Consider the following 121104-nt stretch of genomic DNA (forward strand, 5'->3'; position numbering starts at 1 on the left):
GTTTAGTATGTCCACAATTTCACCAAAACGTCATAGTTTAGTATGTCATCCAAAATATGACCAAAAACGTAATAGTTTACTATGTCGTCGAAAATTTAACCAAAATGACTTAGATTAGTATGTCATCCACAATTTCACCAAAACGTCATAGTTTCGTATGTCGTCCAAAATTTCACCAAAATGTCATAGTTTAGTATGTCGTCCAAAATTTCACCAAAATGTCATAGTTTAGTATGTCATCCAAAATATTACCAGAATATTACAAAACGTCATAGTTTAGTATGTCCACAATTTCACCAAAACGTCATAGTTTAGTATGTCGTCCAAAATGTCACCAAAACGTTGTAGTTTAGTATGTCGCCCACAATTTCACCAAAACGTCATAGTTTAGTATGTCGTCCAAAATGTGACCAAAAACGTCATAGTTTAGGATGTGGTCCAAAATATGACCAACATATGACCAAAAACATCATAGTTTAGTATGTCCACAATTTCACCAAAACGTCATAGTTTAGTATGTCATCCAAAATGTCACCAAAGCGTCATATTTTAGTATGTTGTCCACAATTTCACCAAAACGTCATAGTTTAGTATGTCATCCAAAATATGACCAAAAACGTAATAGTTTACTATGTCGTCGAAAATTTAACCAAAATGACTTAGATTAGTATGTCATCCACAATTTCACCAAAGCGTCATAGTTTAGTATGTCGTCCAAAATTTCACCAAAATGTCATAGTTTAGTATGTCATCCAAAATATTACCAGAATATTACAAAACGTCATAGTTTAGTATGTCGTCCAAAATGTTACCAAAATGTCATAGTTTAGCATGTCGTCCAAAATATTACCAGAATATTACAAAACGTCATAGTTTAGTATGTCGTCCAAAATGTCACCAAAATGTCATAGTTTAGCATGTCATCCAAAATGTGACAAAAACGTCATAGTTTAGCATGTCGTCCAAGACATGATCAAAAATGTCATCGTTTTGTATGTCATCTAAAATATGACCAGAATATGACAAAAACATCATAGTTTAGTATGTCCTCCAAAATGTCACCCAAACGTCGTAGTTTAGTATGTTGCCCACAATTTCACCAAAATGTCATAGTTTAGTATGTCCTCCAAAATTTCACCAACACGTCTTAGATTAGTATGTCATCCGAAATATGACCAAAAACAACATAGTTTAGTATGTCCACAATTTCACCAAAACGTCATAGTTTAGTATGTCATCCAAAATATGACCAAAAACGTAATAGTTTACTATGTCGTCGAAAATTTAACCAAAATGACTTAGATTAGTATGTCATCCACAATTTCACCAAAACGTCATAGTTTCGTATGTCGTCCAAAATTTCACCAAAATGTCATAGTTTAGTATGTCGTCCAAAATTTCACCAAAATGTCATAGTTTAGTATGTCATCCAAAATATTACCAGAATATTACAAAACGTCATAGTTTAGTATGTCCACAATTTCACCAAAACGTCATAGTTTAGTATGTCGTCCAAAATGTCACCAAAACGTTGTAGTTTAGTATGTCGCCCACAATTTCACCAAAACGTCATAGTTTAGTATGTCGTCCAAAATGTGACCAAAAACGTCATAGTTTAGGATGTAGTCCAAAATATGACCAACATATGACCAAAAACAACATAGTTTAGTATGTCCACAATTTCACCAAAACGTCATAGTTTAGTATGTCATCCAAAATGTCACCAAAGCGTCATATTTTAGTATGTTGTCCACAATTTCACCAAAACGTCATAGTTTAGTATGTCATCCAAAATATGACCAAAAACGTAATAGTTTACTATGTCGTCGAAAATTTAACCAAAATGACTTAGATTAGTATGTCATCCACAATTTCACCAAAACGTCATAGTTTAGTATGTCGTCCAAAATGTCACCAAAATGTCATAGTTTAGCATGTCATCCAAAATGTGACAAAAACGTCATAGTTTAGCATGTCGTCCAAGACATGATCAAAAATGTCATCGTTTTGTATGTCATCTAAAATATGACCAGAATATGACAAAAACATCATAGTTTAGTATGTCCTCCAAAATGTCACCAAAACGTCGTAGTTTAGTATGTTGCCCACAATTTCACCAAAATGTCATAGTTTAGTATGTCCTCCAAAATTTCACCAACACGTCTTAGATTAGTATGTCATCCGAAATATGACCAAAAACGTCATAGTTTAGTATGTCGTCCAAAATGTCACCAAAACGTCATATTTTAGCATGTCGTCTAAAATGTGACAAAAACGTCATAGTTTAGTGTCTCATCTCAAATATGACCAAAATATGACAAAAATCATAGTTTAGTATGTTGTCCCAAATATGACCAGAATGACAAAAACGTCATAGTTTAGTATTTCGTCCACAATTTCATCAAAATGTCTTAGATTAGTATGTAGTAAGAAATATGGCCAAAAACGTCAAAGTTTAGTATGTCGTCCAAAATATTACCAGAATATTATAAAACGTCATCTTTTCGTTTGTTGTCCAAAATGTGACCAAAAACGTCATAGTTTAGTATGTCGTCCAAATTATGACCAGAATATGACAAAAACGTCATAGTGTCAAAATATGTCCTTCAACATTTTCCAACATCATTAACTTTTTAACAAATGATCATAACTCCTCAATGTGAATGTTTTTTTTATAACATCTCTAATAGCAAACAGATAGTTCGAATAGTTGTTGGTGAAATAAATAAAAGAGAAGAATAGTTCAAGGCTTGTAAATGTTTAATTGAATTGTAGTTGCTTAAAACATTTCTCGTTCACACAGTTGGATTATAGACCTGGAGACAACAGTAACCACGACAACAACACATAAATAGATCATTAGCGAATCAAGACATTCTCAGGATTGTCAGTAAAGTCAAAGTAAAGCTCAAACATTGTAGCTCCTCTGTGTGTAGGACAGATTTAGATTGTAGGAAAGAACAGATGGTTGAAAAGGTAATAAAAAAACCTAAAATCAATTTAAATGTGACATTGAAGATGAGCAGGAATTCTTCTCATTCTTCTGTGTAAAGAATGAAAACTCTCAAGAACTAGACAAGAACTGATGAAAATAGACTCAGTTCTCGGTGAGGAAACATCTCCCAGCTCTTTAAAGAAACACCATCAGCAGTTTTGTGAAGGAAGAAGAATGAAGCTCAGTCGATCGTCCTGTCCCATCATGCACCTGGTTAGCTGTGGATCATCTGCAGGGGAACATGAAAAAATGAGCAACTGCTGGTTCACATGACGATCAAAAACACGAGCGACTTATTTTCACTTACAGGTTGTTGGTTCACGTAGTTTCCTATTTCATCGTCGTCATCGTCGTCGTCACTGTCACTTGTAGCCGTCGTCGCTGATGTCGGCCCTGAAAGACCAATGGAAATTAAACATCAGATTAACTGGTTTATTCTGAGATAATCAGCACTTCAGAGTTTTATTCCTGTGTTTAGTTGGAAACACCACAGATCAAAGAATCAACCAACAGAAACTTGACATAAAACTCACTTTGATTGTACAGCGGGTCCACATTCAGATAGTCTGAGGACACAAGAAGAAGGATCAGTGATTATCAGGAGTATATTTGTGTAAAGGTGAGAAACATGTGAATATGAACTAAGCTGAGGAAACTTTAAACAGAAGAAAGATCAACAAGGCAAAAGCAGAACTAAATAGCCCTTTAGGAGGAGCGACCTGTTAAAGCTTCCTTTGAGATTTCGATGTTCACGTAGTCGTGGTCGTTCTGAACATCTGAGGGTGAAAACAAACAGCTGATCAGTTCATGTGGGATCTCAAACTGACCTCATGTCTTTTTGGATATTTCTTTCCGCTTTAGATGAAATTTTACCAAACTGTACCTGAACTGGGCGTTGAGGCTCCGCTCCGATTGGTCACAGGATTTTGTCCTTCGGGTATCACGATTCTGCCAAAACCACAGAAGAAGAAATGATGAGACTCTCATTTTTAAAGTATTGCTGTAGCAGCGATCCCGGTACACAAAACGCCAGAAAATAGCAGAAGATGAGAGGAAACCTACATGTATCCGGATCCGGCTTCATCAGCTTCGCTCTCCAAAGATTCAGGTCCTGCAGGAAACAACGTTCAAATTCACTGATATCACACCGACCTCAGAGGATTCAGCAAGTTAATTCTACCTCTGGTGACACCAGAATTCAACATGATTATAAATCATGAGTCCAATCAGACCAATCCATGCCAAGACCAACATTGCTGCAAAAGTCCATCAATTTGGGATCAATATAAGCTTCTCCTTTGGTAGCACCAGGTTTTTGAGAGCATTAAAGTTGATTTATAACTGACTGCAGTGTCTTTTGTAAATGTCTCCAACACATTACTACTACTACATTAGAAAAAAACAGGTCAAATCAAGTCCAAATCAGGTCTTACGCTAGTCTAATATCAAGTCCAAAACTGGATCAAACTAAGTCCATATTGAGTCTAAATCTAGTCTAAAACCAATTCCACAGCCAGGTTTTAAACCAAGTCCGAACCAAGTATAAATCCAGTCTTAAACCAACTCCAAAAAAAAGTTTGAAACCAAGTCCAAAGTAAAGCAAATACCTGTCTAAAATCAGTTTGAAACTCTTGTAATGCACTGTGTTAACATCTGCAACACAATACCTCTCATTTGTGATTTGAAAAAGCTCTCAGCAATACCTGGATTCTCATAACTTGGGTTGCTCTCTGTGGGACAGAAAAGGGGAACTTTGTTAAGATTTCATGTTGAAATGTAAACATTTGAAGAAACTTGAAGAAAAAAGTTGCTCTTTACAGTTTTATGGAAACAGAAAATACAGAATAAACTGCTGAGTATATAAATGTGAATAACAGCAGGAAAAGCAGCATCTGACCTGTTTCTGATGGAGGGTAGGGTGAAGGTTGCCACACGGTTTCACCGGGTCGATTGGGGCTGAATGTAACAAACAAAAGAAACACCCGACAGTGAAACGTTAAACCAGGGGAGCAAATCTTCTGACCAAATCAAAGCACTGATTTAAGTCAAAGGAACTCTTTGGACATCTATTTGATGAACAGACGCTAACACACGGTCTAAAAACATTTATTTGAGACGTTTCGGTGACCAAAGGATCCACATCATTCGGACTCATCAGTCCTTGTAAATATGAAACACCAGAGGAGTTTATATTCGCTGGTTTTACCACTTTAACTATAGAGCTTGTAGAGGTTTAAAATCCAAACTGAGGTTCATGTTTGTGTTCTATTTTGGTTTGACATTCAACCATGTGAGGACAGTGAAGAACTTGACCCATGTCCTGTTTTCATTGGTAAATCACTTCTTTTGGCTTCTTTTAAGCTTGTTTTTGGATTGTTTTAAAATTGGTTTTAGACTACATTTGACTTGGTTCAGACCGGTTTCAGTCTTGGTTTAACATCTGATTCTGTAATTGGTTTCAGATTACATTTAGAATAGGTTTCAACTGGTTTTGTACTTGGGTTTAGACTGGACGTCACGGCCCTGGGCCTCTGCACTCCTCCTCCTCTGCTGGGATTTGTAAAATGGGCAGCTGATTGTTCTTTGCCCCGCCTGCGGCCAAGGAGCTGAAGACCGATTGGTCCGGGAAACGACCTCCGTCAATCCAGATGCCAGGTGGACTTCAAATGGCCCTGTCATGCAGCATTCGTCAGTAGTCCTAGAGTTAAGCTGCCCAGTTAGGGACTGAGAAATATTGATTGTGGTGCTTATTGTTTTGGGGGAGATTAAGTGTTAGTGAGCAGATATTTGGTGTATTCACAAATATTATTATAAAATGTTTATTTTTCCCATGTATGGAAACTTATGGCCTGACTTGTACATTTGGAGTTGGTTTGGATTATTTTTATACTTGGATTTAGGCTAGTTTTAGAGTGGATTTAAACCTGGTTTAGATCTCATTTTAGACTGTTTTTATTCTGGTTTTAGACCGGTTGCTGAAACTTCTCAAATAACTGTATTTTATGTTTCATCCATAAGTTAGACAGTGTGTGAGCGTGTGTTTGGAGAAAATCAAATCCTGACATGAAACAACTCTGATCAGTCTTCATCCCTCAAAAACAAAACTACAACATCAAAATACATCAGATCTGAGAGTTCAAAGAAAGAATAAATAAAAAATGACTAACAAAGGTGACGGATGGCTGACGGGGGGGCGGAGGGAGTTCAGGTCAGTGGTTGGCTGGGCTGCAACTCAACAGAGAGGAGATCATCATCATCATCATCATCATCATCAACAACAACATCAATGACAGCATCATCGGCAAAGAGTCAAAGAAACCAACATGGAATGAAAGAAGTTTTTGTATAAAACTGCTAGACAAACAAAACTGTCCTCAAATGCTTAAACTTTTATCTTTAGGAGAAAGAGACTGGATTGCACAATTTTGCTAATTAGATTTTTTATGTTTTAAAAATCTGTTTCACAGTATTTTCCCCCTAAAAGTTCAATCAGAATCAGTATAAAACCAGTCAAAATCCACTGTAGAGAAAGTTTGACTTTTGTCCAAAAAACTGTCTAAAATCAAATAAAAACCAGTTTAAACTGAGTCCAAATCCAGTCTAAAACTAAGTCTAAAACTTGTTCAAAGCTGATCTTAAATCAATTATAGTGCCAGGTCTTAAACCAAGTGCAAATCAGACCAAAATCAGATTTAAAAAGAAACAGAAAAAGCTATGTACGTTATATAATCAAAGTGGTTAAACCAGTGGATGTAAACTCCTCTGGTGGTTCATACTTACATGGATGGATGACCCTGAAATGCGGGGATCTGGTTTAGAGACAGAAAGAGACCTGTTAGGAAGCTGTGATTATTTCAGAATTTAATTATCATTCACCGACTTGCATGAGACTTACGGCACGTACTCCTCTGAAGCGGTCTGCGTGATGGAGGCTGTTTGTGGCAAACAAATGAGAGTTTTTTTAAAAATAGTAAAGCATAAAATGTGTGAGCAGACAAAACCAAAATTCACATGAACATCAGGCGTGTGAAAACTCATGTAATTCATTTTTAGCACATCTAAAAGGAAACCACGGGGGTTTTATGAAGTGTTAATATGAAAACCACATGCTGCTGCAGAAGCTTCATCCCACCCATCGGGCCTTTTTTCCTGCAGTCCACACAGGTGACGACGAGGAGGACAACAGCAATGACGACGGCAACGGACAAGGCAACGCAGAGCCAGGTGACGTCCATGGTTCATCTGAGGACAGACGAGCATCACAGTGCTGAGATTTCATGGCAGTAGATTATAATTTGTATATTTGTTTTAATGCAGATGACAGTCTGCTCTCTATTAAAAACAATCAAGAATCTGCATCAGCTGACGTCTTTCAAAAGTGTTTCATGTATGAAATGTACTCTAATGAAAAAAAAAGAGACATAAATATTCACAAGTAAAAGATGGATTTCAGGACTTAACAGTCACTTTAAGGATTATTAGGACCACATATATATTCAGTCTGAAACAACATCAAAACCAGTCAGAATCCAAATTTAAAACTACCCAAAACAAAGTCCAAATCTGGTTTTAACCCTTATGTTGTCTTTGGGTCAAAAATGACCCGCCCACTGTGTTTAGTAGCACAGAAAACGCCCGAAATGACCGTCTATCAACTTGAAATTTGATGACATTTCCAGAAGTGAAATTCTTATCATTGTTGGAGGTTTTGCACCTTGTAGGTGGGAGCAGTGATTCAAAAACACATTTAAAGCTACTTTCTGCACATTTCTTGTACTTTCTTAGGATACATAAGTACTATCTCTTCCTAAACAAATAATGTTTACAACTATGTTTAGCAACAATAATACTGATTATAAACCTCTACTTTAGAAAAGTGTGTGAGGCACGACAGGTTGGTTCTTCGTGTAAAACAGATTTTGGTTGAAAATTCAATTAAGTTGCTCTATTTTAGAAGCTCAGGGGAGTGTACATGATGTTAAGACAACAGGAATTCCTACATCAGTCTAAAGTCAAAAACCTTTTTGAAATCAAGTCCAAAACCAATCCGAAACAAGTCTAAAACAAAGTCCAAATACAGCCTAAAACATGTCAAAACCTGTCAAATATCAAAACCAAGAATAAAGCCAGTCCTAACCAAATCCAAATCCGGTATAAAACCTCTAAAACAACATCCAAAACAATGTCTGAAACAAAGTCAAAATCCAGTCTAAAACCAGAAATAACTCCAAGCCAATCCAGTTCTATGAAGCAGGATGTTCGTTGTCAATGTGTTGCATTTCAATAAAGTTTGCATTTAAACAGGAAGCAGCGGCACTCGTCTCCACCCGAAGCCGATGACATAAAAAAGCTGTTTCACCAGAACTTCTTGAACTTTTCTACTTTAACTATTTTCACTGTTTGGGGGAACTTTGCTGTCTTTTCACTTTGAGGTTTTTCTGCCTTTGAAGCAAATAACTGGAAAGTTCCACCAATCAGATCCTCACGTAAAAACCTGCCACAGTTCCACGACGTTCAGGAAACAGAGTCTCTCAGAGGGAAGTAGAACATATCTGATGAACATCATAAAGAACAGGGCTGATCCCACTTTGTCAAACTGGCTTGTTAATTTTAATATTTTAAGAATATTTTATAAAGGAAAGTGAACTTTGAATCAACATCCAACGAAGAAATGGGAGGATTTAATTTGACATTTTCTGGAAATGTTTTCTCCTTAATATTCAGGAAAAATCTGCACTTTGGCATTACATGTGCCAAAGATTTACACTCTTAAGGTTCTTCTCCATCACCATTAAAGCCAGCCAAAAACCAGTCAAAAACCAGTGAGGAACCTGTCCAAAACCCAGGTCAAAACCAAGTTAGAAACCAGTCTAAGACCAGCATGAAACCAGTCCAAAACAAAGTCTGGAACCAAGTTAGAAACCCGACTAAAGTCAACTTTGAAACAAAGTTTGAAATCAATCTAGGATCAGTTCAAAACCAGTATTAAAAACGTGACAAACCAATCTAAATCAGTATGAAAGTGGCCCAAACAGTTCTGAAAGCAGTTCACAACCATGTCTAAAACCAGTCAAAAAATAGTGTAAAGATAGTCTAAAATTAGTCAAAAACCAAGTTCAAAACTATGTTAGAAACCAGACTAAATTCAACTTTGAAATAAAGTCTAAAATCAGTTCAAAACCAGTATAAAAACATGTGAGAAACCAATGTAAACCAGTATGAAAGCAGCCCAAACAGGTCTGAAAGCAGTTCACAGTCATGTCTAAAATCAATCCAAAACCCAGTTCAAACCAAGTTAGAATTCAGTATTAACCAATACAAATCCAGTCTAAAACCAAGTCTAAAACCAGTGAGAAACCAGTATTAAATCAGTCCAAAAACCAAAACCAATTTAGAAACCAATATGAAACCAACACAACAAACACTGATCTGTGATGTTTGGACGTTGGAACTCGTGTTTCCTCAGGAGAAGCTGCTGTTTTCATAAATATCTGCTGCTTTTTACTGTCTGATGAGGATGTTAACCTCCATCCTGATCACAGGAAGTTCAACCACGTGATCAATTTGTTTCCTCTGCAGACCTGAACTCTCCACTTAAACACCCAGCAGTCGAGTCTGAACACTGGAAATGATGGGAACACTGGATCGCCACAGTGTAAAGGCAGCCATCTTGTGAGTATCAACATTAAAATAAAAACCATCAACAGGATTTATTAAAAGCTGCCAGTAAACAGAAATGTGTTTCTAAAGACGTGCAGCAGAAGAGTGATGGGAAAAAATGATTTTATCAAACCGCTGAGCTGCATTTTACCATTTTTTTTAGAGAAGTTAAGATGAAATCTGATGAAGAGAAAGTGGAGTCCGGATGTGTGATGTGTTTCCTTGATTAAAATCAACTCAGCTGAAACTCAGAACAAAACTAGTTAAAAAACCAAGCCCAAAATTTGTGTAATATCAGTCCAACCTACGCCCAAATTCAAGCTAAATCCAGTTAGAAACCAAGACTAAAACCAGTTTAAAACTGTATAAAATCAGTCAAAACAAAGTCCAAAGCCAGTTTAAAGCTAGTTGAAAATGAGTCTAATACCAGTGGAAGCCAAGTCTACATCCCAATCCAAAGCAAAGTCCAAAGTCAAGTCAAAAACAAGTCAAAATGCAGGTAAAAGTCCAGTCTAAAACCAAGTCCAAAACCCATCAAAAATCAGCCCAAAAACCAGTGCACAGCCCAGAATCAAAGCAAGTTTAAAGCCAATCCTAAACCAGGTCTAAAACCAGTTCAACAGCCAAATTAGAAACCAGAATGAAACCAGTCAAAAACCAACTTTGAAAGTCCACAACTTTACAAACTGTGTTCAGATGCCTTAATGTTCAGGTAATGGCCAGAATCCGGTGATATGAGAAGCTCTGATACTTCAAGTACTTTTCCTGCAGTAAACCTGTCAGTAGTTCACTGGAAGAGTTTATGCAGGTGTGACTGAATGCTATCTGTCTGGTTTAACGCTGTTGCTGCTGTGGTTTCTGAAGGCAGCAGAAAAACTGCAGAAATTCTACAAGCAGAAGTCTCACAGTTTAACCTTTATATACAATGGAATCTGCAGTAAAATGTACCCGAAGCATCAAAATATACAATATTTAGCATAAAGAAGAGTATTTTATCTGGATTAATGTTGGATTATTGTTTCTGTATTCAGAACAAAGTATTGAGATTTCATTTTCTGTATCGAACTTGAGTCAATAATAAAAACTGTTTATTGATTCCTATAATCCAGATAGTTTACTAAAGATCATGTACACTAATATTCCTAGCAGTTCTGAGATGTTTCACTCAATTAAAGGGTCAAATCACAGAACTTATGGAATGTTTCTTCTTTTCGATTCCTGATTTCAGAATCACTGCTGCTGACTTAATGAGGAAAATTAGTAGATATTTGACTACTTAATAAGGCCTTGATGAGAAACAGGTGGACCTGATCCACGCTGTGCATGCTGGGAAGGAATGTCAGGTCCAAACCTAAATCTAAAACTAGTACAACACTAAGTCAAGTCTGAACAAGGCCTAAAATCAAATCAGAGGGCAGTCAGACACGAGTCCAGTCAAAGAGTTCAAAAATCCTTCCAAAATCAACAGTAAAACCAGCCCATAACCAGGTCTGAACTTGGTACAAAACCAAACCCAAAACAAAAACTCTCATCAAAAACCCACTCAAATACCAAGTCTGAAACAAAGCCCAAAACCAAATCTTCCAAATAAGTCCAAAGTCCTATTCAAAACCAGGTTCAAACTAGGCCAAAACCCAAAACCAAACCTAAATCTAAACCCCAATCCAAGAGCAAGTACAAGAAGTTTCAAACCAGGTTCAAACTTGTCGAAAACCCAAGTTGAAACCCAATCCAAAACCAAATCAAGCCCAAAATCAAGTTTATAACCAGTTGGTTCCAAACCAGTCAAAGACCAGTCCAAACCAGGGAGCCCAGTCATCCACATGTGAAGACAGAAATGACGAAAACTTACCGACACCTGAGGACGAACGGATTGGAGTGACGGTTGGCTTGGAGTCGGAGGACGGAGGATCGGTGAAGCTTGGGGTCTCCTCCTGGTATCTGGTCCACATGGGTCGACTACTGTAACCGAACACCGGCCATGTCTGAGGGCGACGTCGCTGCTTCTTCCTCGGTGGTGATCTGATGATGCGTCACTGATTCGCCGTCATCGCTGCATCCAATCACCTGCCTGAAGGCTTCAGCTCCCGCCACAAACCGACTCTGACGAGGAGATTCAAAGCTGTGAAAACACAACCGAATGTAAAAGTTATCAAGTTCTGCAAACAGCAGCAGAGGATGAGTCACTAACCAAGTGACTCGCCAACCAACCAATGTTAAAATTCACGTTTGTGCTGCGGTGAGCGAAGCCTGGAGGCCGATTCAGCTCTTTGTCTCAAGGTGCTGGTGGAAAGTAGAGGAGCTCAAAGTGCTTCACAGCAACCGGTTGAAGGTGTGACTGTTTGTTCAGAGCATCGCTGCTGTTCTGAAGCTGCAGCGCTGCCAGAAAACGCTGCTGCAACCGACTCAACATCCTCCCACCTACTGACAGGAAACCACAGCGAGGCCTCCTCTTCACGGTGCATCACACGGCCTCTTTTCTCATGATAATGTTCAGAAAACAGAGAAACCCCCCACGACTGATGGAGGACACCTGCTGAGGAGATGTTGCTGTTATGTTTTTAAGACACTTTCTGCTCCATCACACCAGTTTCCTCAAACAAAACTCTCAGTTGGAGTTCAGACGGACTGTCAGGACCGATATGAGTGATCAAGGTCAATATTTGGAAGCAAAAGTAAAAATCCTGGAGTGAAAGTTTAGATAAACCCAAACTGCAACACAAAGTTTTGTTTAAATTTCGTTGTTGATTCATGTTTTACATAAAGCATCAAGACTGCGGAATTCCAAAGTCAAAACCAAGTCCAAAGGCCAGATTAAATTAGCCCAAAACCAAGTTTAAAACCAGGACGAAATTATTTTACAACCAAATCGAAAATCAAGTTTCAAACTAGTCCAAAATCAGGACCAAACTAGTCTACAAATCAAATCTAAAACCAATCAAAATCCTGTTAAAACAACCCTCGAAAACCAGCCAAAATCCAAGTCTAACACAAAGTCTGAATCTAGCCCAGTGTAGTCCCTAAATTTAATCCAGAACCAAATAAAATTAACTTTAAAACTAGTCCAAAGTCAAATTGAACAACCCAGTTTAAAACTAGTCTGAAACCAAGTCTAAACCCAGTACCAAACTAGTCCAAAACTAAATTGAAAACCAGTTGAAAACCAACTCACACAAAATTGGGAATCAGTCCAAACACCAATCAACTACCAGTCCGAAGGCAATCCACAACCAGCTTTAAAACCAATTCAAAGTCAAACTTTAAAGACAGTTAAAGACCAAGTTCAAAACAAATTCTGAACCCAGTGCAAACTGGTCCGAAAACCAAATCTGTAACCATTTAAAACGAAGACGAACACAAAGCTGGAATTCAGTCCAAAAATCAATCAACTCCCAGTTTGGAGGACGGTCCAGAATCAAAATCAAGACTCAGTTTAAAACTAGTTCAAGGTCTAATTTGAGGGCTAGTCCATTATCCAGTCAAAACCCAAGTTGAAAGAAAAACCTGAACAAGTCAAAAAGCCATCAAAACAGAGTTTACAACAACCCAAAAAACCCAAAATGACCCAATAAAAAGACCAAAACAGGACAGGATCAATAAAACAGGATCCATAGTGAAGAAAATTGAGACAGAAACAAAAAAAAAACCTGCTGCTCAAAGTTTAGAAGGAATCTAAGTTTTGAGGATCCTTTTTTTAAACTCTGCTGGAAGAAACCCTCAGAACAGTTTCTGATTAAACAAACCAGATCCAGTGGTGTGACAGGCTAACAGCTCGTTTCCAGTCTGTGTGCTAAGCTACTCTAACACTGGAATTCCAGATTTTAAAAAAACGTCTTAAGATGAGAATTTTAAGTATTTTTTCTCCTGCAGTTTCTAAAATAATCATTCTGACTGTCTGCTGTGTAAAAGACTTAAGAAACATCTGACACACAACAAACATGTGGATCTTCAAATGTGAAAACAGCTGATGTCTGAACCTCTAAACCAGCAGGAAGCTGGAATACGTACATTTGATCTTTAACGTCTTCTGAACACACAGGAGGGAACATTTTAACGTTCTTCTTGAATCTTTTGTCTCCTGCAGGTGAAGCAGCTCCAGACTTCTCCTTGTTTGCCAGAACCACAGATGAAGATGTTTTCTGGGTTTTCTGGTTCCGTCGCTCAGCAGGATCCTGAAAACATCTGCAGAACCTCAAACCTCTGGAATTAGAAGCAGCAGCTCTTCACACGTTGGAGCTTTCTTCAGCAGCTTTCAGTGTTTGTAAGAAATAAATGATTGAACTTTTAATAATCCAAAAATGTCAGACTGTTGCTTTAATAATCCCACATTAACCGTTTAGTGTTTGTAATTTAATTTTTAAAAAATCTACTTATACTGTAAACACAATTTATAAGCAATATGATTATAGAATAAATAAAAATTAATAATATTACTGTATATATATGCTACCAGTCCAAAGTTTGGACACACCTTCTCTTTTCATGTTTTTTCTTTATTTTCATGACTATTTACATTGTAGATTCTCACTGAAAGCATCAACACAATGAATGAACACACATGGAATTATGTGGTGAACAAAATCATGTGAAATTAGTCAAAACATGTTTTATATTTTAGATTCTTCTAAACAGCCACCATTTGATTTCTGGTTTGATTCTTGGTATTCTCTGGATGAGCTTCATGATGTAGAACCTGAAATGGTTCTCCAACAGTCTTGAAGACGTTCCCAGAGATGCTGAGAACTTGTTGGTTCTTTTGCCTTCACCCTGTGCTCCATCTCATCCCAAACCTTCTGGATTGGGTTTAGGTCAGGTGACTGTGGAGGCCAGGTCATCTCCATCACTCTCCTTCTTGGTCAAATAGCCCTTACAAAGACTGGAGGTGGGTTTGGGGTCATTGTCCTGTTGAAAAATAAATGATGGTCCAACTAAACGCAAACCAGATGGAATGGCATGTCGCTGCAGGATGCTGTGGTAGCCATGCTGGTTCAGAGTGCCTTTATTTGGAATAAATCCCCAACAGTGTCACCAGCAAAGCACCCCCACACCATCACACCTCCTCCTCCATGCTTCAAGGTGGGAACCATGCATGTAGAGACCATCCATTCATCTTCTGGAACCAAAGATCTCTAATTTGGACTCATCAGACCAAAGCACAGATTTCCACTGGTCTAATGTTCATTCCTTGTGTTTATTGGCCCAAATAAATATTTTCTGCTTGTTGCTTTTCCTTAGTAGTGGTTTCTTAGTAGCTGTTTGACCATAAAGTCCAGATTGGTTCAGTCTCCCCTGAACAGTTGACGTAGAGATGTGTCTGCTACAAGAACTCTGTGTGGCATTTATCTGGGCTCTAATCTGAGCTGCTGTTAACGTGTGATTTCTGAGGCTGGTGACTCAGATGAACTCATCCTCAGCAGCAGAGGTGACTCTTGGTCTTCCCTTCCTGGGGCGGTCCTCATGTGGGGATACATTCAAAGTTTTTGCAGTTTTCCAGACTGACTGATCTTCATTTCTTAAAGTAATGATGGACTGTTGTTTCTCTTTACTTAGCTGACTGGTTCCTGCCATAGTATGGATTCTAACAGTTGTCAAATAGGGCTGTCAGCTGTACCAACCTAAATTCTGCTCAACACAACTGATGGTCCAAACTCCATTAAGAAGGCAAGAAATTCCACACATGAACCTTGACAAGGAACACCTGTGAGGTGAAAACCATAGTGTATATTATCCTGTGCTGCTTTTTAAAACATTAATATAAATATGATTACCAGTAATAATTAACAAATTCTTGAACAATAAATTATAACTAAAATACAGCTAAATTAACAGAATACTGAATAAATAGTAACAGTTGGGTTAAGTAATTGATTATACATTAGGTAATAGTAACATTTCTATTATATTTTGTAATATAATTACTGTATTACTATTTAGTATTATTGCTATTATTATTATTACTATGGACAGGCATCATTTTGACATAACATGATTATAATTTTAGAATAACAGCACTGATACTAATAATGCTGTAAAATTATACGAGTGTATCTTTATCATGAAATAATATTTATATAAAAATATTTTTATACTACAAATTATAAAAAAATATCAATAATTATTACATTTTTACCCAGTTATGCTCATGCTAATAATATTACATTAGCATAATACTGTATTAAAAATATTGTAAAATTATTTAATAAACATTAAATGACAAGAGTACAATTCATTAATCTACAAAATAAACTATTTTTAGACTTTGTGATATTATTACATTAAAAACTATATTTTTCAGCATTATTTAATACGTTAATATTTAATTTAATATTTTATCATACATACTTAATTCTAAATTCTGAAATGTATGAATATTCACTGCTTTATTTACTGAATTATTAAAATAAAAATACTGTTTAAATGGCCGTTATTTGAGTATTAGTATTTTATTAGTAGTAAATAATAAAATGAAACAATATTCAGACAGATTTATGGGCTTTATGTATTATTTTCTCCTCTTGAATCTTCATAAAGTCCGGCTTAAATCGAAATTTCAACCCTGACATATTTTTAAACTCATGCAGTTCAAAGAAACACAAACATCTGACAAGTTAATTATCATTTAATTAATCACAAAAGAGGCTTTAGCTAAAATAATTTGAGATTAACATTCGATTAAGAGCTTTTTTTAAAACAACCATTAAATCTTCTGAACATAAAAACATTTTTAAACATTGAAAATACTGAACAGTCTTCATGAACGAACTGAATAAAAAGGAGGATTAGTGTTGATATTAAAATGAGTTTACAAAAAAAGTTATGACTATTAAAGCTCCTGGATATAAAACGACTTCAGCTTTGGACTTGTCGAGGTTAAACTGCAGAAAATCGTCTCTGATCCCAGACCAGCATCGGGTCATTTCTGTCCAGACCAACAAAGTTTGATCCTCAGAGCTGCTTCTGTCGACACTGACGGTCTTCAGCTCGACGTCATACCGGCTCTGAAGGCCTCGAGTCGAGCAAAAACAGCGACTGAAGTTCTCTCAAAATGTTCCCCTTATAAAAAACAAAAAGTCTTAAAAGATGAAATAAAAGAAGCAGAGCTGAGAGAGGAACCGGATCAGATCAGGACGCTGGAGACCGGAACCCGAGTGGACCGGCCGCTTTTAGGAACCACGATGGGCTCGTCTTCTGTCGGCACAAGAACAAGAAGGTTTCATTATTCAGCTGAAGGAAAAACACCAAAAAAACAGCAGTTCAGACGTCAAATTCCAATTTAAAAACCTTATTTAAATCAGGAAATAGAAATATTATCTAAGAAATGTTTGCTAGTATTAAATAAATACTATCGGAGATTTTTAAAATTTTCCTTCTTGCAGCAGTTTTTTTTTTTTCTCGCGTTGAAACTTGAGGCCGTTTGAACAGAAACATCTGTGGAACTGTTCCAGATAAAAAACAGAAAATTTCTCAAATCAATCAAAACTATTTCTGAATCAGCTCATTTTATAATCGTTTAGCTAATTAGAAGGTGGTTGTTATTGTATTTGGACGGTTATTTAGCTGACATTTTAGTGATATTCAGTCATTTTTTATTAATAAGTGATTGTTTCCATAATAAATAATTCTGAAATTTTTAAAGACAAGATCATAATATAAAAACATTTGATTTAAAAAAAAAAATGTATGCAAGATGTATCCCATGGACTTCAAAAGTCCCTCAGTTACAGATTGACCCTGAACTTATCAAATTATTAGACTTACTGAAGAGATCACTGAATATAAACTCCTCATAAATATTCAGGTTTTAATACTTAAATTTCTCCATCTGTGACTCTGGTCTTGTTTATTCTCAATACAACACAAAATTAGCAGCAACAGAATCTAGTTTTTATGAGATATATGAAGCTAAAATCCAAATATCTTTATAAATATCCAGATTTTCTGCTACACAGAATACTGTAAATATGATACTTGGTCACAAAGTTGAAAAAAGTAAGTTATTTTAGCTGAACAGCTGACTGAGCAGGTCTGACAAGCTCAACCACAAAAACTAAAGTATTGTTCGATCGTCTGATCCAAGTAGAGTTAAAACTGTTGACTAGTTGACTTCTGGATGATTCATTTTGTTGTTAATGAGCTCAGAGATGAGACTTTTTATGACAGCTTTACCTGCTTTTATAGATTAAAATTCACCCATAATCAGATTATTTTATCTACTCGTCTAATATTTGATTCTGAATCAACGACATGATGAGAAATAACAGAAAGTTTCTGGTTTTTAGCTTTAATATTTCCTCACACGTTTAAACAGACTAAAGGTAAAACCTGATGAAAGCGGATCGACGGGGAGTTTGTTAAAAGTGTTTCTCTCAGAAATTTTTGGAAATATTAACCTAAAATTTCACAGACATCTTTAGAAATATCCAGACTGCATGCTGCAAATGTTTCAGGTGAATCCAAGCTGCTACAAAACCATTAAACTGAATAAAGGCGCCGCTGCTTCCAGAACTCACCTGTGTGGACGAAGTTCTCGGCTCGCTCTCGGTCTCGTTCGATGAAGAGCGCCGTGGCGAGGAAGAAACCTCCGCCGACCACGGCCACGAAGGAGCAGAGCAGCAGGGAGAGCTGCAGGGAGCGGAACTGCCACAAGAACGAGTCGTTTCTCCTCAGAGAGTCGGAGACCTGAGACGAGACGAGGACGGATTTAAGGCCGAAGACACGAGAAACGGGCGAAGGAAACCTGAAAGACGGTTTCTGAGCACGGACGTTCACATCTGCACTGGAAATGTGAAGTAGCAAAAGGAAAAATGTGCAAAAACAAACAAAAAGAAGTGTGGAAACCAGCAATGGTGTCAAAAATGAAAACACTAAAACTAAAAACATGAATCTGGGAGAAAAAAAATGAACCTGAACGTTTAAAACGAGAAAATCTGGAACACGATGTGCTGAAAAAACTCCTACAAGACAAGAGTGAAATCTGGCAGCAAATAACGCCTAATTAAGAGAAACACACAAGAATGAAACTAATTAAACATTAAAATTAAAATAAATACGTTCATTGTCAATATTTCTGATGTGTGCATGTAACAAACTCAGACTTTGATAAAAATCTAACGTGTGCAGGACACAAAAACCAATCAGGAACACGCATGACAACATAAAGTAAAACAAAGACACGTTAAAATTTAACAGTAAACAATAAGAAATATTTAAATTAAATAAAATTTGAAGGATAAAAGCATAAACCAAAAGGGATAAACGCATTTCTTGGAATAAAGTAACTTAAATATTAATTAATCAATTAAAAATTCTGTTTAGCTCCCATTTGGAAAATTAAATCTCTGACAAACCACATTTGTGAGTTTTTCTGATGAATTCAGACTAAATTCCATCTGATTAAGGATTCTTTTCTAGCACCTAATATTGAATACACAAAAAAAAAAATCACCTGGTTTTAGCTTCTATTTGTTCGTACAGGCTGAAAATGAGTTTGATATTCTCACCTGGTTGAGTGTTAAATGTCTGCACGAGCTCATTTACTTTCCTTTATTAAAACAGTGACAGGAAATTAATCTGTGTGGACGTACCACTCCGATCAGATAAGGACTTCCTGCGTCTCCCAGCAGGTGAGACACGACGATCTGAAGAGCCTCTGCCGTGGATCGACGAGTCGGAACGACAACGTACTGGAAAAAAAAAAAAAAAAAAAAGGAAAACCTTCATTAACTCTGCTTCATTTTCAAACCATCTACAAACTGTCAGACATCATCCGTTTGTTCTACAGCTGCAGCACTTCTGAAAACAGCACAACAGATGTGATGGAAATCACAGCAGAATGGGCTCGTTTTACACTTTGAAGACCTCGTTTCAGATCTTGTGATGGGAATAAAGCAGGTTTCCTACCAGCAGAATGTCGGCTACGATGGCCCAGTTCATGGACAGAAACGTGTTTCCGAGGAAGATGAAGACCTGAATGAAGAAAAGGAAAACGTTAAAGGATGTCCAGCTGCTACAGACACAGTTTTCTCAGGAAAGATGCTGACAGTTTCTGAATGACTCATTAAAAGCCGAAATCTGATTTTCTGTCTGTCGTACAACTGAACAGTTACATTTTGATATGCAGAGTCTGTAAAGTCAGTAAATAAACACAGACTGACTGAATTCAAAACAACTTTTATGGTTTAAAGATTCAAACATTAAAACTAAGGCTGGGACTTAAACGCGGAAATTCCAATTAATTAATTACAGAAAAAATAAGGCGTTAAAAAAATAACGCAGGGCAGCACAGTGGAGTAGTGGTTAGCACTTTCACCTTGCAGCAAGAAGATCCCCGGTTCAAATCCCGGCCTGGGCCTGGGATCTTCCAGTTTGCATGTTCTCCCTGTGCATGCGTGGGTTTGCTGAGATTAATTGATCATTCTAAATTGCCCATAGGTGAATGTGAGTGTGACTGTGTGTCTGTATATGTAGCCCTGTGACAGACCAGCGACCTGTCCAGGGTGTCCCCTGCCTTCACCCGAGTCAGCTGGGATAGACTCCAGCACCCCCCGCGACCCGAGTGAGGATAAAGCGGTGTATAGAGGATGGATGGAAAAATAACGCATTTAATGGCACCTTTCTCATTTCTCTAATTTCTGGCACACCGGTAACGCTGTTGAACACTCCAGACCTGTAGGTGGCGGTAATGAACTAAACTCTGTTTGCAGCTGTGAAGAAGATGCACAGAGCAGCGCACAAGAACGTTTGGTGAACAGTGAAGGAAGCAGGGCTGGGAATCTCTGGGCTCCTCATGATTCCTAACGATTCAGGGGCTATGACTGGATTAGGAATCGATTACTGAATGATTATTACGTATACTGATGCTCTGTTTCACGGGACACATTTCCTTTTGTCTCACTTAACTGTGGAGGTCATTAACCTCAACAGAAGTCTTTGTCATGGTGCCCGTTGCTGGCTAACACACTTGATCTGGATGCCCCTAATGTAAAACACATAAAGCTTCTCTTCTCCTGAAGCAGCGACGGCTTCTGAGAGCTCCTCATAGCAAACTTTAACTCTAATCTGATCGTCACTGTTTCTTCCTGGTCGGTTCGTCTGGGTCTTTTCAGAATTTATTTTCTCATCCGGCAGGTAAAGACTCACGTATGTTGCGACGGTGCTGGCCTGGGCGAACACGATGGCCAGGTAGAGGAACGGAGCCGACAGCAGCAGTCCGGCGGCGCAGACCAGCGGGTCGGCTCGAGGCGTCCTGGTCCTCAGCTGCCGACTGACCTGGACGCCGGTGAACACGCCCAGAATACCCGTGACGCAGGTGATGGCCCCAAAAATCAGACTGTAGAAGGAACACACAGACATCTGTCAGGGACTCACACTTCCACATGTTTGAAAAGTAACAGGAAGTAAATCATGCAGAGCTGAAACTATCGACTGATTCACAAGCAGAATAAAACCAGCAACCATTCTGGTCCTTAAAGTCATTTACAAGGAAAAAATGATGAAAAAAATCCACATAGTCGCATATTTTAGGTCCAAGTTCTTGATTTTTCCAAGTCTTATATCATTGTAAATGGAATATTTATGGATTTTTACAGTTTTAGTTTATTAATCAACTCTTTCAGTCATTTTCTCAGGTACAAATAGCAACAAAAACACCAAATTTCTGGCATCACAAGAGAAAATTAACAGATTTTTTTTGATCACATATCTTTGCAACCTGAATAAATCTGGGTTTGAAGAAGAAGAAGAAGAAGAACAAGCAGAAGAAGAAGCAGAAGAAGCAGAAGAAGAAGAAGAATTTGATAAGTGATTAACAGGTTTAGTCATTTTTCAGACAAATACTGGCAGATTTTATGGCCATATGTAATTGAAAACTGGATATTTTGGGGTTTTTTTTAGATTTAGATAAAGAAAAACTGGTCATTTCCAACAAAAACAGTAAGAAACAGATTAAATATGTGCAGATTTCAGCTGTACAACAAGACGTTTTGCTGATTCTTTGGTCACATAATTAACTGCAAATTGAGTTTTTGGGTAAATGTTGGACTTTCAATTACATTTTTGATCATTTTTAAGCAAAATTAGTGAACAATTTGAAAATATTTCCAATTCTTATCTTGTCAAATGCAAGAATTTGTTTCACTAAGTTTGTGTGCTCTCGGTGTTCCTCTCAGGTGTGTCACTAACAGATGAGTCTCCAGGTGAGCTACCTGTCCGAGGAGGCGCAGTGACCCTCCACACATGGCTCTCGTTCGCCAGAGAAGACGGCGGCTCTGAACAGGAAGGTCGGAGCCCAGAGAGCCAGAGATCCAGTCACAAAGGCCACCGCCGTGAAGCCGAAGGTGGACAGAATGAAGCTGAAGCTGCAGGAAAAAGAACACGGCAATCAGAAGAGAGCAGCAAAAACCGTCAAACTGAGACGTCACGCTGCGCTTAAAATATACAAAAAAAAAAAGAAAAACACTAAAAACTCAAAGTGTGAATACAGCTGGAGATCATTTTTTCACAACTTTTTGAGCAGGTTAGAAATTAGACGTTTTTGGTTTAAAACAGGAAAACATAAAAGTGTCTTCTTTTTTCCCCGTTTATGGTTTCTGGTTTGAAATGAAAAATGTGGAATTTTTCAATTTGTTCTTCAATGGTTGGTGTGAAAGTGAAAAACAACAACAAAAAATGAAAGATGGGCGGCATTTCACTGCTTTTTTCTTTTGGGTTAAAACAGGAAATTTAAAAATGGGCCCGTTTCTGTTTTTTTTTTTTGTTGGTGGTTTTTGTAAAAAAGAAAATTGGCAAGTTTTCTTTTTTGGTTTGTTTCTGGTTTAAAACAGGAAAATTTAAAAAAGGACTGCATTTCAAATTGTATCTGTGTTTGGATAAAAATGGAAAAATAGACAGAACTTCTGTTTTTTTAAATTTTTTATTTGAAACTGCAGAATGAGAAATTAAATTTTACCAAACCAACATGTTTGAGACTCGGTCACATCTATGATTACAAACTGAGTTTTGGATCTTCGATTAATTTTTTAATCCTCCTGTTGTCCTCACTTACAGGCACCAAGCAAATTGTTTTTACCAAAATCTCTGAAAATTTGCCTTCAAGAAGAAAATTCCACTAATTCCATAAAAGTTTCCCTTAAAAGTTTTATTTTTAAAAAATCCTCCAAATTTTGCAAGAAAATTCTTGTAAATATTTTCAAAAAATTAGTAAAATCTTCCAAAAAAAATCCTAAAAATATCAAAAGTGATTACATAAATATCAGTAAAACTTCTGGTATTTTCTTTAAGAACATTCATAAAAAAATCAACCAAAATCCAGCGAAATTCGCTGGATTTTGGTTGATTTTTTTTACGAATGTTCTTAAGAAACAATTTTAACATTTCTTTATTTCCATCAAAAAATGTTCAAAGATTTCCCAAAAATGCTGAAAATGTGGACATCAGATGTTTCACTGTGAAAATATAGATTTTTTCCCCACACTTTCAAACTTTAAAACGGGTCAGTTTTGAACCGCGGGACGACACGAGGGTTAAGTCATATTTTATTAAAAACAAGCTGTTCTCCACTTTGCTACGTTTGATGTTTTGCAGTAAAAAGATGTTCAGAAAAATGAAAAATTGTCTTATTTTTGGTATTTGACAGAACAGTTTATCCTTCAGCACCCAGACTGAGGTTTTACGTCTGTTCCATCTTTGTTCCTTCATGACCGTATATGAACCCACTTCTTGCTCAGATCCTGCAGGTCCACCAGCCAGCTGGTCTGATGGAGCTGATGTTCTGGTCGAGCCTCGACGGCGCCTCGCTTCGGTTCCTTCACCACAAACAGCAGCAGCAGGACGGCGATCAGCCCCAACGCCGGCGTCACCTGGAGGACAAAACAAAGTTCCGAACGTCGTCGAAAACACAAGAACGGGGCAGAAAAAAGAAAGCTTCAGGAGGTAGAAACTCACCCTCAGAGCCCAGTGCCAGTCCTTGGCGACGTTACTGACCTGAGAACCCACGATGTAGCCGAGACCACTGACAGGAAGAACACAAAAGTCTCAGGAATTCTCTTTTTGTTTTTGTGCAACAGGAAGTAAACAATGTGCGGGTGAAATTAAGAGTTGTTTCGCAAAAGCAGAAAAATTACAAGAGTTTGTGAAGACAGTTAAATTGAAATGAATGAATGAATGTCCATATTTCAGATAATGGTTCTTGGATATATATTATTGGAAATTAAACATTTATGTAATTTTGTGTTTTTTTAAATTAACATCATAATAATAATAACATTCTGATAATTGAATAATTGTAATTTTTACAGCAAACAGCCAAAAAAATACTGATTCTTTTTGGTCACATGTTTTCAAACTGATCATTTCTGTTTTGCACTTTTTACTGAACAAAATAAGTTAATAATAATAATAATAATAATAATAGTAAAAATGACATAGCTTCAGTAATTTTTCAGGCAAAAACTAACAAAACTCACATTTTTTTGGCCACAGATAAATAAAAACTGTTTTCTTTTTCATTTGAAATAAAAAAATGACCCTATTTCTGTTCTGTTTTTGGATTAAAATAGAAAAAAATGGCAGTTTTTGTAATTTTTTTTGGTAAAATGAAAAACCGGGCTTGTTTTGGTCACATCTCTGTTTCATGCCTGAATTCTACAAACTTTGGACGTTTAGTTGTGTTTTCTCGTGTTTCCAACAGACTCCAGCTCATTAATAATGAATCTCCAGATGGATCGGTGTGATTTTATTTTGAAAGGCGTGTTTCTGATCCTACCTGCCGACAGGTATGGCGAAGTAGAAGATGGACAGCATGTTGGTCCTCGTCTCTTTGACGTAGAGATCAGCGATGATGGTCGGAGCGATGGTGGAGTAGCTGGCCTCTCCGACTCCGACCAAACCTCGAGTCAGCAGCAGAGCCCAGAAGTGCTGCAACACAAAAGACCCACAATCAACAACATAAAAGACGCAAAGACTCACAATCAACAGCATCAGAGATACAAAGACTAATTTTTCATCCATTTGTGGACTTGTGTCCCATTTTGGTTGTATTCCATCCTTTTGTGTCATAATTTAGCCGTTTGCGTTGTTTTTGTGTCAAATTTTGTCTCGGTTTGTTTGCTTTTGTAGATACTTTATGCTTTTTTGTGGTCATTCTGTAGAACTTTTAGGTTGCGTTACAATTTGTGTCATATTTTGGTCCTCTTTTGTCATATTTTGCTCGTGTTACATCTTTTCGAGGAAGGTTTGTGTCCCACTTTGGTCATTTTGCATCTTTTTGTGGTTGTTTTTAATCTTTTGTCATCATTTTGTGTCGTAATTTAACTATTTGCATTGCTTTTGTGTCAAATTTGGTTTAATTTAGCTTGTTTTTGTAGCTATTTTATGCCCTTTTGTTGTAACTCTGTAGAACTTTAAGGCTATTTTACATCTTTCGTAGTCGTTGTGCGTTACATTTTGCAAATTTTGTAGCCGTTATATGTCACATTTCGCATCTATTTGTAGATTTTCTGTGTCACATTTAGGTCATTGTGCATTTTTCTGTCAGCGTTGTGTCACATTTCAGTCACCGTGTCTCATTTTGTGGCAGTTTTCCGTCTTTCTTGTGTCAGAATTTAGACGTTTGCATTGTTTTTGTATTGCATTTCGCTTATTTTGTCTTTATTATTTATGACTTTTTGTGGTCATTCGGTAAAACTTTCAGGTTGTTTTACATTTTTTGCGGTCGTTTTGGGTCATATTTCGCATCTATCTGTAGACATTTTGCATCATATTTTGGTCATTTAACATCTTTTGTGGTTGTTTTATGTCTCATTTAGCATCTTTTCGTAGCCATTTTGTCACTCTGTGCTCATGATAACTTTCTTTGCGTCCCGTTTGTCGTTTTTCCTTGTTTCTGGTTATTGAGACGTACTGACAGATTCATTCAGGGAGATTTTTCACCGATTCAAAAGGGAATAAACGATGTGAACTCACCTCTTTAGGTGTGTAGGAGCTGGCCAGCGTCACCACGGACCAGAACGTGATGCCAGAACTCATGATGAACTTCCTGTTGTATCTGTCGCCAAGGTAACCGAAGACCGGCGCCAGAAACATGTAGCTGCAGATAAAAACTGCAGAGAAACAAACAGGAAACATTCTGAGAAGTGAACATTACGAAAAGCTTCAAAAAGAGTTTACAGTTTTTGCTTGATGTTGTCCCATTTTACAGCTCATTTTTATCGCTTTATGACATTTGTCTTGTTTCTCTACAGATATTTTAACACTTTAATGATCACTTTGAGCCTGGTTTTGGTCATTCTTTGTTGCCATTTTACATTTTTTGTGGTTGTTTTACATCTCATCTTTGTTGTTTTGCACCTTTGTGGTAGTTTTGCATCACAGTTCAGTCATTTTAACTATTTATTTGGTCTTTCTTGGCTTTGTGTCATATTTGGATCTTAGCATGTTCCCTTTTCTGTGAGTTTCCATTTTTTTGTGGTCGTTTTGCAGCTTTTACTGGTAGTTCTGCATCATATTTTAGTCATTTTGTACGTCATTGTGGCCATTTTATGTCTTCTTGTTGTTTTTTTGCATGTTTATGGCCATTTTACATTTTTTGAGGCTGTTTTTTGCATCCCATTCTGCTCATTTTGCATCTCTTTGTGGTCGTTTCACATATTTTTGTGGTTTTTATGCAGTTCATCATTGTCATTTCGCACCTTTTTGTGCTCGTTTTGAATCATATTTTGGTGACTTCCCATCTTTTGAATAAATTTGACATCATTTGGTGGTTGTTATGCAGTTCATTCTTGTCATTTTGCAGCTGTTTGTGGCTTCTTTGCATCTTTCTGTAGTACATTTAGTTTGTTTTATGTTTTTTGTGGTTGTTTGCATTCTTGTCATTGTGCACCTTTTTGTGATCGTTTTGGTCACTTTCCATCTGTTGAGCTCATTTTACATCTTTTAGTGGTTGTTTTGCAACACGTTTAAGTCATTTAACACCTTTTGTGGGGATTTTTGCACTTTTTTGTGGCTGTTTTTTGCATCACATTTTTGGTTGTTTTAAATTTGAATTCATGCCATTTGTGTCTCTCTGATCATTTTAAATCTCTTCTGTTGTGTATTTTTATTTACTCCTCTTCTGAGTCTCTTTCTGCTGCTTTGACTCTAGTTTCTGGAATATATATTCTATGAGTCATTTGGAATGTATCTCCCTCTTTTTCACAGTGAAAAATTCTAATTTCTTGCTGTATTTCCTCAAATAATGTAGAGGACGTTCATTTCCATCAACTACAGACCGTTATTCCATCAGAGGCTGGATTTTATCCCCAATTCCCTCTGCTGGGTGTTTATTTATTGTTTTCTGGTCAGTTATAATCAATCAGATCGTCTCACCTGTTTGCAGGAGTCCAGACTTTTCATCATCGATCCCAAAGTAATGCTCGATATCAGGGAGAACACCTGCAGGAGGAAAAAGAGCCGATATTCATGTACTTTACTTTACAGGCTGGAAAACAGAGCAAACTATTTAACATGAACGTAAAACAACTTTTTTCTTACAAGTTTGTTTTTTTAGTTGTTGTTTGTTTCAATCCAGGAAACATATTTACAAACATTTCAAATTGAATTAAATAAATTTCAAAACAATGTTTGGTATTACTAATAAAGAAAACGCAGAAAAAAACCAACCACCTTAATAAGACCTCAAACAACCGGTAAGCACGCAATTTATTATTAATGTATTATTTATTAGCATTATTAGTATTGTTATTTTATTATTATTATTACTACAAGTCATATTTATTTTGGGTTTTAATTGAAAACTAAATAATAATTCTAATGAGGAATTCTCTTTTCAGGAGATTATTGTGAAATTATTTCTCATATGTTGGTCAAATAAATCCATCAAAATAAGCTCCTTTTCATTGAAAATGTGCAGGTCTGATCCTTTTTCCGTGACTCTTTTCATGTTATAAAGTTCTGGGCAGAAACACGAGCAACTAGAAACTGAATTTAAATCATTTAAAGTTCGATTGGAATTTCTCAACTTAATTAAATCAATGAAAAATGTTTCTCCCCACATATTTCTGCCCTTATAAAGTCCCTAATTGTGAGTATTTTCTCTCTGAAGGAAAACTCAAAGCATCAATTACACTAAAAATGGAAACTAATTCACACGAACAAGTCAAAAAGTGACGCAAAACAACCACAAAGAGACGAAACAGACAAAAGCAAACATGACTTTAGAGACAGCAACAGAAAAGTGTATCTGGGCTTTAAATAAACGTGTGCAGAGCAGACAAACTAACTAATAAACTAAGTCATTAAAGGGCTATCACAGTCCATGTCTCAGTGGTAGAAGAGAAACAAAACTTGGACGACGATCCTGAGAGTCTTTCTAGAAGAAGTAAAACTGGAAGCTGTAGGTTCATTAACAGCTGAAAGTTCTCTTTTGACACTCAATATAAAATTACACAACAAACTTTATTCATTAAACAGAGTTCACACTCGACAGCCTGCACGGAATAAAGAACAGCATCTGGAAAACACACAGACAGATGAGTGAATCTGACATCTGTGTGATTATCTTTGATAGGAGTCAACCAATTATTGAACCAATATTCTGCATTTTTTGTATTTATCGTGAGGATATTTTGAACGGAAACCAAACTTAAACATGTTCGTGGACAGATTTTAAAAACTTTTCTTTAAATTAAAAAAATATCTAAATTTAACACAGTTACAGTTTTTCTGGCTCTAAATTTTCATATTACGATTAAAATGTTTAAAAATGTTCAAATATCAGTCGGCTCTTTGCTGCACTTATAAAAGATTTTTATTCTCAATTAGATTTTGTTGGTTAAATATATAAAAAATAGTAACACTGTCACTTTCAAATACATTTTAAGGCATTGTGGACAAATATTTATTGTTATGGAGCATTTTCTTGTCATTTCATGAAGTTTTTGAGTGATTTTGGAAGTTTCTTTGATATTTTTGCTCTTTGAACAAACTTAAATTCATTCAGTTTTAATCATTTTGGACCTATCCTTGGAATTTTGGGCGAGTTTTTGAGTTCTTTCAGATTAATTCTAAACTATTTTAACCACTTTTGAGTCAGCTTAGTCACATTTTTTGTCATTTTATTGTAATCTTGGATGTTCTTCTGTCATTTTGGACATTTTTAGTCATTCTTGACACCATTTTCAGTCACTGTGGGACAGTTTTCGAGTACAGTTGGACAAATTTTAGGTTATTTTGAACCATTTGCGAGTCACTCGAGGCCTAAATTGGAAAAAATACAGTATAAAATGGAGGCTCTGTGTTCGGGTGCTTGTACCTGCGACGGTGAATCTGTCCATGTAGTTGAGCAGATTGACGTAACAGAGGATGAGGACGGTCAGCAGGGCTCGGACTCTCGACACTCCGCTCGACGACTCCTCCGTCTGAACCGCCGGCTGATCATCTGGACCTTCGGCTTCGCTGTCCGAGGAGAATAACGGCGCCGAGTCCGACGTGGGTTCGGCCTGAGACATGACTGAGGAGAGACGTCACGGTTAGAGCCCCGTGGTTCAATTAAACTGTGGCGCTGCGGCTTTTTCTCTTCATATTTTCATTTAAAAATTCACCAAATACAAACCGTTTGCTTTAACGAGATTCTGTAAAAAAAAAAAAGAAAAACTCTGAGCTCGTCGGTGCAACCATGAAGCCATCAGTGACTCAGCTGTGACCAACAGCCACAAGACAAAAATTATATTTCCAGCTGAACTGCAGGGAGTGTTTGTGCAGAGATGAGTATGGAAACTAAACATGGAAATAGTTACACATCTGTAATAAGTGGTGAAAAAAAACACAACAAAGACATGGGGAAAAGACAAAAACAAGACGCAAAAGAGACAAAAACAACCAAAAGGACACACAAATTGAGGAAACACCAGACACAAAGCAAAACAAACGATATAAAACGAAAGAAATAAGGCAGAAAACAACCAAAGAGAGACACAAAACAATCAAAAAGGCAAAAAAACAACCACGAAGAGACAACAAATGACCACAAAGAGACACAAAATGACCACAAACACAGAAAATTCTTCCAAAGACACAACAAATGACCAAAACTGAACAATGAAAGACAAAAATCTCATCTCTTGCAAGCTGCAAAACAGTAAATAGTTCAACATCTACAGTATGAGGAGACAACATGTGTTCTAGTGTTTAACAATGTTTTTTCTAAAATGTTTTTGTGAAATAAATCATCAAATAAATTTAACTTCTGTTTCGTACTTTTGTTTTTCTGTCATTACAGGTGTGTCTGTATCTGAGCTCTCGCTCCTCCTTCATTGTGTTCTGTTTTATAGAGCTGCACGACAAAAAAAATGAACCGCAGTGAAGAAAAATAGGTCAGGAACAAAAACAAAAAAACCCACAAATACTCCCCACAGTTTGATGTGAAACAAGCCACAAAAAATGTAAAAAAAAAACAAAAAAAAACGAGCAATTTAATTTGAATTTAAAGTCATCTCTACTTTATATTCAATAAAAAACAATAAATCATGTGAGCAGACACATAGGAGCTGAACAGAAACTGTCAGAGCAGCTAAACGGGAAAATCCAGTTGATCCCAATGGTGTCAAGTATCTCCACAACCTGAGGCTTTTTATGAACAAAGTGAGCCGAAAATCACATCACAGATTAAAAACACTCTGAAATATATGTTCAGACAAAGAGGCTGCTGCAGAAAAAGGAATCTTCAGAGTTTAGAGGAGAGTTTTGGAAAAGGAGAAGCTGCAAAAACGTGACAGAGTGAAACTGAAGCCATGTGACATTTAAGTCTGGAGGATGTTCAGGAGAAAACCTGCTGACAGAACAATCAGTGGAGGCAACAAAACAGGTTTTAGAGAATCTACATGCGAACCGACACGTTCTGAAACCAAAAGAATCTCATTTAATGACTTTATGACAGCGAGACTTCCCTGTTTTAAATGATAAGAAGACAAATGATTTCTAAGATCTGGACGTAAAAGACAAAATTACCTCAAAGAGACACAAAACAACCTAAAAAAGACACAAAACAACCTAAAAAGACACAAAATAACCTAAAAAAGACACAAAACAACCTAAAAAAGACACAAAATAACCACAGAGACACAAAACGACCTAAAAGAAACAGAAAACGACCTCAGAGACAAAAAATACTACAAAGACACAAAATCACCTCAAAAACACACAAAACAACAACAAAAAGAGACACAAAATGAACTCAAAAAGACAGAAATTACCTCACAGAGACACAAAACAGCCTCAAAGGGGAAAAACTGACCACAAACAGACACAAAGACACACAAAACTAGAGGAGACATTGAGAAACTCTAAATTACTACAACGGACACAAAAATGTTGCTTCTTTTGCTGTCATATTTGAATTTGTTGGGCTGTTTTTTTAAATAGTTTTGCTTCATGAGAACTGTCGGTTATTTGTGTTGCTTTAGAAGTGAAACGTGTTTCTTCTTTGGTTTGTTTGCAGATTCAGACGAAATTCAGCATTGTTCAGTTCTTTTATTGTTAATTATGGTTTGAAAACACTTTAAAGCTTCAAAAATCCTACAAGTTTCTGCTTCTTAAATCTGCTGGTTTTTCTTTGAGTTACATGAAAATTAAAACGTTTCTTCACCTTGGACATTTTTTTTAATTATTTCATTTAAAAACCACATTATAAAGGTGAATGACTGTCTGTTTTACTGAGTCAGACGGCTTTATGACGGCTGTAAAGAAGATTATATGTTGAAGCTGCTGAGTGTCACAACCTTTGGTTCATTTCCAAACCAGACTGATTGATTAGAGCTGTCAGTGGACGATCAGCTGCTGCTCTGAACTCATGTATGAACCGTACACGAGTAAATAATGAGCAGCGGACACAGGTTCACTTTCTAAACTCCAAACTTAATTCAGAAGTCTCACATTTCAACTCATTCAGGATAAAACTGTCATTATTTGGGGGGCTTTTCTTGACTTTCTGGATTAATCTTACATAATTTTGGACAGTTTTTCATGCTGGACATGTTTTAATATGTAAACATCTACAACTAAAACAACCGGTCAGCATACCATTTATTATTAATGTAGAACTATTACTTATTAGTATTATTACTATTGCTACAATTCATGTTTATTTGGGTTTTAATTGTGGAAAAAAATTAAGTAATTTTGCACCATTTCTGTAGCCTAGCTGCGCTAGACCCAGGTCTGAAGACACAAGGGTCTAGGAATGCTCGACAGGGAGGGAGGCGGGCTAAAAGGTTGTCTTTCAAATCACTCTGCAGCAATTGGGTAGGTATAGAACCAATCAGCGCAACGAATAGGCTCCTAGAGCGCCGGAAATCAGAGGATGCGGTAGTTCGGTGAAGCCTTATTTATACAGTCAATGGGTGAAGCTCAAGTATATTACAGACATGTTAGCAGAAAGATTATTCAGAGTCGGTGCTAATGGAGCTCAACGACTGTTGTCATTTTTGTTGTCCGACCCTGGCAGGGAATTAAATTAGTTGCCGTGGGTTGTCTAGCGCGGCTAGGCTAGTTGTTTCCGGTTGTTTCTGTCAGAATCGTCGCACCTCTGTCATCACTTAGTTACGCTTGCCTTCTGACTCTACACTTCATGGTGATTCGTCGGCCAGTTTTAGGAATCAGAATCAGAATCAGAGAATTTATTATCATTGCACACTTTAGTATACAGGAGCATCCAACCTCGAGGCTTACCGAGGGTAACTAGACCCACCCTGGCAGAGAATTAAATTTGTTGCCATGGGTTGTCTAGCGCGGCTAGGCTAGTTGTTTCCGGTTGTTTCTGTCAGAATCGTCGCACCTCTGTCATCACTTAGTTACGCCCGCCTTCTGACTCTACTCTTCATGGTGATTCGTCGGCCAGTTTTAGGAATCAGAATCAGAATCAGAGAATTTATTATCATTGCACACTTTAGTATACAGGAGCATCCAACCTCGAGGCTTACCGAGGGTAACTAGACCCACCCTGGCAGAGAATTAAATTTGTTGCCATGGGTTGTCTAGCGCGGCTAGGCTACCATTTTTGAGTCATTTGAGGTGAAATTTTTAATCATTGTTTGTTATTTTGGATATTTTTCTGTCATTTTGGAAATTATTTCACCATTTTAGATAAACTTAAAGCCATTTTGTACAGTTTTTAAGAACATTTGGACATTATCTTGTAATTCTGGACAAATCGAAGGTATTTCTGAACAGGTTTTGAGTCTTCAGGACAAAATGTAAGTCATTTAGAACCATTGTTACTCATTCTGAACATGTTCCAAGTCACTGTAACAAATTGTGATGTTTGTTTTTGTGAAAAACTGCAAAAAATAAACTATTTTTAATCAAAATTAAATTTTCCAAATGTGCTTTCCTTCAGAGAATTGCATTTGAATGGCAGGTGGTAAATCTTCCTCCAGGCTCCATTCAAAATCTGGCAGTTTTATGTAATGTTTAATGTTACCATTAATTTTGAACTGTCAGGTTGTTGTACTGAATATTTTAAAAGGTCTTCTGACAAATCTGGTAAAACATTTGTGCAGTTTTCGGAAAGCATTTCTTGTTAATAGAAACTCAGCAGATAGGAAACCCCAGAGTCCATTCAGAGTTGTGTTAGTTTTATGTAATTTTGCTATAAAGCCACCACAAGCTAGCACAAAACAACCACAAAGAGACACAAAGCAACCACAAGGGGACACAAAATTACCTCAAAGAGACACAAAACAACTTCAAAGAGACACAAAGCAACCACAGAGACAATAAACAGCCTCAAAGAGACACAAAACGACCTCAAAGACACAAATACTACAAGGAGAAACAAAACCATCACAAAGACACACAAAACAGCACAAAAGAGACACGAAACAACCTCAGAGAGACACAAAACAAACAGAGAGACTCCAAACAACTTCACAGAGACACAAACAATCATAAAGAGACACCAAACGACTTCAAAGACACATGAAACAATCCCAGAGAGACACAAAATGACCTCAAAATGACCTAACATGACCTGATTAGTTGTAAATTAGTTCTAAATTAGTTGTAAACTATTACTTTGCTGTGTGGAGCATATTAAAGACCTTCTGAAGAATTTGATAAATTATTTGTTTCACTTTCTAAAGTAGTTTGTTTCAGGAGAAACTTAAATGAGCAGCAAACACGAAGTCACATTCCAGACTCCATTACTGATTTAGTCAATTTGACACACTTCGCTTTAAAACGAACCAGACGTCAGTGCTACGACTAAAAGTTTGTTATTATTTGTTTTTTTGATTTGTAGTTAATCGATTCGGCATTAGAGCTACTGGACCTACCTTGATAATTATTGTACTTTAAAGGAAATATAACTTTTTGGAGATACAATATTTAGCGCTTCTTACAAGGACAGTTACGTACAATCTGCGTTGTTAAAGAGCACAAAATACGGCACCATTATGTGGACTGTAATTTTAAAAACCGTTACACTGAAAGCCGTGAGACAGTTGTAAGCTAAATTAGTTAATGTTTGCTAATGACACACACATAAAGACGTCTAGCGAAACAGAAAATCACAACAACGTAAAATTCGCGTTTTTGTCGAATGGAGTTTGGCGTACAGGGTAAGCTACAGTTTATCAAGTGTCTGCTGTCTTCTTTAGTGCAATGAGGTTTGAAAAGCAACAAGCCGGGTTAGTTTTAGTCTCCAGCTGACTCGTGTTTTCTGCTCGTTGTTTGTTGTTTACCTGTGAGGAGGATGAGTCAGGCGGCAGCTGCTCTTCTGTCTCCAAATCTGGTCTTCCTCACACACAAACTAACGACCCCTATTCAGAACCCATAACGGCGGTTTACAGAACACGGTTTCCCCAAGAAAACTCTCCGCAGGGCTAAAAAACTGAAGGTTTACAGCCGAACAGCTCATAAATGACACTTCTTCACCGGCGCCATGACACCTCTGAGGACATCTCCACTGCGCAGCTCACATGACTTTAATCAGAAGGGCACGCGACAGAAACGACCAATCAGAGCGCAGAGAGGATGTTTACTGTGGAAGTGTTTCTGTAACGTTTTTAGAGGAGCATGAAGAGAAATTAGTAAATTTACTCCAGTATTTCAATGTTATGTCATATATTTTATATTTCTGATTTACTGTGTGTCAATTTTACAGCTCTATCGGCTTCTTTTATTGTTGCTTAGTTTATATAAAGAAGGAAAAACCCACAATTCTCACTGAAATCACTTGAAACTCACAAAAGTAACAATAAATAAAAATTTATTGAAAATTAAATAATCAAAAACAGCCATTACTTTTGAATTGTTGATTAACATAATTATTTAAAAAAACAAACTAATGAAACAGGCCTGGACAAAAATGATGGTACCTCTATAAAAGATTGAAAACTATTTGACCAGAGTGACATGATTAACTCAGGTGTGTCATTTAATTGACATCACAGGTGTTTCCAAACTCATAATCAGTCAGTCTGCCTATTTAAAGGGAGACAAGTAGTCACCCTGCTGTTTGGTGAAAAGGTGTGTACCACACTGAACATGGACAACAGAAAGCGAAGGAGAGAATTGTCCCAGGACATCCGAAAAAAATTATAGACAAACATCTTAAAGGTAAAGGCTATAAGACCATCTCTAAACAGCTTGAAGTTCCTGTGACAACAGTGGCTCCTATTATTCAGAAGTTCAAGACCCACGGGACAGTAGCCAACCTCCCTGGACGTGGCCGCAAGAGGAAAATTGATGACAAATTGAAGAGACGGATCGTTGGAATTGTATCCAAAGAGCCCAGAGCAACCTCCAAAGAAATTAAAGGTGAACTCCAAGGCCAAGGTACATCAGTGTCAGATCGCACCATTCGTCGTTGTTTGAGCCAAAGTGGACTTCATGGGAGACGACCAAGGAGGACACCACTGCTGAAAAAAACTCATAAAAAAGCGAGACTGGAATTTGCAAAAATGCATGTTGACAAGCCACAAAGCTTCTGGGAGAATGTCCTTTGGACAGATGAGACCAAACTGGAGCTTTTTGGTAAGGCACATCAACTCTATGTTCATAGACTCAAAAAGCAAGCATACGAAGAAAAGAACACTGTCCCTACGGTGAAACATGGAGGAGGCTCAGTAATGTTTTGGGGCTGCTTTGCTGCATCTGGCACAGGGTGTCTTGAAAGTGTGCAAGGTACGATGAAATCTGAAGACTATCGAGGCATTCTGGAGAGAAATGTGCTGCCTAGTGTCAGAAAGCTTGGTCTCAGTCGCAGGTCATGGGTCTTCCAACAGGACAACGATCCAAAACACACAGCTAAAAACACCCAAGAATGGCTGAGAGAAAAGCGTTGGACTATTCTAAAGTGGCCTTCTATGAGCCCAGATCTGAATCCCATTGAACATATGTGGAAGGAGCTGAAACATGCCATTTGGAGAAGACACCCATCAAACCTGAGACAACTGGAGCTGTTTGCTCATGAGGAGTGTGCCAAAATACCTGTTGACAGCTGCAGAACGCTCATTGACAAATACGGAAATCGTTTAATTGCAGTGATTGCCTCAAAAGGTTGTGCAACAAAATATTAAGTTATGGGTACCATCATTTTTGTCCAGCCCTATTTCATTAGTTTGTTTTTTTTTAAATAATTATGTTAATCAACAATTCAAAAGTGATGGCTGATTTTGATTATTTAATTTTCAATAAATTTTTATTTATTGTTACTTTTGTGAGTTTCAAGTGATTTCAGTGAGAATTGTGGGTTTTTCCTTCTTTAACTGAGGGGTACCAACAATTTTGTCCACGTGTGTGTATATATATATATTTAAAACTTGCTCCTCAGGGATCCAGGAAAGGATTTGTTTGGTTTCTGTGTATATTTTTGTAGGATCAAAACTTAAGCTCCTAGTTAGTCGAGGTAATCTCTAGAATTAACAGTACTGCGAGGTTTTGGACATAATATTTATTTGAATAAAACTGGTTTGCTATATTAGCCAGTTACACACTATATGTCAAAAGTTTGGACACATCTTCTCATTTCACATTTTTCTTTATTTTAATGACTATTTACATTGTAGACTCACTGAAGGCATCAAAACTATGAATGAACACATATGGAATTATGTAATAAACAAAAATGGCTTACATGAGGACAGAAAAAGAAGACCAAGAGTCACCTCTGCTGCTGAGGATGAGTTCATTGAAGTCACCAGCCTCAAAAATCACAAGTTAACAGCAGCTCAGATTAGAGCCCAGATAAATGCCTCACAGAGTTCTTGTAGCAGACACATCTCTACATCAACTGTTCAAAGGAGACTGACCAATCTGGCCTTTATGGTCAAACAGCTGCTAAGAAACCACTACTAAGGAAAAGCAACAAGCAGAAGAGATTTATTTGGGCCAAGAAACACAAGGAACGAACATTAGACCAGTGGAAATCTGTGCTTTGGTCTGATGAGTCCAAATTAGAAATCTTTGGTTCCAGAAAAGATGAATGGTCTCTACATGCATGGTTCCCACCTTGAAGCATGGAGGAGGAGGTGTGATGGTGCTTTGCTGCTGACACTGTTGGGGATTTATTCCAAATTGAACCAGCATGACTACCACAGCATCCTGCAGCGACATGCCATTCCATCTGGTTTGCATTTAGCTGGACCATCGTTTCTTTTTCAACAGTACAATGACCCCAAACACACCTCCAGACTGTTTAAGGGCTATCTGACCAAGAAAGAGAGTGATAGCGAGTGCTGCGTCATATGACCTAAACCCAATCCAGATGGTTTGGGATGAGATGGAGCACAGGGTGAAGGCAAAAGAACCAACACGTTCTCAGCATCTCTGGGAACTTCTTCAAGACTGTTGGAGAACCATTTCAGGTTCTACATCATGAAGCTCATCCAGAGAATACCAAGAATCAAAGCAGTAATCAAAGGGTGGCTGTTTAGAAGAATCTAAAATATAAACGTTTCGACTTATTTCACATTTTTTTGTTTACTACATAATTCCATGTGTTCACTCAGTTTTGATGCTTCCAGTGGATTTGTTTATTAAGTCATACAAAGTGCTGCATCAAGTGAAAGCTGTTACCATGTATAATCCAGCCAAAAGCTCCTTCCACCATTTCTATTCTGAATAAATTGTACTCATTTAATATAAATTAAACAAGATCCTGTAGAAAAGGTACCGGGGAGAGGCTTCAGTATGCTCACGCAAACATTTTACAACTCTACAATGACTCATCGAGGTTTGTAGTTTTTTTAATTACATTTTGAAAAAATATAATTCTATATTCAGCTGAACAAAAGCTGCAAGTTTGCATTTTCAGCATTTACAAAATAAAGTGACTTTACTTGATAAAGTAACTGAAATACCGAATCGGAGGCTCCCCATTTACATAAAATAAAATGTCAGAAACCACGGTGAGGGTCAGGTCCACACTTCGATGATGTCTCCATCCTCCATGTCGAGCTGAGCCGGCGTCTGGCTGTTCGTCACTTTGCAGCCGTCGAAGTGGAATCTGACCTTTTTCTGATTGCCGGCAGACATCGTGGACAGATACTTGGAGAAGACGGAGCCCAGCGGAGAACCCTGAAACAAAGAAACAGCATCAGTTCGTGTCCTGCTGCTGAAACGAAGCTGCTAAAGGAGAGAAGAAGAAAGAAAAGCTACAAACTCTGTCCAGAGAAAACTCCTGAGAGGAAGCTCTGTCTTTGCTCTGCAGTCTCACGGTGATGATGCTGCCGCTGCAAGCTTCACTTTTGTCCTCCGCTGCCATGACGACACACTCTGCACACAGAAACAGGAAAAAAGATTTTTAATTTTCTTCATAATGATTCAGATCTGTGCTGAATTCACTCTTTTAACAATTAAAACTAATTTGAATCATGCTAGTGACATGGCTGGTCAGCCTGGTTCCTTATTTAGCTCTGTGCTAGGCTGGATCCATCAATATCTACTGTAATGACAAATAATTAGCATCAGTAAAATACAACATCAGGTAATAAGAGTCCATTATTGTCTTAGTAATTGTGATCTGCTGTGTAGTTAAATTCTTTCTATGATTTTAGCTGTGTATTTAGTGTCTTTCTGTGATTTTAGCTGTGTAGTTCACTTCTATGATTTTAGCTTCTTTCTGTGATTTTAGTTGTGTAGTTAGCTGATTTTTAATACATTTTTTGCTCCTTTGCTGACTTTGTTGCATGTTAAATTCAGATGCTGTAGATTTGGTTATAAACGCTGTGGTGGTGAGCAATAAAGCACACCGCATCTCTCCGTTCAGTCCTCGGGTACTCGTCCTTTAATGACTGAACTTGAGGTCATGTGACTCACCGATGATGTCAGCGATACCGAGGCCGAGCTCGCTGACGGTGGCGTCCATCGGCAGCTCGACTTCCTCCCTCAGCAGCAGCAGGCGAGGAGGCGGGACGCTCAGGATGAGGGACAGCTGAGAAACCACGTCACTAAGAGGTGTCGACTGAAAACACAAAACAAACCAGGTGGTAAAAATGAAGGACCATTTTCGGTGGTAATAATGTTCCTTTGTGACACTTTTGAGGGAGATTTTTAAAGGTTTACTATTAATATGGAATTTCTGATTTCCTTGAAACTTTTTTTTTATCATAAACTACAGCTATTTAAAATGGTATCCAAGTCATTTTAGCTTCATATATCAAATATATGCTGAGAAAATATTTTTAAAGTTTCCCTTCGACCCACTTCCAGATGTTTTTTCTCACATTAAAATTTTAATCAGTTTGAACAGCAATATCTGAGGAACTATTAAAGATAAAAACCTGAAATTTTCACTGTCATTTCTTATCAAGACATTAGTATAGAATCTGTAATATTTAACAAGTGGATCAATAATCAGATTATGTGTGAGTTGAAATACGAAAAAGAAAATGAAGGAGTCATGAAAAGTCTCATCTTTGAACTCATTAGTAAAACCTGATAATCCAGAAGTCAACTAGTGATATTTACTGAACCACGTGTAGCTGCAGGTCACAATAATACAAAACTAAACATGTGGAATACTTTAAATATAAAATAAAGTTATTTATGTTGAACTTTCACAACTGATTAAGCAGGTTTGACAAGTTGCTGTTTACGTGCAATTTCCTGACCATATTTATTCTCAATAAAACACAAATATATGAAGCTCAAATTAAAATCTCACAAATGTCTTCAGAATTATTCATATTTTATGCTATAAAGAGTTTCAGATGAATCAGAGATAAAGCAGAAACTGATACACAAATGTGATGATTTAAAATGAAATGAACCTTAAAGCACTTTGTGAACTCTGTTATAAACAAAGTTAGTGTTAAACGTTCCGTTCGTACCGACAGAACCGGGATCTTGTGGACGTCGGTTCTGCAGCGGATCTTCAGGGGAATCTCTCGGACCGACTGGCTGTACTCTGAACTCTGCGGCTCGGGGCTCATGATGATGATGTCATCGTCGTCGTTGGGGCTCATGATGATGACGTCGTCTTGCTGCTTCTCCGGCGGTGAAGACGACCGGCGGCGTCGGCGTCTGGTCGTTTGGTTCGGACACTCCGGAGAGAGAAGAGAGCTGACAGCCCGAAGACTCCGGTCGATTTCACTGAGAGAAAACACATTTTTAAAATTATTCATTCATATTTGTTTATTTTGCACTGTACTGGGTCTGGGTGAACAGTGTTTAGTTTCTGTGTACACAAACACACAGGAAGTGGCACCAAATTTTACAATTCTGAGGTTTTTCTAATCATTCAAAACACTCTTCTGCGGCGGAGAAACTCTTTTTCTACTTTACACTGACTTAAGCTGCAAATGTAATTAACCCTTTAAGCTTCAGTCAATTCCAGCCGTTTTCAGTACAAAAAATCGCTAATATTCTATTTTTAAATAAAAAAAATTACGAAAAATACGGGGAATATTGGACGGGCATCGCGAGGTGCTTTTCCTTGAAAAGGACCGATTCGGGGATTTTATACCGACTTCAGGACATGTTTTGGACAAAATAGTTTACTGGCTTGTGTCATCTGGATGTAAAAGGTTGGATTATGGCCGTTTTTTGTGGAATCTTTATTTTTGTGTGTAATAATGAACCCGGAAATGTGAGTCGCGCTGTGTGCGTTGAAGCCGTGTACAGAGAACGGATGGATGAATATTTGTTTTTGTCGGACAAATGTGTTTTTCTCACCCGCTGTGGTAATCGCATCTGAAAGTGGTTTATACCGGCAGATTCATGAGAATCTAAGCTTTCCATCGGTGTATAGTCTTTGTATAAGCGCGTTTGCGGCCGTCGGACATTCTTGAAATTCCTATGCAAATTAGTAGGTGTACCGCCGGCGGTACACTGAAGCTTAAAGGGCATCAATATTCCTTGTAGGAGGATATTTCTCTGCTGTTACAGATGTGATGAAACTCAAACCGACTCACTTGATCTTCTGTTGGACCTTCCTGGATTGTTTCTGGACCGGACTCTCTGGAGGAGGAGACGGACAACGAACTGCTTCTCTGAAAAAACACAAACATTTAAATGTCTGAGAATTCATTCATTATAACTGGCTGAGACAAACATACCTGACTCTTGCAAAGCTGAATCAGCTCAATAAAAATATAACAGATATATGTAATAAAAGTAGAGGGTAAAGGAACACTGTGCAGAGAGATTAAAACATTTTGGGAAGAGCTGCCTGTGAAAAAGGAAAAGATCGCATATTACAGATAAAATAAATCAAACTAGAAAAAATATTATTTTTTAGTTTATAGTTTTCTTGCTTTTCTTATTGTCACTTTGTTGCCGTGATGTTGCAAATTTACCCTTGTGGGACTAATAAAGGCTATTCTAAATCTAAAGACCAAAAAAAATGAAGAAGTTTGTATGCATAAGTTGAAAAATAAACATAAAGCTGAAAAAAATGTCTGGATAGATTCTCAGTGATCCAGATCAAAGCTTCAGTAGAAACCAACTTTAAGACGTTTCACCTTCATCCAAGAGGTAAAACGTCCTCAAACAGTCGTCCCCCTAATTTCTACGCCTTTAAAGTTTTTATGTTCTGTCTCCGTCTGAGGTCTGACTCACGGTTGTTTCTCTGCTTCGCGTCGTTTGGGCTCTGCTTCGTCCTCCGAGTCGCTGAGAGTGATGATGGGCGGAGGCGTTTCTCGAGACGAAAACTCGGACCACAAACTGTCGTCGGGGCCGTCGTCTGCTCAGAAACAAACACGATTCAGTCGACGGGTGGAAAAACGGCTGCTGCCTGATTAAAGCTGCTTTCACCTGAGTTTGGCTTCGTGGTGAACAACGCTGCCGTCGGCTTCAGCTGCAAACTGCTGCTCACCTGGAAACACACACCTGCATGTTGACACACACAGAAACACACAGTAGCAGAGCAGGAAGCAAAACAGCACCAGAATCAGAGCCAGCGCCGCCTCCGTACCTTGTTGGAGTAAACTGGGACGGGGACGATGGCCGACGGGTCGAGGATTCGGCGGCGTTTCGGCTTCACGGGTTGAACTTCACCGTCAGACACCTGAGAACAGAAACACTGCAGAGATTCAACATCTGGTTTACAAAGTCTGCAGCAGCTGAACAGGTTAAAAAACATGAAGCCAGTCATAAAGAAGCATCTGGAGCTGTGAAATAACACACGTGGATTCATGCAGTACACAATAAAAGGGTTTAAGTAATAACAAAAGAGTCAAAAACACAAGTAAAGTCGTAAATTACATTAAAAGTGAGCCAAAAACTACCAGCTTTGTCTTCTGCAATGTAATTTTTTATTGGACTTCATAAGCTAATCTTAGTTTATTTTATGTCAAAATCTTTAAAATCTGATAGATCTTAATAAATATGTATGACCAATAGCGTTTGACAGTAAAGATACTGTGCTACAGATGTTAATTATAAATTGGAGTTTTTTCTGTTTTATTTTTAACATTAAAAAATTATTTCTCAAATAAAAACTCAATATAAAAGCGAAATTTGAATTTAAAATTTGCCAGAAGATGAATCATTTTGAGTTTAAATGTATATGATACAATGACTAAGATCAAACTAAGACAGAACTATAAAATCCCTAAGAAAATTTTAATTCCAGATAACGCAGAATAAATAATAAGAAACAGAATAAATGCAGTGGTAAATTACTGAGTTACATTAAAAATAAGCTAAAATGAAAGTAGAACAGGAAGAAGTAATACTGGAGGAAGAAGGTAAAGTAATATTACAGTAATTTCTTCATCGTCAAGAGTAAAAAACTGAAACTAACTCAAAATAGCTTCAGTTTTTAAATCAGAAACACCACCTACTGCAACTCTAAAGTCCTCCTATTTATTACTTTTTACTTCTGTTTACTAAAAATCACATCATTTCTTGGTCATGTATGTGAAATATCCCCTCTTTACTATTACAAATGTGCAACAAGTTCAGACGTGAAAATGTTACCAGTGAAGTAATTTTCATTTTTTCCATCAGCTGAAACTAACTAACTAACTTACTTATAAAGGGCACCTACAGCATCTCTAAAGGACTCAGTTGTTAATCTGTACAAAAAAGTAAATCTGAAAAATATGGAGCTTAGATATGCATAACATGATGTCTGAGACCAAAAGCAAAGTACTTCAACATGTAAAACGTGTGAACTTCTTTCTGTTTCACCAGTAAATTCATCTATTTTGTAACTGGTGTCCACTGTGTTACTGGGAAATGCAGATTTCTTGGTCATTTCTGTTTAAAAAAACAACTGTTTTTCTTGTTTTTCCTAAAGGTCTCCTACAAACAAAATAAAACGAATTAATAAATTGAATGCTATAACAATAATAATGACTAAACTGTTAAATACACTGCATTGTTACAGATTAAACTGAAGAATGCCATAAAAAATTAAATAAATGCAATTACTAACGTAACATTTAAAGTTTACAGTCGTTTAGCTGCTAAAGCATCATTAACAACCAATAAAATATATATTTAACCACATAAAAGGCTACAAAACAACAACCAGCCGAGTCTAAAGGGACCTGAGGTATATCAGGTGTATCACTTTCCAACTGGAGCTGCTTTACTTTGACCTTATTTGTTGGAAAGTTACTTTTAGTAAAATCGCTGACAGGTTTAGTGACGAGTCCAGATTTAAAATGAGGTTAAATCTGCGGTTGTACTGTCAGCAAAACCTAAAAATGAAACTAAAACAGCGGCTTGAAATAACTGGAGCTAGCCTGATGCTAACGGACTGTTATTCACTGTTAGCGTTAATTTAACTCGTTTCTGCGGCTTCCTGTTCCAATTTTTCACTTTCATCCCACAGTAATTTAAACCAGCACAACATTACACCTCTTAAAAATCACATACTTTAAAGAGTTGGTGTTTTTAGCCGTTAAAAGCCGAAACATCACCGTTAAAACACTCACCGTGTCCGCCATGTTTGTTTCTTTTACGCGCTTTGTGACGCTTTCATGGACTGTCGGATTTTTTCGGTCCGGAGCGGATTTCTCCATTCATCCGGACGGTGCTGCCTTCAAGACCACAAAAATATATAGACTAAAAAGAAATAAAATAAAATCTCGACTGCTATAAACTAAATTTATCTGACAACTCGTTGCTTTAAGATTGAGATGTAACCAAAAATATCCAGGGGTGAGTTTGTAAAAATGACACATTTTACCTAAAATAGTTTTACTTTTATAATTTGCTTATCACTTTCTAAATTATTTTGTTTAGAGACTAGCACAAATCTATACTTTCATTGCACAACTGTCTGCATACTGATTAAATTGTTAAATACACTGCATTGTTAGATTAAACTAAAGAATATTGCAAAATATTCAATAAATGTGATTACTAATTTAATATTTAGTTAGCCTCATTTTGTTCAGCTGCTGAAGCATCATTAACAATAACTCAACATAATATATGTAAAGTAACACTGACAGAAGTTCTTCATAATTTGAACTTTTACTACAATACCTTTTTAAATGTAGGATTTTTAGTAGTAATTTGGTTTTTTGCGCATACTGTGGTACTTTGCTATTTGTTATGTTGAAAAAAAAAAACAAGAACTACGATTATTAAAAGAAACTGTTGTGTTTCGTGACCTCTTGTTCAGCTTTATTTCATTTCAAATCCATTCATCTATTTAAAAAAATCCATATATCTGATATTACAAGCTTCATAAAGATGAATTTGAATGCAGAAAATCAGTTTATAGTGTATAAAGTAAAACAACACAGAGAAATGGTCACATTTTTTAATATACAACACAGAAATTATTGACACTTTACATATAAAAATATACAGTTTGAACCTCATAACATTTGTTCCCAAAGCAGCAGCTGGAAGTTTAGCTGCAGTTCTTCTTCTCACCAACAGGCGGCGGTCTAAAAAACATTTAAAGTTTCTCTGTTAAAATACAACCCCAGTTTCTCTCCAGCTCAGTTAAGTTTCTGCAGCAATCTCAGAGTTCTGATCATATTTATGTTTAAAAATGAAACTGCTGCCGTTTCAGACGGTAAATCTTCGTTCTGCGCTTTTTGGATCCAGCTCACTTCTTCTTGTTCTCTTTGCAGGCAACAACATATCGCTGCGCCACGTTTAAAGGAGGAGAATAACCGTCGGCGTACGACGTGTCCTCGAACAGAACAGAGTAGTCGTCCTGTGGCTGCAAACAAAAACACATTTAACGGTTAAAACACAATCAGCTCAAAGTGTTTTCAGTCCAAGTTAGCTTCACAGTGGAAAAAACAAACAGCATCGAGAGGATCAGAGTTCCACATTCAGCTGATTTTGATCTAGTTTTGTGCAGATCTGCAAGAAAAATCTAATTTTGACATAATTTAATTTCTTCTTCACAGATTTTGTTTTAGAGGAAAACTTTTTCACTTCTGGGACAAACTGCAGCAGCAGAGCAACAAATCATGCGCTTTATTTTGAAATATCAACTTTCTCTGACTGGTAATACTGGAGACAAAGTAAAGAGATACTTCAATTAGTTTTAGCTATTCTTAATATTGTGCACTGTACTTGCTTATTTATTTATTTCAAACATGTTACAGTATCATAAAGGCAACAAAGAGCAAATAAAATGAAAACAGAAACTAAAATATTTTCTGAAATCAAGTTGGATAATGATTAGTGTCCATACATCTTATATCATACTGTTTCCTGCTTGTTTCTTATTGCTTATTATTGTATTTTATGGCATTTCTTTGTGCTCTTAGAGGTAGGTAGGGACTGACGGAAATTCAAGGAATGATGATGTTCATTTAATCCGTTTTTTAATAACATTGAGACCAATATTCCAGAGTTTATTACAGTAAAAACAACATGAATATGATGAGTTCTGTGCTCTACAGAAGATGTGAATCAGTATTTGATTCTTGCTGATGGACTCTGTGACTCATAGTCTAAATATAGGAGCTGTGTTGGTGCTGAGGTCTCACCCGGTGTGGTGGAGTGTGGATCAGGGCCCGGTAGAAACAGGTGGTCTGAGGGTAAAGAGCCAGAACTAGCTGGTCCTTACTGAACAGGGCCTCGGGGTCGGTCTCTGGGTTCGCTTTCCACTGAGGGAGGGGGATGATCCTCCGTCTGCTCAGAGTGTGACGCCTGGTAGAAAAAACAAGACTTTTAGAAAAACATGCAGAAACAAACCAGCAGTGAATGAATCGACGAACAGAACATGAAAAATCAGACTTCAAGTAGCTACTAAAACACAAGGGCCCTTCAAGCATAGTTGGATCACACTGAGAATAATTTGGCTAGAGAAAGAGACTAGTGAGGGAGGAAACCAAGACACCTATGACTCCTCTGAGGGAGTTCCAAGCTTCAGCAGCTGAGATGGAGAGACTGTTCATACAACAACTGTTGTCTGTTCTTCACCAGTCAAAGCTTTTAAGGAGGCAAAGAGAAAGACTCTGTTGGAAAAAGCTCAAATTAAATCTGGACCAGAGTTTACCAGAAGACATGTGGAGACTCTGAGGTCAACTGGAAGAAGGTTTTTTGGTCTGAGGAGACCAGAATGGAGCTTATAGATCATCAGATTAGATGATATGTTTGGAGGACAGCAGACACTAACCATCATAACAAACACAACATCCCCACTGAGAAGCATGGCGGTGGCAGCATCATGATGTTTCTCAGCAGCAGGTCCTGAAGGCTTGTAAAGGTAGAGGGTAAAATGAATGCAGCAAAGTCTAGAGAAATCCTGGAGGACAACCTGATGCAGTCTGAAGAGAACTGAGACTTGAAGAAGATTTGTTTTCCATCAACACAATGGACTGAAGCAAACAGCTGAAGTTCCACAGAAATGATTTAAAGACAACAAGGTGGAAATTCTGGAGGACGAGTCAGAGTCCAGACCTCAATCCAACTGAGAGCTAGTGTCTGGACCTGAAAAGTTCCGCTCACTCATAATTCCTGTGGATCCTAACACAGTTTGAGAGTTTATAAAGAAGAATGATGTAAAATTTCATATTTTCTGATTTTCTGAGACCAACAGGATCAATGGCAGAACTGCAGCCAAAGGTTCTTCTACTAAATACTGATAGGATCACCTATTTTACATTTTCTTTAATTAATTAACAAAAACAAAACAAAACAAGAACTCACTCTTTGCCCTCCTCATCAATGTCGTCCACTTCATACCTGCAGGGAGACGGAGGGAAAAGTCAGATCTGTTTGTGAGCTGAAGGTGAAACTGTGATGTTTGGTTTCAGAGTGGAGCTGCTGCTGACTTTAAACTGTGATGTTCTTACTTGTTGGTGGAATGGTTGTAGCTGACCACCTCAGCCAGGATCCACTGCTCGTCTCCATCCACAGCCTTCACTCTCGCCGCCACTTTGTCGCCTTGTTTGGCCACGTAGTCGCTGCTGGCCGGCGTCGCTCCGCACAGAGGAGGAGGGCTGGAGAAGAAAACCTCAAGTTAGTGTCTGAAAGTCACAGCAAAACACCGACCACCCGTCAGTGATTCAACTAAAACCCAACTGAAGATGGAACACAATCAGTCACATGAAGGAAATGGTTAAAATGCAGCTATTTACCGATTAAACTGATCATTTCTTGTTATTGAATGAAATAACTTCAAAATTGATAAAAAAAAATCTATTATAAGATATCAAAACCCAGCAAAACTTCTTCAAATGTCTTATTTTGGCTGACCAACAATGACAAAAATAACCACAAAAAAGACACAAAATGACCACAAAAGATGCAGCATCACCACAAATAGACGTAAAATCGCCATGAACACACACAATCACCACAAAAAGATGGACAATCTCCACAGAAGGTGTCTGGTGTCCCTAATAAAGTGGCAACCGGTGTTTCCGCAGTAGCAGCAGCTGTACCTCTCTCCAGGCTTCCCGATCCACAGCGGCAGCGTCATGGCCGACTGCTGCAGCAGCGTCATCAGGACGCCTCGTCGCATCGTCTTCCTGGGAGGGTCGCTGTCGCTGTAAACGCCGGCCATCTTAGCAGCTGCACAAACAGCAGGAAAACATTCGACATGGATTAAAGAGAAGAAGCTACAGATCCTAAAGGATGAAGCGGCGTTGACGCAAACGTACCGATCCGACGCTCTTCCAGCAAAGACTTGATTTCTGCAATTTTATCGAGAGCGTGACGCAGAATACTGAGGAGAAAAACAAGAAAAGAAGATTGAAGGATTTCAAACTTTTATCATGCTGAAGATATTATGTGCAAAATGTCTTACACAACATTGTCAATGTAACGTGTAATATTTCATTTTCATGCCATTTTTCAGGTTTTATGTGTCAGAAAACAGTGTACAAATTAGTTATTATAAATCGATGTAAATTTTTATTTATCTCACTTTAAATTGTTTGGATAATTTTGTTGTATTTAGAATTGTCCAGCTTTTTAAAAAAAATCGTAAAATTAATAGTCAAATTCAATTTCATTTTTTTTCTTTTCTGAATCCTTGCATTCTATTTTTGGATCTTTTGTATAATTTTTGCACCTTTTTTCATCATTTTCATCAGGTGTTTTTTTTATCTTATTGTGTCTTTGTCACTTCGAACCTCTGCATCATTTTTGCCTCTTCTCTCTTTTGTATTTTAATTTGAATTTAGTCTCTTTTTGTCATTCTGTGTCATAGTGACAGAAGACATTTTTGAGCTCTTTCTCCTTCTTCATGTTGTTGTGTTTCCACAGAGCTGCTGGATTTTAGATTGAAAAATGAGCCACAGTGAAAAAATGAGACCTTAGCTGAGAAATGTTTTCAGATTCAGAAAGTTAATGAAAGGTTTTATCTGAGGAGATTCCTTCTTGAGGATCAAATCGTGTCAGTCAGGTTGTGGCATTAAAAGAAAGAGAATGTGTGGACACTGACCCACACTCTGCCTCGGCGTCTGCTTTAGCTGTGGTGTAAAGGCCTCTCAGTTTGGTCCGGTAGTACGGAGATGCTAGAGGGAAATGGAGGTACAAGTAAATAAAAACACAGAATTAAACGTTAGGCTGCCTAAAAATGTAAGAATCTAACGGTGTGTTTAGTGCTGTAAATGAGCTGACTGACTTTTGTTTTCTGTCTGCATCCTCTCGTGTGTTTTCTGGATGTTGAGCAGATTGTGTTCACTGCGGGACCTCTCCTCCTGAAGGAAAACACACGAGGATTATTTACATTTCATTCATTTCACCAAAAGTGCTATAATGCTGCATGAACCAAAACTTGTCTACATAATACAAAGACAAAAGAGGATTTCCCGTCATCAACAAGTAATAACTTTACCTGGGTCTGCTTGATGAGCTGGTGAAGCTCTGTGAGCAGCTCAGCAATCTTAGTATCCGCTGACATGTCTGCACCTTTTATTCAACAACACAGACAAACAGAACACTTAGAACTTCAATACCAGCAAGAACATTTCTATCGAATGACTGTTTCATGATGTGTATCCAAAGTCAAATAATGTCAACATCAAAAATAATGGGAAAAAATTTAAACTTAAATTATGAGATAAATAACATTTTGATTCAGTAAGACAGAACTGTGAGATAAACAGTCAAATTATAAGAAAAATGAAACGATTTTTGGATTAAAAAGTCAGTATTATACTTTAAGAAGCCAAATTTATGTAAAAATGCCAGCTGTGGTGGCTTTTTCTGACATTTCACTGAGGAGCATCCAAAGATTTTCACATCGAACATTATAACCTTCAATAGTTACAAAACCCCCATTTAAAATCCTGCTATTTTAGGGTCAAGATGCTGTTTCTGATGAGTGGAAACAGCTCTAAGGAGCATAAACAAAATGTAATAACTTTACAATTATGCTAAACATGTGAAGTAGACTGAAGCCGAATTATTGAGCAGGTTCAAGCGGTTCGGACTCGTGCTTTAAATGTTTTCTATGCTTTCTGAAAAGAGAGTAGCTTTTAATTGATAGATTTCAGACTGGAGTTCGGTTAACAATCTCTGAGGGGAAATCGGCTCGATAACCGTTAATAGAGCGACAACTGTAATATTCCTGCTTTAAGTGGTGAAAAATGCGAAACTTAGCTTTACTAAATATTGTTAAAATGTTAATTATGCCTTTAAAAATCTAAATCAAAGTAACGTTAACTGCTGAGTCGTTCGTTGACTGAGTTAGCAACTGGTTTGTGTCGCTAATGTTAGCGGGGCTGCACCACTGAATGTTTATATTTATACTCATTTAACAAACACATCAGTAATACATTTTCGTCGTAATACATCAATAACAACAACTCGTGTCTAGTTTTGCAAGTAAACAGCCTGTAAATTCACTCACTGCGTTACTTCAGGTGTTTATTTGCTGCTGGTTTGCTAACTCTAGATTAGCCTCTTCTTCTTCTTTTGTCAAAGTGAAGCCGGTGCAGTAGCGCCACTGCGTTCAGCGGCTCCAGCAGGACAGAGGGGGTACTGCAGCTCTGCAAAAACACAAAGCAGATTAGAAATAGAGCCAAAGTAGTTTAAATCAATCCACTGGACTTTAAGAAAGTTCCTTGAAGACGTTTTACCTCTCATCCAAGAGGCTTCTTCAGTTCTGGTGGTGGTTGGTGTTGCCTCAGCTTCTAAACCTCTGTGAGGTGTGTCCAGGGCTATTATTCCAACGATTCTTTGACATGGATGGCTTCTTTCACTCCTTTCTCAAACCATCTGTCCTCCCTGTCCAAAATCTGAACATTGGTGTCCTGAAATGAGTGTCCTTCTTCCTTAAGGTGAAGGAAGACTGCCGAATCCTGTCCTGAGGAACTGGCTCTCCTGTGTTGAGCCATGCGCTTGTTAAGTGGCTGTTTGGTTTCCCCTATGTAGAGATCTGAGCATTCCTCGCTGCATTTAACTGCATACACCAGGTTGCACCAGGGATCTGTTGTTTGTTTTTTGTTGTTTTCAACAAACACCAGATCCCTGTCTTTTTTAAGCCAAATTACACCCTCAGGTAAAGACTGGTCCACCCAAAAGACCCCACACCACACAGCCAGAAGAGCATTGATTTAAACTACTTTGGATAACTATGACCTGGATGAATGAGAACCTACACAGACATTAGAAAAAGACACGTTTATTATGTTGAAAAATAAAGACACAAACTGTTTAACTGGTCTCAGGAAGTACGACTAAACAGACACACAAATGCTACACATGATGCACTCCAGTCTAACTGTGTAGTTTTTGCTTCTGTTTACAGTAATTGTTGATTTTTTTGTGGTTGTGCAGAAAAGAAATTTCAATTGAGATAGATAGATAGATAGATAGATAGATAGATAGATAGATAGATAGATAGATAGATAGATAGATAGATAGATAGATAGATAGATAGACTATTTATTGCTATTATTGAGATGCTGTGCTTCTCTTGTCTCTTTTTTTTAAACAATGACGATAAAAAACCTTTGAGCTTTGAGATAAAGTGTGTCAGACTAACTATCTGTGACCTGGTTTGTAGCTCTGTGTCCTCTGGGTGTGTCTCTGTGCCTAGTTTGGTGTGTTTGTGTTACATTTGTGTGCCTTTGTCGCTGTATAATTTCTTTCATATCTTTTTGTTGTGTTTTTGCTTCTTTCAGTGGTAGTTTTGTGTCTCTTTGTGGCGTATTCTGCATCATTCTTCTTTTTTGTTGTAATTTTTCTTTTTGTGATTGTTTCGCAGGTTTAGGGTTGTGTCTTTGAATCTTTCAGTAGCCATTTTGGTAAATTTTTGTGTAGTAGTTTGTGCCTCTTTGTGTTAGCGTGTGTCATTTAGGAATGATTTTGTGTATTTTGTGTGATTGTTTGTGTTGTATTTGTGGTTGTTTTGTGTCTCTTTGTGATCATTTCTGTCCTTAAATGGCAGTTAGGTGCCTTTCTGTGGTGGTTTTATCTTTTCGTTGTTTACTGTTGTCCTTTTGTGTCTCTTTGTGGTGGCTTTGTGTTTTTTTTTTGTGGTTTTATACATTTTTGGGGTCATTTTGTGTCTCCTTGTGATGTTATGTGTGCTTTTGTGCTTTTCTGTAGTAATTTTGTGTCTTTTTGTTGTTCACTGTTGTCCTTTTCTGGTGCTTTTGTGTCTCTTGGTGGTGGCTTTGTGTGTTTTTGTTGTGGATTATGCCTTTATGTGGTGAATTTGCAGTAGTTTTGTGTCTTTTGTGATGATTTGTGGTATTTTGTATCTTATTGTGTCCTTTTGTGTTGTTTCTTGGAGCTTTGCAGATTTTATGTCTTTTATTATTGTTTTGCATCACCTATTGTGTGTCTTTGTGGTCCTTTGTCTTTTTGTGGTGGTCTTGCATTTCTGTGTGTCATTTTTGTGTCACTTTGTGGTGCTTCTTGTGGCTTTGTGTGTCTGTTTGTGCTTGTTTCAGTTCTGTTTGATGTTGCTCTGTATGTCCTTGCGGTTGTTTTTCATCTGTAAAATCATCATGAGTCTTTCTGTTGTGACTTTGTCTCTTCTTCTGGGTATATTGTGTCTCTTTCATTGTTGATTTGTGTCTTTTTGTGGTTGTTTGTGTCCTTTCTGTCTTTTATTACCTCTTAAGAACCAACAGAGATGAATGCGAGTTAATAATCAACAGGTCAGTCAGGCTGATGTTTGCTGTGCGTGACCTGGTTTGCACTGTGTGTGTGTGTGTCTGTGTGTGTGTACAGTGTGTACTGAGGGTGTGTTGCACGGCTCTTCTTGACGTGTGTTTGCGCACATGCCAAGGACACGCTGTATCCGCTCTCACATTTGTGTCAATATTGACAATGGAGCAGAAAGAAGGAGGTGAAGCCGCAGCAGCAGATGCTGAGTGTGAGTCTAACAGTGTTCAGGTCACAGCGGTGTGTTTGTGTGTCTGTTTCCACGCAGTCACATCGAGGTTTTCTCTGTTTACACAAACATCCACAACAGCTGCTGCAGGAAAAACTTCAGTTTCTGCATTCTGCTGGATTTTAATGCACAGAAAAAAGCCAGCTTCTTCTTTCATGCTCCCTTCAAAATAAATGTTCTACATACTGGTTGGATGTAAATCTGTGGCTGAATGTGAAGCTTCTAATGACTAAAATAATAAACATGGTAAGCCTGTGAGACGACGACTGAAATGGCATTTTACAGCCTGAAATCAGAGGAATTACTTTGTCTTTGTGTGGTTGTTTTGTTTTTTTTGCTGTTTAATGTGTATTTGTAGTTGCTTTGTGTTTCTTTTTAGCTGTTTAGTGTCTATTTGTAGCTTTTTTGTGTTTATTTTTAGCTATTTGTGTCTATTTGTAGCTATTTTTTCTGTCTTCATGGCTGTTTTACATCTTCTTGTGGAAGTTTTGTTTGTATTTTTGCTTGTTTTGTGACTACATATAGCCGCGGTGTGTCTTTGTGTTTATCAAGGTCTCTTGGACTTGTTTTGAGTCTATTTGTAGCCATTTTGTTGTTGTTTTATGTATTTTTGTTTTGTGTCTATTTTTATAGCTGTTTTGTTTCATTATGTGGTTGCTTTGTGTCTATTTTGGTAGTTTTGTGCTCAGTTTTAGCCGTTTTGCATGTTTTGTGGTCATTTAGCATCTTTTTTTAAATTGTTTTGAGTCAATTTATAGGTGTTTTGTGGCCACTTTTAGCATATATTTTTTGGTCTATTTGTGGTTGTTGTCGTCCCCAGATTTGTGGAATTGTTAGTTTTATCCATAAAAGCACGAAAAGACACAAAATCATGAAAAAACGTCTCTGATGTTGTGAAACGTCTGACAGTTTCCAGTAAATTCTGTACAATGAGAACTCTGAGTACATGAATTCTTTCACTTGTGAAATGTGTCAGTGCAACTAGAACTTTGTTGTTCAGATGATCTAAATTAAGTTTTACACTCTGATAAGTTCAGTTCAAAGATTGTTTCTCAGGGAAGCAACACAACAGATTAAGAAGACTGAGATTAGATACAGACACACACCTGAACACCTACATACCTGCAGACCAGGGAAAATGAAAGTGTGCTTTAATCTCAGCAGTAAGAAACCCAAACTACATTACAGATGTTAGAATGAAAGTGGATTCTGCTCTGTAGCACTGTAATGAGCACTGAGAGTACATTACTGCCTCATTTTTCTTATAAATCCAGAATTATGAGATATTATTAGTTAATTATGCATAAAGTTAAAAAAAAGTCATAATGATGAAACAAAATGCCACAGTATTTTTAAATATCAATATTGTGTGAAAAGGATACAATTCAGAGGTAAAAACTCTCTAACATGCATAAATACAATTAAATTCTGTGTATTTCAGTACACTTGTATTTTCATTAATGATACATAAAACAGCACAAACTGAATATAGTCGGAATTTGTCAGTGTTGGTTGGTTTTGTCTGCAGGTTTTCAAGTAAAATAAGACAATCCCGTCAAGGTCGTGTGAAGCTGCAGCTGCTGATAAAAACCGAGAAAATAGAGAAAATAGAGTGGCAGCAACCTCAGACCAAGGTCAAACTTCAGAAAACACGTGGACACAAATGTAGGACAAATTCAGTCTGAACTGAAGGTTATCAAGCTAAAATAGGAAGGGTCAAAATTTTGATACGAGACAAAAGAATTGATTTCTGACTTATTTAAAAGGCAAATCGTTGGTCAAAAACGTAAGATACGTGTCCAAAAGTATGACATCCAAATCTAAATTATGACTAAAGAAAACGTCGAAGTCAAAAATGTAATATTAAAAAAATGACCAGATACAGGGTTTAAAATTAAAGCGATAAATAGTTTTATATTATTCCAAAAAACGAGTTACAACAAAAACAGACAATGAAAAACAAGAGAAGAAAACAAAAAATATAAATTATGAGATAAATTAGGAAATAAAATGGTCAGATTTTGATGCTATCAGTAAAAACCTGCATAAAAACATCTAAATATGAGCTTAAAGTGCCACAAAACTAGTCACAAATATAATAAAATATCAATCATGAGGGAAAAAAATCTACATTGTCAGAAAACAAGACATTTGAGATTAAAAAAATAATCTAAATCCTGAAATAAAAAAAAAACAGAAATGACAAATAACGTTGAGTCTAAATCGAATACTGATTTAAATGTCAGGATGTCGACTTTAATGGCATCTGAACAAGTGTTTTCAGTCATAAATTTTCCTTTTAATGTTTTTTTTATGACATGTTCTGTTTTATGTGTCATGGAGACTCAGAAGCTGCAGAAAAACAGATTGTCTGATGCAACATTAGTGCAGCAGAAACCAGAAACCTGCAGGAGGAGTCAGACAGAAAAGGAGGAGCTGCTGCAGAAAAAACTGCATAAAAACCCAGAGAGGAAACAGAAAAACACCAAAACAAAACTTGCAAACGCATAAACACACCTGAGGGAAACATCTGAGACTCACCAGGACACCTGGCACCGTTCAGACTCTGTTTTCTGGGGAAACAAACATGAGCCACGTCGACGTGAAGAACATGAAGCCCACCAGCTTCGAGGACGAATATTACGATGAATATGAATATTACAACCTGACAGACAAATACACAGGTGGGCCTCTCTGCTGCTAATTGCAAGCTAAATATACCTTTAAGCTACTTGTAGTTTAAAATACTTTGTAACTACTGAGCTAAATGTAACGTCAAGCCAACTGTAACGCGAAGCTACCTACAGCGTGAAGCTAACTACAAAGTAACTGTAACGTCAAGCTAACGGCAACTTTAAACTAACTAAGTTAACGCTAACTAACTTCAGGGTAACTGTAACTTTAGGCTAAAGATAACTTAAAGCTAACGGGAACTTCAAAATATCTGTAATTACAAGTTAACTGTAACTTGGTCTAAAGGTAACTTTAAACTACCTGTAACTTAAAGCTAACTGTAATTTCAGGCTAACTTTAACTTAAAGCTAACGGTAACTTGAAGGTAACGGTAACTTTAAAGTACCTGTAACTACAAGTTAACTGTTCATTGAAAGTAACGGTAACTTGAAGTTAACAGTAACTTTAAACTACATGTAGCTTTAAGGTAACTGTAACTCGAGGCTACTTGTAACTTGGAGCTAACGGTAACTTCAAACTACATGTAACTACAAGCTAACGGTAACTTTAAACTACCTGTAACTTTAAGCTAACGGTAACTGTAAGCTGACGGACTTCAGGTGGTGTTCTTTTCGCTTTTGTTAAACCTGGGCCGTGTTGTTCTGTTGTTCTGGTGTCGCAGAGGGTTCGGCCCGGAAAGGCAGAACCAAGAAGGAGGCCAGCGAGAACACCAACAGACCGAACCCCGGAGGACACGAGCGAAAGATCGTGGAGAAACTGCAGAACAGCGAGAAGAAAGCCAAGGAGTGAACCTTGAGGTAACAAATAATCTACCAAAAGCAGCTTTATCTCTGTTTTAATGTAAGCCGAATCAAACACCGACCGGGATAGGACTGGGAGGTAAAGTTTCTGAACCATCTAAGTACCTTACAATATAAATACAATTAGTTAAATGTTAATTGGCGGGAATATGAACGAAGTCTGGTTAAGAACGTTTAGAATGTTCATCCAGTGGGCGGGTCTTTCCTGAAATGTGACACCTGCTCATTACGTTCAAAACTCCCTTAAGGATTCTTGTAATTTAAGCTCCACTGCACTCAGACTCAGCTGAACGGCTGTGAGTCAACAGCACACTTTCTACTCAAATAACTCTTATTCTCTGTTCATACCCATATTTTTGTGGGCCGAATTTGAGATTGTTTTACTTTCTTTGTGGGTGGGTGATTTCATGTGCATTGGACTGGCATAACTCAGCATTTACTTTAAATCACTTAATTTCTTAATGAAGTTTGGAACGTAGCAGCTGAAGCGATCGCAAATTCAAGACAAATGGCTCAAAACTTAAAAGATGAGTTTAAATGACTGATGATTATGAAGTCAAAAGTATGTAAAATTATAATCTAAAAGATTTGAGAATAGTCATTTATAAGGTAAAAAGTCAAATTAATGTGAAAAATAACAACTACTTTGGTTTAAAAATAGTTAAATATAAAATACTGGAATTAGCCACAACAAATACACAAATAGACACAAACAGTACAAAGAAACATAAAACAATATAAACAGAGATGAAACTGCTACATATACAAAAAATGATCACAATAAACAACTACAAAGACACACAAAAACAAAAAAGAGACAAAAAACACCATAAACAGTCAAGAAGCTACTACCAGTAGATGAAAACGACCACAATGAGACACAAAACAGCCACAAATATACAATGAACACTGTTTTCAGCCTGTAAGTAGAAATATATGTAAACATAAAGCAGATTAACTTCTTCCTGATCAGTTGTGATTATTTTCTGCTTCAGGGCATCTCGGACGGATCATCCGGACTTCGACCTCGGCCTCCTTTGGCGACAGATCGAGGAGTGACTTTGAGCTCCGACGGCGAGTTTGAACCCGACGAGGCCCGAACATCCAGCTGCTGCAGCGTCGCCTCGGTGATGAGAAGCCTCACCTGTATGGAGATCACCTGTCCGACCAGGACGGTGCACTGAGACTGAGCTGGAAGCAGCTCCTGTGGTTTAACATGGATTCTTACTAATAAAATGCTTTTAAATGACTCCAGTCTGGTTGTTTTTACTTCTGCTCTGTCAGAAAAACACTGAATTACAAGAATATTGTGTAGTAAACTCTACTTTTAGCTGATAAATCCAACAAATCATGAAAATGTTGATCACAGATTCCCTCTGTAACCCCTGTTGACACTATAGTTTGATTTTTATCCTGCTGGCTCATTAATTAATTAACTGATCCTCATTTAGTCTATTTTACCTCAAAACCAGCTTTTCCAGTAGCATTTTTTTTGTATTTTTAAAGGCTTCAGGGACTCATTAATCAGCAAACAATCGATTATTAAAAGTCAGATGTATTGATACGACTTTAACCAAGCTCTTCTGTGTTTATTCCTGTATACATAAAAAACATTAATTTACATTTAAGAGTCAGATGTAATCAAATAAAGCCATAAATGAAATCTCACTGGGTCCAGTAATCCAGCTTTAGCAACTGACCATCAAAAACTACAGATTTCCTGATAAATAAAAATCAAGAATAAAAGCTGCATATTTGTTGTAGTGGAGGAACTCCAAAACATCTACCGTTGTTGTTAAGGAACAAAATGATCGTTGATGGTGTAACACAGCAGGCTTAGGAGCTAAAAAAACAGAAAAATGCCTCCAGAATCAGCAGATTTCTAACCAGAATAAGACGAAATGACCACATCCTATTCATCTACAGCAAATATTCACATTTAAGAGACTAGTAGAGTGACTTTGAAGTAAAATAGACTAAATGAGGGTTAATTTGTGCCAATCGGCTAGTTTTTTTTCCATAAACTGTTAAAAACTTGAACAAATTTAAACTTCTGTTCCAGATTGACACTGTGATATGGAAGCTTTGTTTTTATTTGTCATGCTATGTGATCCACATTACTCTGTATATTTTGTATTATTAGTTTTTAATTCTCTAAATAGATGATGATAAACTCATACTAGAGCCGAGTTTTGTCTCCTCTTACTCGTGTCTGTTCTGTGGGTCTCCAGCAGGTGGCAGCGACACTGAAGTTTTCTCTAAGTCAGTTTGAGCTGCAGATTAACAGAGACTCTGAACTTTAGCTGAAAGAACTACAGGGCTTCTTATGGAACTCCGTGTTGGAGGAGATAAAAATGAATCTGCGTTTTTGTGTTTTAATTTTCAGTTTTTATTTGGATGTACAGTTTGGTTTAACAGCAGCTGAATCTAAATGAAAAGGTTGATGTTCAGCTCAGTTTATTTACATTTCTAAACCTGCTGGGTTTGAAAGTCTTGTTGTCTTTAAAAGACAAACAAAAAATATCATCATTTACGAGCCAGAAATGATAAAACAGAAAGATTTTCAACTTTCTGACGGTCCTTGAACGCATCACCTCTTCCATTAACCAAATCTTGAGTTTTAAACTGTGATATTTCATCTAAATTTGTCTATTCTACATGATTTTTTATATCTTATGTGTCATTTTGGAATCTTTTAGTCAGTTGATGTCTTTAACATCCAAGTACAATATTTTAGATTATTTTATTTTATGATGTAAATAAAATGCCACTGTTTTTCTAGGACATGCTATCTTCACTTAGAGTGTAAATTCCACCTTTATTTATTCCCCTGTGATGCTTCATCCTGTTCACAGATCACCTGTAATATGAGCAACATGACTGAAGGTACTTTTATGTCTTTCTATGGTTCTTATTGTCTAACTAACTGCACTCTAAGTTTCAGTTACCAAGACTAATTCCTGATTTTTACCATCCTGTTTTTGTCATTTTTGCCTGTTTTCACATCAATTTAGTTTTTATTTTTGTATCTGTCTGTCTTTTTTTCTTCTTTTTGTGTCATTTTTGCATCTTATAGTCAATTGGTGTCTTTTTAAAATCCTTTTCTGTCCATTTTGCCTGTTATTTTTGTCTCTGTTTCATTTTTCATTTCTGTTTTTGCAGCTTTTTGTGCATTTTCACTTTGATTTTGTCTTTTATTTTTGCATCTTTGTCCGTTTTTTTGTTCTTGTGTAATTTTTGCATCTTTATTTGTTTTGGGTTTTTTTTTTTCGTTTGCTCCGCAGCTTTCGGCCACATCTCATGGATTTCTTCTACAGGAATCCTTTTGATAAAGACATAGCATCTCATCGGTTGTGTCAGAGCTGTTCGGAGGATCAGCGTCACTCTGATCTTCATCCCGCTGATCAAACAGATGAACCAGTTATTGATCGGGTCACGTGGTGCGTTCAGGGGCGGTTAAACAGGAAGGAGGCGTTCAGGGTCCCTCCAGCTGCAAGATTTGGCTCCGGTGTTAAAACAGGGATCAGGAATATTAATAGAGACGTTACATAAGAAGCTTCACCATTGAGCAGCTCAGAGAGGAGATACCTCTGCTTTTAGAAACCCCCTGGTTGCCTAGCAACTGCTCCGGAGGATTGTCAAAAGAGGAAGAGATGATTTGTTACGAGACTGAGATGATGTGCTGGAGAGTGTTAGTCTGAGAGTCACTTGTTTCCGCTGTAAAGTTTAAAAAATGTGCTCATGAAGGGAAGAATGTTTTCACCTCATGAACACATTTATTCACTTAAAACTGGAATATTATGCGTCCATAAACATGTACATGAGTATTTATGTGTATTATCCACTGATAACTGAACGTTATTTCTCTTTGTTGCTGCAACAAGATCATATTTACCCCCATCCTGCTCTCACATTTCCCGTGACAGACTGCACATCCCAGCATGCTTCCTCTTGTCATTTATCAAATGCTGACATCCAATAAAACTGCAGTCACCTGCAGATCTCCTGTGTTCTTTTTTATCAAACCGCAACTCCGCAAAACCTGCTGAGAATTTCCGTAAATGATGACACTAAAAATCACATAAATGCCACACGTACAGTACAATGAAGGAATGATCTGAGAACGAACCTCTGTGATCCAGAATATTTATGTACCAAAACACCAAAAAACCCAGCAGTGATACACTAAAACATCAAAAACATGAATACCAAAGCGTTAAAATGTCAAAAACATGGATTTTAACACACTAAATCACCAAAGTTCTGGCTGCTGATGCACCAAAGTATCAAAATCTGTATTTTAATGAACCAAAACATCCTAAACTTGGATATTAATGCACCAAAATACTAAAAACCAGAATATCAATGCACCAAAATATCAAAAACTTCGACATAAATGCACCAAAACACAAAAACTGGGATATAAATGCACTAAAACACAAAAAACTGGGATATTAATGCATCAAAAACACCAAAAACCAGAATATTAATACACCAAAACATCAAAAATTTTGATAATAATGCACCAAAACACAAAAAAACAGGATAGTAACTAACGAAAACATCAACAACTTGGACATCAATGCAGCAAAACACAAAAAATGGATATTAATGCATCAAAACACCAAAAACCTTTATATTAATGCACCAAAACATCAGAAACTTGGATATCAATGTATCAAAACACCAAAAACCTGCATATTAATACACCAAAACACTAAAAAACCTGGATATTGATGCACCACAACATCAAAATATGGATTTTAATGCACCAAAACACCCAAAAACTAGAATATTCATGCACCAAAACCTAAAAAACCTGGATATTAATGTAACAAAACCCTAAAAACCAGAATATCAATGCACCAAAATATCAAAAAACTGGATATTGATGCACCAAAACACACAGAAAATACATATTAATACAACAAAACACTGAAAAACCTTGATATTGATGTACCAAAAAAATCACAATATGGATATTGATGCACCAAAACACCCAAAACCTGGATATTAATGCAACAAACCACAAAAAATAGATATTAATGCATCAAAACACCCAAAACCAAAATATTAAAGCAACAAAACATCAAAAATCTGGATCTGACTACACCTCTAACCTTTGAGCTTCTACATTTGTCTTGTTTATGTGGCTTTCCCTTGAGTAAGAAAATTTAAAATCATCACATATGAAGCTTCATTTAAAGTCCGGACACTGACTTTGTGTTCTTTCAGTCGTCTTCGAGGTTTGTTGCAGCATGTAGAAGCTGCTCAAAGGCCGCAGCAGGAAGCTTTAAATACAAAATCAATGAAGCTCTGCGATGAGGAGATCAGGAGTCTGTTCAGACAAACTGTTCACATCACACCTCATGCTACTGCCAACATATCAGATCTGAGGGTTTATTAAAGTCAACATAAACAGTGTGTGAGGAAGATCGGCCTGCAGATATTGCTCTCGACAGAGACTACGGGAACATGAGTGGAAGCCTGACGGATGGAGGCAGATACAGCTCAGACATAGAGAACAGACAACAGGAATATGAAGAAATGTAAACTTAGAGGGACAAAAAGCTGAATACTGACGCACCAAAATACTAAAAATGTGGATGTAATGTTAAAAAAAATCTGGATTTTAACTCATCAAAATGTATCAGAGTATCTGAACTCTCTATACAAACACGCATAAATGTAAAAATGCTAGGTTTTAATGCACCAAAATGGGAAAAACTTCAATACTGAGGCACTGAAGCATCAAAAATATGGATATAGATGCGCCAAAATGTCAAAGGCTAAGACTTGATGCACCAAAATGTTAAGATATGGATACTGATCCACCAAAATGTCAGATTCCTGGTTATTAACACTCTAAAATGTTTTGTAAAATATAGATATTGATGCACGGAGATATCTAAAACCTTTATATCTATGCACTGAAATTACAAAAACTGGATTTTTACTGCACCGCACTGTAAATACATTACATACATACGTCACAAACTTGGATATTACTGGACGAAAATAGCTTTTCCGGATGTATGTTTCTGACACCTCAACTGAACACTTTCAGCTTTAGGCTATTTTTAAAACTTCCACCTAAAAAAAAAAAAGAACACCTAAATCCAGTCAGCAGCAGCTCAGAGCTGAGAGGGCAAACTGAACGACCTTCAGAGAATGAAGCAAGCTGCAGAATTCCACTAAAAGTTGAATAAAATCTGAAGACAACGATCCAGCGACGCTAACGTTACTGAACCTGATCTAAAGACTCTCAGCTGCAACATCGATGAAGTTCAACAACTCAGCCGTCCAATTAAAAAACACTTTAACTGGGGAATTGCATTATGATTTTCCTTTGAAGTGTTTTGTTTATTTCTTTTAAAAAATATTTTTTACCTTTCCAACACTACACGAGTTTAATACACTGAACTGTGTTATTATAAACCCTTTAAAATTTGATGACCGGATCATGGAACCTGCACGTTGACTCACCAAAACACCAAAACTCTGAATGCTGACACCAAAATGTCAAAACCCTCAATACCGATGCATGAAAACATTGTATATCTCGATATTAACACACCAAAACATCAAAACTGTGAATATTGATGCACCAAAATTCCAAAAACAAATGTTTTTTGTGGAACAAAATGGCAATACTCTGGATATTAAAGCACCAAAATGTCAAAAATCAGAATATTGACATACAAGAACATTAAGAAAAAATGGATATTAGCACTGTAAAACAAAACACCTGCATGTCTCGACACCAGAATGTCAAAAACATAAATATTGATTGTCCACAACATCCAAAACCTGGAAACTAAAGCACTAAAATATCCACAACCTGGACATTAATGCACAAAAACTTCAAATATTTGGATACTAAAGCATGAAAACGTAAAAAAAAATCGTAATATTACAGCACCAATATCCAAAACCTGGATATGAAAGCATCAAAATGTCAAGAACCTGGATATTACCAAAACATGAAAAACTTTGATAATAAAGCACAAAAATGTCCAAAATTTGAATATTAAAGCACAAAAATGTAAAAAAAAAACCCTGGATATTATAGCAGTTAGACATCCTAAACCTGAATATTAAAGCACCAAAAATGGCAAAAACCTGAATATTAAAGCAGTGAAATGGCAAAAGACTGGATATCAATATACCAAAACATCAAAAACCTGGATATTACCGCACTAAACATCAAAAACTTGGATATTCATGCACTAAATTGTCAAAAACCTGGATAATAATGGGCCAAAACATGAAAAAAAAGATATCAGTGCATCAGAATATCAAATTAAATCATCAATGTCTAATTATATCTGGACAGTTAAAAGGGTGATACTTGGAAGACAACATAGTAATTCGGCAACTTTCACAAAATCTTACATAAAACCAGAATAACAGTTTGAAAGGGACAAATTAAATGCTTCATGAGTGGTTTGGATCAGAGGGATGAAATTACAAATCAGTCCTGAATCCATTACTGCTGCTAATGACAACCATCAGAACATGTGAAGGATTCACTGGCTAATATTTGCTCAGTTTTCCCCTGAGATGCTCATTATCAGCTCTAATGTGACTTTAAAGGAAGAAGTCGAGGCCCCTCTTGGACCAGACGTCTAAAACCTCCACACCAGATTTCCTCCACTAGTATGTTTATGTTAAAAACAAAAATTAACACAAGATAGCACCAAAAATCTGGATATTAGCCCACAAAAACACAACACAAAGCTTAAAGGTTTCATTGCGTCTTAGCTTGTTTAGTGTTGCCTTGTAGTTTTATTTAGCATGTCTTATCTTGTTTCATCTAGCTTGTCTTGTTTTGCCTACCTTAGCTTAGCATGTCTTATATTGTCTAGCTTTGCTTAGCTTGTCTTATTTGGTCTTGTCCTAGCTTGTCTTATTTTAGTGTAACTTTTCTTGTCTTGTTTTTGTTGGTCTTACCCTACCTCAGCATATCTTGCTTTGTCTTAGCTTAATATGTCTTGTCTTAGCTTAGCATGTCTACATTATCTTGTGCAGCTTAGGTGAGCATGTCTTGTCTTGGTTTATTTTAGCTTAGGTTAGCATGTCTTATCTTGTTTTGTTTTAACTAACTTAAGATTATTAGCTTAATATGCCTTCTCTCATCTTTACTTGGCCTGTCCTAGCTTAGCTTAGCATCTCTTGTCTTATCTCACTTTTCCCTGACTTGTCTTGATGTAGCATGTCTTATCTTGCTTCAGCTTGTGTAGCTTAGCATGCTTTATCTTGTATAGCTTAGCATATCTTACTGTGTTTTGCTTTAGCTTAAGTTAGCATGTCTTATTTTATTTTTTGCTGTAGCTTAAGTTAGCATGACTTGTCTTGTTTTGCTTTAGCTTAGATTAGCATGCCTATTCTTGTTTTGTTTTAGCTTAGGTAGCATATATTATCTTGTCTTCTTTTAGCCTAGATTAGCTTGTTTTGTCTTGTTTTGTTTAGTCTGGGTTAGCATGTATTATCTTGCTTTGTTTAGCTTAGGTTAGCATGTCTAATCTTGTTTTGTTTTAGCTTAGGTTAGCATGTCTAATCTTGTTTTATTTTGGCTTAGATTAGCATGTCTTATTTTGTTTTGCGTTACCTTAGCTTGTCTTGTCTCATCTTGTCTTGATTTTAGCATTTTTTTTGTCTTAGCTTTGCATGTCTTTTTGATTCACATGTTTCGCCAGTTTTATTTTCCATGTTCTCCATTTTAACTGTAAAAACTAAAGTCCTTAATCATCTATTGTAGCATCAGAAGGTTTCTTTCAGGTGAACCATTTAGCAGCTGCTGTTTCTCCCTGATGTTGACATTTAGAGCTCAGATACACGTTCAGTTTTCTTCTCTGATTGATCGCGCTCATTGATTTGCAGATGGATGTTTCTAATGGTGAGCTATTAGATTTACTCTCCTCATTATAAATGTGCCTCCTTCATGTCTCAGCGACTCTGATTTCTGATTTCTCACCTCCAGTGATTCAGTTAGTCGCTGCTCCGAGCTGCTGCCTCACTTTGTCTTTTTCTAATATTTTCCTCGTCCTCTCACAGCCTTTAATCCTGTTTTCACGAAGCCACAGCTAATGTGATACTAATGTGGGTTTTACATTTTAACCCTCGTGTGAATAAAATGTGTGAATCCTTCCTGCTGCACAAAGACCCTGCTGCTGTTTTAATAGAAAATCCCAACAGGAGGAACTGTGGTGTTCAGGATTTAGACGTCTGTTACATTAATATGTAAGGATTAGGCGTTTGGAAAATTAATATCCAGGTTTTTGGTGTTTTGCTGTATTAATGTCCAGGTTTTTAATGTTTTGGTGTATTAATATATAAGTTTTTAGTATTTTAGTGCATTGATATACAGATTTTTAAAGTTTTGCTGTATTAATGTCCAGGTTTATGGTGTTTTGGTGCATTATTATCTAGGTTTTTGGTGTTTGTTGCATTAATAATAATAATTTTTGGTGTTTTGGTGCATGAGTATCGAGGTTTTTATCGTTTTGGTTTGTTAATATCTATATTTTAATCTTTTTGTACAATAATATCCAAGATTTTTGACTCTTTGGGATACCAATATACAAATTATTTATGCTATGTTTTAAAAAAGTCATGGCTCTTCAAATTTTGTTGCATTCATATCCGGGTGTCTGATGTTTTGGTGTGTCAGTTTCCATTTTTTATATTTTGATGTCTCAATATCCAGATTTTCAATACTTGATACTTTAATATACATGTTATTTCTACAGTAGTTTGTCAATGTCAAGATTTTTGATCTTTTGGTTCATTATTTCTCCCATTTTTTTATGTTTTGATGAGTTATTATCTGTGTTTTTGGCATTTTCTGCATTAATTTAAGTTGATGTAACTGTGAAAATAATAGATTATAAAAACTGCTTCTGCAAACAGTTGAAAACGCACATATTTTACAACATATCTCAGAAGCTGAACACATTAAAGGCTCCTCCTCTTCGTTAAATCCATATTAAGCCTCTATATCCTGCTGCTGTGTTCAACACTTAACTGGCAGTGATTGATTTTGCTGCAATCAGCAGGTTGATCATTAAAATCATTTTTCATTCAGCTGCTCTGATTCGTTGCGTTCTAACAGGAAGCTGTGAATAAATTCAAATAAAACGCAATCGGATCGTTAGAAGCTGCTGCAGTGTCTCAGAGGAACAAAGAGCCTGAAGCAGAAATAATGAGGCTCACAGGGAACCAGAACCCTTCAAAGTGGACCAGGGTTCTATCTCTGGACCACCTCCGCTTCACTTCCTGTACACAACACTGACACACAGCTACACACCTGGGAAAACCACCAGGAGGATAATTAAAGTTCGTCTGATCATCAGCAGCAGAGATTAAACATCCTTACTGATTCTATTTAGCATATCAGGAGCCCAGAGAGCCAAGGGCCAGTGTGTGACTGTCAACATTACAATCAGATGACCACAGAGTCAAATTCAAAACAACCAAAAATAGATGAAAATGGCCATAACAAGACAAAAACAACCAAAAATAGACAAAAAAACGCTATAAAGAGACAAAACAACCAAAAATATATAAAAAACAGCCATAAAGAGACAAAAAACAACCACAAAGAAACAAAAACAACCACAAAAAGACAAAGAACCACCAAAAAGAGATAAAAAAACAGCCATAAAGAAATAAAAAAAACAACTGTAAAGAGGCGAAAAACTACTACAGACAATAAAATTGCCAAAATAGATGAAAAACAACTTCAAAGACACAAAACAACAACCATAAAGAGACAAAAAATAACCACACAGAAGCAAAAACAATCACAAAAAGGCAAAGATATAACCGTAAAGAGGCAAATAAACAACCACAGACACAAAAAACAACCAAAAATAGATGAAAAACAATCACAAAGAGGCAAAAAGCAACCACAAAGAGACAAAAAAACAACCAAAAATAGATGAAAAATAGTCATAGAGACAAAAAACAACCACAAAAACACAAAAACAACCATAAAGATACAAAAAACAACCAAATACAGATAACAAACAGCCACAAAGAGGCAAAAACAACTACAAAAAGGCAAAAAGCAACCACTAAGAGGCAAGAAGCTATCAAAAATAGATGAAAAACAACCACAAAGAGACACATAACAACTATACAAAGACAACAAAAACAACTATAAACAAAGTAACCATAAAGATACAAAAAGCAACCACAAAGAGACAAGAAAAACCATAAAGAGACAAAAAACTATCATAAACAGACAAAAAACAATCATAAAGAGTCAAAAAAAACAAAAACAGATGACAAACATTCACAGAGAGGCAAAAAAACAACCACAAAATGACAAAAACAGCCATAAAGAGACAAAAAAACATCCATAAACAGACAAAAAACAATCATAAACAGACAAAAAACAACCAAAAATAGACAAACAACCATAAAAAGACAAAAAAAAAACCCACAGAGAAACAAAAAACCCCAAAATAGACGAAAAACAACCACAAAGACACAAAAAACAACCACTGAGACAAAAGCAAGCATAAAGAGATAAAAAACAATGACAAAGAGGCTCTGCAGATTGACTGTCCAAGCCTCTGAGAATGAACAACACAATCAAGGTCATGTTTCTAAAGACTTTTATCTCGTTTGAAACTCTGCCGTGCTGATGCTTCCAGTAATGTAGGAATCTATTAATCTGATGCACACATGGGTAGAAAGTAAACTAGCTTTAAATGTCTCTGGATGTAAGGAGTTCTGGAAAAACAAGGCGTGGGTGTGAATTAATGAAGAGCGTCCTGAATAATGAACGATCTCACGCAGCGATTAAATTTTTGGGGTGTCGGATTGATACGAAGAACTCAAAGAACTTGGACTGCAGACGTGAGCGGAATGAAATGAGGTGAGGTTCAGGTGAGAAGCTGAAGACAGGAAGGAGAAGACCTGAGAAACCTGGAGGACGCTGAGCTGGAAGGAGGCTCGTAGAGGCGACAATAACGCAAATGGAATTAGACTGGGCAGTTATTGTCTCATTTCTGAAAGGTCACCAAGGTTAATAACACTCAGAGTCAGCTAACATTTTCAATAACCGACTCGTTAGCATCAATAATTAACAGGATCGGAGGCATTGATGAAACAGTGAGGAGGTTACTACGGTGACACTCTTCACCTGGACTCTGATTAAACTGCAGCAGGAGGATCATAAATCTGACAAGTTCTGGTTCTGTTCTGCAGACAGGACTGAGAAACAAGAGAAACTCGATAGAAAGATGCACAAGATAAACCGAGCTAACGTAGCGCTGACAGACAGATTAGTGACTCGCCCTCCAGAACTCTCTCCTTGTTGTCTTTAAACCATTTCTGTGGAGCTTCAGCTTTTTGCTTCGACTCATTGTCTTGATGGAAAACAAATCTTCTCCAAGTCTCAGTCCTCTAGGATTTCTCGAGACTTTGCTGCATCCATTTTACCCTCTACCTTTACAAGCCTTCCAGGACCTGCTGCTGAGAAACATCATGATGCTGCCACCGCCATGCCTCACTGTGAGAATGATGTCGTTATGAGGATGTTCAGTGTCTGGTGTCCACCAAGCAAATCATCCAGTCTGATTGACAAAAGCACCATTTTGTTCTCCTCAGACCAAAGAACCTTCTTCCAGCTGACTTCAGAGTCTCCACATGTCTTCTGTTGAACTCTCGTCCAGACTTAATACAAGTCTTTTTCCAACAGAGTCTTTCTCTTTGTCTCCCATGAAGCTTTGACTGGTGAACTGGTTTTGAGTTCTTTTGTTCAGACACAGAGCTCAATACTAGTGTATTAATAAGAAGACATAATAAATGTTTTTGAGACTGGTGAAGAACAGTCAATAGTTGTTGTATGAACAGTCTCTCCATCTCAGCTGCTGAAGCTTGGAACTCCTTCAGAGGAGTCTTAGGTGTCTTGTTTCCTCCCTCACTAGTCTCTTTCTTGGAACTCCTTTTAAAAAATGACAGAAATTTCCCAAAATTAGAAGAAAAAAACCATCTCCAAAATAACAAAATTATTCTAAAATGACTAAAAATGTCCAATATGATGAGTGGAAATTTTATCAAATGAACAAAAAAACAACAGCAAAATGACACAACTGTTTTTAAATGACAAAAAATATACAATATGGCTGAAAACAAAGCACCCAAATTATTCAGTCTTAGAACTGTCTTGAACCTATTTTTCTTGGAGAACCATTTCTGATGGATAAATGATTTTTGAGAGCAGCTGCAGCTGATGAAGTGATTTTATTTTGTCCTGCAGGGTTTCATGTGTAATGGAGATCAGAGGAAGGTGAAATGGAAAGTAATGTCAGGGTTCCCTCAGCCATTTGTCATGGCTGGACAAGCAGAAGACAAGAAGGAGGAGAATGAGAAGAAGAAGAAGAAGAAGAAGAAGAAGAAGAAGAAGAAGCAGAAGAAGAAGAAGAAGAAGAAGAAGAAGAAGAAGAAGGAGGAGGAGAAGGAGAAGAAGAATGAGAAGAAGAAGAAGGAGGAGGAGAAGAAGGATTTCAACAGGGAGAAGCCTCCTGGTCTGCTGAGGATAAAGGATTGTGTTCCAGCAGGAGGAAACATCAGCTCTGTGATGTATCATTAAAGTCAATTACAGAAGAAACAGATGCAACTGTTGGCTCAGTATCGGAGGGGGAGTTAATCTGGTCCACCGCCGCTTCAACCAGAGCTCAAACAGTTAAATCCATCCCTCTCCTCCTGCCTCGCTCGCCCGCCTCTCTCACCACCTGTTAGTGTGAAACCCTCGTGCACGCTCACGCTGTGCACGCTCGCGGCCGCCGTTTGTGTAGGAATCTCCTCCACTCACACTCAGAGGTAAGAGCTTATTCCTTACATTTCTGCTGTTTCTGCTCCGTCATCTGTCGTCTTTTTCTCATTTATCTCAGTGATGAAGTGTCTTTATTCCAGGGAGATTTTCAGGACTTTATCTTCTATTTTATTTCACTTCCTTGCAGTTCATCTGCAGCTCTCACTGCTTCTGTTCACTCCCTGTTTTATCACATAATCAGTTTATTGTGCTGTTTTGCAGTAGGTGAATCAATATGAAAAGGGTCGCTCTGTGAAGCTGAATAAGGGGCTTTTGTAGTGAAATAATAAAGAAAAGAAACCCAAATATGATTATATGTTTTAATTTATGAGCACACAGACGTAGATTTGAAACAGTCAGCGTCAAATGCTTTATTTTCTACATTCTGGTGAATCTTTATGCACCAATTTGTTGTTTTGATGCATCTGTCCAAATGCTGAATTTGTCCAAAAATAATGTTAAATAATTCCAAAAAGAAAAATAATTAGTCTAAATTACTTAAAATTTGTCCAAAATGATAAAGAAAATGTCCAAAATCACACTAATTTGCGCATAAGAACAGGGATACAGTGGGTCCTTCACTGTCTCCGTCTTCTGTCGTCTTTTTCTAATTTATCTCAGTGATAAAATGTCTTTATTCCTGAGAGATTTTCAGGACTTTATCTTCTATTTTATTTCACTTCATTGCAGTTCAGCTGCAGCTCTCACTGCCTTAGTTCGCTCCCTGTTTTAGCAAATGTTCAGTTTAAATCCACTTATTGTTGTTTTGCACGGAAATGTCTGCCAAGTAAATGTAACGTGAAACTGTGACTGTATGAAGCTGCAACAGAGCTGAAAAGAACCATAATATGCCTATGTGATTTATTTTATGAGCATACAAATGTAGATTTCAAACATTCAGTTTTGAATGCTTCATTTTCTATGTTCTGGTGAATCTTTATGCATCAGACTGTTCTTTTGCTGCATCAGTCTAAAAACATTTGATAATGTTCAAAAACAGTGTCAAATTTGACAAAATGACAAAGAAATTGCCCAAAATGACTTCAAATTTTCCATAATGGTAAAGAAAATGTCCAAAATTACATAAATTTGTCAAAAATGACTTGAAAAAATGTTCAACCTAAGATAAATCTGTCCAAAATGATAAAGAAACTGTCCAAAAATTATTTTAAAAAATTTACAAATTGACTTAACTTTTGTCCAAAATGTTAAAGAAATTGGAAAATAGGACATAAATTTGTCCAAATGATAAAGAAATTGTCCAAAATTACTTAAAATTTGTCCAAAATGATGAAGAAACTGGCCAAAATTACTTGGAAATATTTAAAAATGATAAAGAAACTGGCCAAAATTACTTGAAAATATTTCAAAAATGATAAAGAAACTGGCCAAAATTACTTGAAAATATTTCTAAAATGATAAAGAAACTGTCCCAAGTGACACAAATTTGTCTACAATGATAAAGGTAGCGTCCAAATTTACATAAAATTTGTACAAAAATGATTTAAAAAACTGTCCAAAGTGACATAAATTTGACCAAAATGGTAAAGAAATTGTCAGAAATTTCATAAATGTGTTCCAAATAATTAAAAAAAGGTCCAAATTGATCTAAAATGCGTAAAAATGACAACAAAAAATCTCAATAACAAAATGGTGACATAATTTGTCCAAAATCGTAACATTTGCCTAAAAATGACCTTAAATTTATCCAAAACATGAAAGAAATGTGTGATTTATGATTGGAATTATTTCTTTTCTGTTATTTTAATGAATATTTTCTGTAATTTTACAGAATAGGTCAAAAATCTACATTTTTAAATAACTTGCAGTTCCTCTTTTACAGTGCAGAGATGGTTTCTGTGCTGCAGTTTGATTCCTTTGTGGGCGAAGCTGAATTTTATTGACTGACTTTATGCAAACATCTTGTTTTCTGCCGTATTTCTTCCCTTCAGCGACGCTCCGCTGCGTCTTCTCCTTGTCCTTAAATCGGCTCTGAGGTTTGATTTAATGCAGCTGCTGGGGGATGAATTCTAGTGGAGCTTTTTAAATCTCAGAGGAGCTGCAGAAATTTGGGCAGAAAGAATAAATTCAATTCTACCTGTGGGAAGAGGCAGAAATAATGACATCTAAATGAGCTCCGGTAACAATAAAAGTCAGGAGGCGGAGAGAAGCCGAGTAATGAAGATGAAGAATAATAAGAGACAAATAATTATTATTATTAGTGAAGCAGTTTGTGAAGTTTGTTTTCTTCTGTGGCTCTGAAAGCTCAATGTCACAGAACAAAATGATATAAAGTGACACCTAAACGTGATCGCTCGCCACTAAAGACTATTTCTATACATTCAAATATATACAGGAGTTCACGTCTGAATGTCTTTGTGAGGCTTTAATGCCAGCAGTTTATGAACTTATTTTTAAATCCGTTTTTCAGTGTGTTTTTCCGAGTCTATATGAAGTCTTTGCTTCTGGTAACATTGCGAGGAAACGAGCAGAAAGCCTTGGTTTTAGGTAGTAAAGGGTCTAGTGAGTGAGGAGGTTGGGGTCGATGAAGGGGTCAATTATTAGACTTTCATCCAGGAAACTAAAACTAAAAGAAAACAAAAATCAGTGTTGATATTTTAAAGTTAAATCGACTTTGTGTGTTTAAATTCTGATAAAAAATTTAAAGTTCTTTCAGCATTCAGGTTACAATATTCATGACATGTTAGTTATCAAAAGAATAAAAACAAGACACAAAATGACAAAACCGAGACAAAATTTCAGAAACAAGAATGAAAATATACACAAAATGACAAAAATGAGATACAAAACGACACAAACGAAACGTAAAACATCACAATCGAGACACAAAATGACACCAAGGAAACAAGAAAACAACAAAATAAGATTAAAGAACAAAAGCAAGACACAAAATGACAAAAACGAGACACAAAACCACAAAAACAAGAAACAAATCCACACAAACAAGACACAAAACAACAACAATGAGACGTAAAACATCACAATCAAGACACAAAACCCCCGAAACGAGACACATATTGATAAAATCGAAACAGAGAACAAGAAAATGAACATAATCCATCTCAGTGTTTTGCAAAATTCCTACGCTGAATTATCTACGAACGCTGTAGTTTTACTGAATTTATTGATTTCTATCACTGAGTTTGTGTAAAACTAAAGAAATCTTAAAAACATTCTGATAAACTATCGCTTTATTTTGAAATCCAGACCCTATAATAACAGGATCTGCTCTCTAGTGCTCTCTAGTGGTGCTTAATTAATCCTCTGGCGTAGAAATGTTGCACTAAAGCTGCACAATAACTTACATTTGCAGATAAAGTTCTGAGTGTTTCTAGCATAATTATGATAAATTAACTGTAAATTAAAAGCAATGTTTGTTAAAAACACATTAAGTCAAATTAATTATGAGACAGTAAATGAACACTGAGGAGTTGTGTTGTTCTGTAATTAGGAATTATTGGTTATGAATTAGCAGATTCTCTCTCTGAAGTTCTGCTTTTGTGTTGTTGCTTCATTTATTTCATGTTTAATTCAGCGTTTATCGGTGGAAACACGGCGCTGGAATCTGGTCCGGTGCTGATATTCAGCCTCGGTGGGATTAAACCTCTGCAGAGGAGAGTTAAGCTCAGTATGTTAATGAATCTCACCTGCAGTCTGGACTCACCTCCAGCTGTGTGCAGATGTTCAGTCTCCCCCCGCCTCGCTCTCTGTAGCCTGTTTTCCTGCAGATCTGTCAGTGTCTTCATGTTGTTTCTGCATCAACGGGCTCGGTGTCGCTGTGAAGCTTCACCTGCTGACCGAGTGGCAGCTGAGATTCCACATTTCTGTCGATTTATATCCTAACATCCTGTCAGCTGCCGTTCGACACGCTGAGCCGGAGAATCTGCACCATTTAAAGATCCTTTCGTTGTCAGTGCAGCCGGGAACGCAGAGAAAATAAGAAATGTTGATACAAAATTCAAGAAATTTTCATTTTACTTGATAAAATGAGACACCAAACGACAAAAACAAGAATGAAAACATGACAAGAAACGTCAAAAATGAGAATAAAAACACCAAAAAACAAGACGCAAGATGACACAAACGGAAAACAAATGAGCCACATAATGACAAAACAGAGACGCAAAACACCAGAAATGAGACATAAAACCACAACAAGACACACAATCCCAAAATTTAAACACAGAACAAGAAAATGAGACTCAAAATAACAAATATGAGAATGAAAACACGAAAAAAACGAGACACAATACTTTACATACAAGACAGAAAACAACAAAATCAGACAAAACAACAAAAATGAGACACAAAAAGCAAAAATGAGACAGAAAATCACAAAAACGAGACGCAAAACAACAAAAACAAGACACAAAACAACAAAAAAGACGTAAAACATCACAACTGGGATACAAAACGACACAAACTAGACACAAAACATCACAATTGAGGAAGAAAACACCACAAATGAGACAAGAAAACAACAAAATGTGACACAAAAACAAAAACGAGACAAAACCACAAGAACGAGACACAAAATGACAAAAATGAGATGTAACACATCACAACTGAGTCACAAAATGACACAAACGAGACACAGAATCTCAACAATGTAACACAAAACGACAAAAATAAGACACAAAATGACAAAAATAAGACACCAAACGACTAAATGAGATGCAAAACATCACAATTGAGACAAAAAACAAAAAAGCGAGACACAAAATTTCACAAACAAGAATGAATACGAGACACAAAACCACAGAAAGAAGACATAAAACATCACAATTGAGACACAAAATGTCAAAAACAAGACACAAAATGACATAAGCAAGACAGAAGGGTTAAATTGTAAATTAATACTCCTGCAGTCCTGATATAAGAAGCTGTGCAGACGAGTTCTGTTGTGACAAAAAGGTTTCACTTGTTAAAATGCTCTACAAATGTCTTTTGTTGATTTGGGAACAATGACCTTCTGCCTGTTATAAAAACACAGATTACCTGCTGTTGTTGCTAATTAAATATGTGCAGAGATCAGGTTTCTAACTGTGGCTGCTCTGCTGTCGTGCTTCCAGCTGCCTCAGAGCTGATTTCAGCACCAGGATCTGTGGATTTATTCTGGTAATTTGATTTTGAGGCAGCGTTTGCATGAATCAGCTCATAAAAGCCTCTGAGGGAGAAGAATCCTGCGGAACGAGCACATTTCTGGTAAAACACACAAACAAGAAACCAACAAGCTGAGAAAATTCGACTATAAAACTGGGTCAGGATCCATAAAACACAACAAGAGGAGCCAAGCTTCACATCATGATGCTGCCACCACCATGTTTCGAGTCATGATGCTGCCACCACCATGCTTCACATCATGATACTGCCACCACCATGCTTCACATCATTATGCTGCCACCACTGTGCTTCACATCATGATACTGCCACCACCATGCTTCACATCATGATACTGCCACCACCATGCTTCACATCATTATGCTGCCACCACCATGCTTCACATCATGATGCTGCCACCACCATGTTTCGAGTCATGATGCTGCCACCACCATGCTTCACATCATTATGCTGCCACCACCATGCTTCACATCATGATGCTGCCACCACCATGCTTCACATCATGATGCTGCCACCACCATGTTTCGAGTCATGATGCTGCCACCACCATGCTTCACATCATTATGCTGCCACCACTGTGCTTCACATCATTATGCTGCCACCACCGTGCTTCACATCATGATACTGCCACCACTGTGCTTCACATCATGATGCTGCCACCACCATGCTTCACATCATGATGCTGCCACCACCATGCTTCACATCATTATGCTGCCACCACTGTGCTTCACATCATTATGCTGCCACCACCGTGCTTCACATCATGATACTGCCACCACTGTGCTTCACATCATGATGCTGCCACCACCATGCTTCACATCATGATACTGCCACCACTGTGCTTCACATCATGATGCTGCCACCACCGTGCTTCACATCATTATGCTGCCACCACCGTGCTTCACGTCATGATACTGTCACCACCATACTTTATATCATGATGCTGCCACCACCATGCTTCACATCATGATGCTGCCACCACCATGCTTCACATCATGATGCTGCCACCACCGTGCTTCACATCATTATGCTGCCACCACCGTGCATCACGTCATGATACTGCCACCACCATACTTTATATCATGATGCTGCCACCACTATGCTTCACATCATGATGCTGCCACCACCGTGCTTCACATCATTATGCTGCCACCACCATGCTTTACATGATGTTGCCACCACCATGCTTCACATCATTATGTTGCCACCACCATGCTTTACATGATGTTGCCACCACCATGCTTCACATCATTATGTTGCCACCACCATGCTTTACATGATGTTGCCACCACCACACTTGATGGTGTATTTTTGATAAAGTACTAATCACAAATTAGATTTCGTACATCTACACTGTAAAAAAAATCTCACATGCTCCAGTTAGTAATATTCCAATATATATAACAATCTTTAACAATCTTTACAGCATGTCATTAAAAACACATTGTCCCCACTGTGAAGCATGATGATGACAGCATCATGATGTGAAGCACGGTGGTGGCAGTCATAAATAATGATTTAACGCATCACCTAAAATGCTCACAGTGGTTCCTGCTGATAATTCTATATTTATATAATAACTTTTGCATAGTTTCCAATTTAAGGCAAATTGTAACACCATTTACAGAAAATCAGCCAAACAAAACACGTATTAGCATTCATTTCTGTCCATTACTGCCATGTGAAAAATCAGTCTGTTATCAGGGAACACGCTTAATGTGTTTTTTCTGCTTCCCATTTGCAGCGTTTTAACCCTTGACCTTAACCTACCTTAAAATTCATAGCTATGACACTTGAAATGTGCCTGAAGTGGAACGTTATTTATACCCAATATACCATGACTCTCAGGTAGGAATACTAAAGCGGATTCATCACCACTGCAGTCGAAGACAAAGAAAGAGAAGACGGCACCACATTGACAAAGACAACAGAAAACATGGCATTTCAGTTAGCTTCATGTATGGATGTGGATGAATTTCCTCATTGCTCTGCACACATCTGATGTTTTCATCTATTTTTCAGTGGAGTGGAAGCCTCAGTCACATAATTCATGAACTTCATCATTTATTCAGAGTCCGTTCCTGTTGCACTTTATTACATTTCGCTTTTCTTCTCTAGGTTTGTTTATATGCAAATTGAAAATGTACACAAAACGGGTGAATATATAAAAGCAGCTGGTATAATGAGCAGTGTGGAGGTGTGTTCTGTGGCGCACACCTGCTGTGTTGAGGCTCTCTTCTGATATTGATTGTATGAGAGGTGATTTATGCACGTTTTTTTTTACGCCTGTTGCACTCGCTGCTGTGCTTTATTTCTCTGGTAGTAAGATTGCAGCCCGCTGAGGATTCTTGTTGGCGGTTGCAGCTGCATATTTATTGCCGGTTGTCTTCGGTTTCGCGTCCCTGGAGGCAGCATTTACTTTTTATGCTCCACATATCTGCAACAGACTCTGAGGAAACTTTTGTCTCTGCCCTTAATTACATTATACTTCCTGCACTTTATTTTTTATTCTTTCACTTGACATCTGAGGAACCGTCTGCTTTGGCCATAACACTGTACTGCATGAATGGACACGAAGCATTTTATTCTTTGTCTAAAATGTCACAAATTAATTTTCCTACATCTACACTGTGTCAAAACAACTAAACTGTAATGTTCCAGTGTGTAAAATAATCATCCCAAACACACCATTAAGCATGGCAGTGGCATCATCATGACGTGGGGATGGTCTCAGCTAGCATGTATATCTGTAAATACATATATAAAGTAATTACATGTTTTACTTTACTTACTTGGGATGGTTATTTTATAAACATTTTATGGTGGCAGAGAAGCATCCCCACACCATGATGATGCCACCACCGTGCTTCACATAATGATGTGAAAATAGAAATGTTGTGCTTATTCACGGTTCTGTCGACCATTTCACTGATGTTTTCATATATTTATACTATAAATAACACATATAAATTGCAAATTTTCTTCTCAGTGTATAATAATCCATTGATGAGATAGTTTGGTTTGGTTCAGCTACTGATGGATGATTCACTGTGGAGTCAGTGCAGCTGCTCTTCTTGTAAACCTTCCTCTGTTATATCTTGTTGAGGATTTGTAGTTTCTTGACCACTAAATTCACTTTGTAAAGGTCTTCAGCAGAGCCTGAGGCTGGTGCAGAGATCAGGCCGGTGTTCAGGGTTTGTTTATCTGCCGGCAGAAAGTGTCAGCCGGAGCTCGAAGTGTGGAAATAATAACAGAGCAGAGCCTTAATGAAGCAGCGTCTCTTCCAGTAAATAAAGAATATCACATGTTGGTAATACAGCTTTAATTAAAAGCAGCCTGTTAGCAGGGCGATGTTGTATTTAGTTTGCAGTGTTGGCATCTTTGCTGCAGCGTTGGCCTTCAAATGAATGAGGGGGCTGCAGGTCTAAAATTAACCTGGAGAGAAACACAGAAAACCACTAAAACACTGAACCAGAGGTGGATCCAACATTTGCTCAAGTACAGTTTGGAGGTACTTGTGTTTCATTATTTCCATTTTCCCACTCAACTCCAGTTCAAAGGGAAATGTTGTAGTTTTTACTCCATTATGGTGTCTGGCAGCTTTTTTTCTTCTTTTTTTTTTTTAACCCTCTTAGCTACTTTTCTTCACTGTGGTTTCATTTTTCAGTGCCATATAAAGTCCTGTAACCACGGCTCTGTTTGCCGTTTTTGAGCCATGCTGTATTTATTTCTTTATCATTTATATCTTGCCATACAGTGTTTTAATGAGATATTAAAAGTCTTATGCTTGGATTCATTACAGGTGATTATTTCAAGGACCGTCAGAACATTGAAAATTTTTATGATTCTTACAGTTTTTACAGGTAAATAGTGTAATTCTGAAGATTTAACCTTTTAGTCCCTCAGCCTTGTTATTGAGGCACCTCCTTAGTCCCTGTAGGGACTAAGGGGTTTTAAAAAAAAAAAGACAGATAAAGTGCCTCTGGGTTTGCAACAAGTCCTCATATTCATACGACTGCATCGGTCATTTGCACCGTGCACCGGAATACGACCTATGCGGTCGTATGAACGTTTGCGCCCCTACGGGGAAAACGAACACATTACGCGATTTAATTCGCGAAACGGCTTTTCCATAGCAAAACGGCTTTTTTCTCACTTTCCCAACACGTTTTTAGGGTTATGGTTAAGGTTAGGGTTAGGGATAGGGACAGGGATAGTGTTAGATAAAAGTTTGTTCATGATGATGTTTCACCTGCGACTCCAGAGTGTCGATATTTACTCAACCGCCAGAGGTCGCATACGTCAAAACGTAACACTGGGTCGTAATACGGGCGTGTACAGACAACCTATGTGGTCGTTTTTTGTTTGAGGACAGGCTGGGGTTTCAGATCGTTTAGATGAAAATTTTGTCCAATGGACTTGAAAAGTGCTATACAAATAAAATTTTGATTGATTTTGATTGATCGAACGGATAGTCTCAGAAGCTTTTAAACCAGCTGTTTCCAACCTCAATGAATGATGTTGGTACTTTTCTTTGGAACCAGATGAAATCTGGAGAATCTGATCAGAGAGAGTTTGGGACTTTTGGGGGACTTGGGATTTGGGATTTAATTTAAGTTTCTCTCATTTAATAAATCTACGTAAAATTACAGAACTTCTTTTTACTTGCCACTATCTGTACATGTATGTTTACAACATTAAATTTTAATTTAACACTTAAATATTTGTGACATTATGATAAATTTGCATTTTATTCTTTTTAAGTTGTAAATTTTCACATTTTTTATGAAAAAATGGAATTTTACAGTTATCCAAAGTATTAGGTTGTCAATGGTATTTGTAATTTTATTGATATTTTCATGAATTTCAAACATGTGGAAAAAATCTTTATAATAAAAAGTTCTATATGTATTAATAAAACATTTCAGCCACAATTTAGTTTTTAATAGATCTTCCCTGTTTTGATATATAACAGATAAATAAATTACCGAAAAAAATATTCATTTACATACAAACTCACATCAAAACTCTGTATTTTCAAAAACAGTAATTTTTTATTTTATCATGTATACTTGAAAAATTATACTACGTATAGTATCCTAATTAAACTGATGTTTGTCCTTATTTTCAGTTGTTGTTTTTTTTACAGTTTTTGTGGTAATTTTTTTTTTTTACAAGGTTTGGTCATAAAATTACACTATTTTACTGTAATAAAATTATCTAAAAATCCATTTAACAGATATTTACCATTATCATCACTGTTTTTCAACATTACAGTATTTTAGTATTTTTAAAGATGTTTTTTCTGCCACCTTTGCTGTCAGATTTTTACAGATTTTTCTTTATCGCTTTCCTTTGAGCTTGTTCTCCGGCTCTCCTTGCACACCTGGCTGGTTCCAGCTTGTATATATTTCATATTTGAACATCTTTCCAGTTGAACCTCCTGTTTCTTCAGCTTCAGTTTCTTCCTGCATCACGCTGCTTTTCTTTGAAATCTTCTGACTTGGATACTTTTGCTGCTTTTTCCTCTTTTCATGTGTCAGAAGTCTCCTCATTACAAACCTGCTTTCAGAACCCTGCAGAGGCCTGTCGAGGCTGTTGGGCCCAAATTGCATCAGAACCAGTGTTCAGAAAAAATGAAAATAAGCAGAACTAGGTGTCTCCGTTAACATCAGGAATACACAGTGGAGCTGAAGCAGCTCAGGTTTCCTTTAATGACTCCTGACTGCTGCAGACGCTTTGGAGAGAAGAAGTGGAAATAGTAAATTAGGATGTTTCTGCTTCACTTTAAAGTGGTGATATTAGTCAATTCAGTCAACAAAGCCAAGCCCACAGTTACTGTGTCCACTCCAATATTACATTTAAGATACATTTGTGTTGAATTACTTGCTTGCCTGGATTTGACACTTGTTGGTTTTGATTCAGACTTGAGGTTGGACTTGTTGGTCTTTATGTGGAAGGTGACTGAACTTAATGGTCATGACTCATGACTTGCTGGTCTTGACTTGGAATTTAAGTTCAGACCTGAGTCTTGGCCTTGCGAATTGTTGGTGTTGGCTTAAACCTTGCTGATCCAAACTTGTTAGTCTTGACTTGGGACTTGTTAGTTGTGACTTGGGACTTGTTGGTCTTGACATGTTGGTCTTGACTCACAACTTGTTGGTTTTGATTTGGTACTTGCTGATTCTGACTTGTTGGTTTTGGACTTGGGATTTAAGTTGGGAATTTGCAGGTCTTGGCCTGGGGACTTGTTGGTTATGACTCAAGACTTGTTGATCACGTTGTGTTGTTCTCTTGTCTTGATACTTGTTTATCTAGCCTTGGAACTTGGTGGTTTTAATTGGGATCTGTCCATATTACTGCTGTCTCTGTTCCAGTCTTTTGGGAAATGCTGCTCTTGGTCGGTGGACTTGATGGCTGTGACTTGATACTCATTGGTCTTGACTTAAGGCCTTACTGATCTTCACTTGGCACTTGAGTTCAGACTTGAGTCAGGTCTTGTTGATCTTGAGTTAGTGGTCTTGATTTGGGACTTATTGGTCTTGACATGTTGATCTTGGCTCAGAACTTGTGGGTTTTGATTGAGTATTTCTTGATTTTGACTTGTTGGTTTTGGATTTGGAATTTGAATTGGAAATTGTAGGTCGTGACCTGGAGACTTGTTTGTTTTGAATGTTGACTTGATGCTCCTGATTTGGAACTTGTAACTCTTGACTTGGTACTTGTTTTTCTATTTCTATTTTAACTTGGATCTGTCTATATTGCTGCTGTCTCTGTGAACTTATTGGCTGCTTGGTCTTGATCTGGGAACTTGTTGGTAACGGCTTGGGTAGGGTTGCAGGTGTTGACTTGGAATTTAAGTTGGGACTTGATTTAGAACTTGCCCATCCTGATTTGGAACCTTTTAGTCTGAACTTAGAATTTGGGATTTCCTGATCTGACTGCTGATCTTGACTCGTTGGTCAGGACTTGTTGTTCTTAACTTGGGACTTGTTTATCTTGACTTGTTGGTCTTGACACTGGTGTTGTTGGTCTTGACTCGAGTTTTTTTTTAAAAATGTTTTGATCATTAGTTTTTGACTTGGGACTTCATGGTTCAAAGATCAGCAAGTCCTAAGTCAAGTCCATCAAGTCCTGAGTGAAGACCAACAAGTCCAGATGAACAATTCCAAATTTAGGATCAACAAGTAACTAAAGATGCACTAATTTGTATAAATAAAACACAAAATGTAGAAAAATAAGCATAAATGAGTATGAACTTGAAAGAGAATGTGTCATAGAAGCAAAATATCCAAAAACCACAGTCAACTAAATGATTGGTCTGAATAATTTTCTTTGTTTGGGATCAGTTTTCATCTCTAATGTTGTTCAGTTTTCAGATAATCTGTACTAATGGTGACATAACTCAGCTGGAAAATATAATCTGTCTTATCTGCGATGCTGTGATTGATTTTAACAAACACATGCAGAATCAGTCAATAATCTGTCAATAATTTTCCACTAAAACCTTCCCAGTGTGCTACAATGAGAGCACTAAAACAGAGTTAAAACAGGGCTCCTCTGCAGACTCATCAGAAAGGATGATGACCGTTACTCCTTTCCTTTCCTAAGAGGAAAAAATCCGCAATAATTAGTCCTAAACCTCTTTGTTTTCATCTTGTGTCAGATCAACTGAATCTACCTACAACAACTTTCTCTGTACTGACTCTCGTCTCTGGCAGATTCTTTTGAATATGGAGCCTTGAAACTCAGGTATTGTCTCGTATTCATCACCAAGCTGTGTTAACATTACAGTCGTCTCAGCTTTGAGCCTGAAAATGAAAAAGCAGAAAACTTGCTTCAGAAACTGTGAAATAAAAATGTTCCCTTTATATCGAGCAAAAATTTGAATGTCTAGTTTACATACATGTAACTTCATACATACTTCGCCAAGAAACTTTCCTGATAGACTTTTATGTATTTAAAGAGCTTTCTTTATGAATATTTACAAATATATGAATTTATTTTCGGGTTCTACTAGAATATGTTTACATGTCTTACATCTCTGAGTGTTGGCAGAGAGACAATCATTATTTGTCTGAAGAACCAAAAAGCAGAAAATGAACTCTTAGAATACACCCCATTCTTTCTTTTGCTAGTTGCATCACGTTCTATAGGTCTAGCACAAAATTAGGATTGTTTTGATTGAAATTAGGTGAAAAGCGGTAATTCAAGGTCGTGACGATGATGACATGATGAAGCTCATGTCATCTGGTCAGAAGCCACTAACTGTTGACTTGAACTCGTCTGGTTGACTGGATATCTGTTGTTGTGGTTCTAGACTCTATGACGGTGCAGAGGGGAAAGAAGCTCAGCATCTCCATCCAGGAACACATGGCCATAGACGTCTGCCCCGGACCAATCAGACCCATCCGTCAGATCTCAGCCTACTTCCCCCGGCTCTCCCCCACCTCTCCCACCCCGCTTTCCCCCAACCCGACCTCACCCCCTCCGGCCCTCAGTCCGGGCTCCGGGGCCTCGGGGATGGGAGGCCCCCAGCTGCTGTCCCCTCTGCTGGCTGAGGGTCGGCCGGGCGGCGGCGGGTCGCTTTCCCTGACCAGCAGCATCGATACGTCGGTGGAGATCCACAGCTCCGACAGTGACGACTGCAGTGAGCCTCTGTCTGTGTGTGTCTGTGTCTGTCTTTGTGTCTTTTTGTGGCTATTTTCTGTCTCTTTGTGGTTATTAGGCTTCTCTGTGACCATGTTGCCCTTTATCATTGGTCATTTTGTGTCTCTTTGTGGACTTTTAAATGTCTTTGTGGTGATTTTCTTTCTCTTTTGTGTGTTTTAAGTTTCTATTCTGTGGTTTTGTGTGTCTTTGTGGTTGTTTTGTGTCTCTTCGTGGAGTTTTTTGTCTGTCTTTGCGAGTGTTTTGTGTGTGGCTTTCATCCATTTGTTTCTTTTTGTGTATTTTCAGTTGGCCTCAAAGAGGTTCTCGTAACACATAATACATAAGGAAGGGAAAGCAGGGCTTCAGGGTGTGTTCTTCAATCTCAGATCTTCCTATCGATGTAAAAGCAGAATTCACTGAGTGTTGGATTTTTCACCCACTTATAGAGAATGTGAGCTCGGATCAAACAAGCTGGTTTCGAGCCTGTTCTACTCCCAGAACTGCGGACTTGAACTGGGGATATTGTTGGGAGTTGTAAACAGCACTTTGAGGAATTCCTTAATCCAGTTAATACATCCTCTGTTGAGGAGGTAGAGCATGAAGACTCGGGGGAATCTTTGTGATATCCATGGTCAAGTTTGCAGAGGTAGTCAGGAGACTCCTCAGTGGTAAGACATCAGGTCTGAATGAGATTTACCCCAAGATGTTGAAGGCTCTGGACCTTATTGGACTGTCTGGGCTGAAATGTCTATTCAAAGTCACATGGTCATTGGGTTTGGTGCCTGTGGAGTGGCAGACTGGGATGATGGTTTCCATTTTTAAAATGGGGGACCATATGTGACCCCCACTATCCAGTTAGTGGGGTATTACACTACTCGCGCGCAAACTTTGGTTGAACCTTAGATTCGGGAGAGGTGATGTGGTTCCATCCGGGTCCTGGAACAGTGGATCAGCTCTTTGCCCTGCAGAGCTGCTGAGAGTGTAAAAGGACTTCAACTAACCAGTCCACATATGATTTGTGGATTTGGAAAAGACCTCCAACCATGCAACAAAGGGGCTCTGTGGAATTAATTGAGGGAGTATGGGGTACCGTTGATACAAGCTATTCACTCCTTGTACAACCAAAGTCAGACTCATTTCTGGTGGGTTCTAGACTCCTCCGGGGCTGCCCCTTGTCTCTGATTCTGTTTGTGTTGTTCATGGATCTAATGGTGCAGTTGAGGTAGGAGGACGTCCGGTTTGTGGACCGGTTTAGGATCGTGTCTCTGCTTTATGCAGATGATGTGGATCTGTTGGCTTCATCAGACCTTCAGTAGCGCTGCAGCGGTTTGCAATCCGAGGACACGGTTCTCTTTCAGAAACTGTGAATTGCTCCCTCTGGGTTGGGGGAGGAGTTGCTCACCCAAGCAGAGGAGCTTAAATGTCTTGTGATCTTGTTCATGAGTGACGGGAAAATGGAGCGTGAGATGGACAGGAGGATTGGTGCAGGACCAGCAGAAATGTAGGTGTTGTAATAGATCATCGTAGTGAAAATGGAGCTGAACCGGAAGTTGAGGCTCTGGATTTACCAATCCATCTATGCTCCAACCCTCACCTATGATCAGGAGCTCTGGATAGAGACTGAAAGAACAAGATCACAAGTACAAGTGGTCGAAATTAGCTTCTTCCATAAAGTGGCTAGGCTCAGCCTTAGAGACAGGATGAGACTGGTGGTTGGACACCCAATTCAGATGCCTTCTTGGAAACTTTGTCTGGATGTTTTCTAAGCAAATCCACTTGGGAGGAGACCACAAGGTCAATCAAGAATTCTGTGGAGGGACTATATATCTCATCTGGCCTGGGAACGACCCAGCTACCGTGGATAAGAGGAAGAAAATGGATGGATGGTGTTTTTTTGTGTCTCTTTCAGATTGTTTTGTGTCTTAATATGGTGGTTTTGAGATTCTTTGGGGTTGTTTTGTATCTTTGTGTATTGGTTTTGTGCCTTTTCGCTATTGTTTTGCGTGTTTGTGGTGGCATTTCATCAGCTTATTTGTTTTTGTGGTTGTTTTGACTGTCTTCATGACTCTTTTGTGTATGTTTGTAGTCAGTTTGTGTTTTTTGTGTCTCTTTTTGCACCTCTTTGTGTTGGTTTTGTGTCTTTGTGGTTGTTTTGTTTTTCACTTTTACATTAAACCTTCACTCAGACTGGATTAACATTTCAGGTGGAGGTGGCTGGTGGAATGTTCGTCGTGGTTCCGGCTAATTTACAGAGTTTTCAGCTCCATCAAACTAGAAGATTTTAGTCTGTAATAGAGCTCAACATTCAGCAGCACAAACCTGAATGCTAAGAAATCAGAGGAAAAACACAACCTGCCAAAGAATCTTAATTTGGTTCTTCTTCAGTTTCACAGTAATTCTGTGGTCATTTTCAAGACTTTGAGATTCACGACAGACAGGAACTGCAAACAGATAATTCAGCTGCTTTGAAAGGCACCAGTTTGATCAAATTTGAACAAATAAAGGAAAAACAGCAGTAATGAGCCGACACTGTGCTGCTCTACCGAACGCCTTCATGCTGTTTTGGTTTAGTTCTTTCTCATTTACAGCCTCTCAAAGCTCCTCTTCAGAACAAACCTGTTGTACAATTATAGTTAGAGATGTATCGTCTTGTTTATTTGAAGAAAAGAGTCAGCTGCCTCCAGTTTCTGACACAAAAATGTAAAAGCAAATATTTTCATTGTGAATTTACTCGCTTCAAGATGTGTTTGTTTTGTGTCTTTTCATGGTTAGTTAATTTGTTTTGTTGCTATTTTATGTCTCTTTGTTGTTGTATTGTCTCGTTGGAGTTGTTTTGTGCCTCTTTGTAGTTGTTTTGTGTCTCTTTGTTGTCATTTTGTGTCTGTTTGTGGTTGTTTTGTGTCTCTTTGTGGTTGTTTTGCATCTTTGTGGTTGTTTTGTGTCTCGTTGTTGTCGTTTTGTGTCTCTTTGTGGTTCTTTGCATCTTTGTGGTTGTTATGTGTCTCTTTGTAGTTGTTTTGTGTCTCTTTGTTGTCATTTTGTGTCTGTTTGTGGTTGTTTTGTGTCTCTTTGTTGTCGTTTTGTGTCTCTTTGTGGTGGTTTTGTTTCTCTTTGTGGTTGTTTTGTTTCTCTTTGTGGTTGTTTTGTGTCTCTTTGTTGTTGTTTTGCATCTTTCCTGGTTGTTTTATGTCTCTCCGTGGTTGTTTTGCGTCTCTTTGTGGTTGTTTTATGTCTATTTGGCATTATTTTGTTTTTGTGTTGCGTCTTTTCTTGTCAGTTTTGTGTCTCTTAGTTATTGTTTTGTGTCTTGTGTTTGTTTTATGTCTCTTTGTGGCTGTTTTGTTTTTTTGTGGTTGTTTTGGTCCTCTTTAGTGTTGTTTTGTGTCTTTACGTATGGATTTTATATCTTTTTGTGATTGTATTGTGGATTTTTATAATAATTTTACATTTCATTGTAGATTTGTTGTGTCCTTGTGATACTCTTTTCTCTTTTTGATCATTTTGTGTCTCTGTGCTTGGGGTTTTTTGTGTGGGTTTCTCCTCTTTGAAGCATCTGACGTGGTTGTCACGTTGCAGCTTCATCTTTCAGAAGATGTAGTGATTTCATGTATCTTGTTGCAGCGATCACAGTTTGTGTAGATGCTAAATGACAACAAACTGAGCAGTCGATCCACATGCAAACTTGACGAGAGGTTTGTGTGTCTTTGCTGCTGGATGATGTTTGTGGTGATCAGAGGAACCTCACACTCTGATCAAACAGAAAACACAAAGAGGGTTCGTCCTCTGAGGGTCCTGCAGACATCGCCTGTCAGACTGCTGCTCACCGCTTCTGTATTCACTTTAATGTTCACTGCTGCAGTGAAGCTCTGAGATGTGATGCAACACAACAATAAAGACACTGAGACATGACAACAGACTCACTGAGCAGGACGACACATTTTAGTACACACTGAGCAGCCACAGCATTAAAACACTGCATGGTGTGTGTCTCTTTGTAGCTGTTTTATGTCTTTTTGTGGTCATTTTGTGTCTCTGAATTGAATCGAACTGAATTATCTTTATTGTCATTGCATTGAGGTCAATACAACAAATTTAAAAATAGCCATCTGTCACACACATCCACACACAAACAGGATAAAATAAGTAATGTGGGATAGGAGACCGAGAGTTTGGTTCTTGGACAGCTGAGGGGTAGAAACTGTCTCTGAATCACCTGTAGCACCTTCTAGAGGGTAGTAATGTGAAGACCTGATGGAAGGGGTGAGTGTTGTCGCTGGAGATGTCTATTGATTTTTTTGGTGCTGAGTCAACCACCCTCTGGAGAGCTGCCCTGTCTGCCTGTAACTCTAACCCTGAGCAGTTTAAGAACAATGCCATGATGGAGAAGGTCAGGATGTTCTCTAATGAGCAGTGATAGAAGGTCTTACGCAGACTGTCAGAAATGCAGTTTTTCCTCATTGTCCTGAGGAAGTGCAGCCTTTGCTGGGCCTTTTTTTTTTTTTTTTTTTTTTTACTGCAGCTGTAATACAATCCTGCCAAGAAAAGTCACATATTCTAATATTTTGTTGAACTACCTTTAGCTTTGAGTACGGCACTCATTCACCGTGGCATAATTTCAATAAGCTTCTGCAATGCCACAGCATTTATTTCTGTCCAGACTTGGATTCATTTTCCACCAAGATTTTGTATTGATGATGGGAGAGTTGAACCGCTGCACAAATTTTCTCCATGGGGTTGAGGTCTGGACTCTATGGAGGCCAATCCATGTGTGAAAATGATGTCTGATGCTCCCTGAACCACTCATTCTCAGTGTGAGCCCCATGAATCCTGGCTCTATCCTCTACCTGCTCCTTGTTTCTCTTTGTGATTATTTTGTGTCTATTGAGATTGTTTTGAGTTGTTTTTTTATTTCTCCACTGCAGGATCAAACATTTTATCTATCTATCTATCTATCTATCTATCTATCTATCTATCTATCTATCTATCTATCTATCTATCTATCTATCTATCTATCTATCTATCTATCTATCTATCTATCTATCTACTCATCTTGTGTCTCTTTCTGTCATCATTTTGTGTATTTTTTAGTCAGTTTGTGCTTATTTTGTGCGTTTCCCTCCATGTCTTCAGCTGACAGTGTTTCCCATCAGTGTTGTTGTGTAGCTGCAGTGTGAATTCATGAAGCTGCATCCTAAAATAACATTTGAATCCACATGAATCATGTGTAAATCATGTTGTGTAACTGGAAGAACTCCAGCTCTGTTGATGTCTTCACGTGTTTCACTGCGTGTGATCACGTATGTTCTGCTGTGTGTTGCCATGTTGTGGTGTTGTGCCAGATGCTGCTGGAATAAATCAGATTCACATCCTGAAGCTTCACATCTCTGATTAGCTCAGACACACCGTGGACATCTTTTACTCTACTTCACAATTCGTTTTTGTCATTTTGTGTCTCATTTTTCTCATTTTGTCACTATTTTTTTCTATTCTCATTCGATTATTTTGTCTAACATTTCTCATTTTGTGTCTGTTTTCTCTCATGTAGTGTCATTTTTATTTGTTCATCATTCTCATTTTGTATCTCATTTTGTGTCTTGTTCACTTCATTTAATGTCTTATTTTCACATTTTGTGTATGTTTTTTCTCATTTAAGTTCTTATATTTCTAGTTTTGCTTCTTGTATATCTCATTTTGGGTCTTGTTTTTAACTTTTTTTATTTTGAGCTTATTTTTTTATTCTTATTTTGTGTCAATTTTTTCCTCTTTTAGTGTGTCTTTTTATTTTTTCTCATTTTCTCATTTTTTCTTGTTAATTTTCTTATTTTGTGTTTTCTTTACCTCATTTTGTTTGTTATTTTTTTATATTTTGTGTCTCATTTGGGGTCTTCTTTCTCTAAATTCACTTCTCATTTATCTCATTTTGTATTTTTTGTTCTCTTTTTCTATTTAGTTTTTTGGTCAAATTTTTCTCATTTTTTGTCATTTAGTGTCATTTTAATTTTTTCTATCTCCTTTTCCTATTTTATGTCTTGCCTACCTCATTTTGTTTTCCAGCTTTTTATTTTGTGTCTCATTATCATTTTATGTCTTATGTGTCTCATTTTGTGTTTAGTTTTTCAAATATGACGTCTTTTTAAATTTTTTATCTCATATTTCTCATTTTGTGTGTCATTTTTCTCACTTTTCAACACCTATGTTGTACGTTAAAAGGGCTCCCTGTGCTGTTGTGTCGTATTTGTCTCAGTGTGACAGATGCTGCTTTAATGAATTAGATTTCCAGCCTCACATCTCTGTTTTCTCTCTTGCTTTCAATTAATTCTGACACACTGTGAACATCTCCTCTGTGTGCGACGCTCGTGTCGTTTGGTGACTTGTGCTGATTGTGTGTTGTTTTTTTGCAGCTGCTTTGGGAACGCTGGAGTTTGAGCTGCGCTACGATCAAAGTTCCAGCGAACTGCACTGCACCGTAAAGAGAGCCAAGGTAAGGAAGCAGTTTGAATACATGTAGTCTGATTACAACCCCATGTAATCTGATTACAACTACATTTGATGTGATTCCAACCACATGTGATCTGATTACAACCCCATGTAATCTGATTACACCTGTCAGAAGAACAGTCAAGTCCATAAATGTTTGGGCATTAACACAAGTTTGTATTTGAAACAAAACAAGATGTGCTTTAAGTGCTGACTTTCAGCTTTAATCTGAGGGTATTTACATCCAAATCAGGCAAACGGTGTGGGAATATAACACATTTTATATGTGCCTTCCACCTTTTCAAGGGACCAAAAGTAGTTGGACAAACTAACACAATCGCAAGTTTAACTGGATTCAGCTCAGATGACTGATCTGGCCCTTGCAGAACATTCTACTTCTCTGCCTTGAAAAAACTCTTTGGTTGCTTTGGCAGAAAGCTTCAGGTCATTGTTCATCTCCAGCATGAAGTACTGTCCAATGAGTTCTGAAGCATTCAGCTGAATTTGAGCAGATAATATTACCTGAAACACTTCAGAATTCATCCTGCTGCTTTTGTCAGCATGATGTGAAGCATGGTGGTGGCAGCATCATGATGTGAAGCATCAAAATGAAATAATGAGGGAAATAACCCACATTTGGCCTCGGAACAGTTGAGCAGCCAATCATCCAATTACTTTTGGTCCTTAAAAAGGTGGAGGGTACATATAAATTATGTCGTAATTCCTACACTATTCACTTGATTTGGATGTAAATACCCTCAAATTAACGATGAAAGTCTGCTCTCAAAGCACATCTCGATTGTTTCATTGGTAGTGTCTACAGATACGGACCCGTACCCATAGCCTGTGGCCTACGGACACGGCACTTTCCATTTGCCAGACAGATACGGACCCGTACGCGAGTCTCGTGAGTCAAGAAGCTGCTAACCACTGCAAACTGTTGAAAGGTAAGCAAAGGTTAGGGTTAGGGTTAGGTTTAGGGTCCGTACCTGTAGTACCGATGCTACAGGTCCATACCTCTAGCGTCTACCGGGAGTCACGTGACCAGATCTCGCGTATCTGATTGGCAAATGGAAAGTGCCGTATCCGTAGGCCACAGGCTACAGGTATGGGTCCGTACCTCTAGCAACAACCTGTTTCATTTCCAATCCATTGTGGTGGTGTCGAAATTCTGGAACTTTTTTAAATGTCCAAATGTTCATGGATCTGATTTTATTCACTATATTTTAAAGCTGCAGTTTCACAAAAAAATTGACACAAAATGAGGAAAACCAGGAGGCGAGAAAGTTATTTTTTCTTAAAAAAACACTTTAGATGAAGTGACTATGAATATAAATCAAGATTTTTTTGCTTAAATTTGTTTATTTTTCCTGATGGAACCAAACATCAAAGATGATACGTTCAAGGACCGTTGCAGAGTTAAAACTTTTCTGTTGCCTTTTAAACATGTGGTTCAGAGATTAAAGTTTAATTTGTTAATTCATCTAACTCCTTTGGAAATTCTTTAAATTTAAACATTTATTTTAGCAAGTTGGTGTGAAAAGTGGCATTTCTGTTTTATGTAGAACAAAGTAAAGATCGATCTCACATCCTCTGAATGTAAAATAAAAATAACCAGAGGCTGCAACAGACCCACCGGTTCACAACTAAGAGGAAACTCTCACTCAGCAGCTGAGTGCTAGAATGAAAAGTGAAGCTGTAAAGAGACATCAGGCTCTAAATCTTTTCGTCTAATTCCAGGATCAGACTGCAGCAGCTTAAACCTGCAGACTCAGGAAGCAGGTTTCATCATGAGGAGGAACTTCTTCTCTCTAATCTGAACCTTCGAATGTTGTAAAGCCGTCTGAAACCCAAAATCCCACCGAGGGTTTAAAAGGTGTCTTAAAAGGAAATGACTTCATTTAGCAGAACATGTCGTTGATCCTAAACTCTCTGACAGTCCTTGAATGTATCACCATGATGTTCTGCTTAGTTATTTATCATGTTCAATCAAAAGTACTTTATTCTTCAGTTTCATTTCAAAATTCAGCCAAAACAAACCATTTGTACCAGATTCTGTAATAAAACAACAAATTCTGAGCACCGTCCAATGAGTTCTGAAGCATTTGGCTGAATATGAGCAGATAATATTACCTGAAACACTTCAGAATTCATCCTGATGCTTTTGTCAGCAGTTAAATCATCAACAAATACGAAAGAACCAGTTCCTTTGGCAGCCATATATGCCCAGGCCATGATGCTACCACCACCATGCTTCACTAAAGAGGTGGTATCGTTTGGACTTTGAGCAGTTCCTTCCCTTCTCTAGACTCTTCTCTTCCCATCATTCTGGTACTGATTCCCCAGTTTTCAGGTTGAACTGCAGGCATCGTTTACACAGAAAGACTGAGACAAAATCATTAAAAAACACAAGAATTCTTTTGGTTGTTTTTGCATCTATTTGTGCAATTTTGCAATTTTTTTGAAACTTTGTATGTCATTTTGTGTCTTTTTGCCATTTTTAAAAAAAACTTTCCGCAATTTTTTCACCTTTACATGACATTTTTGTGTCTTTTTTAATCTTTTGTGCAAATTTTTATATAATTTTTCATCTTTTCGTGCAATTTTTCACTCTTATGTTATTTTTGCACCATTTTCTGTCATTTTTGAGCTTTTAGGTAGTTTTTAATCTTTTTGTGCACTTTTAAAAAACATTTTGATGAGTATTTGTGCCAAAAGTACCTTTTCCTCTCATCAAATTATGCAACATAAGCTGAAAATTCGGTACTCATCTTGATTTCTATGATTTCTAGAATTCTAACTTTGCTGAAGACATTTCTGAATTCCCTCTCCTTCATGTTCTTCTGTTTCCATCGAGCTGCAGGACTTCAGATTGCAGAGAAACTGAGTGAAACACCAGATCTGAGTTTTTTAGATGCTTGTGTTGCCTGCAGCTGCTTTCCTTCGTGTTGCAGTTTTGATACTTTTGCAGCAGTTTCACAAAGGGAAACAAACACCGTTGAGGGTGAAATTGCTTCATTATCTCAGAGGTGGGAGGTAATCCGAGCCTGCTGTCACCGAGCTTCTCCGTCTTTCTGTCCTCTGGTGTTTTCTGATTTGGAGTGCACACTTGAATGTCTGTGATTTCCCTCCTGGCATCATTTCTGCAGCAGAGTGAAGAAACGGGTGGATTAACTCTGTTCCGATACTTTGCTGTGTGCGGAGGTGGAGGACAGCTGAGGTTCAAAAGCAACTCCAGGTTTCAGCAGAATAATTCAGATTTCAAAGGTCTGGTAGAAACATTGGGAAGCAGCTGGGAACAAATAAACCAGTAGTATTCTCCTGATGTGGAAGTTTTCCCCTTTAATTGATTATTAACAATAAATCATGGTGAATTTAATTAGACTTTTCTGACAAAAATTCACACAAAAAAGACTCCTTCTAGTCACTGGTGGATCAGTTCTAATGGATAGAACTACACCATGAAGACGAAAGAACACTCCAAGAATCTCTGAGAAAAGGTTGTTGAAAAGCATCAGTCAGGAGATGAAACAAGAACATTTCGAAGCTGTTAAATATCTGTTAGAGTTCAGTTAAACCCATCATTGAGAAATGGAAGGATACGGAACATGAGTAAATCTGACTAGAGCAGGACGTCGTCAAAAAATGAGAGATCGTCACACGTGATGTGAAGCATGGTGGTGGCATCATCATGATGTGAAGCATGGTGGTGGCATCATCATGACCTAAAGCATGGTGGTGGCATCATCATGATGTGAAGCATGGTGGTGGCAGCATCATGATGTGAAGCATGGTGGTGGCATCATCATGATGTGAAACATGGTGGTGGCAGCATCATGATGTGAAGCATGGTGGTGGCAGCATCATGATGTGAAGCATGGTGGTGGCAGCATCATGATGTGAAGCATGGTGGTGGCAGCATCATGATGTGAAGCATGGTGGTGGCAGCATCATGACCTAAAGCATGGTGGTGGCAGCATCATGATGTGAAGCATGGAGGTGGCAGCATCATGATATGAAGCATGGTGGTGGCAGCATCATGATGTGAAGCATGGTGGTGGCATCATCATGATGTGAAACATGGTGGTGGCAGCATCATGACCTAAAGCATGGTGGTGGCAGCATCATGATGTGAAGCATGGAGGTGGCAGCATCATGATATGAAGCATGGTGGTGGCAGCATCATGATGTGAAGCATGGTGGTGGCAGCATCATGATGTGAAGCATGGTGGTGGCAGCATCATGATGTGAAGCATGGTGGTGGCAGCATCATGATGTGAAGCACGGTGGTGGCATCATTACAATGTTTCTCAGCAGCAGGTCCTGAAGGTTGGTAAAGGTAGAGGGTAAAATGAATGCAGTATATTCTACCAAAAAGCCAGTTTAAAATGATCATGATTCAATCCTAAAAAACAACAAAAGGCTAAACTTCCAACATGTTTTACTCTGAAGCAGCTTAATTTAAGCCAATCAGCTACAAACGCCACCAGAGCCGTTAAATAGTTCCATTTTGTTGCTCTGCGTTGTTTCCAGGGAAATCCGGTGCAGAGTTGCAGGACGTGTAATTGAACCAAGCATGAGTTGATCATGTGTGTCACATGAAGATTGGATTCTTTATTCATCTAGAAGGTCACATTCTTCATGTTCCTCAGTCTCATTAAAAACTCTGTGGAGACAGAAAGGAAACCTATTTGGCCGCTTTCACTGCAAATGTCAGAGCTGTTGGAGGAAATTTAGGAGCAGTCAGTGATGAAAATATGCTGAGAAGTCCATGACGAAGAACCTCCTTTAAATTCAGATCAGCAGGTCACATTTATAATATTATACCGAATCTGCTGCATTGAAGTGAAGAAAACAATGTAACTACAACCACTGCTCTGCTGCGTATTTTTCTAAATCCAGTTATTCCTTATTTTTGTGTTTTGTTCCAACTGATTTAAACTTCATCTAAACACAACAGAACCAGATTTAACGGCTGCATTTTAACAACAGCATTAAATTAACAGTTATAAAGACCTAAATTACATTCTTTTTAATCCCTGAGAAAATATACACTGTAAAAATTTGATATTTTAAAACTTTCTAGATGAAGATTTCAATGTTATTTTACAGATTTCCCTATTTAGTTAAATTAGAAGTTGAAAAACTGCAGAAAAAAACTCTAAAAAATGAATTCCCACTTTTTATTTACATTAGTTACAATTATGTATATTAAGGATAAAAAAAACAAAAAAAATTTAAAAATAGGATTTTTACAGATAATTCCTCTGTTTTGCTAAAATTAGATAATGCCTCGTAAAATTAAAGAAAAAATATGCATTTATAATTTATTTTATTTATATTTTCAAATTGTTTTATTTTATTTATTTTTTTTAATTTTTTTTTACAAATCTACATTATTCAGTATTTATTTTTGGAAAATATTTAAATGAAACATGTAAATAAAGTGATTTTGAGGGGGGAAAAAATCGCAATTTAAAGCTCAGATTTGGGTCACTTTTCACATGACACGTTCAAGGACTGTAGGAAAGTTTACAATCCTACAATTCTTTGTGTTTTTACAGTTTCTGGTTGATAAATTTCACCATTTTGTCATTTTTATTTTGGAGCAGAGACATCTTTAAAAGCACTGAGTGGGTTTTTGGGCTTCGGAGGTTGAAGTGAGTCACCGATGAATCATCTCAGACACGAATCATTAATCAGCCCAATTTAATTAACGAAGATTCAGAACAATGGAGCAGCAAACTGGAAAAGACTCACCCAAATTCTAGCAAATGTTCTTTTAGTGGAGCTCATGTTTTATTAAGAGTTCAGGGAACATCAGAAATTTGGAAATTTGATCTTTTTTTTTTTATAGATTTTTTCCTTTGGCTGATAAATTGAGTCATTTTTTAGATGTTTTTGGAGAAAATTTACTTCTGTCAGTGACTGTCTAAAAACTGTCCGAGATTTTCAGTTTTCTGTGACAAAGAAAAGCTGAAAATCTTATTTGCTCATGATTTTGTCCTTTAACCTAAAACTCTGACTAAATGTGAGTTTTCTGGGATCATCTCCTGATGTTTTGTGTCTTCAGGGCCTGAAGCCAATGGACTTCAACGGTTTGGCCGATCCGTACGTCAAACTGCACCTGCTGCCTGGAGCCTGTAAGGTGAGACTCACCGGAAATAATTATTCTAATTAAATTATTCAACATGGCTCCAGTTTCCACACAGAACTGTAAAAAAAGAAAAACTCAGTAAAAAGTCAGTAGAGATCCAGCAGTAAGGATGGAAAAAAACGTTTATAGCTGTGAAAAAAGTCAAATATTTGTTTTGTATCATTTACAAAAAAAATAGTAAATTGTTCCTTTTTTTTAAATGAAAGAATGATTTAGTATTAGTAAAAACACATATTTTGATGTGGATGTTATTTACAGTTTGGGGGCTAAATATTCTCTATAGCAACCAATTAATTAAATACAACAAAACTGTGAAATTTTATGGTAAACATTGTAAAAAAGAACAACGTAATATTTATAAGAGTATGTTTTTGTTTGTTTTATAAGTATGGACATTAATTACTTTTTTTTTTTACAAACAAAAACGATAAAATCTGTAAATTAACACTTTAAGTATATACGTTTTCCTTTCAAATAACCTTAAATTATACATTTTTTAAAAATACATCTCATTTAAATAAAACTTTAGACATTTGTTTTAAAGATTTATTTTTAAAATACACAATTTTTCGCTCAATTAATGATAAAAAACAAATGCAGATGTAAAATAATAGTTTTGCTCATTTAAATACATTAAAACTGTTGAATTATTTCAGCTATTATTATTAAAATTGTTCATAAAAACACATTTTTTGTGTGAGCATTATTTAAAATTTCTATTCATAGTTAACATGTAAATTCGTCCTTTTATTGTAATTTTATTATTTATTATCTCTAATTAAAAAAAACTGGGAAAATCTGTAAGAAAAAATGTTTAAAAAAATATGAAACATTTTTTTAAAAATCTGGAATAATCAGTTTTCTTTTCAAATAACATCTAATATCTAAAAAAACCTGATAATTTTGATAATTTTAATGTACTAAAGATGTTTTTAAAAATTATGATTTGTAAATATATGAATGACAGACTCTCATTATTTAACAAAGTGTAAATTAAAAGTTATTTCTGTGACTTTATGAGATTCTATCTGTTCACAAAACAGGAAAAATCTGTAGAATACTAGAAAATTGTGATTTTTTCTTTACAGTGTGTGATGTTGGATCAGAAGTGATTATATTAAACTGATTTTCTCTCTTCCTATTTGAGCTATTTCTTCTTTGTTCTACTTGATTGTTGTGTTGCTGTCTGCACCCTCCAGTCTGAAGTGATGAAGCCGCTGTTGTAGAAAACTCAATAAAAAGTTTAAATTATGACCAAGAGTCTGTTGGGAGTCTCAACATGAGCTGAATTCTAAACCTGGGCTGCGTTAAATCCAATCCTAAATTGGCTCAGATTGAAATTTTAAGACACGTTTGCTTCAGAGGAAACTAGAATCAGTAATTGTCAACATGTGGGCGCCTCTGTGTGTTTTTCAGGCCAATAAGCTGAAGACAAAGACGATCCGTAACTCCCTGAACCCGGTGTGGAATGAAACGCTGACCTACGTGGGCATCACCGAGGAGGATATGCACCGCAAGACGCTCAGGTGAGCGTTGGGATAATTTAGGTTTCATCACATCTCATTTCAGAGCGATTACTGCTGCAGCCATTCATCAGGATGTCTTGACATCCAGTTTGTCCTCCCTCATTAACTAAATCGTGCAGAGCCTGAACGCATCGCTGCGGTTTTACGGTTTCTACAAACATCGTGGCAGCGCAGCATTAATCAGCAGAGCCACCAGGAGAAATTCAATGTTTTTACAACGAAGGAGTTTCTACAGGAAGAAACGATTCATCAGCAGCTCAGGAGATCACAGGAGGAATGTTTGAGAAGCTTTGAAGAATGTCTGTATAAAAATGTCTCAAATTTACATAAACGTTAGCCTAGCCGCGCCCATGTTCGTTAGACCCATGTTCTGAAGGCACAAGGGTCTAGGAACGCTCGACAGGGAGGGAGGCGGGCTAAAAGGTTGTCTTTCAAATCACTCTGCAGCAATTGGGTAGGTATACAACCAATCAGTGCAAAAGATAGGCTGACGTAGTTCCTAGAGCGCCGGCGGATTGTGGCTAAGTCCCATTAGCTTCCCAACCAGCGGAGCCAACTGGTGTATTAAGGATTTGCCATATCCCGTCGGCATAAGTCCAAATACGTCTTTCTTCTCAATGAAACACTTCAGTGCCGTCCTTTGTTTATCTTTCAAGTTGAATTTTAGCTTCAAATCTTTAAGGGCTGTGGCCAAAGCCGAGTCGAAAGATAACTGTTTATTGTGCGCCTGTTGTTTCTGTCAGAATCGTCACGCCTCTGTCGTCACTTAGTTACGCCCGCCTTCTGACTCTACACTTCATGGTGATTGGTCCGGCCAGTTTCAGGAGCATCCAGCCTCGAGCCTTATGGAGGGTAACTAGACCCACCCTGGCAGAGAATTAAATTCGTTGCCGTGGGTTGTCTAGCGCGGCTAGGCTACATAAACGTCCCAAAATTATAAGAATGTCTTAATTTTACAAAAAATTCCACTTTCCCGACTGTCCTTGAATGCAACACGTGGTTCCATCCGGGAAAATAAATATTTAGCATCAAGCTAAACACTTCTTGAGCTACATCTGATCAAACACAACTCAAAAACATTATTTTTTTTATCTTATCTCTTTTATCTTCATCTATAATAAATCTGATTTCAACAACTAAAACAGCATTTTATTCCAGAACTCCATAAACCTGCTGCCTGTAGTTTAGTAGATTTATTATTTAGTGAAAAATATCTGATAATTCTGAGTCTGATTGAGCAACATGTTTTAAAAACAGGAGTTCAGAGGGCTAAAAGAAGCAGCTCAGTGTAAATATTTCTGTAAAACCTTCTCAGCTCCTCCGATCTTCCTCCCGTTGAAGTGGTTCTAGCATCAGAACCTGGTTCCAGAGTGGCATTATATCCAGATAGATATCTAAACATTTCATCTGTGCAGGCGGCCAGCCTTCAACCGCTCCACCTCAGCCTGCCTCCTTTATGAATAATAGAAAATCACTCTGAGGTCAGCCGCACAGCGTTCCTCTTTCTGAATATACTTTCTGTGATTGTGTTTGCCATGAAACAGTTTGGTGTCGTTCTGTTTGCCGGCACATTTAAAATGCTCTTTGTGTCGCTTTAATCCCACCGCAGAGCCGAGCAGCTGCACTCTGATCTGATGAGCTTCACTGAAAAGCACAAAAGGTTTTTTTCTGTTTTGCATCGGCTGCGCTGCCAGCAGTGTGTTTGAAGGAGTGTGTTTACTGATGAAGCCGCAGCACGAAAAGAATCTCTGAGTTATTCAGAGGCGATGAAATGAAGGAGCTGCTTCCTCGTTACTGTCATGTCTCCTTTCTGGATTCATTTCTTGTCTCTTCTCTGCAACTCTTTAAAGATGTGGATAGATCTAAATCAATGTGAACATCTGGACGATGACATTTACTTCATTCTTCTTTATAAACTGATCAAACTCCGTGAGGCTCCACAGGGATCTTGAATGAACAGAACTTTTCAAGTCCAGACACTAATTCTCAGTTGGATTGAGGTCTGGACTCTGACTCGGCCTCCAGAACTTTCTCCTTGTTGTCTTTAAACCGTTTCTGAGGAGCTTCAGCTGTTTGCTTCTGATGGAAAACAAATCTTCTCCAAGTCTCAGTTCTCTTCAGACTGCATCAGGTTGTCCTCCAGGATTTCTCTAGACTTTGCTGCATTCGTTTTACCCTCTACCTTTACAAGCCTTCAGGACCTGCTGTGAGAAACATCATAATGCTGCTACCACCATGCTTCACAGTGGGGATGTTGTGTTTGTGATGATGTCCTCCAAACGTAGCATCTACTCTGATGGACAAAAAGCTCCATTCTGGTCTCCTCAGACCAAAGAACCTTCTTCCAGTTGACTTCAGAGTCTCCACATGTCTTCTGGTGAACTCCAGTCCTGATTTAATTCAAGCTTTTTTCTTTGTCTCCCTTAAAGCTTTGACTGGTGAAGAACAGACAACAGTTGTTTTATGAACAGTCTCTCCATCTCACCTGCTGAAGCTTGGAACTCCTTCAGAGGAGTCATAGGTGTCTTGGTTTCCTCCCTCACTAGTCTCTTTCTTACTCAGTCTCTCAATTGTTGAGGAGGTCCTGCTCTAGTCAGATTTACTCATGTTCCAAGAGATATTCAGTAACTTGGAAATCTTCTTGTATCATCTCCTGACTGATGTTTTTCAACAACCTTTTCTCAAAGTTTCTTGGAGTGTTCTTTAGTCTTCATGGTGTAGTTCTATCATTAGTGCTGATCCACCAGTGACTGGACCTTCCAGATACAGGAGTCTTTATGCTACAATCACTGAGACGCATTCACTGACCTCAGATGATCCACTTTAAATATGGTGAACGCTTATGCAATGAGTTCTTTCACATTTAATATTTTTCATTAGCTGACAGCACTTTGCAGAAGTCTGTTATCACTTTGACGTGACAGTTCTCTCTTTGTACAAGTCTTGTCATAAAACTCAAATTATGCTGAACATGATTCAAGGTTCAAAAGAATTAAAGGAGGACATTTTAAAGCGGGTGAATACTGATTGTGTCCAGTGTAGATGAATAAGTGTGTGAACCCTGTGATCATCACCATCATCCTGACATTTGCTGAATAACTGCAGCTCCTCCACTTTGATCTCGATCACTCGCTGACCTTTTTCAAAGCTGCTGAGAGCTGCTTCATCAGGAGCTTCTCTCTCCACCTCCTGCTGCTTACGAAGGCGTTTTATCAGAGCGACAGAAGAAGAATCTGAGTCACTGAAGGAGAATCCCAGAGGAGGATCTGTCCTCATTATCTGCTGCTTTTGATTCACTTACAGTCAAACTGCAGTTAGAGGAGGAGCTCACCTGTCCAGGTGTACGTCTACAGTCTGATCCACAGGTTTCTGTCCACAGATAGAAGAAACTAACAGGAGGAAAATGTTCTGAAAGTGACGATTAAAATACTTCACTAAATTCTGAAGAAGAAGAAAAAATAGAAGTCATTTAAGACGCAGAAGCTGATAAATTATAGAAATGAAACTAAATTAATTCAAAGCATGACATAATATTTCTGAAAAACGCCTTATGTCTAGTTTATAAATGGCTAAAAAAAAGACAACTTCAAAGAGAACCTTGATATTTAGACATTATTCAGGCTGATTTCATGATCTGGTTTCCTCTCTGTGTGTCCGTCCAGGTTGACTGTTTGTGACGAGGACAAACTGACTCACAACGAGTTAATCGGAGAATCCAGAGTTCCTCTGAAACGAGTGAAACCCGATCAGACGAAACGTTTCCACACCTGCCTGGAGCATCCACCTCCGGTAACACAACAGACACACAACAGACAATAAATGACACACGACAAATAACAAGCACACAACAGATACACAACGGATACTCAAAAGACGCATCCACCTCCGGTAACACAACAGATACAAGATGGACACACAACAGACAGACAACAGACACACAAAGAACACACAACAGACAAACAACAGACACACAAAGAACACACAACAGACACACAAAGAACACACAACAGACAGACAACAGACACACAAAGAACACACAACAGACAAACAACAGACATACAAAGAACACACAACAGACACACAACAGACAGACAACAGACACACAAAGAACACACAACAGACAAACAACAGACATACAAAGAACACACAACAGGCACACAAAGAACACACAACAGACAAACAACAGACACACAAAGAACAGACAACAGACACACAAAGAACACACAACAGACAGACAACAGACACACAAAAGACACATCCACCTTCGGTAACACAACAGACATACAACAGTCTACAGACACACAGAAGACACATACGGAAACACAACAGAATCACAACAAAGACACACAGACACAAAAGACACACAATAAACACACAACAAACAAACAACAGACACACAACAGCTATACAAAAGACACATCCACCTCCGATAACACAACAGACACACAACAGACAGACAGCAGACACACAGCAGACACACAACAGACAGACAGCAGACACATCCACTTCCTGTCTGATTCTGTCTTTTCTCTCCTCAGCTTCCGTCTCCGACTGCGATGGGTGAAGCCCTTCGAGGAATCTCCTGCTACCTCCGAGAGGTAAACATCTGCTGGTCGTCAGATTCAAACTAACTCTGACGTTCTGCTCTGAGGACACAACAAGCATGAAGGGAACGCTCCCTGGATGTTCTCTAAAGGTTCTGTGGATCAGAGACACAGCCAGAGTCGCCATCAGCAGAACAAATAAAACCACAAATCAGAGAATCGATCGTGTTTGAAGTGATGAATCAGAAGCAGGTTCCCTGAGATCACCTACAGCCTCCTGAACTTTCAGAGTCCAGGTTCTGAACATTTGCAGGTTTATTGGTTTTACTAGGATCTATTGAAGTCCAACAGACATGACTTTACTGCAGCTCTTCTCCTCACCGTGAGGAAAAGGAGAAAGTCTGAAGCTTCACATCGTGTCTTTGAATTCTCAGTCTGAGCTGGAAGCAGCAGGACGGAAAACTGCTCAGATTCCTTCTGATCTCAAACCATCGAGGACACAACAAAGACTCCGTCGGCTTCCTGCAGTCCGACTTCGAGTCTTTACGGGTTTGAACTCATCATCTTTTCCTCCAGCGGCTCTTTGGATTAGTCTTCTCTCATTTACCAGACTCTTCTCTTGTCCAGACGCTGCTCTTAGACGTCAAACAGATTCTTTATAAAAGGAAGAAGTTGAGCTTCTTCTCTCATCAGTCGGAGCTCCTATTGTTTCCTCACTCCGAGTTTCTCTCTTTAAAACACCAGAGAATGTGGCAATTATTTCAGAATCTTAGCACTGCAGGAAACTGGTCTAAAATTGCCTCACATTCATTAATAAAATATGAATTCTTTCTTAAACTAAAAATTCTGAGCTGAAATTCTGACAAAAACTATATACAACAACAGAGGACAAAAAATTGTTTCTAAAGAGATATGAAATGACGCGAGTAAGGCAGAAAATGACCCAAATCAAGAAAGCACAGACTCAAAATGAGAAAAATGAAAATATATGAAAAATGATATTATATTTTAAAGATCTATTAAAGGTCTTCTGGGGAAAAGTTCTGTTATATTAATGTTCTTACAGCCTCTTAATCTCTCATGGGTGTTTTTTGCAGTTAATATCTAAATTACTGTTTAGAATCTGTTTATAATCTGAAATTTAACAAAACACAAAAAAGATCTGCAAAACAAAATTACATTTTTCAACAGAATTACAGTAAAAAAATGTCAACAAACATAAGCTGAATTCAGTCAGTCAGATTTCAAATCTGCTCAGATGTAAACTCATTTGGCACAAATCCTTGTCTCTACATGAAAACTGTAAATGTAGATTTTCTGTCTCTGATTTGTAAAGAAAGCATTTCTGAGATGTCAGGGTCTGATGGAACATTTTCTGACAGTATTCTAACAAGCAGGCTTTCATTTGTTCTGTTTGCAGCTAATTGACCTCGACTCAGCGACAAACAGCAGCCAGAGACTATCTCTGGTCCTTTTCACCGTTTCCCTGCAGAAATACAGCCGTTTGAATAATTAGGAATGTAATGAAATGAAAAGCTCCGGTGGAAGCTTTTCAACCTTGGCAAGAAAGTCTAATTAAACTAATTGGTAGCATCTCAAAACGTGTCTAATTAGCAGGTTCAGCTCCAAAGCAGCAGAATTTATTACACAGTAAACTGAATTCCAGTTAATTAATGACTTCTCTGGTGTTAATATTTATTATTTAACATGTAAACTGCTGGTAGAGCAAAAGATGAGCGGAGAAAATTCATTATTTCAGCCCAAAGTTACAAAAAAAGAATAAATCAACATTCAATGAATGCAGAAGACAGCTAAACACAAGGACACGCCCCCTCAGCAGCTGTCAATCAAAGACACGCCCTTCAAGCAGCTGTCACTCAATCACAAGGACACACCCCTCCAGCTGCTGTCAATCAAACAAGCCCCTCCTACTGTAATTTCTGATATTTATTCAAACCTCTTTTCTTTCTTTCTTTTAATAATAAAATCAAAAAAACAAAACATTTTCAGCCTGTAAAAAATGATGACTAACTGACATATTTGTTGTTTTAATCTTAAAATTAGTTCCTTCTTGGTCAGTTTTAGGGAAACGGAGGGTTCTGGCTGAAACGCGTTGTTTCCGGGTCCTGAACATGTCAAACAGTAGATTTGAATGTGAATCCAGCTGTCAGAACATCTGGACAACCTCTGCTGCTTTCAAAGACGAGCCGGACGGATGTCTCACTCTGATGGGAAATCTGAGCCCGGCTGTCGGTCGGCTGCTCACCTGGACGGTGACCTTCGGTCTCTGAAGAGCAGCGAATCTTCATTTCCAGCCGGAGAGTCTCGGCTCAAATCTAATTCGGCGCCAAGTTCATCTACAAAGCACCAACTGGAGGCGGCCGGGAGAGAAGCTGAGCTGCTGCTGACTCCGAGTAAAAGCCATCGATCTGCTCATTTTTTGACCTTTTTTCTTTTCTTAGCTGCAGTTTTCTTTCTTTCTTTTTTGCTGGGAGGCGATCTCGCTGGACTGAGCTGAAACCGTATGAAGCTCTTCATACAAATGACTTGAATCACACTTTTGCCCTTTTTCTTAAGTTCAAACCGGAGCTTTTGTGTTTTCTGAGTGGCAGTAAAAGGTCGTGGAGCGATCAGGGGTAATGAGGTGATGGGAGCTCATGGAGGGATCCTGAGAGAAGAGGATGAATGAAGCCAAGTGGGTGAGACAAAGATGGAGGATTAAACCATCGATCGACTCACCCTGCTGGTGAGCTCAAATCGAAGGCCTGCCGTGATGAGCTCTAATGAACACCGTCAGTGTGGAGGCGGTGTCCATGTGACCTTCTCCTCTCTGCTTTGTGGGAATTTTCAGTGGATGATATTAAATTTGCAGTTTATCAGCAGAAAATGGGATTATACGTGGACTCAGTGGGATTCGACTCCCACAAACTGCTGCTCTGTTTTTGGATGAAGCTAAAAGTCGACGTAACACTTTTAGCTTCATCTGGTGGCTTCAGTCACACTGTGAAAACAAAAAACTAGCAGCGTACAGACTTCTAAAAACATCAATACAATTACAAAATGCACTCTGAATCTATACACCTAATCGTTCATTTTTTTTTAAAAAAAGGAAATATAAATGAATTCACATAAAACTATTTTTAAAAAAGGTAAAGTTGCTAATTTCGTGTATCTGGAAGGTCCAGTCACTGGTGGATCAGTGCTAATGGATAGAACTACGCCATGAAGACTAAAGAACACTCCAAGAAACTCTGAGAAAAGGTCGTTGAAAAGCATCAGTCAGGACGATACAAGAGCATTTCCAAGTTATTAAATATCTCTTGGAGTCCAGTTACATCCATCATTAAGAAAAAGAAGGAATTTTGGAACATGAGTAAATCTGACTAGAGCAGGACGTCCTCAGAAACTGAGACCAAGCAAGAAAGAGACTAGTGAGGGAGGAAACCAAGACACGAAAAAAGATTCTTTGGTCTGATGAGACCAAAATGGAACTTGTTATTCATCATACTAGACAGCATGTTTGATGGACACCAAACACCGTACATCATCCTAAACCCACTATCCCCACTGTCAAGCATGGTGGCAGCAGCATCATGATGTGGGGATGCTTCTCAACAGTAGAGGGTAAAATCAATGCAGCAAAGTATAGAAATGTTATTTTTACTGTTTTGTTTGACCCCCCAGCTGCTGGATTATTACCATTTTTTAAAAAGTGCAGCTCCACCTTAAACCCCAAACAGATATTAAATGTTGAATTACTGGCACTCTCTATTCTTTGCTTACACTGAAACAGACAAAACTCTGGCAAAAACAGGGGAGCAACATCACATTTGCTGACACTGTAAGGGTTTCAGACCAATGCAGTTAATCAAAACAGATAGATCTTTGAAGCAGAAAGCTGAAAGTCCATTCTGACCCACAGGGAGGGAGCATGACATTAAATACCAGAAAATCCAGAACACACACACCGAGCTACAGTATCACTGTGATTCCTTTGGGGTTAAACTTCTAAATGTGGGTTTGATGTCCATGAGCATCCTCACCTGTGGGAGTTTTTAGTATGAATTAAAGACACCAAAGACTGTGTCCCACCAGAGGAACACAAGATCAAAACTACATGGACACGAAGGATCAGACATTAAACACTGGACATTTTTCTGCTGCGTGATCTGAATATATTTGAAACTATGTGGTCAGTGTGACTATAATTTAATCACTATAGTAACAGTCTCCTTAATTATTTAATAGAATTCAACTTTCATCGCATCAGGTCATAAAATACTCAGATCATAATGTAGACATTTTGACATACTATATCTCCAAATTAGACAGGGATTATCTTCTGTGGTGCCTGAAAGGCTTCTCTCATCTGATTTTATCTTCTTATGCTTTCTTTTTAGGGTATTGAGTAATGGTCAGACTGACTAAACTAACCTGACAATCCTAACATACCTGCCTAACCTGAAGCACTAAACTAACCAGATTAAACTAAACCAGATTAATGTAACCAGACCAAGCTAACATAACTAACCTACATACTGTGGTCTATCCTCAGTGGGAGAACGAACAGCTGCACAGTCTGGAGGAAAGAGGTCGTCTTCTTCTCTCACTGCAGTTCCTGCCTCCTCTCAGCTCGGAGGACGAAGACGTAGAGGCAGGAAGTGAAGGTCGCCGCAATGGTGGTCTCTGCGTCGGAGTGAAGCGTTGTGCTCACCTGGCAGCCATGGATGTCAACGGGTTCTCTGACCCCTACGTCAAAATGTAAGAACTCTGATGTAATAAACTGTACAATTTAGTCCTGTACTAACCCCAACCTAACCTGACCTGACTACCCAAAGTAACATGACCTAACGAAACCTGACCAGCCTAACCAGACTTCCTTAATGAAATTGGTCGCTAAAAGATTTTCCAATTCCGTTGTAAATCTCAATAACAGTAAAAAAAAAATATTCTATTCTACTCTATGGTACACTAACCTGACTAACTTAACCTTACATAACTACACTAATGTAGCCTGGCTAACCTAACTAGACTAACCTAACCGAACTTGACTAACCCAACAAAACTTGCCTGACTAACATAATCTGACAAATCAAACCTGACCAGCCTAACCAGACTGCCTTAAGTTCAACAAGTGGTCACAGTCACAAAATTGGTCACCAAAAGATATACCAATTATGTTGCAAATCGCAATGATAATAAAGACATTCTATTCTGAACTAACCTGACTAACTTAACCTGAGCAGTAACCACACTATTCTTACATAACCACACGAACCTAACCAGACTAACCTAGCCTGGCCTAACAAACCTGACAAACCTAACCAGTCTAACCAAACTAACTTCACCGGGCTAACCAAACTAATCTAACCTGACAAACCAGACCTGACCAGCCTAACTTTAATTTCACTAAGTCAGTACCACGAAATTGGTCACCAAAACATTTACCAATTATGTTGCAAATCACAATGATAATAAATACATTCTATTCTGAAGTAATCTCACTAACCTAACCTGACTTACATAACCAAACCTAACCCACCCTGACCAAATCTTGTCTAACTGAACTAAACTAGCCTGACTAATCTAATCCAACTAAGTTAACCTATCCTGATGTAACATAACTCAACCTTACCTAACCTAACCTGACTGACCTAACCCAACTAAAAATAAACTTGACTTACCTAACCTAACTCAATCTTAGCGAACCTAGCTTAACCTGACTAACCAAACCCAACTAACCTAACTTTTGCTGTATGCTGAGATATGAGCCCTAAAAGATGAAGCAGCTTCAGCATATCCAAACATAATTTTTGTTCATGAAACCAAACAATCCCAGTCTGGAAAAGCTGGTTATTAGCTCATTATGCCAACTGGACTTTCTGAAGCTGGATATGAGCATATTTTCATTAAAGAGGTGGATTTGTCAACAGATAACCAATCACTAACATGGGCAGGTTTATATTTCTGTATATGTAGGTTTTTGTTCAATATTTAGTTAAATTATCATTATAGTAGCATAAAATTGTTTAACAGATTTCACAAACAAGACACATTATGTAAAGGGTATACGGACACAGTTTTCATGTTGATGTGCAGGATAAATCCAGTAACTCTAATATTCTCATAGTGTGTAAGACAGTTCTAGCATTTCTGTTGCTTGAGGGTGTCAAACGGTTTTGAGAGAAAGTAAAGAAGAAACAAAAAAAAAAATATCCTTGAACATCATACCTGCTCTGGAGGGTCAGCTTCAGTTACCATGGTGATGTAGAAGGTGGGAAGTAAGCCACAGCTATAGACCTGAAAACCCAGAATTAATCAGAAATAATCACATAAATAAACAAAAACAAGAACCACAAGACAGCAACATTCGTTTGTTGGTACACTGTAAAAAAAAGTCATGAAAAAATCTTACAAAATGGTACAATACTGTCATGTTGAAAAACTAATAAGATGGTGAAATGAATGCGAAATATTTGAAAAATAATGACACACTTTTGCTGATTTAAATGCAGTAAAACAGTATAGTTTCATGGCCAAACATTGTAAAAATGAATAAATAAAAGCACTGCTAGTAGCAAAAACACAGATTTTTGATGTGGATGCTATTGAGTATTGTTTTTACACTGAACATGTAAATTAACATTTTTTTTTCTGTGGCTTTAGCTAAACAGGAAACAATTACATACCACTTTTCAGTTCTGAATATACAGATTTTTGTAGTACTAGTTATAATCTGTAATTTAACAAAACATGAAAAACTGTAAATAACAGTAAATTATTCATAAAATTTGTTAAAAAAAAAACGTTTAAAACATTAATTTTTTACATTGTAAGGCACTCCGTCCAACAAGTGGGAGAAAGCTTTTGTCTGTCATTTAAATTCGTATACGATTTCTTCATTTCATGCAGCTTTATACTACTATTTTTGTTGATTTCACTGTAAATTTTGTCTTTTTCAGTTTCACCAATATTTGAAATGCTCACATTTACTGAAAAGTGAAGCGGGGTTTTGTGAAAGATTCAATTTAACAGAATTTTATTTATTAGATTTTTATAAACAGAAGAGAAAACAGATGAAGCAATAAAAGTGAGAAAAGCTAAATGTAAACTAATATATAAACATCAACAAGTAAAGTGTTTAGATGTGACCTTTTTAGCAATAACTCACCGTTCCTCCTGCAGACCTCACTGAGGACTGAATCTCACATTTTTACAACACTGAGACAATTAGAAGCTGGGGTTCTGCCATCTTATTAGCCGTTCTAATCAATGATGCCGTTTCTGTTGAAGAGAAAGCCCATCTGTCTGCTGGCAGGGAGGATAATAAAAGAAAAATCTCGTCCGGAGGAAACACCAGGGGCCACAGTCGGGATTTAAGGCTTCTCCTCGCTTTTGTTTCCTCCAGTCCTCGAGAGACGCTGACTTTGAAGAGGACGACAGGTTTAATTTTAATGCAGCACGCTGTCAGAATACAAACTGAGCCAGAGCCAGAACAAGGAGGCGACTGACAGCTGAGAGGTCGAACAGAAATTCAACAGTTTTAGAAGTGGATGCCGCCTCCAGAATATCAGCAAGCTGTGTCACTGCAGCATTTCAACCAATATATTGGCTTAAAATAGGTCGATACTCAACATTTCTAACTCTTTTGAAGGTATCCACATGTTTCTAGGTTACTTTACCTGCTCTGTGTCCCACATTATATCCAATCCAGTAGGTTTTTTTTGCCAGTTGAATGAACTTTAAAGGACAAACTCAGCAGTTTAATGCAGTTTTCCACCTGCCACACAGTAACTGCAGCTCCCACACTGTGACTAAAATGTTATTAATACATCAAAATCACATGATTTCAACCATGACGGTTATATTTAAACGATTATAGGTCATATGATAACCACATTTACATAAATTCCATCTGTAAATCATGTTATTTATAGTCTAGTTTCCAAATATGAACAAGAACTCCACACAAACCAAACACATACAGCCGAAACATTAGAAATAACACTACAGGATTACTTAAAGTCATTAATATCAGGCCTGATTATAATATAAACTTCAAATGCTACTTTACTCACAGTTATCTGGTGACAAGAAATTTCCACAAGAAAAGTTTCATGATAACAAACCTTTTTTATTTGCTATTTTTAAGACAGTATAACCATTTTGAGTAATATTTCCTATATGTCCCAGTGCAATACCCTAATCACAGAAGCTGTAATTACTTGATGAAGGTAAAATTTGTCATACCATTGTGAATAAATGGAGATGTCTTGGCCTACATTTTCCAGATGTAAAGGAACGTGATAAAAAAATAAATTAAAAGCAATTTAAAAAAAAATCACATCACATTTTTAGATTTGTTTCTGTGGAAAAGAAATGGAACAATTAAAACTTCAGCTAACATCTTGACTCATATCTCAAATATCCGTCAAAGTAATATATATTTTTTGAAAATTGCTCGAAACAACTTTAGAAACAGGATTGTTTGTTTAAGAAAAAATATTGAAGTTGGCTGATTTTTGGAGGTACGATTTTTAAAATTTGGCTCATTAACATAGAAGAGGCAGAGCTTTTGACCTATACTGTAACCAGCCACTAGGGGGCGATACTGTGACATCCTCAAGTGTTGTGGTTTCTGTATATGCGGTATAAAACTTAAAGCACACAAAGACAATTATCTCTTTTCTTAGCCTCGATTGATGAGGTAGAATCTGCCCCCTAGTGGACAATCCTGGTGCAGCAGCTGTTGTTTACATCTATTTTGTGTTTTTGGTGCCTCTTTCTTGCTTATATTTAGTTTTAAATGAATAACTTTACCAAACCTGACATTGATTTCAGTGAGAGGGTACTGGTAAACTGGCTGTGTGCTAAAAATAAAAGATTAATTCCTTTTTGAACCAGTCAGACATATTGACTGATGTCTGCAGGGTTGGACTCTGTGAATCCACAGTGGATCAGCAGCCTCAGCTGTGAGACAACAGCTCAACTCTCAGAGTCAATTCAGAGGAAATGAACAGATTTAATATTCCAGCCAGCAGCTTGGAGCTCCTTCATCTCCTGCACAGCGTCCCCGGACCGACAGCAAGGTACCAGGGACCTGAAATGGGGGTTGACAGCGATGAAGGGGAGCCAGCCGAGCGAGTCCACACCTTGCTTTTATCATTTCCTTGTGTCATCTTTAAAATAATTGGTCAGAACCAATTATAGCACAACTCTGTCCGGTCCAGTAGCTCTGCTGTTGCTGAGACCTGTACCTCCTGTTAATCATCTATCTACACTGTACCCAGACTACTGACGATGTGGGGACACATATCTGTTAATACATTTACAATGTAGGGACTTAGTGTCCTTATAGGGACACAAAGGAGTCTTCAAAAATGTAATTAGGTTGGGTTGAGGTTAGTTTAGTAGAGTAACATGAAATTGTGGTACAGCTATAACAAGTTATTTAGAGTTGGGCTATGGTTCAGGTTAGGTTAGGGAGGACTGTGGTTAACTTAGGATGAAGGCAGACAACTTAAATTAAACTAAGGTTAGAGAAAGGTTGCTGCAAAGTTGGGTTAAAGTTAGTGATAAGTTAAGGAAACAAACTAAGGCTAAATATGGTAAGGTTAGGTTCTGAAAGGTTAAGTTAAGGTTAAAGACAGGTGACTTTAACATTGGGTTGAATTTATATCTGGTCAGAGGAAGGTTTAGGAGAAAAGTAAGATTTCAGCTCAATATTGGGTTAATTTAATGTTAGGTAGGTAGAAGGTTAAGGTAAAGTTAGAGGAAGGTTATGTATAGTAAGCTAGTGTAAAGTAGGCTAAATTTTAGACCTTCTATTCAGTTGTCCATTTGGTGCCGAGTTTCTGAGAGCTGTTTGAGGGTTTGATTTAGAATCAGGTTCAGGTCTGGGTCCTGACAAAGACAAATGTGAAAAGTACTGCACTGTAAAACTGACCCGGTGCGATTAATTATTAATCACAGCTTCATTTCTGATGATTTGCACGATTTCATGTGAGTGCAGCATGAAAGTGTTCCTGTAGAGCAGCAGTCTGCTGCAGGCTACAGTAATTAAACTCTTCTTCAGTCCTCTCGCTGTGGTTCTCTCATTAATGGCTTTTTAAAATCAGCCTCATAGTCATAAAGTTATAAATCTGCAAGTCACTGATATGATCTGATGGTTCATGTCTGATCATTATAAACTAATGATGGTTCCATCAGGTTCACTGCAGGATGTTTTGGTAGCCGTGCTGCTAAAGTGCTACCTTCAATTGTGTCAATTTCCCATGAACTTTACTTTAAGCAAAATCAAACATCCATTATTAAAGCAGCATGTGTTACACTCATTAATAATTTTGTACTTATATGAACACATTTACAGGCTCCACACAGCGGATAAATCATCACTCATGCAGCTAAATCAAAACTATTCTTCTCCTATTTTCAGATACCTGAAGCCTGACATACAGAAGAAATCCAAGCACAAAACAGCTGTGATGAAAAAGACCCTGAACCCTGAATTTAATGAGGTAAAAACCCCCAGGTGCTGCCCCCTGGACGGTCAGAGCTTTAACAACCTCCTACTCACTCTCTGCAGGTATTGTCTAATTTCAATCTGGCCCCTTCTCGCCACTTTGCCCTCCGATCTGCAGGAAAATCCTCTCAGGGGAAATGTCTCGTGTGTTTCTCCCACATACACAATAGCCAGAACATGTGTCTCCTGTGATAAAATAGATTTTAATCCTTTCAAGTGATGGAAAAAGCTCAAGCTGTGGTATCATAAATGTGATGCACAATACCCACAACTTGGCCCAAGACAACCACAAAGATGTAAAACAACCAAAAATGTGAGACAAAACTGTAATTTTGGACTTATCAGTAAAAACGCCAAGAAAAAAATGCGCAAAACATTAACATTTGTCATTAACATCCACAATGTCGTAATATCTTTTGTTACTTATGTCCTTTCCAGTCAGAAGGAACCTGTTGGTCAAATAAAACTGACTATGATCTAATCCTGTCGTGGGGATGAACATGCTTGTGGTTCATCACTTGGTCGTTCAGGAGGTTTTTTATGCTGGACCTCGCAGCCCTTCACTCTAAATCTCTGCATGTTTCCTCTGCAGGAGTTCTTCTATGAGATTTCGCTGTCAGAGTTGGCCAACAAGACTCTGGAGGTGACGGTGTGGGACTACGACCTCGGACGCTCCAATGACTTCATCGGTGAGATCACTCCTCCAATCTGAGCATGAAGTGGAAAGTGACGCCCGGCGATCCACGAACGCCTCGGGGCTTTTTGGAAAACTCTCAGAAATCAGTTTTTCTGCTGACGGGGAGTCAGTCTGTCAGTGATGGTGTAGAAAGTTTTTAGCAGGATCATTCTCTGCTTCAGCTGTGAGCAAACGCTGTAAATATTAATGAGTCTAACACATGCTGCTCATTAGTGCCGGCAAAGCTGCTCAGCTTGTGGAGGTTATTACTGCATATTTATCACACCAACCATCTGTATTTCTGATCTCATACTTGTCCTGTGCTGATTTTGGTAGTTTAGCTCATTCTGTCATTATGCTCATGTTCTAGTTTAATATGGGAGCAGAGCGCTGGTTGCTGAAGTTTCCACAGATATCCATAAATAATCATTTCAGACTGGCTGCCACGAATCAGCAGAATCATGTTATCAGTTCCGTTATCACGCAAATTTATTTGGAAGTAAGAACATTTATCAGCATTTACTGAGAGTGAAAAGTTAATTTTTTTGTTTCTACTGCAAATAATTTTTTTGGCTGGTAAAAGAAAAGTTTTCTGATGCTTTTAAATGGTTAAAAGAAATTTGTTTGTAATTTCAAAATTGTAGAAATGCCCGTGAAATTTTAAGTTCACAATTTTTATCTTGTACATTGCTAATAATTCTGAAAGCTACATGAATTTGATCGAGACTTTAGTTTGGGTTAAAGAGCAACGTGTCCTTTTAGGTGTCCACACAGAGACTGAATTGACTCCCAGCTTGAACCAAGACTGTGAAGACTCGCCAGATGTCCACATGAAGACACTAATGACTCTCAGATGTACACATAAAGGCTACAATGACTCCCAGATGGGAACAAAGAAAGATTCCCAGGTGTCTGCATAAAGACAGTAAAGACTCCTCAGTGTCTACAAAACTGTATTGACTCCCAGCTGGGAACCAAGACCATAAAGACCACCAGATGTCCACATAAGGACAATAGTGACTCCCAAGTGTCCACAAAAATCAAAAGACTCACTGGTGTCCGTTGAGTGACAATAAACTCCCATGTGTCCGTTCAGAATAGTCATGTCCTACAGGTGTAGACACACAGACATAGGCGTCAGTTTAGGGGGGGACGGTGGGGAGGTGTCCCCCCCACTTTTTGTCAGGGGTCATTTTGTCTCCAACACATTCAAATTCTTCACATGTAAGCCGTTGTAAACCCAGTTATTTTCAGCAGTATAGAAAATTCCGACGCTCCTGAACGCACCATCCGCACTCGGCCGAGAGTTGCACAGACATGCAGCACACCTGCGTGAGGTTAAAAAAAACGCGCAGATGCTAAATTTGCACCCGTGCCAAGTGGAAGCTCTGACCAGAGGTGTGCAGGGGCAAAATTTCAGCCCGGGAGAATTAGTACTATAGCGGCCCACAGACCCCTCTACCTGCATGTACTGATAGCTCAACAGGTTGAGCCTCCACCTTTGGTGCAGTGGTTGTGAGTTTGAGCCCAGCTTGTGGCATTTTGCCGCCTTTCTTCGACATTTTCTGAAAGTGCTGTGGTCTCCATCCCCCCCACTTTTAAAAACAAACTGACGCCCTTGCACACAGATGATCATGGACTCCAACATATTCACATTTTTAAGTTATATTATTAAATTTTAGGGGTCTCCGAAGGTTTGTCTAAAAAGTCATGACTCCCAGAGGTTCTTACAGGGACAATAACAGATGTCTAACTCTTCCTGTGCCTCCTGTTTTTCAGGTGGCGTCTGTCTCGGCTGCCAGTCACAGGGCGACGCCCTCCGTCATTGGACGGACTGCCTGAAGAACAAAGGCCGTAGGGTGGAGCGGTGGCACATCCTGACCAATGAGCTGCCACGAACAATGAGCCACGACTAACAGCAAGCAGCAGTATGCAGACGGTCACTGTCAGGAATCACATGGTTTACAGGGATCCACTGGTTTCTTTAATGGACGAACGCAAGTAACTTCACCACAGGAAGCAGCAGTAACTGAAAGGACAGGTGTATTATAAGAGGGACTGTGAGGGCAGGGTGAAGCCAGAGCAGCATGGTGTGTGCCTTCATTACTGGTCATCTGGAGTTAAAGCACCGTCAGCACCACACCTGCACTCATACATACATGACAGGGTTACATACGAAGGGTAGAACTCACCAAAGTGAAGCAGACATTTTGTAGATTTGTCATATGACATCAGTGCATGGGTTGTTTTTCACAACAGCCAAGTGAAATTCAGATCTTTAGTTTCTTACTTGCCGTTTCCATTCAGAGGTTCCATGTTGACATAAACTTCTTGGGTATAGCAAATCAAATCACTTATTTTTTGAAAGTTCTTATTCATTCTTCTTACGTTTTGTTTATGACCTTAACTGCAGCCCTGCTAGTGGCATGTTGTGTAAGAGTTACATACACTTCTAATTCAGAATGTAAGAAACATGCATGGACATGTGTTGTGTTGCACCTGTAGACTGTTCGTAAAAGATGGCTGTAGCATTACTCATTGGTTTGTGGAGAACTATTTTGAAGCAGACTCTGCTTATTCTTCAATTTTCCTCCGAGTGGGACCAGATCTCACTGAAACAAAGTCATGCTGTGTTTAATGAGTTTGAACGACTGAGTGAGAAAAGCTGATCCTTAGATGAAGTCCTGGGCTGATTATATTAATCTAAGCCCCATCCTTTTAGTCACACAGATGTTGTAAATCTGAATCATTTACTTTACTGACAATGCAGCAATATCAATCAATACTTGATCGTGTAAATTCAGCATTTATTTGTCTTGTGCTGATTTTGCTGGCAAACCTAAAATATAAAGTATGACCCTAAATGCAGCTGTTAGATATTCACATAAGAAGTACGTCCTGACTGATTCTGACTTAATACGTGAGCAGTAGCTGTAGATCAAGAAGCCTCCCAGAATACTTTGCCATGGTGCCCCCTTACTGGCTAGACTCCCATAATGCTCTCTGCTTGCCAACACGAACTGTAGTCTGAATGACTCCTCTTCTGGTCTCTACAGTATTAAACAGTAAGAGGCTCCACCTGGTGGAACAACCAGGTACTGCAGCTGATCTATAACACCAAGTGTGTGCTATCGAGGAAAACGGTATTGTTTGTTGGCAGATGCTAAATGTTAAATGATCTGGATCGGGAGTTTAAAATTTTGATTGTTTATTAGACTTGAAATAAAATCGGAGAAATCGCCCCCTATTGGCTGTTAGAAAGAATAGCTTCACTTTTTAGACCTACAGGCTACAGCCATCTTTCATGTACAAGCTACAGATAAAACTAATTTTCCGAATCTTCCTGGCACACATCTCAATGTTCCAGAGGAGCTTTTACTCTCTGAAAACTTCAGTTTTTAAGAAATTAATGTCCCCAGAGCATTTGTTGGAAAACCACGTTTGGCTCATCAAGTTTATTGATACTAGACCCTTGTAGGTTTGTTCTGTTCAGAACTGACATTCCAGAAACATTTTCAGGGAAGAAAAGACACTTCTGAGCAACCCAGAAAAACTACTATGTGGGTCTAAACACTGACGGGTTAAAATTGGAGAAGACATCAAAGATCATTTTTGTGCCTTCTCAATGTTTTCGTCTGTTCTCTGAAAACATCCACAACAGAGACTGGACATCAAATCACAACAATCTTACAACAATGTCTCCTCGACTGTCTTTGATTCCCTTTAAATTTTTGTAGTGCAAACTATGGATATTTATAAAGATAACTGAAGTTTAAGACTGACATGTAAAATACATGTCTAAATGTTTTAAAAGCTGCCCATCGCCTCACATTTTTTCGCAAATTGAAATTTGAGGCTCCGTTTGACAGTTTCCCACGTGTTCTTAATTTCTTCCAACTCCAGAACTCCGTTTTCCTTGGATTAGACTATTAAGCAACGCTTTTATTTTTGTGGTTCTACTTGTCAAACCTGCTCCATCAGTTATGAAAGTTAAATGAAAATTCCCTTTTTTCAGTTTTGTATTATTGTGACGTCTAGCTACATATGGTTTGCAAAATATCCCTAGTAGAGTCACAAACTATTTGATCTACTTGTCCAGTATTGCAGATTGTGAATCAATGTCATGTTGAGAAATACCTGTGAAGATTTCAGGTTTTTATTTTTAACCTGAGATTTTGTCATTCTGACAGTAAAAATTTAAATATTGGGAAAACCCCCGCTGAAAGTAGGTCAATGGGCGACTTTAAAACATATTTGCATGTAGCATTTACAATTTAAAGTTTCATTTAGCATGTCATGACCAAATTTCACTGTCACCACTTTAGATATACATGAGTTAGAATTAAAAAACTAAAGATAATATAAATCTTTATTAATCTAAAAGTAAATTCTTGAGAAACTAGACTGGGCAATTCTGGGAAAAATTGCAAATGTGATTGCAGCTACAACAAATGCACAGACGGAAGCTGACATCTGATTAAAGGACAACCCCTCTGCCCACTGTGCCACATATATCAATTTTTATATTATCAGAGATGGTCTGGAGAAATTGTTCTAAAAATGTGATAATCTGAAGTAGAATGAATCTTTTGTAGTTTAAAAAAAATGCAAAAAAAAAAACTGCTGAAGGTGGATTGAAAATATTAGGGAGTATTTGTTATATCAATGTAAAATTTCACCAATATCTTTATGAATATCCTTATTTTATGCTATAGTTTCAGGGAAATCAGAGACATTTGGGAGGAATCGTTTTAAAAATATTGATAAGCTTCAAATTTCAGTGTGCAGAAGAAAACCCTGTTCAAGTGTTTATCATGAAGAATGTGATGTATCACTCTAAAATAGTACAACTATCTTTATTTTTTTGGTATAATTATGGTCTCAGATGAAATAAGCCATCAGTGTTGGTTGAAGGACGTGAATATGATGTCATTGTCATTTCAGAAACTTTTCTAACTTCTACCCCTTCGTCTCTTTAGCAGCACAAAAATCAGTTTACAGAATGAAACGGTGGAAGATTTATCATGAAAACCCAAAAGCAGCCTCTGATTTTGAGCCGGTGACCGTCAAAGTGTTCCACCCATGAAGCTCCATATCGCACGGATCACGTCTCTATTGCACTCTTCAGTACGACTGTGAAGAAAAAAAAAAAACTCAGTGCATCCCGTTGGTGATGATTTCTCAATACAAGTGGTTCTTCCTCGTTGTTGCATGATGCAATATGTTGACTTTCGATCTCTATACTCCCCTTGCCTGTTTTCTAATCCAAGTGTTGAAGTGAGACATGAGACGTTCAGGTTCAGCCCCTGCTCCATGTTTACAGTGTTCTTGTTCCTTCTTATGCACGACTGAATGTACGAATGTGGCTTTCTATACGATATCGTTGTTTACACTGATCTCGTGCTTTACAGGTGTTCTTACATTTCTATCAGGTGTTTTATGTACGATGCAACAATAAATTTGGAATGCAACGCAGACAGACGGCAGTCTCAATCTGTTCCCTCATGCTGTGTTCACTGGAGTTATGCTGCCCCCTACAGGCACAAAACACAACCGCACAATGTCAACAAGGACTGCACACATCTAGACACAGTCACATTCACTCAAAGAGCCTCCGTTTGAAAAGATGGCCAACGTTTCAGACAACCGGAAAGAAACACAATGTAGTCAAAACAACTGCAAAGACCCACAAAATACGACAACAAAAAGATCACAACAACAAAAGAAAGTGATGCAAAATGACAACAAAATAGGAAAAACAACTTCAAAGATGCAAGAAATTCCAGAAAGAGAAGCAAATCAAAAGCTTCTGCAAAACAGATGTAAAAATATACTACATCAATGCAAAAAGAGAGATTAAAAAAAACACCCATAAGACACACAAAAACACAAGAAAGTGATGCTACAGGTGCGGACCCGTACCCGTAGCATCTGTGCTAGAGGTACGGACCCGTTAAGGTCACTGAAGAGCTGGCGATGGTTAACTACTATTTGCTGCACATTACAGGCAGTTTATATGAATGACTTTGACGGCGAACATTGTATAATTTAACTAAAAATACACCGTCTCCTCTCACACTTTAGACATTGCAGTTTCTACGCTTTTAGACGCCGTGTCTAAATTGTTTGAAGTCCAGTTCCTATTAATTAGTTTACCGCGTTCAGTGGTGGAAGCGGTTGACAAACTTCATTGCAAATGTTCCCATTTAATTTCGGACGCTAATTTACAAGATAAAGTTAAGGATGTCGAATATGAAACAAACACTCGTGAATGGTGAGGAGCAGCTCTTTAATTCGGCATGAATTAAAAAAAACCACAAACTCGATTTACTGTGATATTGTGAGATTTGTTTGTGGTTATGTAACTTAGCCATTCAACAGAGTCCGCTAACATTAAAGTGACTGACGTGCAGTGTCTGTGTTGACAGACGTAGAAAATACGTCAGGGTTTTGTTTAGGTTCTTAAAATGTAATAGTCTGTCGCTACTTTTGAAGGTAAAAAATACTTGTAGTTTGCTGGCTGTTAGTTCCGCCATTTGTTTTGTTTGCTGTTTGTGCTTTATTAGAACAGGGTCACGTGAATAAAAAGTTTTGCTATTCTTAATAGTAGTGCTGATTTCAACCCCCAAATCGCTGTCCGTGAAAAAGTCAGATAATGATATTTATAAGACATTATGCATGATAGAAAAGAGAACAGCAGATGACTGACATGACAGGCTCGGCACGCAGATTCACCTCGAATGAGCGCCTTCATCACTCGGATTACCAAACCGGCTTATTAATATTTATGTACGTCGGATTACCAGCCAATCACAAAGCGCGTTCATCAGCCGATCATTAATATTCATGTACGTCTCATTAATATTTATGAAAAGGGAAAGTGTCGTATCCGTAGGCCACAGGCTACGGGTACCTTTAAGACACACAAAAGGACGGCAAAACACAAGAAAGTGACGCAAAATGAAACTAATCACATAAAGCAACTGCAAATACTCAAGACAAGACCAGAAAGCGATGCAAACCAATTTAAAAAACTCATGCAAAACAGCTGTGAAAATCACCTCTAACACACACAAAATGATCACTGCCAGACGCAAAGACACACATGAAACACCAAACTTACTCAAACTACAAAGACCCACAAAACAACGGCAAGAACCACACAATAAACAGTAAGAGATTCAAACCGATAAACAAAAATACTTAAAT

At 37.7% G+C, this 121104-nt stretch overlaps 6 protein-coding genes and 1 long non-coding RNA gene across 9 annotated transcripts; 2 read left to right on the forward strand and 5 right to left on the reverse strand.

Moving 5' to 3' along the window:
* Nucleotides 1-2742: 2742 nt before the first annotated feature.
* On the reverse strand, nt 2743-12082 carry LOC110966428 (uncharacterized). Of its 2 annotated transcripts, none has more exons than XM_051941420.1 (14): nt 11867-12082; nt 11508-11758; nt 7128-7237; nt 6891-6927; nt 6776-6804; nt 6163-6226; nt 4893-4951; nt 4699-4725; nt 4058-4106; nt 3879-3943; nt 3715-3771; nt 3529-3561; nt 3303-3388; nt 2743-3224 (listed from the first exon to the last, which is right to left on the reverse strand). In XM_051941420.1, exons 3-14 carry the CDS (start codon nt 7228-7230, stop codon nt 3210-3212), a joined length of 624 nt encoding a protein of 207 aa, XP_051797380.1. In that variant the 5' UTR covers nt 7231-7237; nt 11508-11758; nt 11867-12082; the 3' UTR covers nt 2743-3209. The 2 variants fall into 2 exon arrangements, with proteins under 2 accessions (XP_051797380.1, XP_051797381.1); XM_051941421.1 differs by having other exon boundaries at nt 6163-6220; nt 11847-12081.
* A 4174-nt stretch (nt 12083-16256) lies between these two features.
* On the reverse strand, nt 16257-34627 carry spns1 (SPNS lysolipid transporter 1, lysophospholipid). 2 transcript variants are annotated; one of them, XM_022215770.2, is made up of 13 exons: nt 34387-34627; nt 28962-29159; nt 27017-27082; nt 25616-25752; nt 24417-24568; nt 23597-23663; nt 23369-23511; nt 21859-22011; nt 20795-20984; nt 19556-19621; nt 19240-19338; nt 18166-18334; nt 16257-16840 (listed from the first exon to the last, which is right to left on the reverse strand). In XM_022215770.2, the coding sequence occupies exons 2-13, from the start codon at nt 29155-29157 to the stop codon at nt 16773-16775; spliced, it is 1506 nt and encodes a 501-aa protein (XP_022071462.2). In that variant the 5' UTR covers nt 29158-29159; nt 34387-34627; the 3' UTR covers nt 16257-16772. The 2 variants fall into 2 exon arrangements, with proteins under 2 accessions (XP_022071462.2, XP_022071461.2); XM_022215769.2 differs by having other exon boundaries at nt 16257-16843; nt 34387-34625.
* Nucleotides 34628-37877: 3250 nt separating this feature from the next.
* Nucleotides 37878-44093, reverse strand: nfatc2ip (nuclear factor of activated T cells 2 interacting protein). The gene is made up of 9 exons (XM_022215779.2): nt 44035-44093; nt 42063-42155; nt 41903-41963; nt 41708-41831; nt 41062-41139; nt 39979-40240; nt 38966-39110; nt 38310-38422; nt 37878-38224 (listed from the first exon to the last, which is right to left on the reverse strand). The coding sequence occupies exons 1-9, from the start codon at nt 44044-44046 to the stop codon at nt 38063-38065; spliced, it is 1050 nt and encodes a 349-aa protein (XP_022071471.2). The 5' UTR covers nt 44047-44093; the 3' UTR covers nt 37878-38062.
* A 763-nt stretch (nt 44094-44856) lies between these two features.
* sgf29 (SAGA complex associated factor 29) lies at nt 44857-50984 on the reverse strand. The gene is made up of 11 exons (XM_051941414.1): nt 50611-50984; nt 50382-50520; nt 49365-49438; nt 49152-49227; nt 48969-49041; nt 48184-48248; nt 47965-48094; nt 47374-47520; nt 47228-47263; nt 46063-46225; nt 44857-45281 (listed from the first exon to the last, which is right to left on the reverse strand). The coding sequence occupies exons 3-11, from the start codon at nt 49428-49430 to the stop codon at nt 45165-45167; spliced, it is 873 nt and encodes a 290-aa protein (XP_051797374.1). The 5' UTR covers nt 49431-49438; nt 50382-50520; nt 50611-50984; the 3' UTR covers nt 44857-45164.
* A 4363-nt stretch (nt 50985-55347) lies between these two features.
* On the forward strand, nt 55348-57620 carry nupr1b (nuclear protein 1b). The gene is made up of 3 exons (XM_022187069.2): nt 55348-55561; nt 56233-56368; nt 57367-57620. The coding sequence occupies exons 1-2, from the start codon at nt 55465-55467 to the stop codon at nt 56358-56360; spliced, it is 225 nt and encodes a 74-aa protein (XP_022042761.1). The 5' UTR covers nt 55348-55464; the 3' UTR covers nt 56361-56368; nt 57367-57620.
* LOC127531659 (uncharacterized) lies at nt 57385-78937 on the reverse strand. The gene is made up of 2 exons (XR_007938798.1): nt 73885-78937; nt 57385-69329 (listed from the first exon to the last, which is right to left on the reverse strand). It is a non-coding gene; the product is annotated as an uncharacterized LOC127531659 (long non-coding RNA).
* Nucleotides 70077-119372, forward strand: doc2a (double C2-like domains, alpha). Its single transcript, XM_022216920.2, has 11 exons — nt 70077-70207; nt 83662-83991; nt 90395-90474; nt 96544-96618; nt 98044-98153; nt 101816-101942; nt 102692-102751; nt 107253-107458; nt 113133-113214; nt 113812-113908; nt 115675-119372. Exons 2-11 carry the CDS (start codon nt 83667-83669, stop codon nt 115809-115811), a joined length of 1299 nt encoding a protein of 432 aa, XP_022072612.1. The 5' UTR covers nt 70077-70207; nt 83662-83666; the 3' UTR covers nt 115812-119372.
* The last annotated feature ends 1732 nt before the right edge of the window (nt 119373-121104 follow it).

This window comes from Acanthochromis polyacanthus, chromosome 21 (assembly GCF_021347895.1).
Source record: "Acanthochromis polyacanthus isolate Apoly-LR-REF ecotype Palm Island chromosome 21, KAUST_Apoly_ChrSc, whole genome shotgun sequence".
Taxonomy (NCBI): Eukaryota; Metazoa; Chordata; class Actinopteri; family Pomacentridae; genus Acanthochromis; species Acanthochromis polyacanthus.

Bases quoted from the DNA above. Each gene is read 5' to 3' on its own strand.
- LOC110966428 (XM_051941420.1), bottom strand. From the start codon at position 7,230: ATGGACGTCACCTGGCTCTGCGTTGCCTTGTCCGTTGCCGTCGTCATT. The intron at 6,928-7,127 runs GTGGGATGAAGC...TGCCACAAACAG, and splicing joins CAGGAAAAAAGGCCCGATGG to CCTCCATCACGCAGACCGCT. The intron at 3,944-4,057 runs GTAGGTTTCCTC...TGGTTTTGGCAG, and splicing joins GAAGCCGGATCCGGATACAT to AATCGTGATACCCGAAGGAC.
- sgf29 (XM_051941414.1), bottom strand. From the start codon at position 49,430: ATGTCAGCGGATACTAAGATTGCTGAGCTGCTCACAGAGCTTCACCAG. The intron at 49,228-49,364 runs GTAAAGTTATTA...GTTTTCCTTCAG, and splicing joins AGCTCATCAAGCAGACCCAG to GAGGAGAGGTCCCGCAGTGA. The intron at 48,249-48,968 runs GTCAGTGTCCAC...TTTTCTCCTCAG, and splicing joins GACGCCGAGGCAGAGTGTGG to TATTCTGCGTCACGCTCTCG.
- spns1 (XM_022215769.2), bottom strand. From the start codon at position 29,157: ATGTCTCAGGCCGAACCCACGTCGGACTCGGCGCCGTTATTCTCCTCG. The intron at 25,753-27,016 runs GTGAGACGATCT...GTTTCTCTGCAG, and splicing joins GTCTGGACTCCTGCAAACAG to TTTTTATCTGCAGCTACATG. The intron at 23,664-24,416 runs GTAGGATCAGAA...TCTTCCTGTCAG, and splicing joins TTCGCCATACCTGTCGGCAG to TGGTCTCGGCTACATCGTGG.
- doc2a (XM_022216920.2), top strand. From the start codon at position 83,667: ATGACGGTGCAGAGGGGAAAGAAGCTCAGCATCTCCATCCAGGAACAC. The intron at 98,154-101,815 runs GTGAGCGTTGGG...GTGTCCGTCCAG, and splicing joins ATGCACCGCAAGACGCTCAG to GTTGACTGTTTGTGACGAGG. The intron at 113,909-115,674 runs GTGAGATCACTC...CCTGTTTTTCAG, and splicing joins ACGCTCCAATGACTTCATCG to GTGGCGTCTGTCTCGGCTGC.
- nfatc2ip (XM_022215779.2), bottom strand. The intron at 40,241-41,061 runs GTGAGTCGGTTT...GTTTTCTCTCAG, and splicing joins AAGGTCCAACAGAAGATCAA to TGAAATCGACCGGAGTCTTC. The intron at 39,111-39,978 runs GTACGAACGGAA...TTGTGTTTTCAG, and splicing joins ACAAGATCCCGGTTCTGTCG to TCGACACCTCTTAGTGACGT.
- nupr1b (XM_022187069.2), top strand. From the start codon at position 55,465: ATGAGCCACGTCGACGTGAAGAACATGAAGCCCACCAGCTTCGAGGAC. The intron at 55,562-56,232 runs GTGGGCCTCTCT...CTGGTGTCGCAG, and splicing joins CCTGACAGACAAATACACAG to AGGGTTCGGCCCGGAAAGGC.